Raw genomic sequence first — 144,179 nt, forward strand, 5'->3', positions numbered from 1 at the left:
TCAAGCTTCTGTACTCAAAGCTATCCCATCATCAATCCAGCATCCAGTAAAGTCTTAAAGGCATGCCTAGCTGATCCAGTGCACATATATTGCAGAACTCCAAATGTTTGTTCTATTTTCACTTGCAAAAGGAATGTTTGACAGTGCTGAGAGCCATCAGATCCAACGTGGACATAGACATCAGTAGACGCAACAGGGGAACTTGAATAGCTATCCTTATCAAGTGTGACTATGTCAACAAAAGGCATGCAATTCATAATGACAGGACTAAACTTGTACTCATTGGGTCTGCCACTCAACATGATCAAATGGCTTCACTCAAATGCAAGCTAAAAGAAGCATTTGCTGACCTGTGTAAAAGCAATGACATACCAGCCTATGATAGGGGTTGAGCTCATGGCTCACTGTGACCACACATATGATGATAGTAGAAGGTAGTGGTGGAGGTTAGATGACCTTAGATTTAGGATAAAAGTTTGGCGCAACATCGTGGACTGAAGGGCCTGTACTGTGTTGTCCTGTTCTATGTTCTATGTATGATCTCCCTAAGATGCACAAAAGTGATGTTCCTTTATACCTATCTTATCTATGACTGGCTCTGCACAACATAAGCTGGTCTCAAAAAAGTGTCATATTGGACTCAAATATCAACTCTGTTTCATTTGCTGCCAGACCTACTGAGTTTCTCCAGCATTTTCGTTTTTTATTTCAGATTTCCAGCATCCGCAGTAGTTTAGTTTTATGAACTGGCCCAATGGTTGTGTGAATTGCTGTAGTTTCTGACAAGTTTTGTGTTTACATGGTGAAGAACTTCTTCACATTTCCAAACAATATCTTACAGGGTTTGCGTATCAGTAACAATAGAACATAGAACATTACAGCACAGTACAGGCCCTTCGGCCCTCGATGTTGTGCCAACCTGTCATACCGATCTCAAGCCCATCTAACCTACACTATTCCATGTATGTCCATATGCTTATCCATTGACGACTTAAAGTTGGCGAACAATACATTGTCCATGTGCTTATTTGACATTAAAATGCTAATTGCCAATGGGTCACTCAAAGGAGGCAAACGAATCCGCATTGTAGCCCTGTACTATGGACATCTTGGTGTACTACCAATGTGCAAATCAGTATTCATTGAACTTATTAATTCAGCAACTTGCACAATTGAAATCAGTTTTAGCAACATCATGTTTGTTCAAATTGATAATACTACCATGGCATTCTCACAAGACCCAGCCCATGTAAACATCCTTGTTTGATTTTGGAATGACATTGAACCTCCTGTCCCTTGTAGATTTCCATTATGTAAATGATCCATTTATTATATTTGAATGCGCAACTGTAGCTCTTTCTGTACACATCTTAATGAGCTCCATCCTGCACTCCATGTTTGAAATAGAATAATCAAATTACTTCCGTTACTGCCATATTCTAGCTGAGAAATTAATTCTTCATTACTCTTTAATGCAAACCCACTTTCTCTGGTCAGTGTATGTGTTGCGATTCCAACTGTTACTCATACTCTACATTTTGTTATGGATTAACACAAAATTAGAGAGAATTCTGAACTGTGACGAAAACAGCATTGAACTTCAAAAGGACATTGGCACATTGATGCAGGATAGGTGACAAATGAAGTTCAATGTGGAAAAATATGAATGACATTTTGGTGTAGAACATGGAGAGAGAGTATATTTAAAGGGTACTCCACTCATGGGTGTGCTGGAGCAGTGAGATCTGGGAAAGTGCACGTGTGCAAAAGTCATTAAAGGTAGCAGGACAAGTGCAGAGGAATGTTAACTAAACATACAGTATTCTAAGCTTCATTAATAGAAACATAGAGTACAAGTAAATTTTAAATCTGACACTGATAAATGTTTGTTAAGCAAATGTCATTAGCGATTTGGGCCAAAGGCAGCTATATGGAGCTAGGCTACAAATAGCCATGATCTCATTGAACGGTAAAGCAGGCTCAATGGGCTAAATGGCTCCTATCTCTTATAATCTTAAGATCTTAACAAGCAGAGTCAAACTGCCTGGCTTGAAATCTTAACAAAACCTGCCAGTCATCAATAACTGCTGCATTCTGCATGGCAAAAACTCTACCAATCAGTGTTCACTTGCTAACAATCAATATTTTCCTCACACACAGTATAAATATTGTATTCCCCTTTATTGGTATTCCTGCAATTTATTCTAATTATTCTTTGAGTACAAGATGAAAATATTCGATAAAGTGTCTTTTTCAGGTTTTGATCTTCACAAAGCTATTTGTGGTTAATGTACTAGCCAGTTTGCCTCAGTTATGTGATCATTAATAACATTCATAACATAATACTAGCAATTACTTTCTTGTCTTCTAAGAATTCTGAATTCTGTTTCTATTTATAACAAGGGCGGCACGCTGGCTCAGTGGTTAGCGCTGCTGCCTCACAGTACCAGGGACCCAGGTTTGATTCTGGCCTTGGGTGCCTGACTGTGTGAAGTTTGCACATCCTCCCCGTGTCTGTGTGGGTTTACTCCGGATGCTCCGGTTTCCTCCCGCTGTCCAAAGATGTGCAGGTTAGGTGGATTGGCCATGCTAAATTTCCCATAGCGTTCAGGATGTGTAGCTTAGGTGGGTTATAGGGGGAATGGGTCTGGGTGGGATGCACTGTGCTTGGGTGTGGACTTGTTCGCCCGAAGGACCTGTTTCCACACTGTAGGGATTCTAAGGATTAAAAATGTTTATATAAGAATATAAATACAGAAAGGCACTCTTTGTCCTCATTCCAAAGACTTGCCAACAGTCAATTTAAAACCAAATGGGAACCATTAGCTTTAGAAAATATGTAATTCCACTTGTGATTTCCTCTAGCTGCACTTGCCCCTTCCATTAGGAGCTAATGGCTTGAGCTCAATATAAAGATTTCTGAGCAGTCCATCACCACATGTGTGAGTAATATCAAAGGTTCATAAGGAAAACTGTTCACAGCTGTTGGGCACTGTAGTGCCATTTTAAGCTTACAGTCTCCCATGTCATTTCCAGTGCTTGCCTTTCAAGCTGCCCTCCCCAGGTCAATTTCCCTGCTTGTTCAGAGGACGACATCTAACTATTTTCTCTTGTTATTTCTAAATCAGTGAATAAACCTGAATCGGAGTCCTCTTGTGCCAAATGAAAGGTTTGTCATTTCTCTAGCATTTTAAAATATCCCAGTCTGAAATTCAATCTAGCATCATCCATTTTATTGAGTATTAAGCTGTTAGCTTGGTTAGCTTGGAAGGAAGTAACAACCAGGAAGGCATCTCAATATGACTTATGCCTGTAAGAAATGGACGTTAACATTGTGAGGGTTGTTCATTCTCTTGGCAACACAATAACGAAAGAAAAAAAAACGTGATAATAAGTGAGAGTCCATTTATTTCATGGCACAGAAGCACCAAATAGATTAAGGGCATTGAAAATTATGGCTGGGGAAGAGAACAGGACATGATCCTGGTGGAGTAAAGGCACTGTATGATGGGTAAGAATGTGGACAACATTTACTGATTATTCTGAGGGTTCAAAGAATCACACTGACAACCAATTTGGGATATTTAGTTGGGTTTGCAGTGTGGCATACTTACATGTACTGGAAGCACTACATATACATACATGGCGCCCTGTTCTTTGCAAACAAATAGAATATTTGAGAACTATGTCTGTTCCACATAGCTGACACAATTCACTGATTTATTTCACAGAGCAAAGTCCAGCAAATAAAGTCCATCTGGTTCATTTGAAATCAAAATGAAGGCTGGCAGTTAACTGTCAGTCATCATCAACTACAGTATTCTCCATGCCAACACCAATACTAATTAGAATCTTGTTCCCAACCAATCAGGTGGAGCTGTTGACACAAATAGCATCAGTGTATTTGAGGGGAAACAACTAAATTCTTGAGCAAGAAAGAAATCTTAGAAATCTGTGGTTAAATGTAATAGGCCAGTGAAGGCTTGTGAAATACAAACATCAGCATAGACCATTTGGACCAACAGCTATTCTCTCGCTTGTAAATTCCATGTAATGTGTGATAAAGAAGTCCTGGCTAAAAAACTATTAGTAGGACATAATATATGACAAATAATTTTAAGCAGTGTTTTTCATCAGTCTTGTACATTGAAAGGTAGATAGAGAAAATTGGACACATTGCACAATTTATATCTACTGTGAGCTAAAATACTTCATTACAGTATAAGTTATGCATTGGAGTAAGGTGAAAAGAAGCTAACAGTACCTGTTTATGAATTAAAATGAATAATATGAACAACAGCCTAGCTGAAAGCCTGGAAAAAGATTATTGGAAAATGCTGATGAGATTTCAACTCAGACAGCAAAATATCTGTTATCTGCATTACCTTCAGTGTGATTGGTGATATTGTACACCTGATAAAACTAGCTTTGAACTATAAGTGGCAGAAAATCTTTGGAAGAAAAGTTTTGAAACATACAAAATGCTGCACATCAATATAGCCGGGAGACAGAACGGAGACCAAAAGATTTAAACATTGCCAATCATAATGACTACCAATTCAATGACATGTATGGTTAATTTGTTCAATAATCTTTTTGGATTGGAGTATATTTCAGTATCATCCTATTATGTGGTTTAGAATGTGTCCTCTTCCAAACAAAAGCATCCTAATTATATCATAATTATAATCTCTGCATGTTCATGCCAGTTCAGATTCCTGAGATTTGCATAATTGTTATCAATGGGTCTGATTTGTTAGTTATCTTTTGTTCTTAAGTTTTGCATAATATTATGATGAATTAGGCTTCCATTTAGCACGATTTTAAACTTTTGAGGAATAATTTTCTGCAGCGAATGACAAAGCATTTCATAACTTTGTTGACATAATGCTGACATGATGAATTAAGATTCAGGATTGGTTTTTCTGCATTGTCTGCCGCATGGCTGCTTGGAGCTCCAGGGGCCTGCTGAGAATGACCTAAAACCGCAGTGTTGTAGTGACAGTAAAGATTTATTATCAGAATTCTTATTGAAACCTCTTACTGCTATGTAAAGCAGCTGAATGCCATTCCCATTAAGCTTCTCATGAACGCTGCACCTAGTTTATGCATTTAGAATCAGCCACTCTTTTTGATGTGGGAGCTGGATTACAATGCAAGTTCTTGATTTTTCCTTTTGCACTGTGTGAAATAAGAAATGAAGGAAACCACACTACTGTGCAATGAATGGTTCCAGTTATACTTTGTGTGGAACAGATGGTTTTCTATGTGGAACACCCATTAGAGTTGAACGTATTCAGTGCTATTATTCTGAAAATTTTGTTTATTAAGCAAAAAAACCCTAAAATCTAAAAAAATACTTTCCAAGCATTCATGATTATTGCTTGCATTTGACTCCAAGATTATGTAATTGTTGTGCATAATACATCACATATATTACAACTCTACAGAATGAATTCCAGACACAATGATAACTGGGAATATAAATCCATGGAATATAGATCTATGCCAATACTTGACTGTGTGCTTTGCTGTTAAAGAGGGACGGCATTTAGACAATATACCATCTTTGCAAAGACACTAAGAGGGAACTTATCTTGGTGGTAGTCATATCACTGGATTAATAGTCCTGAGGTCTTAGATAATGCACTGGAACTTAGATTCAAATGCAACCATGCAGTTGGGTGGAATTTTAACTGGAATGTTTGCCTGAGAGGATAGGAATGGGAAATCTCACACCCTTTAAAAAAAATTAAATGGAAGAGTACTTGAAATATAACATTCAAAGCTATGGGCCAAGTGCTGGAAAGTGGGGTTCGTGTAGAGAGGTCAGCACAGACTCAATGGGCTGAAGGGCCACTTCTGCACTCTATGGCTCTAAAAGCTACATGCTAAATCGGTCGCAGCAAGTGGGACTTAGTTTCTTTTGGGTTGAGCGGCTTGATGTTAGCTTTGACTTCTAAGCTGATGCAATGTCTTATGGCCCAGAATGAAAGGGAAACAGCAAATCATGTGATTCGAGCATAAACTCAAATCTTTCTGATCTGACCGAAACAAAATTCAGCGCTCATCATTTTTTGTCAGTTTTCAGCCACACTCCAGAGTCCATACTGTCCAGCATGCAGTTAAAATAGCATTGGAATCATATGAATGTTTAGGACGCTGGTCTGCATTAATTCCTAAGGTTTCCCCCTTTGGAAACCCAGCGAAGGCATTTTCATGGTCATGGTGCCAAAAGGGTGAAAAAGGCTTAACCCTTTGTTGTTGTTTGTATACCATGAAAACCATGTTGCCACACACAATGTGATGATGCAGACTTCATTCTTCCACTGCATGGACTGCTCTGGAAGAGCTTGGCATGTAAAGCTTCATGCTGGTCTGTTGCCTGTCGTACAAACTTACATGTTGGACTTGCCACCAGCTCTACCGTGAACAACTCAGGATTAGAAACAAAGTGAGGGAGGAGAAGAAGGTGTAGAATGGGGAGCAAATCTAGACAGCCTCGATCAGGTGCCCCATGAAGACTCGTCCAAATGCCAAGTCTCCGTGACCTACAATTCACCACCTTACCTTCTCCCTCTAAGTGAAAACAGAGCACCTACTTGCATGGTCACAATGTTGGAATAAAAGACACAAAAGCAAAACACTCCAAATCAAACTTATAAATCAAATCAGGCCATAGTGCATGAAAACAACATTAATGAACCGTCTTTGGGGCTTCCTTTACTGCCTAACTTAGGTTATTAGTGGTAACACAAGCTGAAAGTTTTAGGTCACAATTGGGCTCCAAAACAGCATTGACTGTGGAGGCCTAACACTGAAGAAGGGTCTAGGCCCGAAACGTCAGCTTTCCTGCTCCTGTGATGCTGTGCTCATCCAGCTCTACACCTTGTTATCTCAGATTCTCCAGCATCTGCAGTTCCAATTATCTCTAGTCTCTTTTAATCTTTGCATTTTTCTAGTAATGGGTGTGGCCTAACTGACTGATCTTTGAGCTGTGCTTGATCCTGTGCTGAAAAAGAGGTGCTATTTGCTTAAAAACCTTTAAAAATATTTAAGCAGTCCCTCTTTTTCCCAATGCACTCTAAACCCCTCCCTAACCTTTGTGTGCCCAGAACTGGGAATCATAGTCACAGTGGATTTGAACTATTTTATAAATATTTGGCAGAATCGCTTGGATTTTATACTATATATCTGATATCATGTACATTATAAAGCCCCTCAGAAGTCCACGTTTCAAAAGTGATACAGCAATGACTTTGTCAGATAAAAACACAACTTGGCTGTTCATGTTAATTTAACCAGCTCTGCTTCTTTGAACCTAGCTACATGCAGTGTCAGGACAGCAACATCCAAAAGAAGAACCTCATTATCACCTCAAATAATAATGCCTCAGACAAATTAGAACATTTTGAGAACTAGTACTGACATATTCAATTGGCAAATGACTCCTGATTACTGTTCTGCTCAGGGATGGCAAAGCCTTCAGTAAAATATCACCACCTGTGTTGTTGTAGCAGGTGGAGTCAATATAGAAATGAATAGTCAAATAAATATCTGTCACATAGTTGAAGGCACTGATCATGGGAAGAGACAACAGAGAACATAGAACTCAGAACAGTACAGCACAGTACAGGCCCTTTGGCCCACCATGTTATGCCAACCTATTGTCATACTCTAAGAATTAGAATATATATATTGCAGTTAAATCACTTAAGATTGGATTCAAACCAGCCACAGCAGGTAGAATAGAAAGAAAAATAATCACCCTAACACACACAAAAGGAAATCATGATTGGGATATCTGTAAATACAAGGAACTATCGTAATTTGGTGAGGGGCTGGTGTGACAGATGGCTCATGGGAAACCAAGTCGCTCTGCAACTCAATGGGAAGAGGGATCTTGTTGATACTGTAGAGTCAAAGGGATTATTTAACCTGGAGGTGAGATAATTGTCCTGGCTGGGTGGGGTGAGGAAGGAGCACCATCATAATATCCATTAAAACGACAAAAGGACCCAGCATTGAGGAATGCTGACCTCTGCACCCGAAACGTCAAGCTTTTGTGCTCCTAAGATGCTGCTTGGCCTGCTGTGTTCATCCAGCTCCACACTTTGTTATCTCGCTGCTCAGGAGTATTTTGTTTTACAATGCAACTAAATACAGATGTGTCTGGGAAGTGTGAAGCCCTGTCGGTGATGTACATATCGTGTAACCGTGTTAACAAAGTGTGAAGCTGGATGAACACAGCAGGCCAAGCAGCATCTGAGGAGCACAAAAGCTGACGTTTCGTGCATGGATCCTCCTGTAACCTTGTAATGCTCAGGAAACACATGGAACCAAAGAGAGTGTATGATTGGATAAATATGTGATTCAAATTACAATCAGAGATGCAGAGTGCTATTTCCACCATAGAAAAACCCTCTCAGAGATAATAAGAAATGCAGGTGACCTACAATCTGACCCCACAACTCGACCTTTTTGTCTCCATCTCTGGTGACCACCTCGAAACTGACGCCTATTTAAAGCCCACAGTCTCCCATAGCTCCCGAGACTACACCTCCTCTCACCCACACTCCTGCAAGAATGTGATCTCCTACTCCCAATTCCACCACTTCCACCACGTCTGCTCCCAAGATGGGGTGTTCCACTCCTGAACATTCCATATGTCTTCCTATTTCATTTATGTAACATCCCCCCTTCGATGATCAAAAATGCCCTCAATCGCATCTCTTCTATCTCCCGCACCTCTGCCCTCACATCCCTTCCCCCCAACAAAAATAAAGACGGAATCCCTCTTGTCCTCATACATCACCGCACCAGCCTCCATATCCAACATAACATTCTCTGTAACTTCTGCCACCTACAACCCAAATCCACAACCGAAGATGTATTTCTATCTGCCTTTCGTAGGGACTACTCTCTCCATGACTCCCTTGTTTGCCCCACACTCCCCACTAACCCTACCCACCTGGTACCTTTCCCTGCAACTGCAAGAAGTGCTGCACCTCCCCCTACTCCTACACCCTCACCTTTGTTCAAGGCACAACATAATCCTTACACTGTAGACAAGGGACATCTTTAAATTTGGTCTAGAATCATAGAATAGAATCCCCACAGAGTGGAAACAGGCCCTTCGTGCCAACAAGTTCACACTGACCCATTCCCCCTATAACCCACCTAAGCTCCACATCCCTGGACACTATGGGCAATTTGGTATTGTCAATCCACTTAGTCTAAACATTTTTGGACAGTGGGAGGAAACCAGAGTACCTAGAGGAAATGCACACAGACACAGGGAGAATGTGCAAAATCCACACAGACAAGCTCCTGAGGGTGGAATTGAACCCGGGTCCCTGGTGCTCTGAGTCAGCAGTACTAACCACTGAGCCACCATAACGCCTTACTGCACCTGTTGCTCTTGTTGTGACCTCCTCTACATCTGTGAGACAAGTGTAGACTCGGAGGCCGTTCTGTAGAGCATCTGCACTCTGTTCACGACAAATGACAACACCTTCTGGTCACAAACCATTTCAATTCCCCTTCTCACTCCCTGGGTGACATGTACATCCTGGGTCTCCTTCAGTGTCATAATGAAACCACCTGCAAACTGAAAGAACAACACCTCATATTCTGCCTCAGGAGTTGAGAGCCCGATGGCCTAAACATGGATTTCACCAGCTTTAAAATCTCCCCACCCCAGCCTTATCCCATGTCTGACCCTCTCTGTCATCCCTGCCTCCTTGACTTGGCACAGCCGCTCCATCTTCTCTCCCATCTATTTGCGCCTCCCACCTCACTGACGAATCCCCGCCACTCCCTACCTGCACTCACCTATCACCATCTCACTCACCTTCCCTAGCCCCACCCCTACTCTATTTATTTCAGAGCTCCCTTCTCACTCCTGCATTTCTGAAGAAGCATCCCGACCCGAAACGTCAAATTTTCTGCTCCCCTGATGCTGCCTGATCTGCTGTGTTCCTCCAACTGCACACTGTGTTATCCTCTGACCCCAGCATCTGTAGTTCTTACTATCTCTGGATATGCTGGACGTGTTTTCACTGGAATGCAGGAGGTTGAGGTTGACCTGATAGAACTTTGTAAGATTATGAATGGCATGGTCATTCTCCCAGTGTGGAAGGTTCAATTACTTGGGGACACAGGTTCAAGGTGTGAGGGAAAAGATTCAGAAGACATATGCAAGGTAGGTTTTTCACACAAAGGGTGGCGAGTGCCTGGAACGCACTGCCAGAGGAGGTGGTGGAAACAGACACAATGGCAGCATTCGAGAAGCACTTGGACAAATACAAAAATAGGAAGGGAATAGAGCGATACAGATACTGTCAGTGAAGACAGTTTTAGAATTGTAGGGCAAAATGTGTCACTGCAGGCTTGGAGGGTCGAAGGGCTTGTTCCTGCACTGTATTGTCCTTGGCTATTAAGCTAAAGCATTCACAGCAATATAGTTATTTTCCTACCCTACCTTGCAGTTTGAGCATGAAACTGTTTAGGTTAGTACTACTTACTCACAAGTTAACCATAATAATATTATTTTACAACTCTGTAAAATGCTAATGTAATATAACAGTAAAACAACTGAAATAGAGCTAAGCTAAATCTTTATAAATAACTTTTAAATTGTGAAGCAATAATTTCCTTTCACTATCTCCCCAGTCATTGCAGCCTAATTATAAACTACATCCTTTGGAAAGCCAAACTGACTTTTTCCCTTTTCAATGGTTTGAAATGAGCCAGTTTTTTTTTCAATATTGTTCCACCAACAAATAATTTTCTGTTGTGAGCGGGTGTTGCTCTTCATGGCCTATCTACACCCATGTAATTCCAGGCAGCGTCACAACTTCTTTTGCGGTGCTGCTTGTAGCTTGTGCACACATTTGGTGTGAGAGGAAGCTGTGCTGGCTGTAGGGGCAGCGTGGTGGCACAGTGATTAGCGCTTCTACCTCACAGCTCCAGGGACCCAGGTTTGATTTCAACCTTCGGTGGCAGTGTGGAGTTTGCATGTTCTTTCTTTATTGGTGTGGGTTTCCCCTGGGTGCTTTGGTCTCCTCCCACAGCCCAAAGATGTGTATGTTAGGTTAATTTGTTTTATAATGTCCAGGGATATGCAGGTTGATTGGATTAGCTACAGTAAATGTAGGGTTATGAGAATAAGATGGCTCTGAGTGGAATGCTCTTCAGAGAGCCAGTGCAGATTCAATGGACTTAATGGCCTCTTTCTGCAAGGTAGGAATTCTATGATTCTAATGCATCTGACAGATAGACTTTACTGGAGGTTACTAATCAGGATGCACTGAGTTCTATCACATTAGGGACAGTGACTGGCTTTCAGAGTAGAGACATTCATTCAGTCCTGCCTGTGTGACCTACCATCTGTAAAGAGGAGTGGTGTAGCTGGTAGATTAAAAACTCAGAGTTGGGCCTTGAAGTCCCTGAAGGTACAGGCCATGACATTTTGCAGCTAGTGGAACAATGCCTCCCTCAGGCCTTTCTCTGCTTCCTCATATCTATTTACCCACAACAGCCCAACTCTCCAACTGTTATAGCTCTGGGGTCACAACTCATTTTAAGCATCAACATGGGATCACAATAGAAATATATTTGGGGGAGTACTATCTGGCAGCATTATTCCACTGGCTAAAGCCTGGCTTGTGACAAGATGCTGATCTTCAGTGTGAGAAACTACAGACCACCTTGAACATGACCTTGAGTAGCTGTAGAACCAGAAAGTTCAACAATAAACTGCATCATCTTGGCACAGGAAAAACATCCTGACTGAATACATGACCAGCAACATCAAAGATGAGAGATGAATGTTGCCATTGGAGCAAGCTTAGCAGGTTGATGCTTCATGGAGCCAATGCCCCATTGCCTGATGGAAGCTGGAGTGCTGAGACATTCTGCAAACCTGTTTGCTCAATGTAATCCCTCCACACATGGCTACAGCAGTTTGTGTTCACATGACTTCACCTAAGCTTCTACAGCATTACACAGCTATTGGGTGGTTGTTATCTGCATTGCAAAGGAAACTGAGACTTTGGCCACTGGACACTGCATCATGGTTGGGCCAACAAGGACTAAATGGACTTGGCCACCGCTTCCACATTGGAAAGAATTTGCTCCACATATATTTGTGTGTGGCTTCCTTAATACCCCTTGACATCCAGGTCTGTGTCTCACCATATACTATCTCTCTTGTCTATCATGTAAGAGGCTTGCAAGGTCAATATCTCAGCTGCTGTCAGTGAGTGTCAAATTGAGTGACATTATCCTGATTAGCAGCAGCATCTTCTTGTTCCTACAACATCTGACCGCATTGGCTCCTGCAGTGTCCATTCTTACTGACTTCTCCAGTTTCTGAACGCACTGGCTCCTGTAGCACTGAATTTCTTGCGCATCTGAAAGGAGGAAGCAGATTGATAAGACTATGATGAAGTACATTGGGTGGCAAATGGTGAGGGTATATTGAAGGATACAATTAAACCCTTTGCAGCTTTTAAATTAGAAGTAGGTTTTGGTGTGAGGGGAAGTGGGACAATCTGGCCAAATACAGCTGTATAATTGTTACAATGACATTAAATACATCCTACTGACTTTGAATTATGTTATCCACTTTAACACAGGGGACTTTTCACGGGCAAAATTAGTTTTAAAAAGGGACCAAAAACAAAGACTTAAAATGGTCACAAGTGTCATCTGAGCACATAGTTGGCCAAGTTTCATGAAGCCAAAGTGCATTGGACTAGAAATAGCTGATTTGAAGTTAATATTTTATGCAAAAGCAATGAAACCAGTTCACACCCAAGCCCTACCCACAGGAAACATGGAAAGGCCTCATGGCTTGATTCTTGGCATCAGCTCTCATAGTTAGCTGCTCATAGAGCTCTCTGAGTTACAGTCAGAATGCTTCAGCCACTTTCAATGACTGGAAATAATTTCTCTTTTGTGTCTCCTATGGCAAAGCTTCCAGCTCACCAAAGTGAACTATTCAGCCTGATCTCTCCTATGTTGTTCCATTGTTATGACCTTTCCAGGTCATCGGATTCAACTCTAACAGATGTCCTCACGCTTGATACAACTTCAATGCCCCTCCCCTTGAGAAGCTGTAGGCTGCCTTTAAGCAATGCAGGTTAGCTTTAGCTAACACTAATCACTTGCAAATTTTGCTCAGACATCCAGCAAATCAATATTGCATTAACTTTGGATAGATAAAGCAATCCTTTCAGCACCAGTATCATGAATGTCACAAACTGCAAGGAGTAGACATTATTTATTTTATAGTAATAGCTAATAATAAAGAGCAATACTGTATCTTTGTGGTGTGCTGTCAAATTTGGCCACCAAACAGTTTTAACAAAAGCAAGAAATTGGAACATATTTCATTTTTAAACTGGAAATGAACCCACATCCTTTTGGGGCCTGCTTTGCTTAACTCCTCCAGAAATGGAGCATTGTAGGGTTGGATTTTGAACCATAGTTTCTTGGAGTAGCTATGGATCAAAATAGTCGGAGGCAGGATGGTCTGTGTGCTTTTGAAGATAAGTTAGGGGTAGTGTTATCTGGGAAGCGCAGCAGGCTCATGTTCAATAATGATAATGAATTGGAAATGAAGCAAATCTTAAATAAGGCCATCAAATACTGGAAATACACAACAGACTAGTTAGTACCTGTAAAGGACAAAGACATTTTATGATCTATTAAATACTTACCCTTCATCCACAAATCGCAATCTAACCATGTCATGGCATGCGCGGTATCTAATATGTACAGCATATCCACATATTATAGGGTCTCATCACACAGGCATATGTCTTTTTCCAGTTTCTTTGGCATGTCGTACAAGGGACCAGTTATACAGAGGAAAGCTGATGGCTTCATGAGCAGTGATGTAAGAGCATTTATGTAAAAACACGGTATACCTGATAGTTTGAATAGATTGTAATTGCCCTGTAGCCTGACTTTGAGAATTGTATTCTATTTAGTATTAGAATAGACTTAAATCTAAGTCACAAAACTGCAGGCTTGAATCCAACCGATACTATGTGCCAAAATGGTTGACCTTAGCTACGTGAGACCTACCAGTGCTCTACAATGATTTGGAAGAGTGTAATGCCCTAGATCAATGCATTACGCTCATCCCACTTCCTATTCATTTATGCTGGTTTTGAAAAAATATTCCTCAGTCAGTGATAGGCATGGCCATCGTGGCACTTTACAGATTCATGTTTGATATCAGGCTGCTTGAAATGACATAATTCCTATAACAATGGATCTGAGTTGCAACAATTTAGTATGTATGTCTCATTGCATTGATTGGTACAGTCAGTTGCTTTTGAGTTGTAGCCTGTATGTGGCAGAGGAATAATTGAAACACAACATCCCCCCACTGCACCACACAACCAGCCCAGCTCTTCCCCCCCACCCACTGCATCCCAAAACCAGTCCAACGTGTCTCTGCCTCCCTAACCGGTTCTTCCTCTCACCCATCCCTTCCTCCCACCCCAAGCCGCACCCCCAGCTACCTACTAACCTCATCCCACCTCCTTGACCTGTCCGTCTTCCCTGGACTGACCTATCCCCTCCCTACCTCCCCACCTACACCCTCTCCACCTATCTTCTTTACTCTCCATCTTCGGTCCGCCTCCCCCTCTCTCCCTATTTATTCCAGTTCCCTCCCCCCATCCCCCTCTCTGATGAAGGGTCTAGGCCCGAAACGTCAGCTTTTGTGCTCCTGAGATGCTGCTTGGCCTGCTGTGTTCATCCGGCCTCACATTTTATTATCAAAAACGTGTTTTGGTTCCATAATACTTCCATATGGAAAATATTTAGAGCCTTCAATTACAGGTTGTACAATCAAGTCATGACAGTGCTGTTAGCTGACATATTCTGTTCATTTCATAGAAATTAAATAGAAAAGCTCCAAAATGATCTCTCACATGGAATGATTGATTTTTCTTAAAGATGGCTTTCTCCGGTAACCCTACTGCAATTTCACATTAAAGTTTTACTGCTTTTTTCCCCTTGAATCATTAAAATCAGGACAAACTTGATTTTTCTGAGGTTGATCACTTCAAGGGCCCATTACCTTTGGGGGAAGAGTTTAATAATTCCTCATCTAGGTGTTTAGCTAATACAATGTGAAAATCAAGTGATGTGTGTATGTATTTCTGACTACTCTTCTTCAAGATCCTCTTGCATGACATTATCCTAACTTGTTCAAAAAATAAATTCTATTCATACAGCCCTTCTACCATAGCACAAAAGCCACAAGCTGCTTCACTGGAATAATATAAACAAGATAATACCAAGACACAGAATGAGAGATTTAATCAGATGACCAAAGCCTTTGTCAAAAAATAAATTCTAAGGAGCCTATTAAGACAGGAAAGTCAGGTAGAAAGGTCAGGAGCTGTAGGGAGGGAATTCCAAAGTGTAAACCCGAGACAAGTGAAACCATGAAAAATAGATGAAATACAACGACAAATTTTCAAGATGCCAGAATCGCAGGACTGCAGCTGTCTTAAATGGTGTGGACCTAGAGAAATACAAGTAGGAATTTGGAAACTAGGAAATGAACTCTCTAGACTGGGAGCCACTGTAGGTGAGATAATATTGCTGATAGTGGAATACATCTTGGTCAGTGCTCTCCCCTAAGCTGTGTGACCATGCAACTACTTAGAGGCTCCATGCCAATTGATGTGATGATGCAATGACTTCTGTTTTAGGAAGCTGTTGCCACTTACAGATATTGGAGATCCACATAACAGAAAACCCATTAGACCACACGTCAGGCTTGGTATAAACTAAAACATGGACAGCTGAGATTTGGACAGCCACAGGGTCATAGAGGATAGAACTCTGGAGTTCAGTCGTTTTAAAATAAATAGGTCCAGAGGTAACAGAAGCATAAATACTGGTTACAGTGACAGATCGGCTAGGACAGGGGTGATATTTGGCATCCACACAGAGTTGGAAATTAGCAGTCTTAGTGAAGACATGAATGTGTGACCAGAAAATCATTTCATGATCAGATATGATATAAAGGCTGCAGATAGACTCGTGTAATGTGGCATTTGCAGGATGGAGTTAGTAGCTAGACAATAGAGTTTCAAGCAGTCACTGGAGACAATGATTCCAATCTTTCCAGTATTTATATGGAAAAAATTTCTGCTCACCATGTATTGGATGGTCGCTGAGTGGTTTCCATTTAGAGGTATCAAAAAACAGCTGAAAGCACTGGATACTGTAAAAGCTGTGAGATCCGACAACATTGTGGTAATTGTATGGAAGGCTTGTCCTCCAGGACTGGCTGTAACTCTAGTCATGCAGGTCCAGCATTGGTATCTGTCACACAATGTGGGATATTGCCTACGAATTTCCTGTGTACAAAAAGCAGGGCAGATCCAACCTCACTACTGCCTAATCAGTCAATTCTTGATCATTACGAAAATGAAGGAAGAAGTTGTCAATTGTGCTATTAAGTGTTCCTTACAACTGTATCTGTGCATTGACACTCACTTTGGGTTCTGCCAGGGTCTCCTAGCTCCTGATCCCGTTACAGCCTTAGTCCAAACATGGACAAGTGAACCCGACTCAGAGGTAAAGTGAGAGTCATTGCCTTTGAAACAAGGCCATATTTAACTGAGTATAGCATCAAGGAGCCCTTGCAAATCTGAAATGAATGGGAACCAGAGATAAACTCTTCTCTGATTGGAGTTATACCTAGCAAAGGTTAGAGGTCAATCATCTCAACTCCAGGGTATCTCTGCTGAGAACCTCAGGGTACTGCCCTACAACCAACCATCCTCAGATGCTTCATCAATGACATTCACTCCATCTCGAGGTGAGAGATGCGGATGTAATTTTTGATTACACAATGCTCAGCACAATTTGTGACTCTTCAGATACTGCAGCAGCCCATACACATATATAGCAATAGCTGGATAATATGAAAAATATCCAGATTTGGGCTGATAAGTGGCAAGAAATATTTGTGCCACACAATTGCCAGACAATGAACATCTCCAACCAGAAAAAATCTAACCATGGGCCCCGCGATGTTCAAAAGCACTATCTTTCCTGAATCGACCATTATCGACATCTTAGGCATTACCATTGACCAGAAACTGGTCTGGTCTGGCCAATAAAAAGAAAAGCAGGTCAACACCTAGGGCCCTTACAGTGAGTAACTAATTTCCTCTGTCCCCAAAGCCAATTCACTGTTAACAAGGCATAAGTCTAGAGTGTGATGGCCTATTCTCCATGACTCTGAGTGGGTGCAGCTCCGACATTGCTTAAGAAACTTAACACTATTCAGGACAAAGCAACCCACTTGATTAAATTGCCATCCATCGCCTTCACCACTGACACACAGTGGCTGCAGTGTATACCATCTGCAAGATGCATTATAGTAATTCGCCAATTTTTCTCTAACAGTACCTTCCAAACCCAGGATCTCTACCACCTAGAACAATAAAGGCAGGTGATGTATAGGAACATCACCATTACAATTTCTCCTCCAGGCCACACACCATCCTGATTTGGAACTACATCATTATTTGTTCATTGTCACTGAGTCAAAACCCTGGGGCTCGCTTCCTAACAGCATTTTGAGAGTCCCAATACTCCAAGCATTGCAGCATTTTAAGAAGACAGCTCATCACTATCTTTTCCATTAGGCATGGGTAACAATACATGGTCTAGCTAGTGACACCTACATCTCATGAATGAAAATGAGAAATAGGAGGAGTCAACGATGGGTCCTTGGGGACACCAGAAATAATGGTGGAGAAACAGGGTGAAAAGCCATTGAAAATGATACTTTAGTTATAGTTAAATAAGTAAGAAATATTCTGAAGTGCTGAAGGATAGGGAGGGGGTTATGGGAGGTGAGTGATTCGAGCAATTTCACAGAAATGCCTAACCTGTAATTGACACAACGTGCATAGCAGGACCCTAAACATAGCCATGTTGAAGGAATGGCATTGTAAATGGGTTCCATTGCAATCCATTCATAAGCAATCCTTGGATTTCTGTGAAAATGCAACAAAAGCCAAGGTCTTTTCCCCACAGTGGGGAGTCCAAAACTAAAGGGCATAGGTTCAAGGTGAGAGGGGAAAGATATAAAAGGAACCTAATAGACATAGAACATAGAACATAGAACATAGAAAAGTACAGCCCAGTACAGGCCCTTCGGCCCACCATGTTGTGCCATGGGATAATCCTAACCCAAAAATAAAATAACCTAACCTACATTCCCCTCAATTCACTGTTGTCCATGTGCATGTCCAGCAGCCACTTAAATGTCACTAATGATTCCACTTCCACGACTACCACTGGCAAACTATTCCATGTGCTCACAACTCTCTGGGTGAAGAACCTCCCCCTGACGTCTCCTCTGTACCTTCCTCCTAACACGTTAAAACTATGACCCCGCATGGCAGTCAATCCTGCCCTGGGGAAAAGTCTCTGGCTATCGACTCTATCCATGCCTCTCATTACCTTGTACACCTTGATCAGGTCACCTCTTTTCCTCCTTCTCTCCAGAGAGAAAAGTCCGAGCTCAGTCAACCTCTCCTCGTAAGACAAGCCCTCCAGCCCAGGCAGCTTCCTGGTAAACCTCCTTTGCACCCTCTCCAAAGCTTCCACATCTTTCCTATAATAGAGCGACCAGAACTGGACACAATATTCCAAGTGTGGTCTCACCAGGGTTTTGTAGAGCTGCAGCATAACCTCGTGGCTCTTAAACTTGATCCCCCTGTTAGTGAAACTAAAACACCATATGCTTTCTTAACAACCTTATCCACCTGGGTGGCAACTTTGAGGGAGCTATGCAGTTGAACACCAAGATCCCGCTGTTCCTCCACACTGCCGAGAATCCTGCCTTTAATCCTATATTCAGCATTTAAGTTCGACCTTCCAAAATGCATCACCTCGCATTTATCCAGGTTGAACTCCATCTGCCATTTCTCAGCCCAGCTCTGCATTCTGTCAATGTCTCGTTGAAGCCTGCAATAGCCCTCGATACTATGAACGGCACCTCCAACCTTTGTGTCATCAGCAAACGTACTAACCCACCCCTCAACCTCCTCATCCAAGTCATTTATAAAAACTACAAAGAGCAGAGGCCCAAGAACAGAGCCCTGTGGGACACCACTCAGCACTGACCTCCTGGCAAAATACTTACCATCTACAACCACTCTCTGCCTCCTGTCAGCCAACCAATTCTGAATCCAGACAGCCAAATCACCCTGTATCCCATACCTCCTAACTTTATGAATGAGCCTGCCGTGGGGAACCTTATCAAATGCTTTGTTGAAGTCCATGTACACCACACCCACTGCTCGACCCTCATCAACCTGTCATGTGACCTCCTCAAAGAACTCAATAAGATTTGTGAGGCATGACCTGCCCCTCACAAAGCCGTGCTGACTCCCTTTAATCACGCTATGCTTTTCCAAACAGTCATAAATCCTATCCCTCAGAATTCTTTCCAAAACTTTGCTGACCACAGACGTAAGACTGACTGGTCTGTAATTTCCAGGGATTTCCCGATTCCCTTTCTTGAAAAGAGGAACAACATTTGCCTCCCTCCAATCTTCTGGTACGATTCCCGTGGAGAGTGAGGAAGCAAAGATCTTCACCAGCGGCGTAGCAACCTCCTTTCTCACTGCCCGGAGCAACCTAGGATAAATCTGGTCTGGCCCTGGGGACTTATCAATCTTAATGTTCGCTAAAATTTCCAGCACGTCAACTTCCTCAATCTCGATCTGTTCAAGCCTGTTTTCCTGCTCCTCAAAGTTCTCATTCACAACAAGGTCCCTTTCCTTAGTGAAAACCGAAGCAAAAAACTCATTTAGGGCTTCCCCTATATGCTCAGACTCCACGCACAAGTTCCCTACGCTATCCCTGATCGGCCCTACCTTCTCCCTGATCATTCTCTTATTCCTTACGTATGAATAAAATGCCTTCGGGTTCTCCCTAATCCTTCCTGCCAAGCCTTTGTCGTGCCCCCTCCTGGCCCTCCTCAGTCCACTTTTGAGCTCCTTCCGAGCAAGCCTGTGATCCTCCAAAGATGTGCTAGACCCTTGCTTCCTCCACCTTACGTAAGCTGCCTTTTTCTTTTTGAAGAGAAGCACCTCTGTTCCTGTCATCCAAGGATCCTTAATCTTATCCCTTCTTATCTGTCTCAGAGGAACAAATTTATACATCACTCGCAACAACTGCTCCTTAAACAGTCTCCACATGTCTGTTGCGCCCTTTCTGTGGAACAATTGCTCCCAATCCGTACTTCCCAACTCCTGCCTGATAGCATCATAGTTACCTTTACCCCAGTTAAATATCTTCCCCTGGTAACTGCTCCTTTCCGTTTCCATGGCTGTGGCAAATATGAGGCTGTTGTGGTCACTGTCGCCAAAGTGTTTTCCCACCATGAGATCCGACCCCCGTCCTGGCTCATTACCGAGCACCAAATCCAAAACGGCCTCTCCCCTCGTCGGCCTGTCCGTATACTGAGTAAGGAAACCCTCCTGAACACACCTGACAAAAACGGCTCCATCCAAACCATCTGCACTAAGGAGGTTCCAATCTATATTGGGAAAGTTGAAGTCACCCATAACAACAACCCTGCTACGTTTGCCCTTTTCAACAATCTGCCGGCCAATGAGTTCCTCGATCTCCCTACTGCTATTTGGGGGTCTATAGAAAACCCCCAGTGAGGTGACTGCTCCCTTGCTGTTCCTAACTTCCACCCATACTGACTCAGTCGACAAACCTTCCTCGGCAACCTCAGTAGATGCGTGCTCATCAAAAGTTCTTTCAGCCACCGTTATACAGTCCTTGACTAACAAAGCCACACCTCCCCCTCTTTTACCACCTTCCCTGACCTTAATGAAAGATCTAAACCCTGGAACCTGCAACATCCAATCCTGAACCTGCTCTCTCCATGTGTCCGAAATAGCCACAACATCGAAGTCCCAGGTATCTATCCATGCTGCAAGCTCACCTACCTTATTCTGGATACTCCTTGCGTTAAATTAGATACACTTCAACCCAGCTTGCTGTCTGCCAGCACACTCCTGTGACAGCGAGGTCCTGTCCATGTCCTCCCTACTCTCATCCTTTTTCATGCAGAGGGTAGTGCATGTATGGAATGAGCTGCCAGAGGAAGTGGTGGATGCTGGTGTGACTACAACATTTAAAAGGCATCTGGATGGGTATATGGATAAGAGGAATACGGGTCAAATGCGGGCAAATGGGACTAGATTTATAGAGGATATCTAGTTAGTGTGGTTGAGTCAGATCGAAGGCTCGGTTTCCGTGCTGTATATTTCCACGATCCTATGATTCTATAATCGCCTTTTTGAATCACATTGTCAAACGTTCATGAGGCAAACTGGCATTGTCTCTTCCCTTCCCTTCCTTAGCAGGGATTAAGTGTTGTCAATGTGAGCCAATCAGAGCAGTTGGCAGGTACAACTGGAAGCTGCCAAAATCAATTGCTCTAATAAAGGTGATGTGTAAACTCGTCGAATTATTTACTGTTCTCATTATTGACTATACACAAACTTGGATGTAACTTTTAAAAATGTTCAGTTCTCCACTAAAGAACTTTCTTGTTTGCGCCTGGCTTTTGTCTTACATGACTGTTGATTTTCTTTAGGACTGGTTGCAGCTGCTCTTTTGAGATAAGCAGGATATTCCCTGATGTGAATACATTAATCAGCTTTATTTAGTATTCCGTCTCTACAGAGGGCGTATTATCAGGATTGGAAAATAAAAGACTTGATTTTCACTGTGCATGTAGGTCAGTAAGTGACCCATGGAAATTACCCCAGCAGTCACTTAAATGTGCTAGGTGAGGTTGTTTGGGGCATTCATTTTTGTTTAATTGCTTTTAGGAATTGAGCAACGCTGGCAATAATATTTATTGCCCAAATTGTGGGGAAACAGGATTGTTACAACGTTTCCTTGTAAGGATCAGATCCTGCTCAGAAAGAAACCATATTTCTGAAATAAAACAAAACTTAGCTTTCTGGACCCTTACTGGGGCTAGTGCTCCTGGCAGCTCCAGAGGGTTAAGATTTTGCTAAGATCTACTATCATCATCAGATGTTTTCCTTTAACTTGACCTGCATAAGTGGGGCATACGTGGGAAGACGAGGTGAGTGGTAGCACAATAAGAAGCTACTCTGTCCTAATCTCACACTTTCTAACAGACAATGGGGTGGAGGTCCAAACAGAGCTAAAATGGAGAATAGAGTGTTCATAATTTTGTTGAGTTTTGAATCGTCATATACCAAATACCCAAATAGGATTTTTCCATGCTTAAAAGCTTTGGATGTTTTGTGTGGACTACTGATTTTGTTTGTGGCGCCTGGTAACAGGGTCATGGTGGTAATTCAGTTGCTTTATGGTCAATTGGTTGAACATATGATTAAGGTTTCTTTCTTCATGAAAGAAAGAGTTCACAGCCTGTGTAATGAAGCAGCTTCCACAGAAAGACCATCAGAAAATGTTCAGAATAAAGTACTATTGATCCCAATCTACCAGCATGGATATCCAATTTCCCTAGAAATCTACTTTTCTTCTTCACTAATTTCAGCCCTTCTGTGATTTCTAAATTCAGTACTATTTCAAATGGTCCCTTTTATATACTTTAGGATTTTATTCTTCTCATGAAATCAATGAAGTTCCACTCAGAAATATATGGTGATGTGTGACTTATACTCAGGTCCCATTTTGGAGTGTTAGGTATTGCAGGCCTGTGAAAACTTACATTGAAATGTTGGTTTGGTTTTTGTTGGTTTTCCAGGTGTGTATCCAAGGTATCTAGGCATCATTATTCCATATGTCCCTGGGCTCTTCCTGATCTCTTCTTCTTGACAAGGAAAAATATAACCCTTTGGTAACATCAAATGCAGCATATGTTTGCTTTAAAATATATAACTCAGATATCTAGACAAACCTTTCCAACATCATTATCGACTGGTTAGCGCACTATATGACTGGGCCTTAGCCATCAAGCCAACAATTTTACTCTCCCTCACCTGACCGAAGAATGGCAAGAGGAAAATAAATTGCCTGGGTTACTCATATTATGAAGCTGCAAGGAGCTGATCATTGCTGATCTTAACTTGTTGTACTGAACAAGCAGCTTTTGGTTATTGACCCCTCTACTGATGGAAAAAGTACCACCTTATCTCTCCTATCTGTTCCCCCCACAATCTTCGGCACCACTAGCAGATCTCCTCTCAACCTTTGCTGCTCCAAGGGAAACAATTACAGTCCACCTAATCTTTCCTCAAAGATCAGATCCACCAGTCCTACGACATTCTGGTAAAGCTCCATTGCATTTCTCTTGAATGGAATCACTTCTTTCAGATAATGTGCTGACCAGAAATGAACGCAGCACTCTAGTTGTGGCCTAATCAGTATTTTACATATTCCCAACATGATCTTAGTTTTGTGTTCTGTGTCTCAGCTAATAAAGGCAAGTATTCCACATGCCTTCTTAATGGCCTTATTTACCTGCCCTGTGACTTTCAGAGCTCAGTGGATATGAACAACAATGTTCTTTGATCCTCAGTACTTTCCAGTGTTCTATCATCATAATGTAATCCCTTGTCCTTTTAACCCTCCCTAAGTGCATTAACTCATATTTTTCCAGATAAAAACCAAAAGAACCACAGATGCTGCAAATCAGGAACAAAAACAAAGTTGCTGGAAAAGCTCAGCAGGTCTGTCAGCATCTGTGAAGGAGAAAACAGAGTTAACGTTTGGGTCCGGTGACCCTTCCATAGAACAGGTCCTGAGGAAGGTTTGTTGACGACATGAAAAGTTGTTGGTAAATAGTGAGGGGAATAGCTGTAAATTGCGGGGAAACATCAATAGGCTAGTCACTGTTTTCTCCTTCACAGATGCTGCCAGACCTGCTGAGCTTTTCCAGTAACTTTATTTTTGTTCATTCATTTCCAGGTTGAATTCCATATGCAATTGCTCTGCACAACTGACTAGCCCATTGATGTTTCCCTGCAATTTACAGCTATTCTCCTCACTATTTACCAACTACTTTTCATGTCGTCAACAAACTTGTTGATCTTATCTACTGCATTAAGTCCAAATCATTAATCCATGCGACAGATATAAAGGATGCCAGCACTGAATTAGAACAAAGAAAAGAACAAAGAGAATTCCAGCACAGGAACAGGCCCTTCAGCCCTCCAAGCCTGTGCCAATCCAGATCCTCTATCTAAACCTGTCACCTATTTTCCAAGAATCTGTATCCCTCTGCTCCCTGCCCATTCATGTATCTGTCTAGATACATCTCAAATGATGCTATTGTGCCCGCCTCTACTATCTCCGCTGGCAATGCGTTCCAAGCACCACCATCCTCTGCGTAAAGAACGTTCCACACATATCTCCCTTAAACTTTTCACCTCTCACCTTGAAATCATGGCCCTGAGTAATTGAGTCCCCCACTCTGGGAAAAAGCTTCTTGCTATCCACCCTGTCTATACCTCTCATGATTTTGTAGACCTCAGTCAGGTCCCCCCTCAATCTCCGTCTTTCTAATGTAAATAATCCCAATCTACTCAACCTCTCTTCATAGCTAACACCCTCCATAGCAGGCAACATCCTGGTGAACCTCCTCTGCGCTGTGTCCAAAGCATCCATACCATTTTGGTAATGTGGTGACCAGTACTGAAAGCAGTATTCCAAATGTGGTCGAACCAAAGTCCTATTCATCTGTAACATGACCTGCCAACTCTTCTACTCAATACCCCGTCCGATGAATGAAAGCATGCCACATGCCTTCTTGACCACTCTATCAACCTGTGTTGCTACCTTCAGTGTTCAATGGACCTGAACATCTGAATAGTGTTTTAACGCAGCTCTATTGGAGGGTATTGGGATGATTACTATTGTAGTTGAGCACCTGATCCATATGGGTGACTTTCATTTGTACATTATGAACAAAGAGGAACACCAATTTGACTGGGACAATGTAGCCATCCTAGGATAATCCAAGCAAAGACCTGCACGAGAATTCCTGGAGGCCTGGCACTCAAATCAGAACTCCATGAGCAAACATGTCGGGCTGGACTCCATATACCAACCATTAAGAAACATATCCAGAAGTGATGTCACCCTCCCCAACAAACCAAGACACATAAATAACAGGCGGGGCAGAACACTGATGCTTCACCAGAGATGGACTGATTGTGTTACCTTGTATGGTGACGAAACGTCTGCGAACAAACGTAGAAGCTCAGCAAGCAAGTGAACAACCCCTTGGCCTCTTAAGCTCTTGACCACCATGAGAGATCTTATGAAAAGCCATGCTGAAGTCAATGGAGTCCATATAAAATACACTACCCTCCTCAGCACTTCTGATTTCTTCTATCAAACATAGCCTTCCTTTATAATCCATACTGGTTTTCTAAAATTCCAGAATTCTTTCCAATAACTTTGACATCATTGAGGTTAGACTGACAGTCCTGTAATTTCCTGGTCTATCCGTTCATCCCTTTGTAAATAATGGAACATTGTAGGCTGTCCTCTAGTCATCTGACATCCTTCGGATTCCAAACATAGCTTAACTCTATGGCCCCTACTCTTTTCTTAGTTACTCTCTTAATCTTTGCATGTATTTTACAAAATGGGTTTCCCTATGTCCTACTTACCAATGCTTTCTCATGCATTCTCTTTAATTTCCTAATTTGCGTTTTAAGATTGCTCCTGAATTTTGTGTACTATTAGAAAGTGCAAGTTCATCTCTTTGTTACCAGAAACAATGTGCTAGCTTGGCAAACGGTTGGTTGCATTCAAACCACTGGGAGATTACTTTTTCTGAGCTGTTGATCATGCAATCAAATAAATGAGATTGCTGTTGTTCAGAATTGTTGCTGTTGCTACTCATGCGTTTGTTTACTTGTTGATTGTAATAATATGTAGATCCCTACACACCGGTAGACCATTAGCAGAAGGTTCTGCTGTATCAATGATCTAAAATGTTTCATGTGTCATCCCAAGAAGCTGTAATGATGCTGACACAGAAAATGTTGATGCAATGTGTTGTAAGCAGTCAGTTTATCATGCGTGAGCCACAGTACTTTATGCCTGTTTGCTGAGTACATCATTTGCCTGATATGTAAAAGGATGATATTTTCACTTACAAAGGTGTCATTCTTGGCATTTAGTGCGTGTTGTCTATTTTTTTGGTGTGCAACTTAAGTGGAGGTAGCTTCCACTTTTCTGACGGCGTTTATGTGATATTTCCAATTGAGCACATGAACTATCTGACTGGCGTCTGTATCCTTGCCATTGTTCCATCATTGGCTCTAGTTCACATGCTGACATGGAGCTTTGTGTTGCACATTGGCTTTCCTTGGGCAATTGGATTTCCCGCACAATTTAGTTCAATGACCTATTGTAGTCCATATGGTTCACATGTTTCAGAATGTTAGTTACTGTTTTGGTAAGACAAGCCATATCTTACGCAAGAGATAAAAGACAGCTTGGTCTATAAGACGTGTGACTCATGTATGATAGTCTTACTTCTTTTAGAGTCTGGCATTTGAACAGGCAGCATTGAATGTTTTGCTGAAGCTGCTGACAGCTGCAATAGTTGTTATAGGTAAAGCACCTGAAGATGTTGTTGACCAGCTTCAATTGCTTTGAGCTTATGTCACTCTTCTTTCTGTTTGTGTAGAAGTGCTTTTCTGTAGAATTTGATGGGTGTAGAGGCAACAATCAGTTTCATAATCCTTTAAGCCACTTAGCTTTGGTGAGACCATGCTCTATATCTCTTGGTCAATGCCAGCCTATGGATTGGTTGATTGCTTTACCCAGCTGATGTCAGTATGGCATGAACTCAAACCTGTGTCACCCGAAGTTGACTAGATTATTCAGCTGGTCTTCGAAAAATGTGTAAAATGTTTTCAGGATCTTTCCGGTCGTCATTAAAATACTGAAGAATTTGAATCCTTTGTTTCCTAAAGCAAGAATAAGTTTGCCTGCCTGTCTTTCATTATCAGCTATTTGTTGATCTAAGGAGTAAAGATGAATTCTTTCTTTATGGAGCAGAAATTAGAATCCATTCTCAGATGTTTGCTTTCGATCTTTACCATACTCTTTGCGCTCATTAGAGAAGTCAGTACAAGCGACTGTACTGCAGTTTTCTCTTTTTTTTTCATCTCTTTACGCTTCTCCTGCTGTAACTTTAAAGGTAACAGGCTAGTGCCTATAGGTGTTTTTCCAAAACAGATGATAACAGTATGCAAGATAATAAAATGTGAGGCTGGATGAACACAGCAGGCCAAGCAGCATCTCAGGAGCACAAAAGCTGACGTTTCGGGCCTAGACCCTTCATCAGAGAGGGGGATGGGGGGAGGGAACTGGAATAAACTGGAACTTTTATTCCAGTTCCCTCCCCCCATCCCCCTCTCTGATGAAGGGTCTAGGCCCGAAACGTCAGCTTTTGTGCTCCTGAGATGCTGCTTGGCCTGCTGTGTTCATCCAGCCTCACATTTTATTATCTTGGAATCTCCAGCATCTGCATTTCTCATTATCTCTGATAACAGTATGCATGCCTTTTTACACCTTTTCCATGAAGGAAGGCAGCAGAATTGGCTGAATGTTAGAAAATAGGTACCCTCAGTGTCAGTGCATTCGTTTGAATATTCCAGACCAGACGTTTTTGCTGAGAACCCTGAAGGGGCTAATTGAAGGAAGAGGTTATCAAGAATAGGTAAGCTCATTTTTAGTATACAAGATGATTTATTTTCTGTTTGTAATCTGTATTTTTCTCCATGATCATTTTGGTAGATTGTAGCTTGTTGTGATCCCAGCACATGTTACAACTGAACTGTTAGATCCCAGAGTGAAATCTGGCTTGATAGTTTTGTTTTTATTTTATTTAACGTGATAGTCTTTCACTGAAACATAAACACGCAATGCGGCAGATTTGGTTTCAACAGGAAAATAGAAATGAATTACATAAATTGAAGGAAGATAAAGGGCAACATGATGGATCAGTGATGAGCACTGCTGCCTCTTACCACCAGGGACCAGGGTTCAATTCCACCCTCGGGCGAACGTCTGTGTGGAGTCTGCACATTCTCCCTGTGTCTGTGTGGGTTTCCTTCCATAGACCAAAGACGTGTTTGTTAAGCGGATGAACTTTGGGAAATCAAGGGTTGTTGGGAGGGGGGAAGTAGTGTCTGGGTGGGATGTTATTCAGAGGGAGAGTGTGGGCTTGATGGGCCAAATGACTTGTTTCTGCACTATTGGGGTTCTCTGATAAAATAGAGCAAACCAAAGCTATCTACATAAAGCAAAAATTGAAAATTTTCAAGGCACATGGCAAAATAAAATTTTATCTATTCCAAAATCATCCCTTCACTGTACTCAAATACCAGAGATGGACAGAGAGTCCCCTTTTCTCTCATATTTATATTTGACTTAACTGTTTAGTTGAATTCCCAGTCTTGAGACCTTGATAACCACTTCCTTGATTATTCAACTGAGCTTAAATTTTCTTAACTTCAAATAGCCCTTCGGAGCTCTAACCAAGCACTTCTGGTCTGGAATGTTCAAACTAAAACACTTACACTAACGTAACTTATTTTCTAACTGCTCTGAATTAACTCCAGGAGAAACTGTTCTTACATCTAACCCAGCCAGGTCTTTTATGAACTGAAACAATCTGTGGGTTTTAGAACATATAACATAGAACATTACAACCAAACTGAAGCCCATCTAAACTACACTATTCCATTATTATTCATATTTTTATCTGATGACCATTTAAATGCCCTTAAACTTGGTGAGTCACTTTGTGATTGTCATGATGTGATTACTAGGGTCACCACAACTGCCAGCATGCTATAGCCTGGGCAATGCCCTATATATTAACTCACATAACTGATAACACAAATGTCTTGTTGAGATATTTCTCTTGAAGTTTATTAACAACGCTAACTGTTTACATCGCTGAAATATCACAGACTTATATAATCTGTATTCTGAGCTAATGATGTTACTGTACATTACATACATACAACTGATTTACTAAAAGCACTATATGGATTCTGTTAAATTTAGAGCAAGGCATGATTAAAATTAATGAGAATGGCAAGAGCTGCAGATGCTGGAGGCGAAGATAACTCAGTATGGAGCTGGTGAAACACAGCAGGCCAGGCAGCATCAGTGGAGCAGGAAAGTTGACATTTCGAGTCTGGGCCCTTCTGCAGAATTTTCTGGTTACAGCTGGTGAGTTTTTGTTGCCTCATGGATTGTAATGATTTGTAGATACAGGTATGATGTCAGACCAATAATAAAAGGTCCAATGTATCACTTATGTAATAGGTTTCAGGTGTCCATCCCGAGGAGCTGTATTGACTTCAAAGTTGGATAACGCCAATGCAATGATGTCAATAGTGATCTTAAGGATATATTGTCTGTCTGGCTTTGAATCTATGCAGTAACACCACTATTACCAATGTTTTGGCCTTAAACAGAGGGCAGTTGGCTGACGGATTCAAATAGTGAAACAAAATAGGATTTCTTTCTGTGATATAGAATTAGTACCTATTGTTTTACATTTAATTCTCGAGCATAGGTTACAAATTTGAGGTCATAATAACAATAGCAACTCCAGTAAATAACTGTCATCAAACCTTACATTCTGTATGAAAAGGTTTTTTTTTGGAACAAACTATTTCCACTGGTTTAGCACACTCATAGAGACTTTGTTATAATTTCTTAATAAGCCCTTGCCTGGAGGGATCTTGTTGTAACTAAAATGAACAACCTATCTTTGTTTTGTCATAAACTTCATCAGTGATTGATTAAGCTCTTCAATTCTGTTTTTATAAACATTTTGAAGAATTTCAGCTTTGGCAGCATTTCTTTGTTGATAAGCAATTCCACATCATCTTTAGGTGGAAGAGAGAGTTAGTAGCACACTTTAAAGAAAGGATCAGATCTCATCTGCAACAAACCAGTGATCCACTTCATTGAGATTATCTCCCAAAGGAAGGTGAGCTAGCCAGTTAGTGTGAGAAGATCAGTTTTCAAGCATGAGTGTGTAATGCGTTTGCAAACCGCAGAGAGCATTACCTTTAAAAAATTAATGAGGTTATTTAATTTCATTTAAGGGAATCAGTGACTCTGACACATAAATGTTCAATTCCCTGGAGTTATGAACTGCACCACCATACTAACAGCTCTAGGAAGTTTTATTCCAGGAATCCTGCAGTGCTACACGGTCCTTCTCAAACACTTATTGGCCGAGGGCACTGTATAGTACTAAAGCCTACTGATTAAGCAAGCCATTTTTAAAATTAAACTTGCAAGCGCAAAACTAAACAAGCTACAACATTATAATAATCCCACTTCAATTAGCTATTTCCTTTTTTTGAGGTAGTAGACATGCTCGCTGAGCTGGTGGGTGTGGTTGCAAAAGTTTCATCACCTGCTAGGTAACATTGTCAGTGCACTTCCAGTGAAGCTTTGGTGTTCTGTCCCACTTGTTATTTATATGCCTCAGTTTGCTGGGGTGGTTGGTATTACTGAGACAACAAGATGTACAGCTGGATGAAAACAGCAGGCCAAGCAGCATCAGAGGAGCAGGAAGGCTGACGTTTCGGGCCTGGACCCTTCTTCAGAAATTGAGGAGGGGAAGGGGAGTCTGAAATAAAAAGGGAGAAAGGGGGGTCATGGATAGAAGATGGATAAACGAGAAGATAGTTGGAGAGTGGACAGACAGGTCAAGGAGGCGGGGTTGGAGCCAGGAAAGGTGAATGTAGGTGGGGAATTAGGGAGGGGATAGGTCAGTGAGGGAGGACAGATAGGTCAAGGAGGCGGGATGAGGCTTATAGGTAGGAGATGGGGGTGGGGTTTGAGGTGTGAGGAGGGGAGAGGTGGAAGGACAGGATAGGGACGCAGGTACAAGTTGGGATGCAGTTGGGAGAGGGGAGATTTTGAAGCTAGTGAAGTCCACTTTGATACCATTGGGCTGCAGGGTTCCCAAGCAAAATATGAGGTGCTGTTCCTGCAACCTTCAGGTGGCTTCGTTGTGGCACAGCATGAGGCCCAGGATGGACATGTCATCTGAGGAATGGGAGTGGGAGTTGAAATGGTTCGTGACTGGGAGGTGCAGTTGTTTGGTGTGAACTGAGCATAGGTGTTCTGCAAAGCCGTCCTCAAGCCTCTGCTTGGTTTCCCCGATGTAGAGGAGTCCACATCTGGAATAGCAGATACAGTATACCACACTAGCAGGAGCACAGGTGAACATCTGAACATCTGTTTGATGTGGAAGGTCTTCTTAGGACTCTGGATGGGGGTGAGGGGGGAGGTATAGGGGGCAGGTATAGCACTTCCTGCAGTTGCAGGGAAAAGTGTCGGGTGTGGTGGAGCTGGAGGGGAATGTAGAGCAGACAAGGGAGTCGCGGAGAGAGTGGTCCCTCTGGAAAGCAGATAAGCGTGGGGAGGGAAAAATGTCTTTGGTGGTGGGGTCGGATTGCAGATGGCGGAAGTGCCGGAGGCTGATGCGTTGGATCTGGAGGTTGGTGGGTGGTACATGAGGACAAGGGGGATCCTGTTTTTGTTGTTATTGTGGGGAGGGGTGTGAGGGATGTGTGCAGGAAATGTGAGACACACGGCTGAGGGTGTTTTTGACCACTGTGGAGGGGAAGTTACAGTTCTTGAAAAACGAGGTCATCTGGGATGTCCGGGAGTGGTATGTCTCATCTTGGGAGCAGATGCGGCAGAGGCGAAGGAATTGGGAATGGAGATGGCCTTATTGCAGGAAGTTAAGTGAGAGGAGGAGTACTCTAGGTAGCTGTGGCAGTCGGTAGGCTTGAAATGGATATCATTTTCCAAGTGGTTGCCAGAGATGAAAATAGAGAAGTCCAGGAAGGAAAAAGAGGCATCAGAGATGGTCCAGGTGAACTTGAGGTTGGGGTGGAAGATGTTAGTGAAGTGGATGAGCTGTTTGAGCCCCTCTTGGGAGCACAAGGCAGCGCCGATACGGTCATCGATGTAATTGAGGAGGAGGTGGGGCATAGGGACAGTGTAGCTTTGGAAGAGGGATTGTTCCACGTAACCTACAAAGAGGCAGGCATAGCTTGGGCCCGTACAGGTATCCATGGCCACCCCCTTTGTCTGTAGGAGGTGGGAGGAATTGAAAGAGAAGTTGTTAAGGGTGAGGACAAGTTTTGTTAAGTGGATGAGGGTGTCAGTGGCGGGGGGTCTGGTTGGGCCTGCAGGACAGGAAGAAGTGGAGGGCCTTTAGGCCATCTGCATGGGGAATGCAGGTGTATAGGGACTGGATATCAATGGTAAAGATGAGGGGTTGGGGACCAGGGAATCGGAAGTTTTGGAGGAGGTGGAGGACGTGGGTGATGTCACGGACGGAGGTGTGGAGTTCCTGGACCAAGGGGGAGAAAATGGAATTGAGGTACGTTGGTATTACTTCTGTTTCTCCAGCAAACCGAGGCACATAAATAACAAGCGGGACAGAACACCTGTGCTTCACTGGAGACGCACTGACAACATTACCTGCCTGGGTGGTGAAACGTTTGAACCCAAACCCACTGGCTCGGAGAGCAAGCCTACAACCCGAGCTACAAATTCTCTCGAAAACTTTAAATTTCTTATTTTTGTCATTTGATTATTTTCCTGCTCAGTCGACCACTTTAGTTTGATAGTTTTGCATTTGCCTCTACTTTTCCCACTTTGCCTCCTTCATCATTGCCATTATTTATTGTGAAGGTGGAGGCCGAAACTCCTCAAAATATAGTTTTAATTCACCTCAATAAGGTTTCTTCACCTAATTGAGATTGAATGGTGTAAAGATTTTTTTTAATCTGATTTGATTTGCTTTATTGTTGTGAAATGTACATAAGTACAATGAAAAGCCTTGTTTTGTGAGCAGTACGGGCAAATCATAACATTAAAGGACATACAGATCGTAGGGTGTTTGGACAGAGCGAGGAATATAAGGTTACAGCTACACAGGAGGTGCACAATCGCAAGGTCAACATTAGATTTGAAATTAGAGAGGCCCATTCAGCAGTCTAATAACATCAGAGAAGAAACTGTTCTCGAACCTATTGGTTCATGTGTTCAAACTTCTGTGTATTCTGCCTGACGAAATAGGTTGGAAGAGAGTATTATTGGCGAAGGAGAGGATCTTTTTTAGTCTTTCCATGGCAATGGGAACTGTAGATGGAGTCCATGGTTGGGAGGTTGTCTGTTATGATGATCTGGGCTGAGTACATGTCTTTCTGTAGTTTCTCACAGTCTATGCCAGAGCAGTTGTCGCACCAGGCAGTGATGCACTCAGATAGATTGAACCATAGAAAGCATCTGTAAATGTTGGTGAGGGCTCTTATGGACATGTCGCATTTCATAAGCCGCCTGAGCATGAAGAGGCTTTGTTAGGCTTTCTTGACCATCACATTTATATGTGAGGTCCAGGACAGACTGTTGGTTATCGTCACTCTTAACAACAAACCTACAAAGAAGCATTAGTGGTAATAAAATGTGAGGCTGGATGAACACAGCAGACCAAGCAGCATCTCAGGAGCACAAAAGCTGACGTTTCGGGCCTAGACCCTTCATCAGAGAGGGGGATTTAGTGTTCATTCTGTCATGGGTAGTAAGATGATATGAAGATGAGCTAGTCTATTGGTTACACAGGAAAGGCTTTTTTTAAAACTGATACCACAGGAGACAAATTCAAGCATATTGTCCATATAAAAAATCGATTACTCACAGAGTATTCTTTTATCCCTTGATTCTGGGCATATTCATCCATCGTTCTTAAACCTACTAAAATATGAGATATAGCAATGCTCATGATGCACTGTAATAGGCTTGTCAACCTTAATAGCATTTGAATATCCAAAGAGTTATGTCCTTTTTTCTATAAATTGACATTTTTTGAAGTGAATAATTAATTATTGTTTTTCTGACAGGAGCATTCTTGTTAAAAAGAAAAGGAATATTTTAAGTAGTATAAAATATTTCACAATGTAATTAATGGCTTTCATGTCATTATAAATAATTCCTTCAAACCCCCCGTTACTTTGAGTTGGACTGTGGTCATCTGAAGAAAACTGTTGCAAGACACATGTTAATACTGCTTGCTCAGTTCAAAAATATATTTTTTTGCATGAACATTAGTTTCAAAATTTCGGACCATCTATTTTAGAATAGTTCAGTCATACTAAATAATGCAAAGACATTAATTGTGCATAATTGGCTAAGTGACAGGTTTGTTAAGAGAGACCATTGTTATTGGTCCATGATCCATTAGAGTGTACTGGTAATATTTTAAATACCTATTTTTTCAAAAATGCTGTCATATTCATAAAGAAAAAAAAGTTATGAAACATGGTGCCATAATTTTATCAATGTTAATAACATTTGTTTAAATGGTGATTTGCAAATTTTCAAAGGGTTCTATGGCAGTGAAATGACCGGTCTTACAGCTGTTAATTAATTTTGCCCTGTAATAATGAGCCACGGCAATGTTTTTAGAATCCTATACAGCAGTCACATACCAATCTGTTTATCTTATGTTGGATTGTCAGAAGTGATACAAACATTACAAAATTCCAAACTTGGAGTAGTAAAATTCCCACTGCCCCTGAGTCTTTTTTGAAAAAAAGAGTCTACTGGTCAGTCTCATTCCTTGAATTGACTCTTGTAAGATGTCAGAGATAATGCTTGATAAGCTTGTGTGAATAACGTGTCCATGCACCGAGCCTAAAAACTGACAGAATGTTCTGTGAGGGCTGTCACAGTCTGGCCCTCCTTTGCACTGGGATGTGACCTGGAAACATTGCAATATAGACATTTACAGATAAACAGAGAGGTGAATTCAAATATTAATACTTGCACAAACTTTCTGTATTTTAGTTGTGGCTTTATGCTGTCAATCATCAGCATTTTTACTTGCAACACTAGATAAAGATTCATGAATAAAATGGACTAAAGGTTCTTCACAATAAGTAGAGAAGTATTCACCAAATTCAGACTGCACAATATGCTTAAGCAGATAACAGCTTTTCATTATCCACATCAAAGGATTACACATGACTATTCCATGAATTCAGAAATGAAAAAGAAGAATAGAAGTCGATGGAATGTCATTAATGTCTCCATTGTCCTTGTAAAATTGTTTATTTCAAATGGGGCCTACTTTAGTAGATTAAGTCTGATACTTTCCTTCTGCCTTCAAGTAACACACTTATGTGTGCAATATCAACCGGTGTTTTTAGTTTTAAGTTAACTCATTGTGAAAAATAAAAAAAAGCTTTGGTATTTCCATTATAAATTGGGAATTTTGACCAATGTTACTCTTAAAATTTAGTTGTTGTGCCATGTCCATTTTTAAATATAGGGTTTCAATCATTCTTTTTTACATGAACATGAACATTACATGAACAGTACATTATTTATCCCAGACATGTTTGGCACAATAAGGCTGTTATAATGGCCATGTAAACACACAGCTTTGTGGAAACATTGATCATAAAATAAATAATTGGTTAGTAGCACCACATATTTAAAGCACTGATGAATATTTCATCTCTTAGATGCTTTAATGAATGTATATTCTAGCTTAAAAGATTGAGGCAAAATGCTTGTGCTAAAGCAGTGAAATTAGAACTCAGGAAAATCCATAATGCATTTGAATATTGGTAACCCATAATTTCAAAGATGGCATTGGAAGGTAACTAAAAGTATGGTAGAATACCTGGATGTAAATGGTGCAACCTGGCTGCCAGGCAGTCCTGCTTAGAAGTGTTAGGGCTGTTGTGTACTGAACAATGTAAGAGATTGGTGGCATGGTAGGCAAGAAATGTGAGGATGCCTTCACTAACTTTGCTGTCCACACTAAATTCATCAGGCTTCTTACAACACTGTAGCCAGTTCCCCTGGTCCAGTATCTATTGGTATATTCCCCAGTGTATCTGCTCTCATTCCCTGCTGATGGTGGTCCTTGTCCGTGTCCTGCTGCTACACCCCCCCCCACCCCCGCCACATCTAGGAGCCATGAGGCCCCTCTTCCTGCCTCCTGCATTGTCTGGCACGCTCAAATGCCCTTTTTGCCCCAGTGTTTATTTTGTAATCATTTGAATTGTAACATTTTGATTCAGCACAGGTTTCTGAAAAGAGAGCCTTTAAGAAAAGCAGACTGACTGTACCGTATGATTTCTGTTTAATATGGCTGAGCTCCTGTCCAGAAAAAGGAGCGAGACAGCACTTTTAAGAAAAGAGAGCAGCATGGAATCTGCGTAGATAGATGCTATTATCATGCAGATCAGGGTGGGTACATCAAATTTCCATTCTTTCCCTGTCAATCTAAACTGATTGTAAGCCTTGTGGTAGAACATCAGGGTAATCCAAATGCTAGTTGTTCATGTTTTAGTTACAGTACACTTGAAGCAAAAAGATACATTTATGAACAAGTGCACTTGGAACATGTCGATTATTGTGCAATATGCTCATTGATGTGATCAGGCAATGTAACACAGTGATCATTCCAAGCACAATTGATACCCTGTTATCTGGAATTTGTCATGCATATTTTGATCAACTGGAATGAATGCTGGTGTTTAGGGGCGGAAGCTTAACCGTTTTCCCTGTTGTAATTGTGAGTTTGTTTTTGAGTGCAAAGCCTGGCCATTACTCTTTCCCAAAACAAAGCATGCACCAACCTGCCCTCAACCAATAATAGATAATAAAGTGTGAAGCTGGATGAACACAGCAGGCCAAGCAGCATCTCAGGAGCACAAAAGCTGACGTTTCGGGCCTAGACCCTTCATCAGAGCGAACAAGGGGGTCACTGAGAGAGTGGTCTCTCCGGAAAGCAGACAAGGGTGGGGATGGAAAAATGTCTTGGGTGGTGGGGTCGGATTGTAGATGGCGGAAGTGTCGGAGGATGATGCGTCGTATCCGGAGGTTGGTGTGTGAGAACGAGGGGGATCCTCTTTGGGCGGTTGTGGCGGGGGGCGGGGTGTGAGGGATGTGTTGCGGAAAATGCGGGAGACGTCTCCAGCATTTCCCGCAACACATCCCTCACACCCCGCCCCCCCGCCACAACCGCCCAAAGAGGATCCCCCTTGTTCTCACACACCACCCCACCAACATCCGGATACGACGCATCATCCTCCGACACTTCCGCCATCTCCAATCCGACCCCACCACCCAAGACATTTTTCCATCCCACCCTTGTCTGCTTTCCGGAGAGACCATTCTCTCCGTGACTCCCTTGTTCGCTCTGATGAACCCGAAACGTCAGCTTTTGTGCTCCTGAGATGCTGCTTGGCCTGCTGTGTTCATCCAGCTTCACACTTTATTATCTTGGATCTCCAGCATCTGTAGTTCCCATTATCACCAACATCTAACCCTCACAGGTGCCAGCCATTGGACATCTCCAAAAAGGAGCATCTAATCAACTGTCATTAACATTCAATACATTGCTGTCACTGAAATCCCTCTATCGATGTCTTGGGATCATCATAAATCAGTTAGAGCTAGACCAGCCACATAAATTGTGTGGCTACAAGGATAAGCCCAGTTTGTCCCCTCCCACCTCTGCATCCCAAAACCAGCCCAGCCTGTCTCTGCTTCCCTAACCTGTTTTCCTCTCACCCATCCCTTCCTCCCACCTCAAGCTGCACTTCCATTTCCTACCTACCACCTCGTCCCGCCTCCTTGACCTGTCCATCTTCCCTGGACTGACCTATCCCATCCCTACCTCCCCACCTATACTCTCTTCTCTACCTATCTTGTTTTCTCTCCATCTTCGTTCCGCCTCCCCCTCTCTCCCTATTTATTCCAGTTCCCTCTCCCCATCCCCGTCTCTGATGAAGGGTCTAGGCCCGAAACGTCAGCTTTTGTGCTCCTGAGATGCTGCTTGGCCTGCTGTGTGCATCCAGCTCCACACTTTGTTATCTAGGATAAGATCAGAGGCTGGCTGAGGCGAGTAACCAATGACCTAATTCTCGAAAACCTGTCTCACATTTACAATTCGCATGTCTGGAGTGTGATGGAATGTGCTCCACTTGCCTGGATGAGTGCAACTCCAAAAACACTGAAGAAGACCAACAGATTCCAGGATTAAGAAACTTGCTAAATGGACCTGCATTAAGGTAATTTTGCATTTTTTTTCCACTATGGACTCAAAGGGTGTTCTATACCATGGATATGACAGCCTGCAGCAAGTCACAAGCTCCTTTGATAACACCTTTCAAACCCATCACCATTACCACCAAGAAGAACAGGGAAGTAGAGACTGAGGGAAGCTGGTGGCACAGAGATAATAAATGGGTTTGAATCCCACCATGGCAGATGATGGCAATTTGAACTTAATAAAAATCTAACCTACAATGATGGCCCAATGGCAACAACAATTGCTGATTGTTGTAAAAACCCATCTGTTCACCAATGCTGTTTAGGGAGGGAAATCTGCCACCCTTACTTGGTCTAGCCAACATGTGGCTCTTGACCCACAACCATTAACTGCCCAATGGGCAATTAAGGATGGTAAATAAATCTGGTCTACTCAGTGGGCCATTGTCTCATGAGTGAATTTTAAAAAGACACATGAAAACAACATCTGCAAATTCCCCTCCAAGACACATTCCATTCTGACTTAGAACTAAACTGTGGTTTCTTCGCAATCATTTGATAAAATTTACTTCCACACTATACTGTATGTATATTTGTACCACATGGATTGCAGTGGTTCAAGTAGATGGTCCAGCATCACCTTTTAAAGGGCAATTATGGGTGAACAATAAATACAGCCCCACTAGCTACAGCAACATCCGATGATAGTGAATTTTAAAGAAATTCCATTTACCCCATTGTTGGCATGTGTGATGATGCTATGGCTTTAAGAGGTATATTTTGATGTGATTCGTTTTTATGAAGAGAGGTCAAGACAGAGGTACTGAGTGGTCTTCTCAAAGCCAATAAAGGAAACAACTGGTGAGGTCCTGTTTTCTCGTTAAAGTTGGAACAAGAGAAGCAGTTTGAATGGGTGGAGTCAAGGTCCCACAGAACTAGGATTTTTCATTTTAGTTTATCTGCAGCAGTTACTACAGTCCTGAAGCTGGATGTGGAACCTCTAATTTTTATCTGTGTTATAGCAAAAAGCTGAGGCTCTCTTCCTGCTGCCAGAATTGCATATGAGACAATCCATTTCACTGAATTTGCCTTTGTCAAGGGTGTACTTATGGATGTTACTGTACTGGAATAATAAATGAGTAGTTTACTACTTTGTTAAGTAATTCAATAGAGCTACAGTTACGCCAGTTCTTCTCTTTTCCACTTTCAGAATAGAACATAGAACATAGAACAGTACTAACCCAGTACAGGCCCTTTGACCCACAATGTTGTGTCCAAATTTTACACTCAGCCTAAGGTCCATCTAACCTCCACCCCTACCTTATACTATCATCCTTATGCCTATCTAATAACGGCTTAAATGCCTCTAATGAGGCCGACTCCACTACTGTCCCTGGCAATGCATTCCATGTCCTGACCACTCTCTGAGTAAAGAACCTACCTCTGACGTCTCCCCGTATCTACCTCCACTCACTTTAAAACTATGCCCACTCATAATTGCTACCTCCACCTAGGAAAAAGTCTCTGGCTGTCCACTCTTTCTATCCCTCTGATCATTTTGCACTCTTCTATCACCTCTCATCCTTCATCGTTCTAAAAAGAAAAGCCCGAGCTGTCTCGACCTTTCCTTGTAAGACCTTCCCTCCATTCCAGGCAACATCCTGGTATATCACCTCTGCACCTTTTCCAACACTTCCACATCTTTCCCGTAATGAGGCAACCAGAAATGGGTGCAATACTCCAGATGTGGCCGAACCAGGGTTTTGTATAGCTGGAGCATAACTTCATGGCACATGAACTCAATCCCTCTCTTAATGAAAGCTAATACACAACACGTCTTCTATCTCTCAGAGCCTTTTCCAATAATTTGCCTACCACTGATGTAGGACTAATTTCCGGAGTTATCCCTATTCTCTCTTTTAAACAATGTAATGATGTTTGCCTCTCTCCAATCTTCCGGAACGAAACCCGTGGACAATGAGGATGAAAAGGTGATCGCCAAAGACCCTGTGATCTCCTCCCTCGCTTCCCATTGTGGGTGGCACGGTGGCACAATGGTTAGCACTGCTGCCTCAGTGCCAGGGACCCAGGTTCGATTCCAGCCTCGGGCGACTGTCTGTGTGGGGTTTGCACATTCTCCATGTGTCTGTGCTCTATGGGCAATTTAGCATGGCCAATCCTCTGAAACTGCACATCTTTGGTCTGTGGGTTGAAACCGGATCACCGGGCCATAGGAGGATGGGTCTGGGTGGGATGCTTCGAGGTTCAGTGCGGACTTGCTGGGCCGAAGGGCCTGTTTCCACACTATAGGGATTCTATGCATTCCCATAGAATCTTTGGATAAATCCCATCAGGCCCAGTGTCTTATCTATCTTCAACTTCCTCAAAATTCCTAGTACATCTTCGTTACTAACTCGACATTCTCTACCAGTCTGTTTCACACTGTCGTCCTCTACAACTAGGTCCCTCTTAGTTGTGAATAGCAAAGAAAAGTATTCATTAAGGACCTCTTCTATCTCTTTAGGCTCCGTGCACAAATTCCCTACCCTTTCTCTGGTCATTCTCTTATTCCTCACATACATGTAAAAGGCCTTGGAGTTTTCCTTGATCCTGTCAACCAAGGTTTTCTCTCCTGATAGCTCTCCTAAGCCCTTTCTTCAGCTCCTTCCTAGATAACTTGTATTCCTCTGGAGCCTTTTCTGATCCTTGTTTTCTAAAGCTTATATAAGCATCCTTCTTCCTCTTAACTAGTCGCTCGACCTCTCTTGAGAACCAAGGTTCCCTCACTCGACTGCATCTTCCCTGCCTGCTAGGGACAAACATATCGAGCACATGCAGTATGCATTCCTTAAACAATCTCCACATTTCAATAGCACTCTTCTCTGACAGTATCTGCTCCCATTTTATGTTACCCAGAATTATAATTTCGCTTCCCCAATTATACACCCTACCCTGTTGTACGTCCCTATCCTTTTCCGTGACTATTGTAAAAGTAACAGAGTTATGATCAGTACAGCCAAACTGCTCTCCTACCAACATATCTAACACTTGGCACAGTTCATTGCCAAGCACCAAATTCAAAGAGGCCTCTCCTCGTGTTAGTCTATCTACATATTGTGTCAGGAATCCTTCCTGAGTACACTGGACAAAATCTGCTCCATCTAAACCACTACAACTAAAGTGTTTCCAATCAATATTTGAAAAGTTGAAGTCTCTCATGATTACATCCGTGTGGCTTCTGCACCTTTCTAGTATCTGCCTCCCAATCTGCACCTCTACTTCTCTGCAACTGTTTGGGGTTCTGTAAAAAAAACCAACAAAGTGACTGCTGCTTTCTTGTTCCTGATCTCAGTCCAAACTGACTCTGTAGACATATCATTCTCGAACTGCCTTTCAGTAGTGGCTACACTAGCCCTGATTAGCAATGCCACTCTTTTATCATCCTCTCCATTTCTTTTAAAGCATCGAAATCCCGTAACTTCCAACAACCATTCCTGTCTCTGAGTTACCCAAGTTTCTGTAATGGCCACAACATCGTAGTTCCAAGTCCTGACCCATGCTCTAAGTTCATCTGCCTTATTTCTGACACTTTTAGCATTGAAGTATGCACACTTCAAACCATCCGTGTGTCTATAATTACTCTTCATCAATCGCATTTCTTTGTTACCACCTCACTCCCTGTTGTGTCTGTTGGAAGTCTGAATACCTCATCCTCTGAATTACAAATCCGGTTCCCCAACTCCTGCCAGTCAAGCTTAATCCATCTCGTACAGCTCGAGCAAACCTCCCTCCCAGGATATTTGTGCCCTTCTGGTTCAGGTCCAACCCGTCCTTACTTCTCCAGATTATGCTCCAATTATCCATACAATGGAAGCCCTCTCTCCTATACCAGCCCTGTAGCCACGTGTTTAACTGCACTGTCTCCCTCTATTTCTTACTTTGTTATCACATGGCACTGGTAGTAATCCAGAGTTAACTACCCTGTTTGTCCTGGACTTCAGCTTCCAACCTAACTCCCTGTACTCGTTTTTCACATTCTCAGTCCTTTTTCTACCTATGTCATTGGTACCGATGTGTACCATGACTGCTGGTTGCTCACCCTCCCCCTTAGGGATGTTGAAGACACGATCCGAGACATCACGGACCCTGGCACCCGGAAGGCAACATACCTTTCGTTCACCTTGTTCGCGTCCACAGAACCACCTGTCTGTGCCTCTTACTATTGAATCCCCCACTACAATTGCTCTCCTATTCTCCCCACTTCCCTTCTTTGCCACAGGGTCAGGCTCAGTGCCAGAGACCTGTCCGCTATGGCCTTCCCCTTGCAGGTCATCCCCACCAACAGTATCCAGAATGGTATACTTATTATTGAGGGGAACGGCCACAGGGGATCCCTGCACTATCTGCCTATTCCCTTTCCCCTTCTTGATCGTCACCCAGCTACCTTTTTCCTGCACCGTGGGTGTGACCACCTCCCTGTAACTCCTCTTTATCCCCCCCTCAGCCTCCCGAATGATCTGGAGTTCATCCACTCCAGCTTCAGTTCCCTAATGCGGTTTGTGAGAAGCTGGAGTTGGATGCACTTCTTGCAGGTGAAGTCAGAGGGGACACCAGCAGTGACCCTTACTTCCCACATCTTGCAAAAGGAACATGCAACTTCCCTAGTTTCCATTCCCTCTACTCGAGGTTTCCAGAAGTATAAAAAGAAAGCCTTACCTTACCGGCCCTCCACACAGGTTTTTTTGGTTAGAGGAGGACAATGGGTGGGAGGAACTACACGTGTAGTGTTTTGGGTTTAGACACATATGTGTTCCTTCCTGGCTCACGTCCTCACCACTCCCGGCACTGAAAGCAAGAAGGCCACTGCTGCACAAGGTAACTTTTTATGGGGAAAAGCCTAAGCTTCCTGACTGCACCCTGGCTCACATTTTCTCCACACATTCGCTGCTGAAAGCAAGAAGCAGGCAAGTTGAAGTTGGAATGGCCTGTGTCTATGAGGAAAGAATAAATAATTGCAGCAATAGCTTGACTTTCACACGGGCCAGGAATGTAATCAGAATCATGGGAAATTGCGAGGAATTTAATTGCAAATGAAGCAGCTTGAATTAGAGGCAAAAGAAAAGGAAAAGAAAGAAGTAGCCCTGACAGAACAAAAGAAAGAGAAAATCAGCTGTACATTTTGAAGTATGATTAAAAGCAGAGGAAAAAGAGAAGGAAAGGATGGCCCTAGCAAAGGAAAGGGAGGAAAATAGAGGTTTTTTTAAATTCATTCTAAGGATGAAGGCATTAGTGGCTAGGCCAGAATTTACTGCCCATCCCTAATTGCCCAGAGGGTGGGTAAGGGTCAACTACATTGTTGTGGATCTGGAGTCACATGTAGGCCAGGCCAGGTAAGGATGGCAGTTTCTTTCCCTAAAGGACATTAGTGAACCAGATGCTTTTTTTTCTGACAATCAGCAAATGTTCACGGCTGTCATCAGGCTCTTTAATTTCAGATGCTTATTGATTTCAAATTCCACCATCTCCTATCATGGGATTTGAATCCAGATCCTCAGAACATTACCTGCGTCTCTGGATTAACAGTCAAATAGGCCACTAGGTCATTGTCTGCCCTTTAGAAGTTGGAACTGAAAACTCACCGTTGACTTAAAATGACGGAGTTGGGGTGAAAGGTCAGAGTGGTGATGAGAACAGTGATGGAGAACAAGCCCATCATAGCTAAAATCAAAGAACATAGAACATAGAACATGGCGAGGATCAGTTGAAATAGGTTGAAGCGTTGCCTAAATTCGACAAGAGGTATTTAGAAGCCATTTTCATTTCATTTGAGAAAGTGATCAAACAGACGAAATGTTCAGTTGTTCCAAAGTTGGTAGGTCGAGCTTGTGCGGTAATTACATCACTATCAGAGGAGATATCTGGGGAGTATGATGAGGTGATAGATGCTTTCTTGCATTTGAGCTAGTACCAGATGCTTACAGATAACATTTCAGGAATCTAAGGAGGGAAACTGGTTAAACATGCAGAGAGTTTGAAAGGATCAAACAAAATAACTTTGTTAGTTGGATGAGGGGATTAAAAATAGATCAAACAAAAATAGATCAAACATACGATGTTGTTTGAGACACGATTACTTTGGAGCAGTTCAAAAATTCACTTCCTGAAGTAGCGAGAACACTTGTGGAAGAGCAGAGTTAAAGCTGCAAGAATGCCAGCGGGAATGGCAGATGATTATGAGTTGGTTCAGAAATCAAAGTTTGGTTTCCGACATCAGTTTCAAACTGTGAGGGATAGAAATCGGGGCAAAGAGAAATCCTCAGTTGGTAAGGGAAACAGAGATTTTATTGAAGATCATAAAGATAGCTTACCACAGGGTAAAGAGGAAACCCATGAGGGAGAAAGAGAACTAGAAAAGCTCAGGTGTTTTCACTGTAATAAAAGAGGCTGCTTGAAGTCACAATGGTGGTTCAGTAAAAGCACTGTAAGAAAACAGATAAGCCAGTGAGTTTTATTGAAGTGACAAAGGAAAGTACAGTGGAAGATTTAAAGCTGCATAAGAATGTAAAACCTGATCAGGGGTTAGTTGAGAAGAAAGTGCCAGATCTTGTTAAAGAATTTACTTGCATGGGTAAGGTTTACTTATGTATGCCAGGAGGAACATGCTAAAAAATCTAAAATTTTAAGAGATACGGGAACAAGTCAATCTACGATGGTGAGAGATGAGGAGACATGTTATTCAGAAGGTATATTGCCAGAAAAATGTGGTATTATGTGGAATATAAAAACATAAGAACTAGGAGCAGGAGTAGGCCATCCAGCCGCTCGAGCCTGCCCCGCCATTTAGTAAGATAATGGCTGATCTTTTTGAGCCTCAGCTCCACTTACCCACCCACCCACCATAACCCTTAATTCCTTTACTGTTCAAAAATGCATCTAGCCTTGCCTTAAAAACATTCAGCGAGGTAGCTTCGACCACTTCACTGGGCAGGGAATCCCACAGATTCACAACCCTTTGGGTGAAGAAGATCCTCCTGATCTCAGTCCTAAATCTGCTTCCCTTTATTTTGAGGCAACACCCTCTAGTCCTAGTTTCACCTGCTAGCGGAAACAACCTCCCTGCCTCCACCTTATCTCTTCCCTTCATAATCTTATATGTTTCTATAAGATCTCCCTTCATTCTTCTGAGCTCCAATAAGTATAATCCCAGCCTCCTCAGTCTCTCCTCATAATCCAACTCTCTCAACTCTGGAATCAACCGAGTGAATCTCCTCTGCACCACCTTAGTGCTAGTACATCCCTTCTCAAGTAAGGAGACCAAAACTGCACACAGTACACAAGGACCTTATACAGCTGCAGCAGAGCCTCCCTGTTTTTAAACTCCATCCCTCTAGCAAAAACAGATAAAATTCCATTTGCCTTTTTAATTACCTGCTGCACCTGCAATCCTACTTTTAGCAATTCATGCACAAGAACACCCAAGTCCACCTGCACAGCAGCATGCTGCAATTTCTTATCATTTAAAACCTAGTCCATTTTCCTGTTATTCCTACCAAAATGGATGACCTCATGTTTCTCAACATTGTACTCCATCTGCCAGACCTTTGCCCACTAACTTAGATTATCTATATCCCTCTGCAGACTTTCAGAGTCTTCTGCACACTTTGCTCTACCACTCACCTTAGTGTCATAAAGAACAAAGAACAAAGAAACCTGCAGCACAGGAACAGGCCCTTCAGCTCTCCAAGCCTGCGCCGATCAAGATCCTCTGTCTAACCTGTCATCTATTTTCTAATAGTCTGTGTCCATTTGCTCACTGCCCATCCATGTACCTGTCCAAATATATCTTAAAAGACACTAACGTGTCTGCGTCTACCACCTCTGCTGTCATCTACAAACTCGCACACACCGCACTTAGTCCCCAACTCCAAATCATCTATGTAAATTGTAAACAATTGCAGTCCCAACACTGATCCCTGAGGGACACCACTAGTCACTGACTGCCAACCAGAAAAACACACATTTATCCCTACTCTTTATTTTCTACTAGTCAACCAATCATCTGTCCATGCCAATACATTACCTGTAATACTCTGCAACTTTATCTTATTTAACAGCTTTTGGTGTGGCACTTTGTCAAATGCATTCTGGAAATCCAGATACACCACATCCACAGGTTCCCCACTGTCCACCATGCAAGAAATGTCCTCAAAGAATTCCACCAAATTAGTTAAACATGACCTACCCTTCATGAACCCATGCTGCGTGTTCCCAATGGGACATTTTATATCCAGATGTCTTGCTATTTCTTCCTTAATGATAGATTCAAGCATTTTCTCTACTACCGATTTAAGCTAATTGGCCTTGCTTTTTGTCTACTTCCTTTTTCAAACAGTGACGTCACATGTGCTATTTTCCAATCTGCAGGAAACCACTCTAGAGTCCAGTGAATTTTGGGCAATAATTACTAGTGCATTTGCTATTTCCCCCATCACCTCTTTTAGTACCCTGGGGTGCATTTCATCAGGGCCAGGAGATTTGTCTACCTTTAGCCCCATTAGCTTGCCCAGCACTGCTTCCATAATGATAACAATGCTTTAACGTTCTTCTCTTCAGTTTTTGGGCATGTTATTTATATCTTCCACTGTGAAGACCAACACAAAATAACTGTTTAATGCCTCAGCAATTTCCTCATTCCCAGTTAATAAATTGGCTTTCTCATCCTCTAAAGGACCAATGTTTACCTTTGCCACTCTTTTACGATTTACATATTCATAGAAACCTTTACTGCCTGTTTTTATATTCTGAGCTAGTTTACTGTCATAATCTGTCTTACTTTTCTTTATAACTTTTGCTGTGGCTTTCTGTCGACCTTTAAAGATTTCCGAGTCTACTAGTTTCCCACTACGCTTTGCTTTTTTATATGTGTTTTTTTTTCAATCTGATACTTTCCTTTATTTCCTTAGACTCCAAGACCAGCTCTCTCTTTTCCTACAGTTCTTCCTTATCATTGTAATATACTTCAGCTGAGCACTGTGAAAAATCGTTTTGAAAGTCCACCACTGTTCCTCAATTGACCCACCATAAAGCTTTGGCTCCCATTCTACCTTAGCTAACTCCTCCCAGATCCCATCATAGTCTCCTTTGTTTGAGTACAGGATGTTGATACTGGATTTAACTTCCTCATACCCCATCTGTATTTTAAATTTGACCATACTGGGATCACTCCTTCTGAGAGGATCCCTAACTGTGAGATCATTAATTATTCCTGTCTCATTACACAGGACTAGGTCTAGGATAGCTTGCTTAGGTTCCATTACATATTGTTCAAGGAAATTATCACGGATGCATTGTATGAGCCCCTCTTCAAGGCTGCCATGATCAACCTGGTTTGACCAATCAATATGTAGATTAAAATTCCCCATGATAATAGCTGTACCATTTTTACATGCATTAGCTATTTCTATGTTTATTGCCTGCCCCACCATGATGTCATTACTTGGTGATCTATAGACCACACCTATCGGTGACTTCTTCTCCCTGCTATTCCTAATTTCCACCCAAATGGATTCAATGTTTTGTTCAGTAGAACCTATATCATCTCTTACTATTGCCCTGATGTCATCCTTAAAAATCAGAGCAACACCACCTCCCTTACATTCCTCTCTGTCCTTCTGAACAGTTTGATAGACCTGGATATTTAACTCCCAGTCATGACTATCCTGTAACCATGTCTCTGTAATGGCCACTATGTCATACCCATTTGCCATGATTTGCGCCGTCAACTCATCCACCTTGTTTCGAATGCTCCGACCATTCAGATAAAGTGCCCTTTCGCCAGCTTTTGCACCTTCTTTTTGAATCCAATCACCTCCATTACTAACAGCTCTTGAGTTCTCCTTCCCCTTAACTTCTTTTCCTAATTTTCAAAGGAGTTAAAGCTCCCTCACTGCCTGCTAACCTGCTGCTTTGCCTTATTGTATTCTCCCTCTACGCTCACTTCTCCCTTTCCCCCTATTTATTAGTTTAAAGTCCTATTAACCACCTTTTTTACCCTTTTTGCCAGAACACTGGACCTGGCCCTGTTCAGGTGGAGTCAACCCAGCGGTATAGATCCCCCCGTCCCAGAACTGATGCCAGTGCCCCATGAAAAGAAAACCCGCTTTCCCACACCACTCTTAGCCATGTGTTAACTTCGTGGTTCATTATGTAGTATGAGATTGGAGAGTCCAGTGAAATGTCCTTTAGTCCTTTTTGGGGGAATGTCACAAATGGTAGAGGGGAGGAGGAGATGGGAAAGGTGTAGAATCCAGGCTTGGCGTCAATTCACAATCTTTTGCACCCCAGTTATTCCCGAAACCTGTGGGGAATTTCTGCTGTATGTTTCTGGAGTGCACCTGAGGCTGGCGGTGTGTATGTTTAAGTTCAAATCGGTGTGATTGTTACATCCCAAGTTTATCAAGAGGCACATGTTTTGGTTTTGATGGAGTTAGAAACAATGGGATACATTCCAAAAAATTTCATTTGTCTGCAGCTTTCCATTATTTTTATCATGTTTTCACAAATATTTATTGTGAAACATACATCACATAGTTAGAAAGTTCACCAATCTGTGTAACAATGAAAAATAGATTTTAAAACACGATGCGTAAATTTTTTTGAAAATCTGTTTATTTTAATTTAGATTTGAAATCTCAATACATGAGCATTGCGTTGTGGGTCAGGCCGATGCTCAATGTTCATTAATTTCAGGATTGCCACACAATTCTCTTTCCTATAGTGCTTGCTATTGTGATAGTGAGGACCACAGCTTAAAACGAAAGTTTATGCTTTGAATAGTAATCACAGATACTCTGAGCTACTTTCAAATTACATCTGGTTATTATCATTACAAGATGAATGCACACGTTCGCTGTTTAATAAGTATACCTAAACCTCGGCTTGATACATAGAATAAAATTGTGTGTAACCTAAAAGAACCTTCTAAAATTAAATTCAAAAATGAAGTCAACAGCTTCAGTAGATTTGCAGTGTTGTACATGCTTGATATATTGATAAATCCATCTTTATTAGTTCACTGCAGAGCACAAAACTAACTTCATAAAGTGATGTAGAAAGAAAATATGTTGACATGAAAAGTAAATATGCGCATGGATAATTTACTTGTATCTTGGGTTACTGGATCTCCAGAATGAACATTTCCCCCACCTTCTCCCAGATATCATCAATCCACCTATTTTCACATCTGACTGTTGTAGAAACCACGAACGTGTGATTCACCGCCACAAGGATAGAATTCTCTTGGTCACCTCCCATTAGTACCAGGAAGGAAATAAGTGCAAAATAATCACAGATCTACATTTGGTACTTTTGTGGAGGCTTCAGTTTAGAGAAATGCTAAATTATGAATCTCTGGAGGCTGGCATGGATTTGATGGGCTGAATGGCATGACGGCACTCGTCATTATTAGTGAAGTTGTCTGTTTTTCCCAGCTTCATTTAACTGTCTGTGCTGCAGTTTCTGACACTGTAGATGTAGGTTGTGATATGCTAATGGCTATGAGAAAAATAAAAGTTCTTTCAAGACCTAGGATGTCTCAAAGTGATTCAGCCAGTGACGTAAGTTTGAAGTGTAGTCAGAGCTGTAACATAAACAAATGCAGCAATTTGTACAGTGCAAGATTCCAAAATCAGTAATGAGATTAAAAAAAAACAGGCAATCTGTTTTCATGACATTGTTTGAGGAATAAATGGCATAACCCTCCTGTTTGTCTTTGAACAATGTAAGCAGACATTCACCTGCAATGACAGACATCCCAGCCATGAAATTGCATCTGTGACAGTGGGAGTTATGTATGGAAGCAGGGATGCATGGCAGAAGTACTAAATATATGTTTTGTATTGTCTTCACCAAGGGTGAAGGGCTCAATTTAAATATGAATCATACAAACATGCAAATAAGAGCTCAAGACCTGCTGTGTCATTTAATAAGATCATAGCTGACCTGGTGTAAAGGCAAATCCAGATTCCTGTCCATTCCTATTAATCTTTCACACTTTGCTAGCAAGAATCTTTCTATCACTCTCCTAAAAATATTCAAGGACTCTGCTTTCACCACCTTTAAAGGAAAAGAGTTCTAAAAGCTCAGGATCCTCTGAGAGATAATTCAAATCATCTCTGCTTTAAATAGGTGACCCTGATTTTTAAACATTGTCCCCTCATTCCAGATTCTTCCACATTCTCCACAAGTGCTCTATCAAGGCTTTTCAGGATCTTGTATGTTTCAATCAAGTCACCTCTCACTTCTAATCTCCAGCAGATGCAGGTCTAGCCTGTTTAACCATTCCTCAAAGGACAAAACACTCATTCCAGATATTAGATTTGTAAATGTTCTTTGAATTGTTTCCAACGTATTACATCTGTGGAGTATATTGACAATTGTTTGATTAAGCTACAGCATGACAAGGGTTAAATGCTAAGACAAAAAAGGAGCTTGCAGATGTGGATGAAATCGGTTCGGAGCAGATATCAAAAGTAGGCATTAACCCAGGCATGGTGGTGAGAATATGGAGATCCTCTTAGAAGTATAAATCAAGAATAAATGTTAACCCAGACACTGTGGCTAGAAAATAGGAGAACTTTTACGAACATACGTAATACACAAACTGTTGCCTAGATGTCGTGGTGAGTGAATAACCACATTCACTCAGACTTCGTGGTTAGGGTATGTTGGAACAGTTTTTGGTTTTAGGGAGGATCAAGTAAAACAAAAAAAATATAAAAACACAGAATGAGCTGTTGCTGCAGAGAGGGCTCGACAAGTAATCGTCTGATCAACATCTAAAAAGAAATAAAACTGGATACTTTAATAAATTGTGAACCTGTTGCTTATTTATTTTTAAAGAATCTAACACATCCTTCTTTGAATAAAGTGACCAATTCCATGCACAATTCTCTAGATTCTCTTAGTTTCCGGTCCTTCATCAATGTTCTATATTTTTCAGGATTTAGGTCTCAATCCATGTCATTCTGCATGTCTCGGCAATATCTACCAGACTGTGATTATTAATTTCTCACAGTTCATCTTCTTTGTTTTCGGTGCTACACGCTTTCGAATTGATAGCCTTAAAGTTTATCCATTTGTTCTTTGAGTTAATTTTAGCATTATCAGTTGGCTTACACTTCAATTTGTACTCTCGACCTCCTTAAATCACAACCTGTTTATCACTTCGCGTATTCATATTATTCCCTTTGGTCTACTTTCTACACTTTGATTTACCACATGTTCACAACTTTGATCCCTTGATGCTACTATTAGTTTAAAGTCATCACTAATTCCCCATAGTTGTGCAGTCAGCAAGAACATTGCCCGAGCACAATAAGTAAGAAGAAAAGAATAGAAAAACTGACAGCAGGTGTAGCCCCTCGAGCGTACATGGCCAATCAATAAAATTATGGCTGATTTCACTTCAGCCTCAACAAACATTCTCCCATCTGCTCTGAAAAACCCTTCAATTCAATACCAATGAAAAACATGTCCGTCTCCTCCTTAAATGTGCTCAATGCCCCAACATCCACCACAATCTGGAGACAGTGAAATCCACAGAATAAACATCAAAGAAAAATTACAGCATAGGAACAGGCCCTTTGGCCCTCTAAGCCTGCACTGATCCATGATCCTCTATCAAAACCTGCCGCCTATTTTCCAAGGATCTGTATCCCTCTGCTCCCTGCCCATCCATGTATCTGTCCAGATACATCTTAAATGATACTATTGTGCTCATCTCTACCTCCTCCACTGGCAATGTGTCCCAGGCACCCACCACCCTCTGCGTAAAGAACTTTACACGCATATCTCCCTTAAACTTTTCACCTCTCACCTTGAAATCTTGACCCTACGTAATTGAACCCCCCACTCTGGGTAAAAGCTTCTTGCTATCCACCCTGTCGATACCTCTCATGATTTTGTAGATCTCAATCAGGTCCCCCTTCAACCTTTGTTTTTCTAATGTAAATAATCCTAATCTACTCAATCTCTCTTCATAGCTAGCACCCTCCAGACCAGGCAACATCCCCACGTACCTCCTCTACACCCTCTCCAAAGCATCCACATCTTTTTGGGAATGTGGCGACCAGAACTGTATGCAGTATTCCAAATGTGGTTGAACCAAAGTGCAATACAACTGCAACATGACCTACCAACTCTTGTACTCAATACCCCGTTTGATGAATGAAAGCTTGCCATACGCCTTCTTGACCACTCTATCAACTTGCGTTGCCATCTTCAAGGCACAATGGACCTGAATACCCAGATCTCTCTGTGCATTAATTTTTGCCAGAGCTTTTCCATTTACTGTATAGTTCACTCTTGAACTAGATCTTCTAAAATGCATCACCTCGCATTTGCCTTCATTGAACTCCATCTGCCATTTATCTGCCCAACTCTCCAATCTGTCTATATTCTGCTGCATTCTCCGACGGTCCCCTTCACTATCAGCTACTTCACCAATCTTAGTGTCATCTGCAAACTTGCTAAACAGACCATTTATTCCTTCCTCCAGATCATTTATGTATATCACAAACAACAGTGGTCCCAACACGGATCCCTGCGGAACACTACTGGTCACAGTCCTCCATTTTGAGAAACTCCCTTCCACTACAACTCTCTGTCTCCTGTTGCCCAGCCAGTTCTCTATCCATCTAGCTAGTACATCCTGGGCCCCATGTGATTTCACTTTCTCCATTAGCCTACCATGTGGAACCTTATCAAATGCCTTACCTGAAGTCCATGTATATTACATCTACAGCTCTTTCCTCATCTATCAACTTTGTCACTTCCTCAAAGAATTCTATCAAGTTGGTAAGACATGACCTTCCCTGCACAAAACCATGCTGCCTATCACTAATAAGCCCATTTTCTTCCAAATGTAAATAGATCCTATCCCTCAGTATCTTCTCCAGCAGCTTCCCCCACCACTGGTGTCAGGCTCACCGGTTTATAATTACATGGATTATCCTTACTACCCTTCTTAAACAAGGGGACTACATTAGCAATTCTCCAGTCCTCCGGGACCTCACCCATGCTCAAGAATCACTTCCCTCAGTAACCTGGGATAGATCCCATCCAGACTTGGGGACTTGTCTACCCTAATGCCTTTTAGAATACCCATCACTTCTCCACTCCTTATGCTGACTTGACCTAGAGTAATCAAGCATCTATCCCTAACCTCAACATCTGTCATGCCCCTGTTCTCAGTGAATACCGACGCAAAGTACTCATTAAAAATCTCACTCATTTTCTCTGATTCCTCGCATAACTTCCCTCCTTTGTCCCTGAGTGGGCCAACACTTTCTCTAATTGCCCTCTTGCTCCTTATGTACGAATAAATGCTTTGGGATTTTCCTTAACCCTGTTTGCTAAAGATATTTCATGACCCCTTTTATTCTTAATTCCTCATTTCAGATTGATCCTACCTTCCTGATATTCTTCCAAAGCTTTGTCTGTTTTCAGTCACCTAGACCTTATGTATGCTTCCTTTTTCCTCTTCGCTAGTCTCACAATTTAATCTGTCATCCATGGTTTCCTAATCTTGCCCTTTCTATTGCTCATTTTCACAGAGAGATGTCTGTCCCGCATTCTAATCGACCTCTCTTTAAAAGCCTCCCACATATCAAATGTGGATTTACCCTCAAACAGCTGCTCCCCATCCACATTCTCCAGCTCATGCCGAATTTTGCTGTAGTTGACCTTCCTTTAGGGCCACTGTTGTCTTTGTCCATCAGTATTCTCAAACCTAAGGAATTGTGATCACTATTCCCAAGGTAATCCCCTACTGAAACTTCAACCACCTGGCCAGGCTCATTCCCCAACACCAGGTCCAATATGGCTCCTCCCCAAGTTGAACTATTTATATACTGCTCTAGAAAACCCTCCCCTGGATGCTTGTTACAAATTCTGCTCCACCTAAACCCCTCACACTAAGTGGATCCCAGTCAATGTTGGGAAAATTAAAATCTCCCATCACCACCACCCTGTTGCTCCTACATCGTTCCATAATCTGTCTACATATTTGTCCCTCTATCTCATGCTCGCTGTTGGGAGGCCTGTAGTACAGCCCCAACATTATTACCGCACCCTTCCTATTTCTGAGCTCTGCCCATATTGCTTCACTGCTCGAGTCCTCCATAGTGCCCTGCTTCAGCTGTGATATCCTCTTTGACCAGTAATGCAACTCCCCCACCCCTTTCACCTCCCTCTCTATCCCACCTGAAGCATCTATATCCTGGGATATTTAGTTGCCAATCTTGCCCCTCCCTCAACCAAGTCTCACTAACAGCAATAACATCATACTTCCAGGAACTAATCCAAGCCCTAAGTCCATCTGCCTTACCTACTACACTTCTCGCATTAAAACAGATGCACCTCAGACCACCTGTCCCTTTGCATTCATCATCTGCCCTCTGCCTATTCTTCCCCTTAGTCACACTGACTTCATTATCTAGTTCCTTCCAGGCTTTAGTTACTACCTCCTTACTGTCCACTAGCCTCCTCATTTGGTTCCCATCTCCCTGCCACATTTAGTTTAAACCCTCCCCAACAGCGTTGGCAAAAGCACCCTCTCAGACATTGGTTCCAGTCCTGCCCAGGTGTGGATCTTCCAATTTGTAATAGTCCCATGCCCCCCAGAACTGGTTCCAGTGTCCCAAAAATATGAACCCCTCTCTCCTGCACCATCTCTCAAGCCACTCATTTATCCTGCCTATTCTTTCATTTCTACTCTGACTAGCACATGACACTGGTAGCAACCCTGAGATTACTGCCTCTGAGGTCTTACTTTTTAACTTGGCTCCTAACTCCCTAAATTCTGCGTGTAGAACCTTATCCAATTTTTCACCTATATCATTGCTGCCATGATAGCTGGCTGTTCACCCTCCCCCTTCAGAATGTCCTGCAGTCATTCTGAGACATCCCTGACCCGTGTACCTGGGAGGCAAACACCATTCAGGAGTCTTGTTTTCAACAACAGAACCTATCTACTCCTCTTATCATCAAATCCCCTGTGACTATAGCCCTTCCACTCTTTTTCCCACCCCACAATGCCATGAACCTGGCTACTGTTGCCTTCCCCTGGTGAGCCATCTCCCCCAACAATATCCAAAACAGTATACTTGTTTTGGAGGGAGATGACCGCAGGGGACACATGCACAGCCTTTTTACTTTTCCTCTGCCTTTGGTCACCCATTCCCTTTCTCCCTCAGCAATCCTAATCTGCGGTGTGACCATTTTGCTTAACGTGCTATCCACAACTTCCTCAGCATCGCGGATGCTCCAAATTGAGTCCATCTGCAGCTCCAGAGCTGTCATGCAGTCTAACAAGAGCTACAGCTGGACACACTTCCTGCACGGGTTGGAGTCAGGGACATCAGCCGTGTCCCTGAGCTCTCACATTGAGCAAGAGGAGCGAAACACGGGTCTCCTGCCATTTTTACTCTTAAGCTTAGCTTCGTCCTACTGTAATATCAAATACTCGATAAATGAAATGAAAAAAATTTGTCCCAAATCACTTTACTTATCTGCACATGACAAAAAAAAGGAAAAACACTTACCTTAGCAACAGAGCAGAGTCTTTTTTTTGGGTCAGAGGACGAGGGTGGGTGGGAGACACTATACGTGTGGTGTCTCAGATCTAGCCATTGCCCAAATATATCAGTTCACTCACCTTCCCAGAGCATAATTCGCCCACTCCCCCTCAGCTCCGCTGCCAAAATGAAGAACTTACCCCCGGGCAGCCCATTAGTTCTCGCTCTCACGCTCCCACTGCTCCTGTAAAAAATGGAGTGCAGCAGCAGCAGGACATGCATGATCTTTCGAGGGAAGTAATTTCTCCTCATCTCTCTTGTAAATGAGTTATCTCTTATCATAAATCTATGACCTCTTGTCTGGGGGAGACTATCCCATTAGTATATTTCCTCACTACTCGTGCTAATGGCTCATATTAACCCACTTCTTCCACGCCAGCCTTTAGTAACATTAATAAGAAGACACTTAGCATGGCCTCAGTTGGCTTTTCAAAGAAGGAAGAGTTCTGAGGGTGACAATCCTGTCCTCCAAAAGTTACCAGCTAATCAGATGCCAGCAGTTATGCATTGCTCAAAAGCGCCACTGGAGAGGTAGTGTAAGTTATAGATAATGCAACCATCAGACCCTTAACTCTGAGGATCAAAAATCTATCTATCACAGCCTTTGAAATGTTAACTGATGGATCATTCTTTCTGGAGTGGAGAATTTCACAGAGTACAATCTTCTAAGTGAAGAAATTTCCCCTCATTTCGGCCCTAGAGGAATCCCTTTGCATATCATGATTTAAATCTTCCACAAATTCTGCTTTATTATTATCATCATCAATATCTCACACCTTCCCTGCATTGTACTTCATCCACTACCTTGTTTCCCACTCACTTAATGTGTCACCACCCGTCTGCAACATCTTGGCATCCTCATCACAGCTTACATTCTCACCTAGCTTTGAATCGTCTGCAAACCTGAATGTATTGCATTCAGTGTCTTCAGAAAAGTGATTAATTATAGAATTTAAATAGCTGAGGTTCAGCACTGATCCTTACAACACTCCACTAGTTTTGGCCAGCCAACCTGAAAATTCTTGCTTATCCTGCCTCTCTGCTTTTTGCCAGTTGTCTTATCTTCTATTCATGCTAATACATAACACCAATACTACGAGCCCTTAATTTTGTACATTAACCATTTCTGTAGCACCTTATTTAATAGTTTATGGAAATCCAAGCAGACTGCACCAATCAGCTGATCTTTATCAATCCTACTGGTTGCATCTTCAAAAATCTCGAAGAGATTTGTGAAACATAATTCCCCTTTTGTAAAATCACTTTGACTCTGATTATACTATGATTGTCTAAGACTCTTTAATAATAAATACCAGCAATTTTCCCAATGGCTGATAGTAGACTACAACTTTGCATCAAAGTCACTGAGCTGTCAGCACCTATCACACAAACGGTTGCCAGAGATAACAGTGCTGTACACGAACTCCCACCAGTTGCAGTAGCAGCACACCACCTGCATTGTCACATTTGTTTAACTTTATTCATTGCCATGTCTGCCTGACAAACTAATCAATGAATTCAATTTGTAATCAATCTAGTAAAGTAAACACAAATTACAACTCTGAATCTGAAGAGTCATACTGGCAGTGAAACATTGAGTTTTGTTTCTCTTTCAGATTTCCAGCATCTGTCGTACTTTGCTTTTAAGCAAGTTACAATTTCTTAAATTACAGACAAAATATAAATGTAAAACTACTGGAAACAAAGACAACAAAGCAAAGGAATTAAAAAAACCACTAGTTTCTGGTTCTTCTTCACAATTTTCCACCTAAACTTTATTCCAGACTTTGGTGTACTGTTTATGAAGTACTCCTTTGATAAAAATGCCATGCTTTAAAAATGATGACACTAAACTGCACTCTCTGCATTTACTAATGCAGCAATTTCTACTTGCCTTGGCAACTGCTTCCGTACAATATGGTGACGTTCACAGCTTAGCCAATTAGTACTTCTAAGCATTTTCTGCTGCTGTGAGTTACTTATTGGGCTAACCTATTGAGTCATCATGTTTGCCACTTTTAAACTCCAATATAAAATGCTTTGAATATCTTGACATTAATTTTTATTTGTTTGTCATTTGCCAGTTACTGCTGTTACAAAGATTGATTTTGCAATCAATGTAACCCCTTACCTCTCAATGGTAATTGTTATACGATCAGCAACAACAGAGTTAGTTCACCTTTCTGATGGACTATGTGAGTATATGAAGTAAGTTGCGACCAGGACAGCATGAATGTTTAGGAAGTTTAACAAAGATGGTGGATGAAACATTTTGGGTGTAATTTTTGCTCACTTATTTAAGAATTAGGTTTAGTTTTTATTGTCATGTGTACTCAAATGCAGGGTATAAGAATACAGTGAAAAGTGTACAATGTCGCTACAAACAGCGCCATTGTGGGTACAATTCTTCATTACAGAAGTAGAAAAATAAAGAAACAGGTTAAAAGGTTCAGCACTACAGTTTTCATAGAACCCCTACAGTGTGGAAACAGGTCCTTTGGCCCAACAAGTCAACACCGACATCCTCACCTCGGCCCAACCCCCTGTAACCAACCTAATCTACACATCCCTGAACACTACGGGTAATTTAGCAGGGCCAACTTACCAACCCTGCACATCTTTGGACTGTGGGAGGAAACCGGAACACCCGGAGGAAACCCACACAGACGCAGGGAGAATGTGCAAACTCCACGCAAACAGTCGCCCGAGGGTGGAATCAAACCTGGGTCCTTGGCACTGTGAGGCTGCAGTGCTAATCACTGGACCACTGTGCCACTCCAAAATATCACTTCTGTGAAAGTAGAAAAATGAAGAAATAAAGTTAAAAAGGTAAACCGTATAGTCTTTTCCTCAGCTATGGTTCTGCAGATAATCCAAGCTGGGCTGTCACTGAAAATGCACCCAACTGTGGGTCAACTCAGCCAGAGAATAAGGCCACCAGGAGGCGACTTTAAGTGGAAGAGGGTTCGCGTGCCAGAAGGTAGTGAAAGAGTAGTGCAGTCAACAGCAATGACATAGGGTGGCTCCCAGCAACCAGCTCTTTTCCTGCTCAATAAGTGAATATCTCAATAAGACACTGCCTTTGAATTAATCTTCCTTGCTGCCACCATTCACCCCACTCCCACTCTGCCCAAGCGTTCCAGTAGCCTGCAAATCTTGCCGAAAAGGGATTTGTTTTGCCAGCTTCCAGTATGGAACTTACCACTTCACCCAGCAGCAGCACAAGATATCCTCAACGTGGGTTTTGATTTCAGTTCCCCAGTTCAGGGCCATTTCTGCATCTGCCTGATATGGATTTAATCAATATAATGGCAGGAAGGTGGCAGACTCCCCAACCATCACTCTTCCTTAAATGATAGGGAAGGACATTACTTGGTCAGAGTCTGGGGAAGTGGGGGTAGTTGTAAAACGCATAGACAGAAAATACTTACTACCTTCTTATGTTGCCAGAGTTTTGTACCAAATATGAAAGCTGACTCTGAGCATGTGGATGGACATATTCAAACTAAATTCTAAAATGGAAATACTTCCTCTGTTGTTAGACTTAGCAAAGCTGGGCCATTAGAGTTTCCCTTGCTAAACCACTGCAGATGCGAGTGTGTTGCACCACCTGTCCAGTTTTTAAAAAGAAGTAATTTTTAAATCAGCCTCCTGCCTCTTCGTCTTCACCATCACATTGTCCAGCATTAGCCAAAAATACCATTGTGCACCCAATATGATACAATAGGTCTCTCCACTCCCTCTGGTCACCCTGGCTTCTGACTGAACTGGGCATATTGTTGGGAGCCTTTTGAAATTAACACAAAATATACCTGGATATCCTCCAAGGTCAATATGGGATGAGATAGGAAGACACAAAGCCCAATCCAGGCATTAGTGTAATACATCTTCCATTGAACCAGAAGATTTTGTCAACCCTGTATAAATTTCAGATGCCCAGAATCCAAGTATCAGGCTTGAAAAAAGGAAACATGGGCTAACAATTCTATTATCAGGGTGGGGATCAATTTGGCCAAAGAGAAAATGTTCCTGCTGATTCTACTCCTGTAATTATTTTGGGGAAAAATTGAGTCTAAGGATAAGCTTGCAGTGAATATGCAAACTGATTGTCAAAACTTCTATAGATACGTGAAGAGAAAAGCATTAGTGAAAACAAATGTAGGTCCCTTACAATCAGAATCAGTGGAAGTTATAACAGAAAACAAAGAGATGGCAGGCAATTAAATACATTTATTCATTCTGTCTCTACAAAGGAGGGCACAAATAACAGCCCAAAAATGTTGAGGACATGTGGTCGAGAGAGAGAGAGAGAGAGGTACTGAAGGAAATCAGCGTTCTCAGGGAAATGGTGCTGGGCAAATTGATAGGATCAAAGGCTAACATATTCTGTCAGAGATAATGGGAACTGCAGATGCTGGAGAATCCAAGACAATAAAGTGTGAAGCTGGATGAACACAGCAGGCCAAGCAGCATCTCAGGAGCACAAAAGCTGATGTTTTGGGCCTAGACCCTTCAGCAGAAAGCTCTGGAGGGAGGAGGGTAACTTCTTCAGGTTAGGCCTTCTGATGAAGGGTCTATGCCCGAAATGTCGGCTTTTCTGCTCCTGAGATGCTGCTTGGCCTGCTGTGTTCATCCAGTTTCACACTTTATTATCTTGGCCAACATATTCTCACAGCTTGATAATCTATGTCCCAGAGTATTTAAGGAAGTCAACCTAAAAAGAAAGATGGTGGTCATCTTTCAAGATTCTATAGACTTTGGCACAGTTCCAATAGATTGGAGGGTAGTCAATGTAACGCCACTATTTAGGAGAAAAAAGAGTTGGAGAAATAGCAGGAAATTATAGATCCATTGGCCTGGTATCAGTAGTCAGGAAACTGACAGAGTCTTTTGTAAAAAATGTAATGATAGAACACTTGGAAAACAGTGACAAGTTTCAACAGTGCAAACATTCATGTTTGACCAATCTATTGGAATTTTTTGAGTGTGAAACTGTTGGAGTTGATAAGGTGGAGTTAATAGATGAGTTTTACTTGGACTTTCAGAAAATGTTTGGTAGGGTCCAAATTTAGAGGTTAGCATGTAAAACTGAAGCACCCGAGATTGGGATGGTGTACTGACATGGAGAGAGGGTTGGTTGGCGGACAGGGAACAAAGAGTAGGAATAAATGGATCAGTTGCCATTGACCAGCAGGATATCATAGGGATCAGTGCTTGGACCCCAGCTATTCACAACACTAATCAGTGATTTAGATGGGAGAACTAAGTGTAATGCCTCCAAGTTTGCAAATAGTACAAAGCTGGATGGGAGGGTGAGCTGTGTGGAGGATGCAGAGATGCTTCAGCATGATTTGGACTTGTTGAGTGAATGGGCAAATGCATGGCAAAGGAAGCACAATGTGAATAAATATGAGACTATTCACTTTGATAGCATAAACAGGAAGGCACGTTGTTATCTGAATGGGTTAGATTTAGAAAGGGGAAGGTATAATGAAACCTGGGTATCCTTGTACACCAGTGGCATGCAGGTGCAGCAGACGGTGAAGAAGGCAAATGGTTTGTTGGCCTTCATCGGAAGAGGATTTGTGTACAGGAGCAGAGATGTCTTGCTGCAATTGTATAGGGACTTTGTGAGACCACAGCTGGAGTATTGTGAGTTTTGGTCTGTTATCTGAGGAATGATGTTCTATCTGTGGTAGGAATGCCACAAAGGTTTATGATACTGATTCCTGGGTGGCAGGACTGCCATATGAAGAGAAACTGGATCGGTTAGAACTATATTCACTGGAGTTTAGAAGAATGAGTTGGGGTGGGGGATGTGGAATCTCATAGGAACCCATAAAATTCTAACAGGACGCAGAAAGTAATTGCAAGAAGGATGTTCCTGATGATCAGGGATTACAAAACCAGAGGTCACAGTCTCAGGTAGGCCATTTAGGACTAAGATGAGGAGAAATTTCTTTACCTAGAGAGCAGTGAGCTTGTGGAATTCACTGCTACAGAAAGCAATTGAGCCGAAAGCATTGGATGTTTTCATGGAGATAATATTTACAGTTCTTAGGGATAAATGGATCAAGGGATGGAAGTAGGAAAGGGTGCTGTAAGAATGTTCATCCATTATCATGTTGATTGGTAGAGCAAGCCCAAAGGCCCAATAGGCCTACACCTGCGCCTATTTACTATGTTTCCACTTGTTGCTTTCCTCATTGTCATCAGTTCCTCAGGTACCACTTACTATTGGAGCCTCACTGATCACCATTGACGACAGGTTTCTCACGTCTAGTTGATCTGATGGAAATTTAACATTTCTAACCCCTACCCAAATGCAGACTTGATGTTGATCTTTTCAGGGAAGTGGCAAGTGGAATAGAGCCCTACATTCCTGCTATGTATTGGGAAGCAATTGCAAAGAAATGCACTCACCAAGATGGCCATTTCACTGGTGTGATGACCTTATTGCACACTGCACATGCTTATAATAAACAAACACATTTTTCTACTGCCTCTGTTTCTTGTAAGGTTCCTTTTAAGTAAACCATTTCCTGCTGCAGCTTCAACAGTAACAAGCAAATTAAACTTCTTTGTGAATAATCACACTGATCATGATAACAATTTTTTTTAACTACATCTACAAATCAAGTTTTGGGCTTGTTGGATTTTAGTTCACTTTTCACAGTAAGTTCTTTGGGTTTTTATTATGCCAGACAACTGCTTTGTCTGTTTTCTTTACATCCACTTTTATAAGTTTGCCATTCGTATTCTCAATCATTTACTAAAAGTTTGTCTTTTCAGTGAGCATTCCTGACTAATTATCTTCATATAATTATCTTTCATAGTCTTTATGTCTTCCTTCCTATCTTGGTTCTGATCCACTTTCAATTTTTTGTTTATCTGCTTATAAAAGTCTACATTATCCATGACCACAGTTATGAAGGAGTTTTTGACAACTTATTTTGAGTGTGTTGGCACATGGTACATTTGCTTACCACCGATTCTCGGTCACTGTCTAAACCAGACCAACAATCAAGTTCTCTCTTCATGCTGATGGCTCCTGTGCATTCAGTATGGAGTTCTGTCTGTATCCCAGAGAAGGGTATTGACACAATGACCTCACTCGATACATCCCCTTTCGTGTGGCAATTCATCAGAATGCTTGTGGAATGGTTAAATTCTCTCTGATCATTCAATGTCCTTTCATAGATTCATTAGACTATTCATGTGGACATGTTGTTTGGTTCCTCTTTAAACAAGTTACAGACATCTCTGAACAGAATGTTATGAATGAATCTGCCCAGGTGCCCCACAATTTTAAAGCAGTCAAATCAACATGAACACAAGCCGGTACCAAAGCAAAACAGTCAGACTTTATTAGGGATAGTAGGAACTGCAGATGCTGGAGAATCTGAAATAACAAGGTGTAGAGCTGAATGGACACAGCAGGCCAAGCAGCATCAGAGCAGGAAAGCTAATGTTTCAGGCCTAGACCCTTCTTTAGAAATGGGGAAGGGGAAGGGGGTTCAGAAATAAATAGGGAGAGAGGGGAAGGCAGACGGAAGATGGGTAAAGGAGCAGATAGGTGGAGAGGAGACGGACAGGTCAAGGAGGTGGCGATGGAGTTGGTAAAGGTGAGTGTAGGTGGGGAGTTAGGGTGGGGGTTGGTCAGGTAAGGGAAGACGGACATGTCAACAATGCAGAGATGAGACTGCTAGATAGGAGGTTGGGGTAGGGGTTGAGGTGGGACGAGTGGATAGGTGGGAGGAAGGATGAACAGGTTAGGGAGATGGGGATGAGCTGGGAGAGAGATCAGAGATAATGGGAACTGCAGATGCTGGATAGCCAAGATAGCCAAGTGTGGGGCTGGATGAACACAGCAGGCCAAGCAGCATCTCAGGAGCACAAAAGCTGACGTTTCGGGCCTAGACCCTTCATCAGAGAAGGGGATGGGGAGAGGGTTCTGAAATAAATAGGGAGAGAGGGGGAGGTGGACCGAAGATGGATAGAGGAGAAGATAGGTGGAGAGGAGAGTATGGGTGGGGAGGTAGGGAGGGGATAGGTCAGTCTGAGGAGGATGGACAGGTCAAGGGAGCAGGATGAGGTTAGTAGGTAGGAAATGGAGGTGCAGCTTGAGGTGGGACGAGGGGATAGGTGAGAGGAAGAACAGATTAGGGAGCGGGGACGAACTGGGCTGTTTTTGGGATACAGTGGGGGATGGGGAGATTTTGAAGCTTGTGAAATCCACATCGATACCATTGGGCTGCAGGGTTCCCATGTGGAATATGAGTTGCTGTTCCTGCAACCTTTCGGTGGCATCGTTGTGGCACTGGAGGAGGCCCAGGATGGACATGTCGTCCAAGGAGTGGGAGGCGGAGTTGAAGTGGTTTGCGACTGGGAGGCATGGAGATCGCTTTATGGAACACCTACGTTCTGCTCGTGTCAAACGAATGCACATTCCAGTCGGGAACCAAGTTGACAGCAAGTTTACCCTCCTGGACTGGAAATTCCAACACTTGGAGGGTTGTAGGCAGAGTGGAGGTGGAGGTGGAGGCTCTATCTAATTCGGTAGTATCCTGAATGGAGCCTGTTGAGTGGCCTGCATGTGATTCCTCCTTTAGATGGGTGCCACCTAGCACTGCCCTGTCTCCATGTGAGGGGTAGCACCTGCACTAGAGCCAAGACTCCTTCTTGAGAACCAACATGTGTGGCAATGGAGTATGGGTAGTTGACTCTCCAGCTGCCACTGATGGTGCTGGGCTTGAATCTCAGTGGCAGCCATGAATCTGCCCATGGTGGCAAACAGACTGCAGTACTGCAGAGTCTGAGTGATAACAGGCAATGTATCACTGGACTGCCTACAATGCTAGAACCGAACAATCTGAGGAAAGACAGGTTGTGGATCACCCCAGCTTCTCACTAAAACATCATGGCATAATGGCTCAGTGGTTAGCACTGCTGCCTCACAGCGCCAGAGACACTGGTTCAATCCCACCCTTCAGGTCTAGGCCCGAAACGTCAGCTTTTGTGCTCCTGAGATGCTGCTTGGCCTGCTGTGTTCATCCAGCTTCACACTTTATTATCTTGGATTCTCCAGCATCTGCAGTTCCCATTATCTCTCACAGGATGATTGGAATCAATATACACCCCACCCTAATTTTGGGAAAAGGTACCGATCATTTGGAAGTCATATGATAAGAAAGTATCATCTTACTGAAAGCCCTGGATAGAGTGGACGTGGAGAAGGTGTTTTTACTAGCAGGAGAGACTAGGACCTGAAGGCACAACTCTCAGAGTGAAGCAATGACCCTTTAGAACTGAGATGAGTAGCAATTTTTTTTAAGCCAGAGGGTCGTTAACCTGTGGAACTCATTGTTACAGAGGACTGTGGAGGCTATGTCATTTGAATATGTTTCAGACAGAGATAGGTTCTTGATTAGTAAGGGCATCAGGGTTATGGGGAGAAGGCAGAAGAGTGGGGTTGAGAAGCATATCAGCCATGATTGAATAGTAGAGCAGACTCAGTGGGCTGAGTGGCTTAATACTGTCCCTGTGTCTTATGGTTTTGATGAAATATTTAGTTGTCTGATTTATAGTATACTAGAAGCTACTTGCAGACAATGAGACCCTACAGAATCAAACTAGTCAGAAATCATCTAAGCAGCCAAGGTAATAAACAGTTATTTATCTTGCAAGTGGAGGATCTTAACCAAGAGAAGAATTTTTCCAACTTGTTTACCCGAGAATCAGGAATCAGGAAATTTGGTTACATAGAACATAGAACATAGAACAAAGAACAGTACAGCACAGAACATGGCCTTCGGCCCACGATGTTGTGTTGACCTAATTTCCTACTAAGATCAAACTACCCTGCATACCCTACATTTTACTATCCTCCATCTGCCTATCCAAGAGTTGTTTAAAAGTCTCTAAAGTATCTGACTCCACTACCATTGCCGGCAGCACATTCCACATGTCCACCACTCTCTGTGTGAAGAACTTATGTCTGACACCTCCACTATACCTTCCTACAATCACCTTAAAATTAAGGTTTCAAGGAATCTCACAGGCAACATAAAATCTTTTATTTTACCAAACTTTCAACTCAGCTTTAAAGCACTACTCTCATTTCAGTAACTATAAGGTTGCTACAAAATAATTCAAGATAAGTGTATCTAACTATATTTTTATCTTCAGCTGTATGTGCAATACAAATAAACTGGTCACAGTAATTAAAAAAGAAACTATAAATTATATCTGTGATAGTATACTCCCTTAGATTGTTTGAAAGAACATTTGCTCTCTTCCAACTTTCTACTGTGATCATTGTGCCTTATCCATTGCATCTTGGAAGAGGTTTGGACAAGAATTGTCTCTATACAACAATTTTTTGAACAACTATCTTTGTTTATTGTGAGATGTTGATAACCCTCCCAGTCCACACACTGAGCTGTGCATAAGAATGAGACAAATCTGGCTTCATGGCTATAATGGATGCTACTAATTCTGCCAACAAATCTTGGGAAACTGATATTAGATTCTATTATCCACTGCTGATACAACGTATAGGTCCCTTGTAAACAGATTATATCAACAGAGTGTGATGTGGCAAGACATCTTGCTTGGTAATGAATAGGCCTTAACATTTAGCTGTAAGATTCAGGGTACATGCTTTATTCCCATAAAATCAGAAGATTGATCAAAGTTGGAGGTTCTGAGATTCTTCAGATATGAGCTTCCATGTAACTTTTCCACATTCCCTCATAATGTCCTCGAAAATGTTGCTGACTTATTAATTAGCTGATCACCTCAATGTAAAAAACTGACTTCCAGTCTAACTTCAGCTTGCAAAGTCAATCCTTACCCATTAATGCTAGATTGTTGACATATAGAACCATAGAAATAATAGCACAGCAGGGACCATTTGGCCTATCTTCTCCATGCCGACCCAAAGACACCTGGACACCCTTTTTCATCCCCATCTTACTGCACAAGGCTGCTATCCCATCCTAATATCTTGTGACAACAATGAGTAACTCGAGGAACTTGTGGAAAAGGGTTAATTACATATTTATTCCAAGAATAGCTGCTGAACATGAGTAAAAAGAACATCATCATAGTGGCATCAGATTACTTGGAAATTGGAACTACTTGGTCTGTCACATTGAGCAACATGTCACCTTCTGATGCCATTTAATTAATTAAATTAATGAAAGTTGTTAATGTTCACTCATTAGAGTTTAGATTGCCTCTTTCTACGTGATGATAGCAGACCCATAGAACTGCAGGTAAATAGCAAGACGAACCCAAAGTGAAACCCAGTAACAGTACAATATAAGTTTAAAGCACAAAGCCAGCCCAGTGATCCAACCTCACATGAAGAAAAGTTCTGGGCAGCAGGAACCAATGATCACTGATGTAAAGACCCACCTACGCATCAAACTGTGAAGCAGCAAAGCCATGGACAAGCTGAAAAAGTACAGCAAAAAGTCCTCAACAGGGAAGGGAGCAACAAAAAGTAATAAGAAACAGAAAATTAATTAGCCACAGTGAATAAAACACTGCAGAAAAGCAAAGGTACTTACAAGTTGAGGGAATAAATGAGGACTTAGAAAAATTGTCAATAACAAGCATCCAAAGAGAAAGGGCACATCCATGCTATGACGATTACCAACTCATCCAATTTGACTTGATAGAGGTGTACAAAATGATTAGAGGTGTAGATAGAGTAGACAGCCCAGAGACTTTTTCCTAGGGTGAAGATAGCTATTGCAAGGGGGCATAGTTATAAAGCGAGTGGAGGTAGATATAGGGGAGACGTCAGAGGTAGGTTCTTTACTTAGAGAGTGTTCGGGGCTTGGCATGCATTGCCGGAGACGGTAGTGGAGTCAGCCTCGGGCATTTTAGTGGCTATTAGATAGGCATGTGGATGACAGTATAAGGTAGAGGTAGAGGTTAGATAGACCTTAGGTTTAGGGTAAAAGTTCGGCGCAACATCGTGGGCCAAATGGCCTATACTGTGCTGTACTGTTCTATGTTCTATACATTTTATAGAGAGCTCCATGTGCAAAGAGAGGGTGGAGGTCTTAGTTGCAGCAGGATACCGAAAGTTAAACCCAGAGAACAGCATTCTGAAGATGTCCCAATGAGAAAGAACAAAGGATGGCAGGATGAGCAATGCAACAGGCACACTGAAAAGTTTTGACTCCCTTGTTTGCTCAGAACCACAAGAAAATGCTGACATGCAGGTATTATGATGAAGGGCAAGAAAACTAACTTCAGTGAGGACTACAAAGTGTGGAGCTGGATGAACACAGCAGGCCAAGCAGCATCTCAGGAGCACAAAAGCTGACGTTTCGGGCCTAGACCCCTCATCAGAGAGGGGGATGGGGAGAGGGTTCTGGAATAAATAGGGAGCGAGGGGGAGGCAGATCGAAGATGGAGAGAAAAGAAGATAGGTGGAGACGAGAGTATAGGTGGGGAGGTAGGGAGGGGATAGGTCAGTCCAGGGAAGACGGACAGGTCAAGGAGGTGGGATGAGGTTAGTAAGTAGGAAATGGAGGTGCGGCTTGAGGTGGGAGGGAGGGATAGGTGAGAGGAAGAACAGGTTAGGGAGGCGGGGGCATGCTGGGCTGGTTTTGGGATGCAGTTGTGGGAGGGGATGAGCTGGGCTGGTTTTGGGATGCAGTGGGGGAAGGGGAGATTTTGAAGCTTGTGAAGTCCACATTGATACCATTGGGCTGCAGGGTTCCCAAGCGAAATATGAGTTGCTGTTCCTGCAATCTTCGGATGGCATCATTGTGGCACTGCAGGAGGCCCATGATGGACATGTCGTCTGAGGAATGGGAGGGGGAGTTAAAATGGTTCGTGACTGGGAGGTGCAGTTGTTTTTTGCGAACCGAGTGGAGGTGTTCTGCAAAGCGGTCCCCAATCCTCCGCTTGGTTTCCCCAATGTAGAGGAAGCCACACCGGGTACAGTGGATGCAATATACCACATTGGCCGATGTGCAGGTGAACCTCTGCTTAATATGGAAAGTCATCTTGGGGCCTGGGATGGGGGTGAGGGAGGAGGTGTGGGGGCAAGTGTAGCATTTCCTGCGGTTGCAGCGGAAGGTGCCGGGTGTGGTGGGTTGGAGGGGAGTGTGGAGCAGACAAGGGAGTCACGGAGAGAGTGGTCTCTCCGGAAGGCAGACAAGGGTGGGGATGGAAGAAAAGCTTGGGTGGTGGGGTCGGATTGTAGATGGTGGAAGTGTCGGAGGATGATGCGTTGTATTCGGAGGTTGGTAGGGTGGTGTATGAGAACGAGGGGGATCCTCTTTGGGCGGTTGTGGCGGGGGCGGGATGTGAGGGATGTGTTGCGGGATATGCGGGAGACGCGGTCAAGGGCGTTCTCAACCACTGCGGGGGGAAAGTTGCGGTTTAACCTAACTTCAGTTAGGAGATGGGGCAGATATAACAATTCTTTTGGAGGTTAGCCATGTCAAAGGAAGAGAAAACTTAGACCATTGTCATTCAACATCAGGGCACTGGAGATATTAAAATTGGAATGAATGGCCGGAGACATGCCCTTCTTCACCAGAATAGAAGACAGATCATAAACACTCTGCAACTTATTGTTAGCCACTGCACGGTGGCTCAGTGGTTAGCACTGCAGCCTCACAGCACCAGAGACCTGGGCTTGATTCCAGACTCGGGCCACTGTCTGTGTGGAGTTTGCACATTCTCTCCGTGCCTGCGTGGGTTTTCTCTGGGTGCTCCAGTTCCTTCCCACAGTCCAAAGATGTGCAGGCTAGGTGGATCGGCCATGCTAAATTTCTCCTAGTGCTCATGGGTGTGTGGGTTATAGGGGGATGGGTCTAGGGTGGGATGCTTCAAGGGACCGTGTGGACTCGTTGGGCTGAAGGGCTTGTTTCCACACTATAGGGAATCTAATCTAATCTTTAGTCAATTAAACTGTGTGTAGCTTTAAATACTCAGTTAACAGATGCTAGAGACTTTGAAGCCAATTCAATCTGCCAAGAATCACTGTCCTCTGCAGACACTCCAATGCTATCACTGCAAAAAGTGTAAAGTTTGACGCTCCTTCAAAAGACGAGCTACAAATATCAGGCAAAAATGATGCCAAATAAGAAGGTGCCTAGCCATACAGAGGACTTTCTGGACCGTGATTTGTTGTTTTAGGAGACAGTCACAGAGACTCATGTTGTCCATTTAGCGAAAGCTGAGAATTTGGAACATTGTGCATTTGTGTTTAAGTGGTACTGTTTCTGTAGCCTCCATCTCTATTGAGGAGAATCATCATTTTCTTAAAGAAGGCAAAGAAAAGGTAAAGATGGAGCAGATGTAACCAAAGTCAGATAAAACAAACTCTTCCTGTGTGAGAGAACAGAAGCAGGAATGAAACCTTATATAGTAGTTCAATTAACAAGGGACGCAAATGAAGCTTCCATCACAACTAAACTGTCTACAGTGGGTGATCATGCAAATAGAAAGAGATCTTCTATCATACAAGAAAGTGATCTCACAGCTTCAGTGTCATGTCACCGCCTTGAAGTAACAAGCAGGTGGAGGATGCTCTGTCTGCACTACCAGAGATCAACCCAGTGTGACATACTTGCTCAATCATGCACATAGAACATCAACACAAACTGAACATATTCAGAGAAAACTTGGAAACCCTGGAAACAGGCCATCAAGATGATGTTCAAAGAGCTACAGACAGCTAATAAAGAATGATCCAAGGAAAGGAGGCCTTCTTCACCAAATGGGATCAAGCCCATCATATTTGTTCAGAGCTTCTCGAGCTAGAGTCTGGTTTGGAACAGCTCACCATATCACAGCTAAAGGTAATGGAAAATTTTCAACCATGACCACATTGAATGGTAGAACAGGCTCAAAGGGATGAATAACCGACTTCTGTTCATATGTTTCTGTGTTTTAACTCACATGGTTGCCCCGGAGGAGCTTTAAACTCGTGAAAACCCTTATAGAAGACAGTTGCCCTATTGAAACAGATATTTTCTTCCTTCCAATACACTGGAATTTTGGAGAGCAACCTTTTTGTCATGGCTGGGCATGATCTATGCCTGTTAGCCCTTGCTGACATCTGGGAGAATATCTGGTGTTTGGCTCACTCTCTGTGTTGGCTAGCCATGTATATCTCTAAGGTGACCACACCTTATAAGATGAATAGACTGTATTATTCTCTTGAGGCAAGGTTGGTCTTCCCTCTCAGGATCTTTCTAATAAGTCTTTTAGGTTATGATTCCAGCACAATTTGAATATATTTCTCCTCATTTAACCCTTCTTTGTACTACAAAAAACCTAGAATGTTTCATAAAGAATTCCAACAACAGTTCTGACTTTTATGAACCTTGATTTGAATACTTCATATTCACAGTTTTCCATTAATCTATAAAAGTTATTAAGGGCAATTTCTATGAATTTTCTTGGAAGGTGAACTCTTCTGTTAAACCATGCCCTTTCGAGATTTTAAATGTTCACATATTGAAATAATTATGATGGCATTTAGGGCATTTTCAAAGGTATCTGCACACTCTGTAACATTCTGACAATTAATAATATCATCTACAATGGAACCCACTGCAGAATGGTTGTTTTTTTTCTGCCTTTCATAGTCTAAAATACTAGGCAATTTCTCCTGCACAATTTGTTAACTGAAGATCTCCAACTATAGCCTTTATGCCAAAATCACACTTTAATGACTGAGATTTGGTCCATTTAAATCTTTATGTTCTCCTGACTTTTTCCTCAGTAGACTCTTAACACTGGGTTTCTTTACATTTTCTCCATTCCAACTTCAATAAATTCCAAGATATTTCCAATTCTGCAGGACCAGGGTAAATTACTGAAAGCAAAATACTCTGGATGCTGGAAATCTAAAACCAACATTGATATGTTGAAGAAACTGAGCAGGCCTGGCAGCATTTGCGGAGAGAAATCTGATTTAACGTTTCAGATCGCATGACCCTTCCTCAGAATCCTGTGGAGAGAGAAACATACCTAACATTTTGAGGTTCAGTATGACAATTCATCAGAACAGATTACTTCTCTAGCCGTTTTGCTGTTGTTCTGAGGTGGCAACTTTCTTTTACACTTCCTTGTCTTCCCACTTCTGTCTGTGCACTGTTTACACAAATTTATTCTCATTTCCCTGATAGATACTGAACTTTACTCTCGGGCCTTTTCCATGCCCCTTCCAGAACTTCATTCACTAAAGCCTCTGTATGTTTCAAAGATGGCTTGCTCGTCTCTTTTCCTAGTCTACACTCTTATCTCTGGTCTTCTTATCAGTTTTTTGCATAAAGTTTGTCATAGGTTTGTTGAGCTTGCCCTGTTGATGCTTCCATGGTTTCTGCAGTCTCTTCCTGTTGGTAACTACCTCTCAGGTGCAGACTTACTGTCTATATCTTCTTTTAGCAGTATTAACGTGGTAAATTAACCTCCCTACAAAAAACTATTTATTTTCTTCTTCTGGAATTTGCTCATCATAGTAGGAGTCTTAGCATTAAAATTCAAATTTGTTTTGTTGTGACCATATGACCTGGCTGCCCACTGCTAATAGCTTGTTGTTTCTGCTACTTTTACCATTGCGTGTATGGCATAAGGATTGTTTATCACCATCAATCCTCCATTGTCTATGCTGTACCAAGGGCCTGTCTAATTATCATTAATGGAGCGAAGAACACTGAAGACAAGAGGCATTTATCTCTATTAACAAGGTGGTTTACTGCTTTATCAATAAGTATGGCTTATGTTACTTGTCAGGTATAATTACAAAAGATTCTAAGAAGCTGTATAGAATATATTCTTCTTCTGATCAATGAAAGTGTAGAACTCTCTGTCTCTACACAAAGGCATGTGTGTGACATCACCACATCAAGTGGAGCTAAAGCAATTTCAATATTAACTTTGTCAGGGCCATTATCATATACAACATCTGGCATGTTCTTATTTGCAGGGAAGTGGCAATTCTACTCCAACTATTTGTTTACCCTCCCAGGCAATGACAAGGGAGCACATACATTCTACACGTCCTCTAATACATCCAGGAATACCATTGGAAATTGTCGCCTCAACCCAAAAAGCATTGTGTGATAGGAGGATGTTAAGTGTAAAGTGTTTAAAAAAAATCATCATTGAATGAAACACCATAAAAAAAATTGAGAGACATATAACATAAAGGATTAGATATTTCCTTGCTCCTAGAATATCTACTGTGCATGTTCTAAAGGAGCTTGTTCATAGTGATATCAGATTATATGGAGCTGGAGCCGATTTCTATAAGGATTCAATTGCGCATCCTTTTATTTTTACTCTTCCTCGTGTCTAGTTACCTTAATAAAGCTTTTAATGCTCACTCAAAAGAGTGAACTTCCCCTGTATTGGACATTACACTCCATTTGTCCCATTTTTGATACCTCACCAGATTCAGTAATCAGTTTAACTTTCGGTTCAGTTTTAGCTTCAAGGTTTTAACTGAATTTGCCCTTGTGTGTTTCCCTACTTACAATGGTACAATCTGTAGCTGTAATAATGGCCGTGTTGATATACTGTTAATTTATTAACACTAGTGTACAGAAATCCTTGTCATTTGAAGTATTGCTAGTGGAAAAAATACTGTCTATTCCTAACTCACCTTTATTCACATGCTAGATTCACTTCAAGGTTATGAACTCCACCCTTGTGTCATCATTGTTTTCTATCACTGCTGGAATAAGCTTTCTGTCCTGCTTTGGCTTTTGCTGAACCAACAGTTGCATTATATCCTTTCTTTAAGGCAACTAATGTACTTGTTATTTTGTATTGGCAGGACTATGCTAGAACAGTCATTACATTGATAACATGTTATTAAACTGCTATCACTAATACCCTCTGAACAGGTCTCTTCACTTTAGGCCCAGTTGAACCCTTCAGACCAAGAACAGTAGCATCACCAGTCACTTTGAATGGATGAACTTTCTTTGGTGTAATCTCCATGGTAAAAGCAACAGTACATATTACCTGAAGTGTAAGACTTTGTGTGTTCACTAAGTTTAATCAGATTCTTTTATCCACAGGTGCACACTGAAACCTGTTTCATCATGCAGTTCAAGGATATGGCAAAAGTTGATAAAGTTTTTGATGTCACGCTGTATTCGCCAACCATTTCACTGCTTTTCTGATGTCTGGCTCCACATTTTCAGCTTTTCATTATCTCAAGTGACTTAGAGTTGAAATTTTCCTACAACTTGCTGTTGACTGTTTTAAATGGTATGCATTTTGCCTTGTTGGGAGCAAGGAGGTTTTATTTTAGGAATCATACACTTCTGGGCCAAACTGTTGCTTCCTGATGTTCAAGAATGAGCATACTTTGAGTCTGAAACTCTTCCCGCTTTTTATTTTGAGTTCTAAAATATACTGCCTCTGAAAGAAATGTTAATTCAGTACAAACTGAATAGTCGTCAAGTTCTCTCACGTGTTCCTAGCATTCTGATGTAATCTGTTAGTGCAGCCATATTGACCTGTTCAAATGCAACACTGACACCAAAGATTAACAGTGACTGTCGGTGGCAGTGAAACGCAACGTCAGTCAATTGTCAGAGCAGACTTATCCTTGGCTGTGTTGGTACTTGACAAGAGTGGACACTAGGACCCAACAGGAGACCATTTGAAAATTGCATCCATGGATGTTCGGAGCAGTGTGACTCAACACAACCCAGTTGAAACCTTCAACAGCCGAACAACTGGGACACCTGGACCCAATCGATCTTGTCCATCGCAATCCATCGTGTTTGCTGTTACATGTTTGTACTTGGATTCCATGTCATCATCAAAATCTGTTACAGATTGGCAGGCACTTGCAAGGAAAGACCGGTGCAAAGGGTTGAATTTTCCCAGTGCCAGAATGACTTCGGCCTATGGAAAAAGTAATGGAAGATTAGAAAACTAAGATCCTCGCCATAGGCAATATGCGTTCCTTCAGGCCTCCACCTGGAACAGTTACCCCACGTCTTAAGGTATGCTGCATGGGTCATTACTGCCTGGACACCCCCAACCCCATCAAGGGAGGTTGGCGTTGGATATGCACCAGCTTCATCATATCCTAATGACACATGTTTGACTCAACTAGAATATAGTTCTCCAGCCCAATACTGAACTTTCGAGATCACTGGTTCCTTACTGGAGAATGTTGCTGCCTGGATGCCATGTATGCAGAGACAAGCACTATCTCATGGACTGCAGCAATGAGCACTTCAAGGCTCTTCACTGTGCTCCTTAGTGCTCACTTAGGTGAATGCTCACAGCATCTCTGCTGTGCTGGGCCTTGTCTTGTTTTTTATGCTAGTTTGCCTCAACCAGAGGCAAACCACTGCACATCTGTGTTACTTTGCCATTTAGCACAGACACAAAGCTATGTCATCAGCAGTGATCAGGCTAGGGGGTGGACACGTTGCTATTAGCACTGTGCTAAATCACTGTCACATCTACTCAATCGCCAGCAGTTTATTGGAGAAAACACACTGCATGTTGAAACAATGCCTAAAGGGCATAGCCCTCAATCAGTTGAACAGGGACTGTCATTAGTCAGGGAGTCCGACCAAAGTCAACCAGTGTTGGGTATTGCTACAAGTCAGCCAGGGAGCTACACAGGATCTTGGTCACTCGTCAGGTGGGGCTGGCCATTCAAACATATCAATGGGAGTGGCCAGTCATCTCCGGGGTCCTTGTCCAATGAAAATCCAGGGGAAGTATGAGGGACCACTGTTGTGATGTGGAGGCTGGGCATGTCAATTGTAGGGAGTGGAGGCAGTCTGTTGGGATGCAGAGAGGGCAAAAATTGAGAAGGGAGTAACAGAGAGTAGGAGAAAACAGTGCTTTGGAGGCCATGAGTCAGTGGATTAACAGTGGATAAGGGGTCATCAATGGTCAACACTACTCTGCTTCAACAACAGGAAATAGTAGGAGCTGCAGATGCTAGAGAATCTGATATAACAAGTTGTAGAGCTGGAAGAACATGGCAGGCCAAGCAGCATCAGAGGAGTAGGAAGGCTGACATTTCAGGCCTAGACCCTTCTTCAGAAATGGGGGAAGGGAAGGGGGATCTGAAATAAATAGGGAGACAGGGGGAGGCAGATAGAAGATGGATAGAGGGTAAGATAGGTGAAAAGGAGACAGACAGGTCAAAGAGGTGGGGATGGAACCAGTAAAGGTGAGTGTACATGGGGAGGTAGGGACGAGATAGGTCAGTCCAGGGAGGACGGACAGGCCAAGGGGGTGGGATGAGGCTCATAGGTAGGTGATGGGGTTGGGGTTTGAGGTGGGAGGACTGGATAGGTGGAAGGACAGGTTAGGGAGGCAGGTATGAGCTGGGCTGATTTTGGGATGCGGTAGGGGGAAGAGGAGATTTTGAAGCTTGTGAAGTCCACATTGATACCATTGGGCTGCAGGTTTCCCAAGCGGAATATGAGTTGCTGTTCCTGCAGCCTTCAGGTAGCATCATTGTGGCACTGTAGGAGGCCCAGGATGGACATGTCGTCTGAGGAAAGGGAGGGACAGTTGAATTGGTTCACGACTGGAAGGTGCAGTTGATTGGTGCGAACCAACTTAGGTGTTCTGCAAAGCAGTCCCCAAGCCTCCGCTTGATTTCCCCAATGTAGAGGAAGCCACAACGGGAACAGCAGATGCAGTATATCACATTAGCAGATGTGTAGGTGAACATCTGCTTCATGTGGAAAGTCTTCTTGTGGCCTGGGGTGGGGGTGAGGGAGGAGGCGTAGGGGCAGGTGTAGCACTTCCTGCGGTTGCAGGGAAAAGTGCCAGGTGTGGTGGGGCTGGAGAGGAGTGTGGAGTGGACAAGGGAGCCACAGAGAGAGTGGCCCCTCCAGAGAGCAGATAAGGGTGGGGAGGGCTCTTCCCACCTCAAGCCATACCCCCAAGTCCTACCTGCTAACCTCATCCCGCCCCCTTGACCTGTCCGTCCTCCCTGGACTGACCTATCTCCTCCCTACCTCCCCACCTACCCTCACCTTTACTGGCTCCATCCCTACCTTTTTGACCTTTTTATCTCCTCTCCGCCTATCTTCTCCTCTATCCGCCTCCCCGACTCTCCCAATTTATTTCCGATCCTCCTTCCCTTCCCCCATTTCTGAAGAAGGGTCTAGGCCCAAAATGTCAGCCTTCCTGCTCCTCTGAAGCTTCTTGGCCTGCTGTGTTCATCCAGCCTCATCTCGTGTTATCACGGTAAAGTGTAGCCTGATGTTTGGCATGGCTAAGATCGAAGGTTAGGTTTAAGGGTAGTCATGTTGGGAGATAAAGATTCAAATGCAAGTCTTGGGTGGGAATGTGCAGAAGATCTTTACTGGTGAGGTCATCAGGGAGTGCAAGGAAGAAGGAACATAGAGGTCCATGGTTGGCCATTGACTACTGAGTCATATGTAGGTCAGACGAGGGTAAGGATGGCAGATTCCTTGTGTGAAGAACATATTTAGAGATATACAGCATATGCCGACCAGATATCCCAATCCTACTTACTCCCATTTACCAGCATTTGGCCTATATCCCTCTAAATCCTTCCTATTCATACACTCATGTTGCAATTCTACCCATCTCCACAACTTCGTTTGGCAGCTTGTTCCATACACAAGCCATCCTCTGCATGAAAAGATTGTCCCACCAGTCACTTTTAAATTTTTCTCCTCTCACCTTAAACTTATACCCACTAGTTTTGGACCCCCCACCTGAGGAAAATGATCTTGGCTCTTCACCCAATCCATGCCCCCCATCATTTTGTAAACCACTCAATGATCATCCTTCAGCCTCCGATGCTCGAGGAAAAAAAAAAATCCCTAGCCTATTTAGCCTCTCCCAATGTCTCAAACCTCCAGTCCCGCCAAGATCCCCGTAAATCTTTTCTGCACCCTCTCACGTTTAACAACATGCTTCCTGTGGAAGAGTGACCAGAATTGTACACGGTATTCCACAAGCAGTCTCATTAATGTCCTGTACAGTCACAACATGAAGTCCCAACTCACATACTCAATGCGTGAACCAGATGGAATTTTTGTAAGATTGAAAAGCACCATTATACTCGATTCTTTTAAATTCCAGATTTTTAAAAAATGATTTCAAATTCACCATCTGTCATGGTGGGATACGAAGCCACATCTCCAGAATACTAACCTGGGACTCTGGATTACGAGGGCGGATATGTTACAACTAAACCACTACCTCCTGTGAAGCAAGTCTGCCATATTGCACTGCATGGACGGCGATGCTCGACCATCACTTATGTGTGATGTATGTGCTGACTGCTGAGATTACCGAGAACTATTTTTATTCCTGATATTCCGCACACAGATTCAGTGGAAACATAGCCAGTGGACCCAGCCGCAGCAAAGAATCATTGTCACTGAAGCTACAGTGCTGTAAAGGCACAGAAAAGTCGAGGAGGAACCGATGTGTCATTAAGCCTAACCTGCAACAACTCCTGAACAAGAAGAACTAACAGCTGAATTTCCCCTGAGGGTGTGGAGGAGATGCAGGAATCTCAGGCTCTATTATCCATTTCTTCCAGGTAGGATTGTGTATTGCTATTTGTGGGTGTCCTACGCCATAATAACAGAACCTACTGGAATGAGACCTGTGATTTGAAGTGGGGGTAGCCAACCCCTTCCAGTGGCTGTCAAAATGTCAGCTGTGCTAATTATTTATGCAACTGCCTGCATTCAAGTATCAAAGGTAGTAGCTATTGGCGTTATTGCTCGACTATTAATCCAGAGACCCAGGTAATTTTCTGAGGATATGGGTTTGAATCTCATCACAGCAGAATTTGGATTCAATAATAATCTGGAAATAAGAATCTAATGATGACTATGAAACCATTGTCAATTTTCCAAACAGATGAAAAAATCCATCTGTTTCACTAATGTCCTTTAGGGAAGGAAATCTGCCATCCTTCCCTGATCTGGCCTACATATCACTCCAGGCACACAGCAATGTTGTTTACTCTTAACTACCATCTGGGCAATTAGGGATGGATGATAAATGATGGCCTATCCAATGACACCCATATCCATTGGATGAGAACAAAATCCATGTGGGATTTCTTAATCTGTATGTTGCCCCCTTCTGTTGAGGAAACTTCAGAGATGGATATAGCCTCGATATCATTATTGCCAGAAAAAGAGGAGGAAACTCTGAAATGCTCCAAATGCAAGAGACTGGCTACAATCTGATACACGGACCTGTGTCACATGAATTAGAGGAACCAGACCGAGGCAAAACTGTCACAAGAAAAGCTATAAGTGAAAGATAAGGCCTACATCCCTGGACTGGGATATAGTGATTGGAACCAGGTGGACCTCATTCACTACATGATCATTGATTGGGGTTGTTAACCTGGGCTGATCAGGAAACCCGTGGCTGACTGATATCAAGTCCTGAGGTCAGAGGGGACTGACTCCGAGTTGGCCGATCACAGCCAGTGTACTGTGCACAAGTAAATATAGGGTGACTTGCTAATGGGATACTGGTCTCTGTAGTTATTTCAGCACCCTTCTATTATAATTGTTAGAAGTGGCTGAAACCCAATTGAGAAATTATTGGCCTTCAGTGTTTTGTTTTCTATTAGAAAATTATGGATTGTAGCCCCATAATTCCTTGAGTAGTTTTCTCTACAGGCATTATTTCTTTCTGGCAAATCAGCTTTTATTCATTTTATAAAAATAGATTGAGCATTCCCGAAGTCTATTTTTAGCAAGATCTAAGTCTTTTGTGAAGAAATGAAACTGCGCTGTTGGATGTTATCTTTTATTTCAATAATTCATGTGCATAAAATGTTCTGGACTTTGCAGTATTAAATAATGGTGTTTGATTTTTATGCTTTGAGTATTCTGTTTAACTGACCCAAATATTAAGTTAGCAAGTACTTTAGATTTTTAAGTAAAGAATAATGTATTAAATAATACATACAAGTGGGCAGTATCCAAATACTTAAAGTATCCATTTCAATCTGATTTGCATTGATTTCCATGCATTCCTTGAACTTATCGGCCTTCAGCCAACAAAGTAAGTAAACTGAATAGTCTTGTTCTCTTATGATTTGTGCGATGCTACACCGAACAATAATGTTTTGTCTGCTAATTTCCACTGTAGTGTACATAACTGTTCCTACTGCGCAAAGTCGCACCAGATTAACCTAGATTCAAAACATTCAATGCTGCCAAAAGCTCAATTGAACTGTGTATTTGCCACTGAGACCCCACCTGCTCACAGGTAGATCTGGTTGATTCTGAAGTCCTTTGCCTGCATTTGGTGTGAGAACAAAAGTGCAGATGTTTCTTCAGAAGTTGAAGGGTCAGTCACCCGATGTTAAAAACCTCAAAGGGTGCTTGTACAATCTTTGGAATGGGCGACATTTATATACATAACAAAGGAAATCACTTAATGCTGGAAAAGTGCATAGTCGAGGTTATATGGTTGCTTTGGAAGGCTACCTTTATGCACACATAAAATAATTACAGCAGTGGGGGGGCAATTCTGGACCCTAAGACTTGTGCATTAGTAACTGCACAAAAGTAGAGGTAGATATACCTCAATCAAAAAAACTATCAGGACCTGTCCTTAGGCTGGTATCAGAGCGTAGGTGCCCAGCAATAGACCCTGATGATTATGTCAACTCGGCTACATGAATGGCAACCTAGATATAGACATTAAGGACATTATTGACAGGATGGGCAGCATGAATATGATCATAATTACTCAGCAGGAATGAAAATAGAAAGGAAACCAAAGCTAATATTCAATATTAAGTGCAGAATTGTAATACTTCTTGGGACAATGTGCTTCAAACCAATTATATAAAATTATTATGAATCCTGAACACAATCATAAGAATGAGTAGCTTAGATATTTACTTTATATTTTAGAAAACTTTAAAAGATTAATTTCAGCTCTACCTAAATGAGGCCTATGGCAATGGGAAAGCTTTAATATCTATTCAATTCATCAGTGAGTCTATTGACTTTAATATCTGTGTGAAGGAAACTGGAGGTTATATTAAATTTTAGTTATTGACATCATCAGTATTCACTCAAACTAAGCAAATAAATGCAAACTAAATCTGTGACTTTCCTATTCAATTGAACAGATAGGATGTTTTCTTTCTATGTAAATAAACTATGCAAACTCGATTTGTACTGATAATGCAGGCAGGTTTTGAGTTTTTATAAATATTTTCTTTGGATTTTTAATTTTGAATGTTCACATTTTGGTTTCTTTTGTCATTCATCAAAATTCGAAAGACCACATCCAGAGAGCCCAATCCCATTCATCAGTTCTGCTTTGGCTGTCAGAGACAGCAACTTTGTACCTCATGGATGGTAGAGTATCTGTTCTCGTACGATTTCAGAATTCATGAAGTCTTCTAATTGTTGTGTGGTTGTGTACTTATTTTAAAAAAGAAAACAACCTACGTTGTAATTTGTAGCCCTGTGCCATCATTTGACATAGCATGCATTCTAACCAGTATGAGAAGCCCAGAGGATCACAAGGGTTTCATAACATTTCTGATAAATACAGTAACAAGAGTATCTGTACGGCCCTACAGCTCCAGATATTGGCTATTTAACTGCTCATTTTGTTTCAGTGGATGTGAAACCTTCCTTACAGGATTGGTCTTTGATATTAAATATGGAGAAAACATCACAGTGAACACACAGTAAAGTGATATATCGTTATGAGGATTTTCAGATGCACTCCCTGAAGTACATTATTGTCAAATTTATGGAATGCAGAAAGAATGTTACAGGAGCCACTGCCTATTGAATATTCATTGAAGCATTGTTCATACAGCTATTGCTCTGGCTCTGAATAGGGTAATACTTGAGAATGGTTCAGTGATCCTATTGGTTTGGAATGGCAACATCTCAATTACCAGGATGGCTTGGAAACTAAAGCTGTGTCCTAGATTTAAACACAAAAAAGCCATCCATATTAACATCAGCAACAGACTAGGTTGTTATTTATAAACAAATTTATGATGTGAGAGCTAGGTTTTTTTAAAGGTGTTCTGAAGGAACTTTAGATAGTCCATAAGTTAACTATCTGACTAATTCACCAGCAATCCAACATAGAAAATGTTTAAATATTAACCAAAATCTTGAAGGGAAGTCGATTGATCTGAAGACTAGACTATTTCTACCTTTCCTCTCTATTTGCTGATATCAAGGCAATGACCAATTGATCACATGATGTCAGAGACATGATTATTCCAATATTTCTGGAATCATTAATATGATACATGTGGTGTATGATTTATTGGGGTTATTGTTGTTGATTCACTCTCGATTTTGCGTTTAAAACCAGGGAATTATAAAGCAATTTGCTTAAAACTGTTCTTTGGGAAATTACAAGGATTTACAACTAAGAATAGATTAATGGAGCACCTTGTAAACTTTCATTTGACTAGGAAAAGTGATAAGAAATTTTAAAGAGGAGATCGTGCCTTACTAATCTGACATTTTCTTGTAAGAGGTGACTAAAGTAATTGTCTATGGAAGTCATTTATGCATATTTCCAGAAAGCATTTGATAAAGTTCTCGTAAGAGACTGTTCGATGAAGTTGAAGTTCTTGGAAGCAATGGCAAATTATTGACCTGGCAAGGAAACTGACTGAGTGATAGAAGATGCAATGTAAGTATAATGCACCAAGACTTAAATTAGTAGCATGCAACTTGTCATGTCCCACAAGAGTTCTGGGTTGAAACCACAATATTCACAATATTTATTTTGTTTTAAATGATTAATGTAAAGTCACATATCCAAAGTAGCCAATGACACAAGCATATGTGCCATTTTATGCCATGAACATGGAAGCGCAAAGTGAAAAAGAGCTATTAATAAATTAAACGAACAGCAAAAACTATGGTAAATGGATTGAATATAGACAAATGTGAAGTCAGCCTCTTCAGTGATCATGCAAACTGCAGATGCTGGAGAATCCGAGATGAAGGGTCTAGGCCCGAAACGTCAGCTTTCCTACTCCTGAGATGCTGCTTGGCCTGCTGTGTTCATTCAGCTCTATACCTTGTTATCTCAGCCTCTTCAGACTTGAAAATGATAGGATAGGATAAAATAGAGTACTTTCTAAATGCTGAAAGGTGTGGAAGAGTGGAGACTTGAGGTGTCTTGAGGGTTTAGAGATATAAATGATTAAAATCATGAATAGGTGTATTATGTAACCGAAAAATAAAAATACAATTATTTGTTGTTAAAAGGCTAGATTACCAAAGGTTGAACACATGCTTCAGCACCACAAAGCCCTGGTTGGACCAAACTCAGAGTACTGGGAGGAATTGGAAGCTAGTGAGACAGTTGATGCATTGGCCTTAATTTTTCAAAATTACATAGATTTGAAGAAGGTTCCATTAGATTGTTAACAGCCAATGTACATAAGTTCCACTTGCTGTATTTTCTAATGACAAAGCCAGTTGTAGTACCTGTTAGAAGTTGAGTTGGGATTCAGCTAGTAGGCGTTTTTCACGGTCACATCATTAATCCCACATACCAAACAATCTCTCAGCATCTCACTTAAGGATAAACCAAAATTACGTGCCTCTGCCAGTTGTCTTAATCTTGTCAAAAATCTTGAGTTGGATTCCTTTGGTTCTCAAATTGCTAAGTAAAACTGAGAGCATCTCATAATTAGAGAAAGGTTAAGGTCATAAAATTCCCTAGCTAAATAAGTCAACTCTTCAAAGGTTTTAGTATCTGGTGTCTCAGGGAAAATTAGGCTCCTAATAACCACAAAAGTTGTGGGTCCACATACTGTCAGGTGAATTATTGGATAAAATAATGCATTGTTTTCACAGACTAGGACCAGTCTTTACCTGCAGAATCAAATGACTTAAACTCCCCAAATAGCGGCATGACGACAGAAATGCTTACCCCAACTCAAAGGCAACAGTTGTTAGTGAATCTCAACAGCAGCGTGTTTTTCCGTCATCACCACTGAAATAATTCCTCAAAGACTGGTATCTCATCACCAAGTCATTCTCTATTTACATGTGCTCTGTACATGACACTGTTCCAGCTAGTACAGAGCTGGGTCCTAGAGTGAGTAGAACTCCTGATACTCCTGTTTATAGCTGTCAGCCAGGACTCCCTGATTGGACTGGGTTAAAAGCCTCAATTGGGGAACTCATGTTCTATTATATCCACCTGGCTAACTTCATTCCAATCACCACAGAAAAGAATAAATGGAGCAAACTAAGCAGGCAGAAGGGGTATAATGTTTTTGAAATGATATGTATTTTGATCTAAACCTAAGTGGATTATATATGCTGGCAGGGCTGCTTGGCTTGGCTCATTGGGTTGAAGCTCCTGTTCCTATGCTGCTTATTCTATGTGAGTCATTTTTAAATGTTTTATCCTTTATCTTTGGACTTACTTTCCAGTGGTAGTTGAGTAATTTCCAACCATCATTAAAGATTTTGTTCCAGAATTACATTACCTGAAGTAAAATTTATGAAGCTAGCCCATCCAAAGAGACAAACAGTTCACTGAAACTCTCTGGAATCTAAGGATTAATGAAAAGTATAATGTGACAGCATTACAGGGGAAAGCAAACAGAAACCGAGAATAAGAGATTAAATTACCCAAAAAGTAATGAATGCTTAAAAATAATTTATGTGAAAATAAATAAAGGATATTTGAGGCGAGTCAATTTCCTGTTTGAAAGCTGAGGAATGATTAAATCAATGTAGATAAATAAGGGTAAAACTGAAAAAAAACTACAAATGCACTGTGGTCAGCAATGAAAAAAATCAAAAATCAATGTTTCTATCCAGTAGATATGGCCATGAAGTTGTCCAAATACAAACCAGACCATTTTCAGTCTCATATATTTCAATCTGTCGCAAATGTAAGTATATATGTAGGAAATTCTGGGATGAAGAAATGGAAAACAATGCTGGATCTATATTCAATAGACAGAAATTTCATTTGCTAGGACAGAGAAGATTTCATGGAGCATGCTTAACAGACATTGGAGTAAGCATATAAGAACTAACTTTATATGTGTTTGTCACTGACAGGGAACCTGCCTACCAGGCATGCAGTACATCTGTTCGCCTTTGTCAAATTTAATTGATTCCCTTCTCGCTTTCATTTTTTTAGTATATGGCAACAGTAACCATGACAACAAACAGCTCCTATGGATAAATGTGGCCTTTCAGGCAGGTGTCTCTAGCTTTGACGACACAGGTTTATTTTGGGTCATGGAGTGTGCACTCTATTTGATACAGATACTCTGTATCCCGTTTCTTCTCAATTTTTTCCATTCCTATTTCCTTTGCTTTATCTTTTTCCATCCTCCCTTCTGGACGAAAAAGACAGCCTCTGAATTACTAACCACCCCTCCTAAAATTCACCTCTCAATATCAAGGTGTAGAAAATAGAAGAAAAATGTTGCAGATCGGGATCTGAAATAAGAACAGAAAGTGTGGATAAATTGAGCAGGTCTGGCAGCATTGTTTTTGTTTGTTCATGGGATGCGGTCAATCAGATCAGTATATATTGCCTATCCTTAATTGCCCTGCAGAAGGTACTGGTGAGCTGCATTCGTCAACTGTGGCAGTCCATGTGGTGTAGGGAACACCTCAGTGTTGTTAGGTGATGAGAGGTGAATAGACTTCATTTGACTTGGTTTATTTATTGTCACGTGTACTTTTGTTACAAAATACAGTGAAAAACGCTGTATCGTGTCACCACTCTCCAACGCCATGTTAAAACACAGAAAAATAAACCAAAGCATAGAATGTAAAGGCAGAAAATTAATGAAATAAACAAATAGTGCTCAGCTTTGTAGTCCTTCCTGTGCTCCATCATGGGCCATGGTCACAAGTCCCTTTCGCTGTGCTGACACTGTTGGAAAGTAAGGTACCATCCTTTGGCACCATTGACCCTCCGCCAATGCTGGGATACCAAATTCGCCTCCACTGCACCAGGCCTCAGATGGTGCTAGAACCATCTCATTGATGCAGAAACCACCAGGAACCGAAACTCACCGCCAATGCTGCTGGTGTGAGTCCACACAGCACTCACTCATCACTGTCGATGCCTTCTCTGTGACCGAACTCTTCGACAAAAGGTAAGTAAAACAAAAGAGAAAAGAAAAGTCAAAAGAGAGAAGGAAAGAAAAGCAGATGGACCATGGACTCATAAGCCCTACTCCAACGCCATTTTAGTGGAGGTTATTCACCACAGAATTCCTGGCTTTTGATCTGTTCTTGTAGCTACAGAATTTTTGTGGCTGCTCCAGTTCAGCGTCTGGTTAATGTTGGCTTCTGGATGTTGATAGTAAATGACATAGTAGTGGGTAATGTTATTCAATGTCAAGGGGTGAAGATTAGATTCTCTGTTGTTGGATATGCTTATTGCCTGGCACTTGTGTGGTGCAAATGATACTTGATGTCCAGATTTTATCACTTATGGACAAGGACCTCTTCAGTATCTGAGGTGTTACAAATGTTCCTAATGTTGTGCAATCATCGGCAAACATGCACACTTTTAACCTTATGATAAAGGGAAGATTTATCAATGGAAAGGCTGAAGATGTTTGAACCAAGGACATTATACCAAAGAAGACTGACTGAGGCTGAGATGATTAACCTCTAGCTACCACAGCCATCTCCCGTTGTGCCAGGTGTGAGTGCAACCAGTAGAGAGTTATATTTCTGAAAAAGAGTCCAGACCTGAAACAGGCACTTTCCTGCTCCTCTGATGCTGCCTGGCCTGCAATGTTCATCCAGTTCAACACCTTGTTATCTTAGACTCCAGCATCAGCAGTTTCTGCTATCTCTCAGCAGAGAATTTTGATCTGATTCCCATTTACTCTAGTTCTGTTTAGGCTCCTTGCTGCCAGACTTGGTCAAGTGCTGCTTTGGTGTTAAGAGCAGTAACTCTAACCGTGCCTCTCTCATCTGTGAAGAGAACAACAGAGTTAATAATTTGAGTCTAAAATGACTCTGCTTCAAAATTCAAATGCAAAATATTTGACCTCATGTTACCTTCCTGGTTCTTGACATTTTTTTCACTTTGACAACCAACAAACTGGAAATCTATGAAATAAGAAACTAAAGAAACATTTTACATGACAGCAAATTGCTAATGTTTCCTAATTATATAATTGGAAAATGGGATGAAGAAAAATAAGTGAGAAGTTTTCAAATCAATGATGACAAATGAGTTAATAAGTTATATACATGCTGTCTTGGCTACTTTTGCTTTCACTTGTTCGGTCTTTTCTACCACTATTGGTGAATATTCTGACCACCAGTTTAGAGTGTCTTTGCCCTATGAAGCACTCTCTGTGCCCCTACATGCAATCAGTCTACACCCTCCTACTTCCAGCATGTTCTCCTGAGGGGCCTCATCTTCTCCTTTGGAGGGCCGAACAAACCACAAGCTGACTGAATTTGTACTCACATTGAACACATTTAACTATACCCACTTTCTCCAAAGGAAAGGGCTTGCTATCTAATTTGAAATATGTTCCAACCATGTTTGCTTTTTAACAGGATTTGAGGAATGGTTTCTGGTTCAGTACTACTTAGACCCCTTCTCACCTCTATTACTGACACATTGATGATTGTATTGGTGCCATTTCCTGCATTCAAAATTGAAATAGAAAATATCATCCATCTTATTCTACATTATATTCTTCAACTGCTGAGCTTTTCCAGCAATCTCTGTTTTTGTTTCTGGTTTAAGTATCCACAGTTCTTTTGATTTTTTTCCTCAAACTTTAAATTTAGTGGTATCTCACTCTTTGTGCACCTTCTCTGCAGCCGTGACATTGTATTCCTCGTTCTGCACTATTACCCCTCTGAACATCGTATGCTATGATCTGCCTATACTGTTTGCAAAACAAAACATTTCACTGTACCTAGGTACATGTTACAACAATAAATTAAATCAAATCATTCCTACCAAATTCAGGGGGTTATAAATCATGTTTATTCAATTTGTCCACATGCAACAGTTATTTTGACTTCAGGGTAAGAAACAAGAAAAGGGGTATTGCAAAAATATTGTATAGTTTAAGAAACTCCACGATCCAAAATTCCTGCCCTTGAACATTTTTCCCCCTCTCTCTTTATCAATCCTGTACTTTATTCCTTCTCTTTGATTCCCTTTCTGTTATGCATTTAACATTGGATTCTGTGCCATTTTCAAACTTCCTTCTCAGATTTTGAGCTTCAGTTTCAGAATTCTCCAATCTGGTAAGTTTGGATGGCATACAGCCAATTGCTTGTCCAGTCAGATCCCAGTGCCCTCAGTGGGTACCACGTCATTGCCATCCTGCAGATCCTGCAACTTGCAGAGCGCCAGGGCTCTACTTCCTCAGGACACTACAGAAATTCGGCATGTCCATAAAGACTGATAAAAACTTTTATAGATGCACCATTGAAAGTATCCTATCTGGATGCATCACAGCACAACTGCTCTTCCCAAGACCAAAAGAAACTATAAAGAGTTGTGAACAAAGCTGAGTTCATCAGGGGAACAAGCCTCCCATGCGCTGACTTCATCTACACTACTCGCTGCATTAGGGAAGCAACCAAAATAATCAAAGACCCCTCCTACCCCAGTTATACTCTCTTGCGCCCTCTTCTGTCAGGCAAAAGATATAAGAGTTTGTAAACTCATAAACAAACAGATTCAAGAACAGCTTTTTCCCCATGGTTATCAGGCTTTTGAATGGGCTTGTTTAATGTTAATGTTTATATCTCTCTGCACCTTCTTGGCAGCTGTAACATTGCATCCTGCACCCTGTTCTGTTACCCTGACACACTGGTATAATATGATCTGCCACTAAATTGCCTAAGACAACAATTTTCTATGTATCTCAGTACATGTGACAGTAATAAACCAAATTAAAAGTTAATTTAAGTCAAATTACATTTGCTTGATTACTACAGCAGTTTTTGGGGCATTATCCCAAGGTTTTTATTTGCTGTTAAACTTTAAGATTAAACATTGAAGATCTATTTAGCAAAACCATATTTTATTCTTTAACAAAGATAGTCTTCCAGAACTTAATTTGCCTTCAAGTTCATTCTGTACCAGGTCGAGAGCAAAATGCTCATATTTCAGGATGTTAACTGAATTGAGTTTTAATAATCATATAATCAATATCCTTAACAATCCAAACTGGCCTTTCTTTCTGTTCAGCTAACCGTGCAGTTTTTAAAGAATAGGAAGCACTCAGCAAACCCTTTCTTCAGAAAAAAAGATTGTCATTTTCTGTATGTCACTGTTTTTTATTTGATCCTGACTCAAGGTTGGTTAGCTCACTTGTCTGGTTTGTGATACAGACTGATGCCAACAGCATGGTTTCAATTATGGCTCTAGCTGAGGTTACCATGAAGGACTCACTCGGCCTTTCCCCTTGTCTGAGGGGTGGTGACCCTTAGGCTCAACCACCAGTTGTGTCTCTCCAATGAGAAAGCAGTCCTACGCTAGGTAATAAAGTGTGAAGCTGGATGAACACAGCAGGTCAAGTAGCAACTCAGGAGCACAATAAAGTTAATCACAAAGGCATAAGAACTGGTTAGATCAGCTGGCTGGATGGCTGGTCTTGCACTGTAAAATGTCGCCAGCAGCATGGGTTTATTTCTCACTTTGACTGAGGTTACCATGGAGAATGTTCCTTCTCAACCTCGCCTCTCACCTGAGGCATAGTGACTCTCAGATTAAACCACTTCCTGAGATGCTGCTTGGCCTGCTGTGTTCATCCAGCTTCACACTTTATTGTCTTGGATTCTCCAGCATCTGCAGTTCCCATTATCTCAGTCCTATGCTAAGTATGACTATGGTGACTTTACATTTTTCTGATAAACACAGCATTTTTGAGACTAAAATTTCAAATTTTGCTTGTTATATCCAGAGAATGTTAACTCTGCATTTTATATCTTCATGCATATATTAAAAATGAAACACGATGTCACAGGTCTGAAATAGCTTACTACAAAATTGTCTACAAAATGATCTCAGTAAGTCAAGAGTCACCATAACAGTTTTGCTCAATGTCATTAATATCGCTGGTGTATTGAATGATTGATAAGTTAACATGTCAGCATTACCATGCACCAAGTAAGAGTTGAATGCCCTTAAGGTAAAGATAAAGACGCCAATAGTCCTCTACTCTCATTAGAGAGAGACAGCTGGTGGTGGGTTAACCTGAGAGTCACTATGCCTCAGGTGAGGGGCGAGGTTGAGAAAGAACATCCTCCATGGTAAGGGTCTAGGCCCGAAACGTCAGCTTTTGTGCTCCTGAGATGCTGCTTGGCCTGCTGTGTTCATCCAGCTTCACACTTTATTATCCTCCATGGTAACCTCAGTCGAAGTGAGAAATAAACCCATGCTGCTGTCGACACTTTACAATGCAAGACCAGCCATCCAGCCAGCTGATCTAACCAGTTCTTATGCCTTCGTGATTAACTTTATTGACATTCAAATGTGCTAAGGGAAAGATTATGATTAGCGTAAAATTGAAGAAGGGCACTTTGATAGTCTTGAATCATGCAAATCATAGATTATATGTCATTGGGTCTTTCTGTGGGTGTGTTGTACAATTAGGACTTAGAAATGATTTACAGTGGCATGATGACTGGAAACTTACAATAAACCTGAAAAGGAAAGCTGTTCTGTTCTGGCTGCAGCTCCTAACACTGAGAAGACTGCTGCATTCTTCTCTCTGCCATGCTTTCAAATGGGTTAATTTGTTGTTCCTACCCATCAGGCACAATACTTCAATGCCAGGCAGCATGTTGGGATTGTCATCATATATTCTGTTCACTGCTCAGCGTTCCACCCAGCATTGCAGCAGCATCCAGGAATCCAACTGTACCCACAGCTGAGGCAAGGTAAATGATTAGTCTATCACACGTCCATCAGGGACCTTCATTTTTGGCAATGGTGCTCTGGTGTGTTAATGTGGAATATTTGTTCCTGGGATGTAGGGTACTTATAATTGTATGGAGCCATTTAATCATGGAAGTTTTGCTGTTTGCAGATTTCACTTCATTGTTTAATAGATTGAGATAACATTTCTCTGTTCAGAATATGAACAAAGTAAATTTAATAAACTAAGGCAAAAATTTGCTCTCATTCTACTAATTTCAGGAAAAGTTCAGTTTCACCAGGGAGTAGGATTTAACAACCAAAACAATATTTTTTGTTGTATTTACTTTACCTGCATGTCATTGCTGTAACATTAATGTTGAATTTCTCTCCATAATATAATTTTAATTCATTTCAAGTGAAATTAAAGTTTTCATCCAAGTACTGTATTCCAAGGGTCACAGATTTGACAACTAGATCATGGAACATAGAGCAGTACAGGAACTGGCCCTTCAGCCCATTTTGTCTGTACTAACAATGATGCCATTCTAAACTCATCCCGTCTGCCTGCACGTGGTCTCCATCCCTCTATTCCCTGTCTGTTCATGTGTCTGTCTAAATGCTTCTTGAACTTTATCTCGTTTGTTTCTACTATTTTCCCAGCAGTGCATTCTAAGCACCTATCACCCTCTGTGTAAAACCCTTTCCTGGTATAACTTCTTAAAGCAATTGCCCTCTCACCCTAAACCTATGTCCTATTCCCCACCCCTAACATTTGACATGGGAAGAAGTCTCTGACCATCCATCCTAGCCATGCCTTTCATAATTTTATATATTTCTATCACGTTGCCCCCCCCCCCCCCCCCCCGCCTCAGCCTCTGAGCTAGTAAAAGCAATCCAAGTTTGTTTAACCTTTCCTTACAGCTAATACACCACTCCAGGTAACCTCTTTACATCCTTTCTAAAGCTTCGACATCCTTCCTACTGTATGGTGGCCAAAGCTGCACACAATGCTCCAAATGTGGCCTAACTAAAATTTTATCCAGCTGCAAAATGTCTCGCCAACTTTTATACTCAATGCCCCTTTGGCTGGAGGCAAACATGCCACACACCTTCTTTACCATCTTATCCACATTTGTTGCCACTTTTGGGGAGTATGGAGTTGGACCCCAAGATTCCTTTACACATCAGTGCTCCCTAATAAGTACATTCTTCACCAAACGTGAAAAAAATCCTGTCTCTAAGCATTTTCTCTAATAATTTCCCTACCACTGATGTCAAGCTCACAGGCCTAAATTTAATGGATTATCCCTGTTGTTCTTCTTAAACAAAGGGACAACGTTGGCTATTCTCCAGTCTTCTGGGACCTTACCTGTGGCTAAACAGGATTCAAAGACCTCTGTAAAAACCCCAGACATCTCTTCCCGCACCTCTTTCAGAATCATGGAATAGATCCCATCAGGCCCTAGCGTCTTATCTACCTTAATGTTTTTCAAGACTCCCAAGACCTCCACATTCTGAAGATTGACATGCCCTAAAAAATCACAACATAGCCCTCTCTAATCTTGCCATCATCTAATTCTTTCTCCTTGGTGAATACTGATGAAAAGTATTCATTAAGGATCTCACCCACTTTCTTTGGCTCGACATAAATTCAGTCGTTTGTCCTTGAGTTGACCTACCCTTTCCCTAGTTACCCCCCGCTCCTAATGTATGTATATAGTGTCTTGGGATTCTCCTTAATCTTACTTGCCAAGGATCATGTCAGTGCTCCTACGATGTTGCTTGGACTGCAGTGTTCATCCAGCCCCACACTTTGTTATCTCCTAATTTCTTGTTTAATTTTGTAATCTTCACCCAATTTGGCAATTTTGCCCAAGAGCCAGTCTTATCCTAATCCGTAACTACTTTAAACTTACTGTTCCCAAAATGCTCCTCCATGGAAATTTTGATTACCAAGCCAGGTTCTTTCCCCAGTTGGACTATTTACAAATTCTTTCAAGAAACACTCACAGATGCACCTAACAAGTTCTGCCCATTGAAGCCCCTGGGATTAAATGAGTCCCAGTCAGTACTAGGGAAGTTAAAATTGCCCACTGTAATAAAGTTATTTTTACATCTTTCCATGATCTGTCTACATATCTCGTCTTCTGTCTCCAGCTGGCTATTGGACCTGTAGAATAACCAAATTATAATGACCGCACCCTTCTTATTCCTAAATTCAACCCATATTGCCTCAATAGATGAACCCTCCAAAATGTCCTTTCTTAATACAGCTGAGACATTCTTCTGAATCAGTAATGCAACTGCCTGGCTCCTTTCACATTCATCTCCAACACGCTTGAAACATCTAAACCTTGAATATTGAGCTGCCTGTCTTGCCCAGAAAAAGGTTTCTGTTATGGCTACCACATCGTAGTTGCATGTACTTATTCACACATTTAGCCATTCTTGTATGTGCTATGTCTTCCAAATCCATGATCGTGTTGCTTGCATCTCTCTGGTTGGTTTTCTATCATTGAGATTACATTAAAACAGCCCTAAACAAGTGGAATCCTGTGATTGTGTCCGTTATGTGTTTTTGCACCTGAATGGTAATGAGGATCATATTGATCATATAACCCTGGCATTGTAAGAGAGAGCACACCGACATAGAAAAAGTCTTGCAAATTAGAGAGCTATATTTACTAACCAACCACGTAAAGATGCTACTAAAAATGTTATAGTACATAAGGAATTGAAGAGTCTTACTTAGTAACTACTGGAGAAATTTATACTTGCTGAAATTTGGAGGATGTATTCTATTTCATCAGGTACACACCTCATATTTGGAATCTATGTTTGCCCAGCAAGATTACATCTGTGATCATAATTCTGGTGAGCTCGGGTGCCAATAAGTGCAGAAAGTTTCCCAATATTAAGGTTGGGAAAGCTGACCAGCCTGAAAGGTCCTGTGCACTTAGTGTCAAAGCTTTAAACCGGCATTGAATATACTGAATTTTTGCCTTCTGCCCAAATGCCAGCCCCATCTGCCAGTTTGAAAGCTCCAAATGGGCCTGGAAGATTCAGCACACCACCCAGACTTGGATCTATATTGGAAGTGTATTCCCTATCGTGGAATTAAAATCCTGGAACTCCCTTACTAACAGCATTGTAGGTGCCCTCAGACCTGAGGGACTGCAACAGTTCAACAGAATGGATTGCCACAGCTTCCCAATCACAATGAGGGATGGTGGCAAATGCTGGCCTTTCCAATGATACTCACATCCAAAGAATAAATTTTAAAAAGTGTGTTGTGGTAGTATAAAATATATTGACACTGAGAGTGATTGAGACAGAGATGATGTTACCTTTTAAGGAGAGGTGGATCAAGATTTGAAGCTAGAAATATGCAATGGGCAGGGTGCATGGATCTGGGATTTGCTTTGCATTAGCAACAGTTGGTTAGATATGATTGACCAAAGGCCTTCTGTGCTATAAACCATTACACTTCTCTTATATTTCAGACTCATTTGGAAGCTTTTAATCATGCAACGTCGGAAAAATATTCTAGCAAGCTACTTCTTCCAATCAAGATCACAAGTTCAATGGGCCTAGTTTAGAAGAATGGAAGCTGAAACGTATGAACTTTTAAAGCCTCTAAAAGATAGGTACTAATAAGAGGTGAATTGAGAATGAAGGGAAAGACGCTTTTGCCACAAGAATAGCTACCGAGCACGTGCTAAGGGAACAATTCCACAGCAAAGTCAGGTCACATGGAACTGGAACATGTGCCTCTCGGTCTCCAGCTAAAATATTTGTTCCTACCATCCTTTGTATAAAGTTATATCACTAAGGTTCATTCACAAGTATGTAAACCCTACCTTGCTACGTGGTGGCAAAATGACCAAACTCACAGAACCAGAGGCAAGTGGCTGTAAGGGCTGAAAGTCAAACATAGTGACAAGGCTATATTACTAGTAACATGAGGTCAGCCCAACAATACCAACCCAGAGGTAGCTGAACTGCCTGAAGAGACATGCAGTGGTCGGGGCCAGGGAGACATGGGCTTCAAATCTCATCTAGGTATTGAGCTGCAGTGACAAGACCCACTGAAGTATGCATGGCAATAAATAAGGAAAAAGGAAAATCGCATAATGTGCATGCTAAATACCTGTCATTGGGAAGATTGCAGAGATTGATAAAGATACAAGGAGGGCAACCCATACAATGCTTAAAAAAAACAGAAAAGTAAAGAAGTATTTCAGTCACTTAGCCATGTAGCAAATGTATTAATGATGGAAAAAGACTTACATTTATCAGGTTCCTTAGAAAATGAAGAGGGCCCTGACTAGGTTAAGCAGGCATTCATGGTTTAGCAGATGCTGTACTGCTTCAGACCTGCATAAAACCAATTAAGAGCCATGTGCAAAGAAAATTTGCTCCTAAGGTCCAAGTCAGTGTACTGTAGGCAGTTAGATGCAGTGTGACACTATTTCAACAGACAAGGAATAGCAGAAGAAATAGCACTTTGTGAAGATGCTAAAACTATACACACCTATTTCAGAATAACAAAAACACCTCATTGTGGACCTGGCAACGTATAAATGCCTTCACAGCAAGTAACCGGGGAAACCACAGATTCCTTTAGAAATGAATTATACCACCTCATGGGTAATTACTGCTATGGTTTGTTGAGACAGGGGAATGTTGTTGTAAGAGTGCTGGATGAAGCTCTATCAGAATGTTTACAGTCTAAGGAAGATTTTATATGACAAAAATAAAAATGTAGTAAGTCAGACAGGCTGAAGTATGTGAATGAAACAAACTCTTTATTCGAGAGGGCAGAAATTTTCCCTGAAGCAGGCCACTGACACTGTCTCAGCCTAATTTATTCACAGAGCTAACAATGGCGGTGGGGCGTGGGGGAGTAAATTAGAAACCACAATGGGGAGACAGCACAGCTGCCAACATTGCTTCCTGTTTACATTATGCCAGGAAAAATCCACATCAGTGCCTGTCAAGCCACTGATGATAATGCTATACATGATATAGGATAGACCACCTTCAGGCAGTTTGTCAAAACAGCAATATGAATTTTCAATCAGCTGCTTGCAAATTTAAAAGCAGGCTGCTACTGTCTACAGTTGTTCAAGAAGTGAATGCGATCAAGGACCAGGATGACTAAAGTGCATTCATAATGTGTGAGGTGATAGACTCACAAGACAATTTGTAGTGTGCAGATATCACAGTGAATGGAAAAAAAAGCCAATTTCAAATTAGATACGAGATGGATCAACTGCATCAAATTATTCAGATGTTACATTATTTTGAGACCAAAATTCCACATACCTTTTTTTCAGCTCAGGAGGTGTTAAGATCAGAGTAAATGGTGAGATGAAGGCTACACTTCATTCCAACAGAACAGAGATTACAGAGACCTTGAATGTCATTCCTAATTAGCATCATTATTTATTAAACGGATCTGCAAAGATAGCTTTGAAACTCCTTTCTTTACCGGCTGCAACAGAGATCAAAGTTGAGTCATTACTGAGTCAGACAGACTTCATTGATAGAATGCCATCTCTAGAACCACAGAAGGATATTGTAGATCTCTTATTTCTCTTTGAAAAAAAGTGCTAGAAGAGATGAAAACAGAATGTGCCAACGATGATAGTGACTTGCCACAAGATGAGAGTCTGGACCTTAACTTGCTTTTCGTAGAAACAGTAGAGGAGTATGTTACTGCTTCAGACACATAATCTGTTGGAGGAAGAGCACTTGGACTTTATTGCACTCTTTGGATATTGTACTGCAGATAAGGAAACCTCAGCTTTCTTCGTTAAAGAGTCACACTCTTTTATTAATATAGAAGAGAAAGAAGAAGTCCATGTAACAGAAATTCTGTAACCCATGTATGAGCTCAGAAAATCGTCAAGTGTTCATCAGAGATTAAAAACATTAATGTGGATCAAGAGTTAGAGAAATACACCTACCAAAAAGGAACTACTGAGCAAAGAGCCACTTACTGGCAGTCACAAAACACAATCTAACCTGGGAAACTGAGAAAGATTTGCAGAAGATTTGTAAAAGGTCTTCACACAGATAGCTAATATCCTCATGCAGTTAGCTCAACAAAGAGATTTATTGCCTGAGGAAATAGTCTCTCTGTAGTGTAAATGTTTAGAATACAAGAATCACGCTGAACGATTAGCTAAGGAAAATGTTCTGCAATGGTTACTGTGTGTGGACCTCGTGCTTCAAAAGGAACTTCTCGAAAGGGAAGAAAAATCTTTTCCAGATCATTATCATGGGAAGGCAGGCCCTTGTTGATGCAAATTACCTGTAGAAAGAGGTTGACATTTCAATTAACCTATGATCCCTCTAATTCGTTTTCTTCTGCATGAACTCTGAGGTCTGTGCATGGCAGCGACATCAGAAACCAAAAGTTAACTCTGAGAATGATGTCAGTTCACCAGTTGGTGTGCATGAACCCTCAGCGTGGCTGTACAGCCATACAGCTTAGAGAGAGCACTAAGGGAATCAAGGATTATAAGGGGAGGGTGAAAAAGTGAAAGGCAACATGAAAGATTAACAGTGATCATATTGAATGGTGGCATAGGCTTGCGAACTGGCTCTATTTTCTTATGTCCTTGTTCTCTTATGAACAATATGCAATCCTGCATCTTGCTTTCTGATGGCACCTTTGTTAGTGGTAGCACTCTTGTCTCAAACTCATTAGGCTGTGAGCTCATTTCCCACGCTTAAGCATATTATATCAGCCAACTACTCAATGCTGAGCACTGAGGGAGTGTTGAGAGCTCTTTACTTGAATCAGGATCAGAGCAGCATGTGCCAGGGGTTCATTTGGAACTTCAATATTCTGTGACACAGTTGGGAGAACAGTAAAAAGTTTATTGTTATGATCAAGCTATTCCTTCAGCTGGATGCAAATAAAATGCTATATTGTTGTTCATTTTGATACTGCTACCCAAAAGCGCAAAATGGCAGCTGTGAACCTTTTTTGTTCCACCTGCAGTACATTAGAAATTATACTGCTGCTGCTGCTGCTGATAAGTTTCCACGTAAAACCTCCCCAAGTGTCAGCTGATTCTGGAGTTACCTGTACACAATTCTATCTGTACAACTCACTCTAAAGGATTATATCTGCAGCTTGCCATAACAGCTCTCTATGGTTAACACAGTGTGGAGCTGGAGCAACACAGCAGGCCAGGCAGCATCAGAGGAGCACGAAAGCTGACGTTTCAGGTCGGGACCCTTCTTATGGACAATACGCAATTCTGTGTCTTGCTATCTGATGGTACCTTTGTTCAGGAGAAGGGTCCCGACCTGAAACGTCAGCTTTCCTGCTCCTTTGATGCTGCCTGGCCTGCCCTGTTCCCCCAGCTCCACACTGTGTTATCTCACACTCCAGCATCAGCAGTTCTTACTATCTCTGAGTGAGCCCTCTGTGGTTGCCCTCTCAATTCACTTGAGCATTGCATTCTAGGCTAGTCAATAATGTTGAACTGCCTTAGGGGACATTTAAAACTGCAAGAAGCTGCATTTACTTTCCACAGACACAATGCTTAGCCATTGTCTTTTGGCAACTCCAACAGTGGAGAGAATTACCTTCAATCTTCATCTATCCATGGGTATGGGTGCCACAGCAGACCTGATAGCTTTGACAGGACAAGCTATTGGATACTAGATTCATGAAGGCATGGTAGTTATTGCAGCAGATGTTGGAAATGATTACATGCTAATTTTCATGTCTGTCACCATGTCACATCATTATGAACATGGATTGGTCAATTAGCTTTTCATTAAAGGACTGTCAGTTGGTGAGGCAGGTGTAACCATGGTAATGGGTGTTTATGATCAAAATATATTTCTATGTTGTGGTGACGCTGTGGTTTTCAGAGGTTATTTTGTCTTGATTCTTTTTATTGAAGAGTGGTTGTAAGGCAAAGGCATTGAGTAGTCTTCCAAAATCACTTGAGTAAGCGATTTAAGAGGCGTTGGGTTTTTGTTCAACTGCCTAAATGGGTGTGGCCAGCTCTCACAGATCAGGATTTCTGGGTTTTGGATTTTCAGTAGCATCAGTAGATATTGGAGTCTCATCAGAATTGGTAGCTTCGGTAAATGTCTCCTGGCTGCTAGTCTCTCTGAGACTTCTTTTGATTTTTATTTTCCTCCTGGAATGGAGAACTGCATATGCAAATATATGTCTGAATTTGCCTTTTTGCTAAGGAGTGTGTTTATGAGACATTGCTATATTGGAGCAGATAATTAGGAGTAGTTAATATTGTCCATTATTCAGTTACAATTTCCAATAGAGTTAAGTTATTCCAAGTTCTTCTTTCTTTTGATTGTATTTTAACAACAGTGTTTGAATAAATTGCCTTTTTGCTGAGCGTTGGCAGGTTGCATTGCATCTGGAATATGGCACTTCATATTTGCCTTTAAAATAAGAAAAAATAAGGGTCCAGGCTACCTTCTTAAGGTATCTTGAGGGGGTTATGCCTGTCTATAACAATGTTATCCTAGAGCTCCATCTCTCACAGAGACCAGCCTTGTACACAGACAACATAAGAACACCAGTTTACAGATTTTATCATAAGTATATCAAACTTGAAGGGGCTGCCCACATGATTGTTTTCTCTGCAGCCCAATAAGGTTTTGAAATGAGTTTACTGCTTTCTTGATCCACAGCATGCTACACCGAGAACTGCAATCCATGTATAATTCCTTTTCCAGTGGGCAATTAATTTTATGTTCATCAAAGTAAGGAGCAGCAATATTAGTGAGCAACAGCATTGAGTGTTCCCAGTAGATTAATTACACCAGAATCTAGAGGCCGTTAGTTTTTCTTTGAAATATGTCATAAAGCAACTATCTATCCTTCCTGCATTAGTTCTACTTTGGTGTTATTTTCCAGAGCAACATCCCTTGACTGAATGAGAATATGTCAAAGCAGATTTTTTTGCTTTCTTATGGCCACTCCCCTGTTAGGAAATGGTTGGAGCTAGCCCAACAGTTCTCTTTCTAATACATCCAGCTAAGGGAGATTTTTAGCACGTCAGCATCTCTGTCACATTTAAATCCTGTATATTAGTTGTGGCAAATTGTTCTTTACAGAAAAGAATAAGTTGATTACCCAATCAATTGCAGGTCTAACATTTAGCAAATTAAAATGGCAGTGTTTACAATTATACTGTGGCTGACCCTATATAAAGCAATTTTGGTAATGATGATAATCAAACCTGGTAAACGACAATACACATTATATGCCTCAAGCATGATATCAAGTCACCTAATTGGTACAAATGATAAAAATTTAGCATAACTAGCTGTAGAGTGTGAAAGTCTTTTCAGAATTGGTTCAGCATAGAATTCAGAAAAGGATGCTTCACCAATCAGAAAATCGAGAGATCCTGGATGATTGTACAATTGAGAAAGAGTAAACCTTTGATATGCTGCAGAGGAGTCTACAGTAAACAGCTGCAACATGGGAATGGGTCCCATTGCAAGCTGACCTCACAATCTCAAACACAGCCACAAATCAATGAACAGATGCGTGTATCTTCCTAAACTTGCATCATTAACTGAAGATCACTCCACCATGGCAATCATCTGCCCTGATTCTAGCCCCATCCTAAAGCGTGCTGCTCCTGGAACAACTTACTGTAGCTGGGATAACCCAGAATTGACCAACATCTTTGTTGCTTGTGCCATCTTTAAAATGTCACTGTGTACTCAATCAAGCACTAGGTCTCAGTCAGTTGCCCTGTACAGTTAATGATATTTGGTTCAGATCATGGAAATTTGGTCCGCTATTTGTGGGCAGGGACATGAAGCATCTGCAGGATGGGGTGGACTTGAATCAACTACAAAACACTCAATGCAACTGACATTGAGCCAAAGAAGGTCAGATTCAACCCATAGCCTTTGTGCTCATTAATGTTACTAACAACGTTATTATCTCCATTATCACCATCACTCCATCTACTCAAAGTCCAAATTTCAGAGTTAGAGATGATCTGGATTTTAATTACACACCACAATCTGGTTAACTTGAATTCCTTGGGTGAGTAGCTGTGCGGAGCTTGCTAATTCTCTTCATGTCTGTGTGAGTTTCCTCTGGGTGTTCGGTTTCCTCCCACAGTCTAAAAATGTGCAAGTTAGGGGGATTGGCCATGCTAAATTGTCCATGGTGTCCAGGAATGTGCAGGTTAGGTGAAGGAACCATGCTGAATGCAGGATTACATGGGTATAGTAGGAGAGTGGATGTGAGTGTGATGTTCTTTGGCAAGTTGATGTAGACACAATGGGCCAAATGGCCCGCTTCCGCACTGTAGCGATTCTATGGTCTGGTTAACTTGAGTTCAACATAAGAGTAAAAGTTTTGCACTTTGTCTGGAGTAGCTGTATAACTCCATACACCATCCATTGTAGGGCAGGTATGGCTGTCTTATATTCTGTGATAACCATAATCGGTTCACTTCTTGGCTACAGTAAAATCACATTCTTCCTATACTTCCTGAATGACCCTTCAGTCAAAGTGACATTATAAACTGTCAGCTGTTCTGTTTGATAACTGTGCTCTGTGACTTGCTGTCTCTCATCAGATTTTCTACCCTGCTTTTAAGTTTGACAGAGTTTTCACCCTGTGTCTAGAGTTTGTAAGAGCCATAGAGTTACAGGTCCTTCGGCCCCCCTCGTTAATGCCAACCAGATTTCCTGAAATGAATTGATCACATTTCAGAGATTTTTTTTTTACCTTTTTGCCTCTTAAGACCTCCTGCTTCTCCTCCTCAATAATCTAAATTCTTTTCAAGGTGACGTGGCTTTTCTCCCATTGTTTTATAATCTTGTGGGCTTGAAAAGTTATGTTTGTATTTTTGTTGCAAAGCTGATGCATCTGCTTTCAATCTTCTCCCCATGAACAAACCCATTGGCACGTCCTCTTTATTCAATGGAGTTGCTCTGTAACTGAATGGAGCCAATTGCCAATCTGGATTCTTACGCAGCAACTTCACGCCCTAATTGTTCTTTCAGCCATTCCATTTAACTGAGGATGCAGTGGAGATCCTATCAGCTGGTTGATGCCTGCCTTAAAACTGAACTTCCTGAAATCCTTATTCACATTTCGAGTTACGTTGCCCGATAATAACTCTTCTGGGAGACTTTGTATCACAAAGATCTTCTTTAGTGTTCTGACCACTGATTCTGCTTTGGGTGAATGAGGTCTTGCCACTTCAATCTATCTTGGATATGTTAACTAGGAATGATCACATCTTCTCTCTAAAATGAAACAAATCCATTGTTAACCTTACCCATGGTCTTTTTAGAAATCCTGATGAAGTCATTAGCTCTGTCGGCACTTAGCTGCATAAGGCACATATTTAACTCAACACAATGTAATCCTCTAGGCCTTTTGAAATGCCTGGCCATCACAATGAACGTTGTTTTCTTGCTTTGAAGTTTGTAAGAACTAGATATCACCTGTGGGCTTTTCTTTGTTATGACTTTCATATAATTATTCTATGGTCCTAAATCAATAAATCCTCCATTAATGTTGAATGTTGTTTCTGCTGATGGAATCAGTTCAGCATTTGGTCCATTACATTATGTTTTGATGACCCTTGCAGCCTGAGTTATCTGGCTTTCGTGCATTCCTTTTCAGACAATTTATCTTTATAAATATATCTGTATTTGCTCTCAATCACCAGAAATGTTTTGGTTATAGCTGCCCTCAGTTGCCAGTAATGTTTTAGTTATAACTATAAAATAAGGCTCGAGGATCTTATTTTACTGCTTGGCCCACTTCCATAGTCACTAGTGTATTTTCTGTTACTTCTTGTATCACATCAGCCTAAACCTGAAAGTTTTTTCTGGTGTGGAAGCATTTTAGAAATCTGTTTCACTGCTAGTAATGTTACCAAAGATCTTGTGTCCATCTCAGTCTGGGATATCAGTCTCATGAGGTAGTCTGTGAGCCATTCACATCCCTGTGTGGCTGTGTATGCATCTGTCTCCATGGTTGTGAACCTCTGTTCGGTGTCCATCAAAGCATGTAACACATAATTGATCCATTTTTTAGCTTAATTAGTTTGCACTTGAACAAGGACTGCCCCTATTCTTATGGACAATGGAACTGTGGCGACTTTGAAGAATAAGCCTGGATTGTAATTTGCTGAAACGTCAATTGGAAGTAGCTTCTCTTTAAGACTTTAAGAGTTACTGTCTGTTCCTGATTGAAGTATCATGAGTTTGCTTTTCTTCAAAAGCTCTCTTATAGTTTGAGTAACCCGATTAGGTTGGAATAAAATTTCTCACTTAATTGACCTTGCCTGAAAAGTACTGTATATCACTTCCGATGCCAGAAATTCACTGACGGCTCCTATCTGCCTTGGATCTACTGTGATGCTTCGATCTTGGATGACATGATATGTAAGTGTCATTCTAGAGAATTAGCGTTTCCCATTTAGCTCAAGACCTGTGTTTGGTAATGCCTTCAACATGTCCCTGACCCTCTGGTTGTGTTCCCTCTTTGGTTACCACACAGTAGAATGTCAGCTGTATGCAAATGATTCCCTGTTTCTCTGCCAGGATTCCAGATTTTGCCCATTGGAAAATCTCTGATGCAGAGAAAATCCCAGATGGTAGATAGTCCAATTATTACCTTCCGAATGATGTTATGAATCTAGTCAGCAATCCTGACTTTTGATCTAAGGAAACCAGCCGGAACATGTGGCACAGACTCAGTGGTTTCAATTTCAGCCTCAGGTGACAGTCTGTGTGGAGTCTGTACATTCTCCCCGTGTCTGCATGGGTTTTCTCTGGGTGCTCCAGTTTCCTTCTACAGTCCAAAGATGAGCAGGTTGGGGTGGATTGGCCATTCTAAATTGCCCGTAGTGTCCAGGATGTGCAGGCAAAGTGGATTCGCCATGGGAATTCTAAGCTTACAGGGATAAGATAGGGGTTAGGTCTGTGTGGGATGCTGTTTGGAGGGGTGGTGTGGACTCGATGGGCCGAATAGCCTGATTCCACACAGTAGAGATTCTTTGAATACATTGTTCATACCCATCTTTGTGAGAAATCTTTTGTTGCCAACTTCGGCAAATTATTGTCATCAAATGAAATAAGATGTCTTTCTCTGCTAACTCTTTTGTTTAATTGAGATCCACACACAACTGTAGTTCTCCATTCATCTTTGGAACACTTATTCACTTTGAACACCATTATGTTGGTTCTTTCACTGCCATGATGCACTACTTTCGATCAGGCTGTCTAACTAAGAGTTTATTTTTCTCATCAGATGATAAAGGATTTTTCTGGGAGAACATAAACAGATGTTTTTAGCATCTTCCTACAGGGTAATGGGATAGACAACAGACAATAGACAATAAACAATAGATGCAGGAGTAGGCCATTCAGCCCTTTGCTTCAATTTGCCTGAACTTCTGAGCAACTTTGGAAATTCTTGCCTCTGAAGTATTGTATCCATTGCCTACAAGCTTCCTCCTGATATATTGTGCTGACATTTCAAACTCTGTGACTAAACTTAGTGGTGACTTGCACATGCACTTGTAGGTCTGTGCCTCCTGGACCTTGAAGTTTTATAGCTGCTTGTCTGAATCTCATATAACTATACAACTAGCAGTTTAACAGTTTTGAAGTAGCTGCTCATGTATTAAGTGTAAATTTTGTTTAGAAGCCTTATACCATCAAGTGGCTCCAGAATCTGTTTTGACTCTCTTTGACTTCCCTAGGCACGTTGTCTTTACAGATTGTTTTGTATCTTCATGTTCGAGCATCTGCTTGAGTTAGGAGGAAAAGTAGGCTATTCTGCACTCCACATCTGCTTTGCTATTCAATAAAATATTCAATGAACGTGTTCTCACTGTCTTCTGAGGCAGCATTCCAAAACCACACAACACTCTATGAGGAAAAAAGAGTCCCTTCATCTCCATCCTAAAAGTTAGGGGATTTCCTAGTTTTAAAACGCAATCCTTTATTTCTTAACTCACCCACAGGTGTAAACATCATGTTTAAGACCACCTTGTCCAAAACATTTAGGATATTATAAACTTCAATCAAATCACCCTTGCTCTTCTGAACTCTACAGATAACAAATCCAGCCTATCCAATCTTTCCTCATAAGGAAGCCTACTCATTTTAGAGATTAATCTAGTAAATCTTCAACCACCTTCGATGTGCCTGCATCCTTTGTTAAATAGGGAGACCAAAACAGTACTCTATCTTTGTGACATTGTATGAATCTCACAGATTCAAAAAGTTAACCCTGTTTCTCTCTCCACAGATGCTGCCAGACCTGTTAAGTTTCTCCAGCGTTCTGTGTTTCAGACCTCCAGCAACCACAATATTTTGCCTTTATTAAATGTTGTCTCATTAATGTCCATTATTACTGAAGCACAACATCCATATTTTTACATTCAATTCCTCATGTAATAAAGAATAGCATTCCATCGTCCTTCTTAACCATTTGCAATACCTGCATGTTAACTTTATGTAGCTCATGCACTCGAACAGCTAGATCTGAATTCTGCAGATTGTCACCATTTAAATAAGGCTCTTTTTTTAATTCTTTCTGACAGAGTGAATGAGCTTACATTTTCCTACATTTTGCTTCATCTTTCAGACTTTCACTCACTCACTCAACCTATCTATATTGACGTGTATCCTTGTTGTGTCATCATCATAACATAATTTCCTATCTATATTAGTATTATTTGCAAAGATAACCTATTGTCTGTTCATGTTAGTTTGTTAGCCCCCAAGCCATGAGCTCCTACTTTGCACCCTGTATGTGGAAACTTGTCAAATGCTCCCTAAGCAGAACACATCTTTGGGCTCCCTTTTGTCCAAAACACATGTTATGCCTTCAAAGAATTTTAATGAATTGATTAAAGATGATTTCCCTTTCAAAAACCATGTTGGCGCTTCCTGATTGCCCTGTGCTTCTTTTTAAGTTTGTAGTTATAACCTCCTTAATGATGGGTTCTGGCAGCTTCTAAACTTCCCAAGGCTAGTTAGGGATGAGCAATAAATTCTGGCTTAGCTAGCACCACCTATATCCCATGCATAAGTGTTGTAAAATAGGCCACATTAGGGACTGCTCTTGCTGCTTCTGTTATTTAATCCATAGGGTGCCCGACAAAATTGTGGTAGTTCAAGTCAAATCTTGTCTGCCTAGTGGTGGTCTTGCTGAACAGTGGTCCCTTCTTTTTGTGAACACTGTCATTGTGAACAATGACACTGCCATTTGTTCCCCTTTCAGCCTCCCAGTTGTGATCTCTCATGAGGAACTGTCTGACTGGCTCCGAAAAGACTGCTCCAACTCACCACTCATTCGGCCACCCAATGGCTCTTTGCAGAGGACTACTGCAGTGCCAGCAGTGGCCACTGCTGTGCAATGGCGCTGTTTGGACTGGAGATCTGTCAGCGATACAATTGGTTGGCTGCTGTCAGAAGTAGATTACCCTCCCAGATGGTATGAGAGTTACAACCTCTGCCTGACAACCATTAACTCTGGTCATGATTTCACCACTGGGTAGAGGCAGGCTTGCCCTTTATTCTTTTGCCGGGATGAGGTAATTGCCTCCTTAAAAAGCTACAACCACAGCCTGTGAACATCAGCATTGGTGTATATTAAGGATTAATTGTTTTCAATTATATTGTATGAAATTATGTGCTGAAGAAGCTAAGGGAACTTTATGTAGGCCATTAAGTGTTACAATCATTAAACTCTCAGATCTCATAGCATTGCACAAAAGGTTGTGTGCTACTATCACTTTCATGTGAGCCACCCTTTTAGCATACACATCATCATTGTAGAACTAAGGCACTCCATAACCTAAAATCTAAAAATCATTCATCACATCTGGCATATGAAAAAAATACATTACCCACCATTGTATTTATAAGCATCATTGTAAACATGAATTTGTGTATCTATCATCTTTGAAATAAAAGGATCAATGAAATTGAGTCACACATTTCTAATAAAATTTCACACGCTTTCTATCTTAATAGCCAGATAACATTGCCTATTGAATTCATATCAGTGCCAGATTATCATTTGAGAATGTGGTTGATGAAGACTGTATTGATCTCGGCAATAGAATAATCTATTGATATACTTTCCATTTTGCTAACAGAGAGACATTTGATCTCCACTTGTTTTCAAGAGAATACACTATGTCAGGCACTTTGATTGACATGAAAGCTCCATGCTGAGGAGAAAATTAAGTTTTATAGGCAAGCTTGTTTTGTTACCTTAATCTCAATTGTTCACAGACTACTGGTATTCCTTGTGACTATATGTAAGTTTACAAATGAATACAGGTCAGTAATGATAGTGCTTTGAAATGAAGATTTTCACACTGTACCTGTGGTATGTATATGTTGTTTTTAAAATGGCTCAACCTTAAGGACTCCATGCGCTGTATGGGCACAATGTTGCAACACTGCCTGCCTGTTAGCCTACTGTGACTTTAAAAGCTATAAACAAAGATCAGTTGGATTGCTGTAATAAAAGCAAAATCTTGCAAATGCTGAAAATATGAAATAAAACCCAAAAATCCTGGAGAAACTCAGCAGTTCTGGTAGCATTTTTGCAGACATAAACAGTTAATGTTCTGAATTTGAAATGACTTTTCCTGTTTGCTTCATAGCCTCCCATGTGTTTTACAGTTTTAAATAAAGTACCCATAGAGTTGCAATTGGTCATTAGGCCACTGTCATTTACATGACATGATGGGCACAAGTGAAAATATTATGCCATGAGGCCTGTCATGTTTGAATAATCAGCAAGCAAATTAGCCTGGAACTAAACATATGGTTAACAGTCTTAAATTGTGCTGAAGTGCATGAGACATTCGGCTCACATCAGACAGTGCAGAAAACACAGCTTGCTGCAGTAAACACACAAATCCCTTTTGAGATGCCATTTTAATTCACTTGAGAAAGGCAAGTGATCGGAGTGTGTGCTAGATCAATAACAAGCAAATGAAAGTCAAAGGCATTTCTTCAGAGTATCCAACAAAAGAAATCCTTTGTCTAAATAAGGACAGAAGAGGACTCCTAGCATATTTAAAATGTTTGAACAGTGATCAGTGCTATGGCTTCTCGATTTTGGACATAAAATGCAGAAAAATAAGTCATTAAGATTTGCTTAGCAATTGGTCAAAGGTCTGTAAAAACTTATCGCATCCCAGTGAAGAGGTAAACTGTCACAAACGATATGAACTATATTAGAAGACCCATTCAGACTCAGATTAAATTCCTGCATTTATTGACGAGCATTCAAGCAATTTAGACAGAAGCCTACTGAACTCATAGAAGCCATGTCAGAAACTTGGAAAAGGGTTTATTGTGTGATTTTTGTTTCAGATGGGGAGCTAGCAAACAGAATTGGTGGCTGCATCAACTCCCAAGGACACTTTCAGAAAGATTTACTTGACAAGCTAAAGACTTGCAGTGTTGAAAAGCTACTGCAGGGTGGATGCAAGTTCGAAATGATCCTTGGGGGTTAATGAAACTTACAGGTCCTTAGTACAAACTTAGCAGTTGACACAATCACTGGAATACACAAACATAGCATAACTTGTGAAAAGTGTGGCTTTCTGAATGCACCAAGGAAATGCCCAGCTTGCAAATTTTTTACAAGGCACGTAGCAGAAGAGGTCATTGGCAGAGGCATTGCAGCTACAAATAGAGTGCACTCAAGGAATACCTTACAGCTACAGTAAAGACCATCAAGCATCCTGCCAGAGACAGTATTGACAAAACTGAATCTCACTGCAGTCCATTCTGCTACAACATGATAGTTGCATTCCTGTGCAGCATTGAGTTATAGAAAATCATGCTATAGAAATAATGGGGCCTTTGGGAAAAGTGGGGTTAGGGGCACACAACCAAACAAAAATCACTAAAAAACCACTCAAAAGCCTAATATAAAGGGTGGCACAATTCGAATAAAAGTTTAATTCATATCAAATAATAAAATAAAAGTAAATTGAACACTTTACCTTCAAAAAAATGTTAAGATGACTTGATGAGGGAGGACATTGTACTGTAGCTCTCACAGAAAGCACTTCATGGTAAACCCTATGAAATGATTATGTGATGACACTTGCAGATGACACTAAGATTGGTGGAGTGGCAGATAGTGAAGGAGACTGTTGGAGAATGCAGCAGAATATAGATAGATTGGAGAGTTGGGCGGAGGAATGGCAGATGGAGTTCAATCCAGGCAAATGCGAGGTGATGCATTTTGGAAGATCCAATTCGACAGCGAACTACATGGTAAATGGTAAAAATTGATGCACAGAGAGATCCGGGTGTTCAGGTCCATTTAAACTGAAGGTGGCAATGTAAGTCATAGACTGTTCAAGAAGGCATAGGGCATGCTTTCATTCATCACACGGGGTATTGAGTACAAGAGTTGGCAGGTCATGTTTGAGTTCTATAGGACTTTGGTTCCACCACATTGGGATACTGCATACAGCTCTGGTCACCATATTACCAAAAGGATGTGGATGCTTTGGAGAGGGTGCAGAGGAGGTTCACCAGGATGTTGCTGGTATGGAGGGTGTTAGCTATGAAGAGAGGTTGAGTAGATTGGGATTATTTTCATTAGAAAGACGGAGGTTGGTGGTGGGATCTGATTGAGGTCTACAAAATCATGAGAGGTATAGACAGGGTGGATAGCAAGAAGCTTTTTCCCAGAGTGGGGGACTCAATTACTAGGGGTCACGATTTCAAGGTGAGCGGGGAAAAGTTTAAGGGAGATATGTGTGGAAAGTTCTTTACGCAGAGGGTGGTGGGTGTCTGGAACGCGTTGCCAGCAGAGGTAGTAGAGGCGGGCACAATAGGGTATTTTAAGAAGTATCTAGACAGATACATGAATGGGCAGGGACTGAGGGATACAGATGCTTGGAAAATAGGCATCAGGTTTAGATAGAGGATCTGGATCAGTGCAGGCTTGGAGGGCTGAACGGGCTGTTCCTGTGCTGTAATTTTTTTTGTTCTTTGATGCAGGTGTGGAGACTGTTTCGCCGCTAACATTGTACTCATTCACAACAAAGCCAGTGATACAATCATGTGATGCCAACGCCTACTCCTCCACACACCAATGGATTCGCCTTATAGCCAACATAATTTGCCTTTTAGAAATAGCATTTCCCTATTCGTAAATCACATTACAGCCAATTTGTGTTGACAGAACACGCATTAAAGCAGAGCCGGCTGTACTTGCACAACAAGTCAAAAGCAGCCAACAACACATTCCACATTGTAAATCTCAGGGAAAATATCAAGATAATGAAATCATCTGAAATGTATGCAAAAATTCAAATTATTTATCCTCAAGAAAACTGGTGACACTTTGTTTTTGGTTCAGATTGGCAGAGGAGTAAGTGGCAGTATGTTGCCCCTGCAAATTCTAAAGGCACCCACAGTCATGAAAAATATAACAAAACCTGCGACTATAAAACGTTCAGTATGCAATATTCATCAAGTCCATCTATAATAATGCTAGAGTGCAATTTCAATCAACCTACTTGGATGTTGTAGATACTGCTGCAACAGTAAATGCAGGTATATCAGCATGCTATGACCTTGCAATTGTTGTAATCCATAGGATCAGTCAGAGATCAAAGACATAGCAAAACAGCAGAAGGCTGTTTAAGAGGCACTGCCAGAATTGACAATGAGAGAAAAATGGAATGCTTCACTTCCCTCTGAATTAGTGGACCTAAAGTCTCAGCTTTCTGATGTGGAGAGAAATATTCAAACTCAACAGAAAGAAAAAGATGAACAACTAGCTCAGGATTGGCATTCTCGGTTTTCAGAATGCCACCTCCAATATGATATAGGGGTTAGTGGTTATCTGCTCAGCTCACAAAGATGAATATAGTTCTGAAAGAGAATAAAAGGAAGGAAAATTAATTAAAGCTCTGAATCACAAATCCGGTAATTCACAGCAAGATCGCGAACAACTCACATGCAAAATAAATCAAGGTCAGCAGGAGAAGCTACAAAAATATCACCTTGAGGTTAGAACAAAGCTGGAGAAAATGACAGCTGAAAAAAAATCAGGTGGAAATACACAGTGCAAATCACAAGGCACTGCAAACACACGAGGCATTCCTTTCAGAAATAAATGCTAGTATTAATGCTCTAGTGAAATATTTCAAGCAGGATATCGAGGAAACCAAATAATTGCAGAGACAACAAATGGAAGATGTCCAGGCTTTAAAGGATACAAAGAGAAAAAGATAACTTGAAGAGGTTGTTTACTTATTAGAACTGGTCATGAAGAAAAAGAAATCTTGAACCAAAAGAAGGCTAATCCTTTGACAGAATTAGAAGAATCCTAGGTGTAAAACCAAAATCTCCAAACGAATTGGAAGCTCTTAAGGCACAAAGCAGTAAATGCCAAGACCATTCAAACCAGCTGAAACAGCCTAAGGAATGTAATCAGTCAGTGACTAATCTGAAGCAGAACTTGGCTGTCGTGCATCCTGATTAGCAAATGCTGGAACAGCAGTTGTAGTCCTTGAAATAAAAACTTGACAACGCAAACTGGAATGACAGGCAATGTCACTGATGACTGTCGAAATTACTAACACTTTCAGGTGAATTCAACACCAAGAGTTTTGGATGCATCTGCAAATTAATGTTTGTTATAAAACTCACAGGTACATTGTAAATATTTAAGATTTCTTTTAGAAAAGAGGGGGCATCGCATCTAAAGCTTGTCTTTAAGAGAGTTAATGCTGAAGGATTCCAAGAGCTGTGTGATTCTACTCATCAGGTCATTAACTGTGGCTTCACTATCTGCATGAACAGTGATTATTTGGGTGCTGTAATATCTAATTCATAATTTGTAATGTGTTTTACTGTTTTAAGTTAAAATGATTATTGTTAACATGATAGTAACCATTAGTAACCAGGCCAAAGGCAATGTCGAGTTCTGCCACATATACCTAATTGCGGGTTCCCTCTCTATCTCATACTAAAGAAAGTGAAATGTGCAGTTTCCCTTTCTTTGTGTCTTTTCTCTGTCATGCGATTTCTCAAATTTACTTAGAACAAATGGATTGTTTTTGAAGTGCAGTCACACATGTTAAGTCCGCAGATGTGACAGACAATGTGTACAAAGTAAGATCCTATAAAAGTCAATAATTGAATGACTGAAATCATTGTATATTATGAGGAATGGCAAATGAAGGAATATTTGCCAGTACCTAAGAAGGACACTTTGTTCTTCTTCAAATACAAATAGATTTTAAAAAATTAAGGTGAGGAGGTTGACTAGAGTTAAAAATCTTTTTTGAAAAATGACAACTCAGTTGGCATTTTAGCCTCATCTTATTCAACAGGATATTTCTATAATTCTCTACCTGAAGAGTTGGTCCCATGTGTTCTTGATAGAAACCTTCAACCTGATGTCAACTAAAGTGGCACAGTGACTCAGTGGACGGCATTGCTACTCACAGCATTAAGGACCTGGTTTTGATTTCATCCTCAGGTGATTGTCTGTGTGAAGTCTCCCCAATCTCCCTGTGTCTGTGAGGGTTCCCTCCGGATGCTCCAGTTTTCTCCCAATGTCCAAAGGTGTGTAGATTAGGAGCATTGGCCATCAACAATTGCTTATAGTGCCCAGGGATGTGCAGGGCATGTTGAATGACCATGGAAAGTGCAGAATTAGGATTGGGGTGTGAGTCTGGATCAGTGTGGGCACAATGGACTGAATGGCTTGCTTCCACATTGTAAAGATACTATGATTCCTTATAACAATCCTTATTATTGATATTTTTCCTATATTACCCTGACAAAGAGGAATTATTGGTTCCGAGTGAAGTAATCATAAGACAGGGCATATGCCTGCTCCATTTTATTCACCCCAGCCTGACCTCTTTCTTTGAAGTAGTACCGATAATGAATTTGCAATCATTATGTCAGGGACAACTCTGTAACGTTAGAAGAGGCCTTAGCAGGAACTCACCTTTACTTCTCAGAGCCTGCTGCAACCATTTTAGTAAGTTGGATAGAAAGACAGTCAACATCTTAGCATCCTGGGCTCTGACCCCGCTGTCATTATTTGGAATATTCCAAATGGAGAAGAATGGTAAGTAGCCCTATTGACAGGGCAGGAGGAAGAAATTCTCAATTTGGACAGGAAAGTGATGGTTAAGTCTCATTGTCTGAAATTTCCAACAATGTCCATTCCAATCCAAGCTAATATCAGGGAGACCATGGAAGAAAATTCCACTTCTGTCCCAGAGGTAGCTACCAGGTTTGTACCATTAGCCTGATGATATATCTCTGCTTCAAATCCCAGTTGAATTGTAAATCTAAAGGAAATGATCAAACCATTATGTAACAGTTTAAGCCATACTGAGTTTCAAAGTACATTATGTGCTCTGTGGCATTATGTTGAACAGAAACCGGACTGAAGCTGTTGAAGGATTTTTTGGAGTGGCTTGCTGCCTCTATGTCTAAGTTTGATTCTATCCTAGATTGCAAAGTTGAAATATGTTCCAATGTGAGGCCTCATCCAGGCAGTTGTCAACAAGAAGAGCTTTAGCTGTGATATCCAGGTAAATTTGCACCAGATTAGAGAAGAAAGGATAGTGCACTCGAACCCTTGTCTCCGACAATTTGCAGTTTAAACCCAGGATGGTAGTAGAATACAATTATAAAATATTATAATTGATAAAATGGTGGAACCACCTGGTACCTTTAGAAAAGGTGGTGGGAAATTTATCTCAAACAAACATTTATTGAAAAATAAAATGTTTCTAAGTTAGCAATAGATAACGTGATACTTTATCCAGTTTTAATATAAATTCTGTGAAATTTTTTTCATTGGCAGAAAAGAGTGGAGATAAATTACACAATGCAGAGATGAAGAGACATTGTGAAAAAAAACTATCACGCTAGCTAACTTGTTGCATCACATTTTTTTCTACTGTTTCATTATTGTTTGTGCTCAGCCCATCATCCTGCTGTCAAAGAAGCAGGTAGAGATCCAGAGTGAAATTGTTTTGCAACCTTGATCGCTGAATGTTTCTCACTTTTCTGGATCAAAGCAATTTTTCCCCCACCTGCACTCAAAGCCAGTGTTGTCCATTAAGGGAAAAAACACAGTCGCTGACGTATGAACCTTTGGTAATACTTTTGCCTTGCTCACAGTGAAGGTGAACATTAATTGTGTTCTTTATCAAAATCCTGACGGATGCATAGCTCTTCCTCTGACTATTCGCTGTTTCTTTTCCTTGTCAAAGTATGTTGCAAATATTGTATTCACTGATAAGCCCAGGCAGAATGGTGGTAACAGCACATTTTGAGCAGCTTAGGTCAGCTCCGCGTGAAATTGTTTTTTTTCTCTTCTGTTTTAATGCTATGGACTAAAAGTAGGAAGCATAATTTCCTAACATTCAATATTGTAATATTGTGAGGAATTGAAATCTCTTCACTACAATGCTCTTGAACTGTCAGAAATCAGAGCCCAGAAGAACATTAAATGCAACAGCCCAAATAGCATTTTCCAATTTTAATAGGATCCTGCAAATCTTATTATGCAGATGTTTATATTTTTATTTCATGCTCATTGAAATGAAACCTGACTCAATTTTGGGGAATTAAACATTATCCATCAACAGCAATAAGGATTAAGGTGTTTCACACTATTTCAATTTTTATCATTAAGAAGTGCAGCCAATGAGGACAGAACCATTCTCACAGTGAAGTTACAGAGGTGTTGTGTGGGGAAGGGAATTATGGCTCTCACAATGACAGCACATGCACTGCTTTTAATGTTTCTCATTAAGAAGACAAAATGTAGACGACATTTCTCACCATGACAGCTTCGGCCGCCAAATAGCTTGTTGATTTTTCACAAAAATATCGTAATTAAATGATTGTGAATATGTTACAAAATTATTATCACTCTCTGCAGGGTTCTAAGACTTTGGAAATGTAGACATGGTATATGTCAATGTGTGGCAGCATTTTCATTTTGGCAAGTGTAGTATTATGAGTTCTTTTAATCAGACTCAGAAAATGAATAAGTCAGTCTGAATTAACTCAAAAGGCATTTTTATTCAGCACATTTAGCAGTCTATCCATCTGCTCCTCACTTTCCTGATACGTGAATGAGGCAATCCCTCTATTCTTAGGACATCCAGGACATAAATTAACACGACTGTGCACTGTGAGAACTCTGCATGTGGATTATGATAAAAGGAAACAGCTTGCAGGTCTTTTAATTGTAGATCGAATGGACGGCACAAAATTGACATTGCAGACAAGCAAGGCTTAATGTCTTTAATCAATGAAAGAAGCATTTCAACAGACATTTTAAATATTGTGGAAAGTTTGCAACAGTTGTTGCAGAAAACTAATGTAGAAATTAAAATATTTTGAAGTTGTTTGCAGTGGGAGGGAGTACAATATTTTATGGTGCATTGTACAAACTGATACTGAGAAATCATTCTCTGAAAATTGTTTCACATATAGTTGTCCAAACAAAGGTTAGGCCCTAATGTTGATGGTTGTGGGCGAGTGTGAGTATTAGGTAACATGGCACAGAAACCATGTCAATTGGTCAATGGTAATTCACCAAAACCAGCACCATGGTCTCTGGCCACAGAACAGGACAATAAATTATAACGGAGTGATTGAAGTAGAGCAGTTGTTACAGATGCATAAGGTGGGACACAATACCATTTTTCTGAAAGGGTTTCCACAACACAGACTAAGCATGGGCATGAGGTATCATGAGATTCATTAAATTGGAAGTGGCTCAAAGTTTATGGAATTTGGCACAGAATGGAAAAGCCTTATTTAAAAGATAAATAGAAGAACCACATGTTGACGACATTTTGTGATACTGGGGAGACGGTGTGGCCAGATTGTGTAGACCCATTGTTGATATTCTGGAGACAAGAGATATATTCTTAGGCAAAATATCAACATGATATTTCTTCTGGATAAGTGGTAAACAAGTAAGCATTTTAATATAATTGTAGCATGGTGCAATGCCAGGGAAGATTTAACTATTAATATATTGATTGCCTGTCTAATTATTATGAGATAAGCTAGAGCTGGGAAACAAAGCCAAATCAATGTAGATCGATGCAACGTTGGAGAATGGTAGCATGTAGGTCTGATTAAGGTCATATCAGGCAGCAGGCAGGAGACATGTTGCATTAACTCTAAGTACGGCAAGGACATATGGTGTCATTTGAGACACAATATTTCAGGGAACCCTGAGAAGTATGAACTGAGGGGAATTTATAATAGTTCAGGATGAGAAACCAAGAAAAGGCAGCAGGTGAGTGCTAACCAAAGGGCTGTTTTATCGCAATTAAGTTCATCCGGGGCATCTAGCGAAACACGTAATGGATGTATACTCTACCTCCTCTATAATGAAGAACTCTTGTAATTTTACCCACTCAAGTGGAGGATGTAGGAAATCACATAATTGGTCCATTATCTGAAAGTAAAGCAATTTTATCGGTGGGGTGTGCTTTTGACAGACTGCGTAAGTACAGACACAGGCAGCACAATGTGGAGCTCTTACCTACTTTTCAGTCACTACCATTGGCCACATTTAGTTATATAAGGCTGTTTAACCAATGCTTTCTGACTCCTGCTAAGCCATACTATCATCCCATGCAGTGTCGTGTATATGTCGACAGATTTAACACGTAGAAGGTAGTGGCCACATTAAAAATGTGTCTGATGGAAAGACAGTAGGATCATTTTCACTTGTGTACAGGTAGAAGGCTGATGGTTGTGAATCATGCTCTGGATAGATTGGGTGTGAATTGCAAGGGGTGGCTGATGAACAACTACCAGCTTTCTGCTCATGCCCAAAGAAATATTACCTCCTTTGTATGTCCTGCTGTGCATTTCAACAAGATAAATATAATGACTTTTTCATCCAAGCTAGATATCAGACATATACAATGCCCAAGTTGTAATTCTTAGCATATAGCTAAAATTCTGCCACTTTGACCAGGAAGGTGTTAATCTTGATTGCCTGGAAAAATGCATCAGTAGACCACAATTTCTCCTTATTCTGTAGCTGTGGCAAACTCCAGTTGATCATCTGTTACTAATGCAATTGACTTTTGCTTGTGCAGAAAGGTACAATTTTAACCTTCTGGTACAGAAGGACTAATTAAGACTAATTTGCTTTGCCCGTCTCCTTGCTAATCGAGTAAGTATTCCAAGTGGTTGGTGTGAGCCCTCATGTAACTGGTGTTAAGTTTTTCTCTTAACACTTTTGTTACCAGATCACTATTAGTGGCTCCCTCAGTTCTTCAGGTGAGCTCTATACTAAGTATTACAAGAAAGCCTTATACAGAGATATAGAGTTTGAACTCTCAAATGGACTCAATCACAATGCTAGAAGCAGCCATAAAGTCATAGATTTGTATAGCATGGAAACAGACCCTTCATCCTTGCCAACCAGATATCTTAAATTAAACTAGTCCCATTTGACAGCATTTGGCCCATATCCCTTTAAACCCTTCCTGTACACGTACCCATCCAGATACCTTTTAAATGTTATAATTGTATGAGCCTTCACCACTTCAACTGGCAGCACATTCCATACACCCACTGCCCTCTGCAAGAAAAAGTTTAAATTTTTCCCCTCGCATGTCACACCTTTGCCCTCTATGTTTGGACTCCCCGATTCTGGGTATTCACCCTATCTATGTCCCTCATGATTTTATAATCATCTATAAGGTCACTCCTCCTCCTCTGATGCTCCAGGGAAAATAGCTCCAGCTATTCAGCCTCTCTCAATAGCTCAAACCCTCCAATCCTGGCAATATCATTGTAAATCTTTTTGAACCTTTTCAAGTTTCATAACATCCTCACTGAATGTCATATTAGCAGTAACACCAAAAGGAGTCATATAAAAGAAGGTATAAGAGAATTTTGAAGTCAGCAGAACTGTCATCTTTGTGACCATTTGTCTTCATATTTGTGCCAAGGGCATGTCAATCATTATATCTTGTTGTGGAATTAGTTATTTAGGATGTTCAAGACAAGCTGAAAAAGTAAAAGTGGCAGGGCTCCCAAAGGTTTTTTTTGGGTCACACAATGGAGTTGTTTTTGTGGGTTGTAACTGGACTGGCCTGAAGTCGGACTGCCCACTGCTAATTTTAGTGGAGTTAAAATTAATCTATAGAAAAATATTTAAAAGCTTATCAATGAAAATCAAAGTATACTATGTATATGAAAAGTAATTTAATAACTGTGGAGTTCATCAGTTAGAATACCAGAAGTATTTTGTACATGAAAGTTAACTTTTAAATATTTAACTTACATCACATATGTAAATGTTGTGCTTTATCACAATGTTGTGAAATAGAAAAGACAGAGAGATAACACAAAAGAGGTGATGGTGAATTCGCAGCCAGTTTCACAGGTTAAATTGCCCATGCAAAGAATTCAGATAATAAAATGGGCAGCTCATTCAATAGCATTCGCTTTGCACTTATACCAATATGAGTTTCTCCTCCACCATTTCTCCGAAGTGTTATTTGTTATAAAAGATGATCACGAAAGAGTTCACCTTTCTCATGGTATGCAGATGACATGTTAAAAAAAATCCATCTCACCCTAGCAGTGCTGGGATTAGACAGTTCACCAGGCACAGTATAACAGAGATGCACAGAAAATTTCCTTTGCAGCATTCCAGCAGCATACATGTACACCTAGCTGAAAACGCATAATCTCATTCCTTATGGTTCGTTTGGGTGAGACTGTCTAATTAGTGTTGAATAATGGATAGATTGGTAGTGTGAACTTGCCAGGTTGAGGCTGTTTGAAATCATGTCATTTAAAGATCCCTAATAACAATTCGAATGAACAGCCTTTCATTCCATCTGTCTGATTTCAATTCAAATACAAGTGTTAGAGGTTAAAGGAGAGAATGTGCTAGTTGTTAGTGCCCTAGAGGGTTCTGCAGTGTAGCATTACAATGATTAGCAAAAGGTATTCCTGGAAATCCTTCCTCTCTTGTCTTCTTATAACCTCAGTTTTTTTAAAAGTATCTAACAGCATTGTGATAAAGCACAATGTTTACACAAGTGCTGTAAGTAAAGCATTCAAAAGTTAACATTTCCATACGAGATATTGTCTACAGGAATAGTGCCAGATGCTGCTTGGCTTGCCGTGTTCACCCAGCTTTACACTTTATTATCTTGGATTCTCCAGCATCTGCAGTTCCCATTATTTCTGGAGGATAGCAAATGTTGTCCCATTGTTCAAGAAGGAGAGTAGAGACAACCCTGGTAATTACAGACCAGTCAGCCTGACTTCAGTTGTGTGTGAAACGTTGGAGAGGATTATAAGAGATAGGATCAAGAGGAATAATTTGATTAGGGATAGTCAACACGGTTTTGTGAAGGGTAGGTCGTGCCTCACAAACCTTACTGAGTTCTTTGAGAAGGTGACCAAACAGGTGGATGATGATAAAGCGGTTGATGTGGTGTATATGGATTTTCGTAAAGCATTTGATAAGGTTCCCCACGGTAGACTATTGCATAAAATACGGAGGCATGGGATTGAGGGTGATTCAGTGGTTTAGATCAGAAATTGGCTAGCTGTAAGAAGACAGAAAGTGGTGGCTGATGGGAAATGTTCATCCTGGAGTTCAGTTACCAGTGGTGTACTGCAAGGATCTGTTTTGGGGCCACTGCTGTTTGTCAATTTTATAAATGGTCTGGATGAGGGCATAGAAGGATTGGTTAGTAAATTTGCGGATGACACTAAAATTGGTGGAGTTGTGGATAGTACGGCAGGATGTTGCAGGTTACAGAGGGACATAGATAAGCTGCAGAGATGGGCTGAGAGGTGGCAAATGGAGTTTAATGCAGAAAAGTGTGAGCTGATTCACTTTGGAAGGAGTAACCGGAATACAGAGTACTGGGCAAATGGTAAGATTCTTGGTAGTGTGGATGAGCAGAGAGATCTCAGTGTCCAGGTGCATAGATCCCTGAAAGTTGCCACCCAGGTTGATAGGGTTGTTAAGAAGGTATATGGTGTGTTAGGTTTTACTGGTAGAGGGATTGAGTTTCTGAGCCACGAGGTCTTTTGCAGCTGTATGAAACTCTGGTGCGGCCACACTTGGAGTATTGCGTTTAGTTCTGCTGGCCACATTATAGGAAGGATATGGAGGAATTGGAAAGGGTGCAGAGGAGATTTACCAGGATGTTGTCTGGTATGGAGGGAAGGTCTTATGAGGAAAGGCTGAGGGACTTGAGGCTGTTTTCATGAGAGAGAAGAAGGTTAAGAAGTGACTTAATAGAGACAATGAAATGTGAGGCTGGATGAACACAGCAGGCCCAGCAGCATCTCAGAAGCACAAAAGCTGATGTTTCGGGCCTTCATCAGTTCCCATTATCACTTAATAGAGACATACAAGATGATCAGAGGATTTGATAGGGTGCACAGTGACAGCCTTTTTCCTCAGATGGTGATGGCTAGCACGAGGGGACATAGCTTTAAATCGAGGGGTGATAGATTTAGGACAGAAGTCAGAGGTAGGTTCATTACTCAGAGAGTAGTAAGGGTGTGGAATGCCCTGTCTGCAACAGTAGTAGACTCACTGACTTTAAAGGCATTTAAATGGCCATTGGTTAAACATATGGATGATAATGGAATTGTGTAGGTTAGTTGAGCTTTAAATTGGTTTCACAGGTCAGCACCACATTGAGGGCTGAAGGGCCTGTACTGCGCTGTAATGTTCTATATTCTACGTTCTAAGATAAGTCTCGTAATTTAACTCAGGTGAACTCTAAATTGATTAAATTACTTTCCATTCATATAGTACACTTTTATTTTCATTGGTAAGTTTTTTTTTCCATCAGGTTTGATATGGTATCCTTTGTCACACATCATCTTTAGCAAGAAACTGACTTACTAAAGATATTGTGAAACTTGTCAATAACAGTTGCCCAGGAGCACATCGATGATGAATTATTCCTTTCACTGCAAAGTAAAGCATCCAACCTCTCTGCTTAGATTTCCTATGTTGGGAAGTTAATGTGGAAAAGAATGTCTTATCATTTTACGATAAAAAAGTGTTGAAATTACAATAGATTACATCATCCAGATTGCTTTCATATTTTGCATTTCCTTCCTAATTCATTGCATGTTTCTCCCTCTTGTAGGTCTCTCACATCGTGCATTATTTTTCTGATTATTTGGCAGGTTTTCATGGAGAAATAAAAATGGAAAATGTTGGAAATATATAAAGAATGAAACATGTACAGTTTTAGATGATGATTTTTCATCAGCACCATGAAGAACATGAATATTCCATGTCCCAATGCAGGGAAGTCCCCTGTCACTAATGTACTCAGCCCAGACACACATTCAATAATAAATGTTCTGAAAGAGATTATACAGACTTTGTGCTCCAAAGGATTGTTGTCTCCCATCTTCAGCTTCACCCCATGAGGAGCTAAAATCAGACAGTAATATTCAAAAACTTTTCAGCAACTTCATTGTTGTACTGTGGTCTGATGGCACATATGTCTCTGGCCAGAATAATGATAATCTTCATAGATTCTCAAAGTGCGAATCTATTGCATCACCCTAACAATTAATCAAAGGATTCTTGATGCGGCTACCACAATGACACTGCCCAGACATCTACAAAGCAACATCTTTTACAAATAGATTCATAGAATCATACAAGAGAGAAGATGGCCTTTTGGTCCATCATGTCTGTACCACCTCCTGAAAATGCTACTCAGCTGGCCCCATTCTCCAGCCCCATCTCTGTAGCCCTCTGAATTCATCCCTTTCCAACATATTTCCACTTCTCTTTTGAAGCCTCCTGTGGGATCTGCCTCTACCACATTCCAAATTCTAACAACTCTCTGAAAAAATAGGTTCTCCTCATCTCACTCCTCAGAGTCTTGTTGACAGTCTTGACATTATGAGCCCCACTTTATGACATCCAAACTCGTGGAAACAGAATATCCATCTTCATCCTGTCAAAAATGTCATAATTTTGAACACCTCAATAAGGTCACCTCATAATCTTCTTTGCTCCAAGGAGAATCAGCTCAATTTTTAAAATCTTTCTCTCTGTCTAAAATTCCTCATTCCTGGTCTCATTCTAATGAATTCCCTTTGCACTGTCTCCAGGTCTTTAACATCCTTCCTTAAATAAGGTGCCTAGAACAGAACTTAATACTCTAAATGTGGTCTGACCAATGATTTGCAGAGTTGAGACATAATTTCCTTGCTTTTATACTCCATGCCTCTGTTGTTAAACCCAAGGATGCTATAAGCCTTCTTTAAAATTGTCTGGCCACCTTCAAAAATTTAAGCATGTGAAATCCAAAATCTTTCTGCTCCTGTACTCCCCTCAAAGCTGTACTATTGAGCATATATTGTTTCTCTGTGTATCTTTCACTAAAATACGTTACTCAACATTTCTCTGAATTGAAATTCATTTGCAATGTTTCTATGCATTTGTACAACCCTCTTAAATTGTTCACTGTCATCCTCAAAATTCACTATTTTTCCTAGCTTAGTATCAACTGCAAATTTAGAGATTTTGCCCAAATTATTTATTTAAATCAGAAAAACAAAGGAGATATTACCTAATTAGCAAAATGATTTATTGACCCATCATCATTCATAGAAACAGCTACTGAAATACAACATCAAACCAATTTACAGGGTACACATGTAAATCAGTATGGGTTAAATTGGCACGTCTTACAAAGTGTCATTTTCATGGCATTTCAAGGAGGGTACTCTCCCTGAGGTCGAGTGAGTTTTATCATGCTACCATCCCAGGCTCATCTCATTAGCTACCTGCCATGTCCCAAGGCCATCTTGTCTGATTGAGCAAACCTAATTCTCCCATTCAGTGTAGTTGGAAGCATTCACCACTGATACCAGGCTGTAGTGCACCTGGTCAAGTGCTGGCAGTCCAGAGATACCCTGAGCAATTTGTGACATTTGTCCTGAGCATGGTATAGAACATAGAACATAGAACATTACAGCACAGTACAGGCCCTTATGTAAGGAGAAAATTGTGATCTGTTCAGGGGATAGGGATTTGGAGTTCCTGCTGGATGGTTGCTACAGAAGACAGCTATTCTCTTCTCAGGACCTGGAGAGGAGGCCATGATTCCAAATCCTGCCTGCCTGGTCTGAGGTTGGCACCAGGGTTAGTGTGATCTTAGCTATCTGAAGAAATGGACAGCAGTGTAGGAAGAAGGTCAATGACCTTCTGCACTCCACCAGAATCAGTGCCACAATGTTCTCTCCACAATTTCATACTCAATCTACCTCTGTTACTGCACCCAACTTCCACCAAGTCTCATGCTCTACCGCTCTCACTATTCACAGAATCACAGAATCAAACAGTGCAGAAGAGACCCTTCAGTCCATCAAATATGTATCATCAAAAATGTACTATCACCTACAGTAGTTATAAGTGCACAAGCCCTATAGTCATGATTTTTCAAGTCTTCATCTAAGTGCTTAAAAAGGTTGAAACGTTTCACAACTCAACTTCCCTCCCAGGCAGTCTATTCCAAACTCCCACCACCCTCTGCATGTGAGAGATTTTCCTCAAATCTCTCTAAACTTTCTGCCTTTCACTTTAACATGATGTCACCTTGTCATTGATTTCTTTAAGGGAAACAGATACTTTCTATTCACAGATAATAAAATGTGAGGCTGGATGAACACAGCAGGCCAAGCAGCATCTCAGGAGCACAAAGGCTGACGTTTCGGGCCTAGACCCTTCATCAGAGAGGGGGATGGGGGGAGGGAACTGGAATAAATAGGGAGAGAAGGGGAGGCGGACCGAAGATGGAGAGTAAAGAAGATAGGTGGAGAGGGTGTAGGTGGGGAGGTAGGGAGGGGATAGGTCAGTCCAGGGAAGACGGACAGGTCAAGGAGGTGGGATGAGGTTAGTAGGTAGCTGGGGGTGCGGCTTGGGGTGGCAGGAAGGGATGGGTGAGAGGAAGAACCGGTTAGGGAGGCAGAGACAGGTTGGACTGGTTTTGGGATGCAGTGGGTGGGGGGGGAAGAGCTGGGCTGGTTGTGTGGTGCAGTGGGGGGAGGGGATGAACTGGGCTGGTTTAGGGATGCAGTGGGGGAAGGGGAGATTTTGAAACTGGTGAAGTCCACATTGATACCATATGGCTGCAGGGTTCCCAGGCGGAATATGAGTTGCTGTTCCTGCAACCTTCGGGTGGCATCATTGTGGCAGTGCAGGAGGCCCATGATGGACATGTCATCAAGAGAATGGGAGGGGGAGTGGAAATGGTTTGCGACTGGGAGGTGCAGTTGTTTGTTGCGAACTGAGCGGAGGTGTTCTGCAAAGCGGTCCCCAAGTCTCCGCTTGGTTTCCCCAATGTAGAGAAAGCCGCACCGGGTACAGTGGATGCAGTATACCACATTGGCAGATGTGCAGGTGAACCTCTGCTTAATGTGGAATGTCATCTTGGGGCCTGGGATGGGGGTGAGGGAGGAGGTGTGGGGACAAGTGTAGCATTTCCTGCGGTTGCAGGGGAAGGTGCCGGGTGTGGTGGGGTTGGAGGGCAGTGTGGAGCGAACAAGGGAGTCACGGAGAGAGTGGTCTCTCCGGAAAGCAGACAGGGGAGGGGATGGAAAAATGTCTTGGGTGGTGGGGTCGGATTGTAAATGGCGGAAGTGACGGAGGATAATGCGTTGTACTCATATTCCGCCTGGGAACCCTGCAGCCATATGGTATCAATGTGGACTTCACCAGTTTCAAAATCTCCCCTTCCCCCACTGCATCCCTAAACCAGCCCAGTTCATCCCCTCCCCCCACTGCACCACACAACCAGCCCAGCTCTTCCCCCCCCACCCACTGCATCCCAAAACCAGTCCAACCTGTCTCTGCCTCCCTAACCGGTTCTTCCTCTCACCCATCCCTTCCTACCACCCCAAGCCGCACCCCCAGCTACCTACTAACCTCATCCCACCTCCTTGACCTGTCCGTCTTCCCTGGACTGACCTATCCCCTCCCTACCTCCCCACCTACACCCTCTCCACCTATCTTCTTTACTCTCCATCTTCGGTCCGCCTCCCCCTCTCTCCCTATTTATTCCAGTTCCCTCCCCCCATCCCCCTCTCTGATGAAGGGTCTAGGCCCGAAACGTCAGCCTTTGTGCTCCTGAGATGCTGCTTGGCCTGCTGTGATCATCCAGCCTCACATTTTATTATCTTGGAATCTCCAGCATCTGCAGTTCCCATTATCTCTGATACTTTCTATTCACACTATACATGCCCTTTATAATCTAATGCACCTCTATCAGACCCCTTTGAGATCTTTTGAGCTCCAAAGCAAGCAACCTGAGCATATCCCTCCTCTCTTCATAGCTGAAATGCTACTTCCCATGCCACATCCTGGTGAACCACCTTGGCACACCCCACACCCCAGTGCAAACACATCCTTTCTACATCATGACAATACAGTGTAGAGCTGGAAGAACACTGCATGCCAGGCAGCATGACAGGAGCAGGAAAGTTAATGTTTCGGTTGGGGCCCTTCTTCAGCAATCAGATTTCTGAAGAAGGGTCCCAACCCAAACCATCAACTTTCCTCCTCCTCAGATGCTGCCTGCTGTGTTATCTCTGACTCCAGCATCTGCAGTTCTTGTTATCTCTTCCCATAACGTGATGACCAGAATTGCACACAGTACTCAGTTGTGGCCTAACAAAGTTCTGTACAGCTCCAACATGACCTCCCTACATTTACTGTTGATGTCATGACTGATTAAATGGTGTCCTGTATGTCTTCTTACCTACCCTTTTAATCTGTCTTGTAACCTTCAGGAATCTGTGGACAAGCACCCCAAGATCCCTATGTTCCTCTGCGCTTCCCAGTACCTTGTCATTTATTGAGTAATTCCTTGCCTTGTTCCTTCTTCCAAAGCACATCGCCTCACATTTATCAGGGTTAAATTCCATCTTCCACTGTTCTGCCCATCTGACCAATCCACCTATATCCCACTGTGACTCAACACATTCCTCTTCAATGTCAACCACCTGACCAATCTTAGCATCATCTGTAACTTCACTTATTATCTCTCCGACATATCTACTTGATTTGTGAATGTCAGTAACAATAAGGGACAAGCACCGATCTCCGTGGTATGTTACTGCACACCAGGTTCCAATCACACAAACAGTTTTCTATCACCACCCTCTGTCTTCTATAACCAAATCAATTTTGGATCTGTCTTGCCAAGTCTCCCTGGTTCCCATGAGCTTTTACCTTCTTCATCAGTTTCCCATATGAGTTCTTCTCAAAGGCTTTGCTGAAATCCATATGTACTACATCTATTGACCTACCTTCACCCAAACACTTGGCCACCTCTTCTAAAAGTTCCAACAGATTTTTTAGACATGACCATACTCTGACAAAACCACGCTGACTATGTCTGATCAAACCTTGTCTCTTTAATGTAGAGTAATTTTCTCCTTCACTATTTTTTCCAACAGTTTCCGTACCACTAATGTCAGACTTGGTAGTCTGTGGTTCACTGGTCTATCTCTGCTATCCTAGCTGTAAAGTTGAACCACTATTGCCTGCAACATGTTCCATCATTCACTCTTACCCATGCAATTACCCACGGCTAATGCTGAATGGTCTCTGTGCTTCCTGCTCACTCACACAAGACAACTCACCACTTTTCCCACACTTGCACCAGCACTAAAATCTGTTCCACTGAATTGCATGTCATTCAGTCCTTCCATTTCTCTCTTTCCACGAGGAAACAGCACACATTAGGACCGAAACAGCTAAGACAGGTGGTGGGGCAGCAAACATTTGGCACCTCATCCTTGCCAAAGAGAGCATAATGATCCTTGCCACTGAGTGACTATGCTGAAGCTCCTGGAATAATATCAGAGTCTGGCCTGGATTTCTTGGACCAGGGCTCCATGATTGAATGGTGTTTTCATTGAAATCATTGTAGTCTACTCTCCTTAGACTTTGAGACATTAACTTTAAACACATCCAATATGTTTGGCACATATACCACTGGCACATGGTGTATGTGTGAGATTGGCATAACATAGAGCTGTACAGCAACATGTCTACCCCCTTTACGGCTCACTGCTGGCACCCGGTACAAGGTATTTGGCTTTGTGTCTGCACTAAAACATAAGATGAGGCAGAAGTACTATTTGCCTGCTAGCAATGGTTGAGCAGGCAAAATGCCAACAGACAAGGGAAGGCAAGGTAGACATGATGCGAGGCTAAGAGAGCAAACTAACAGCCCTAAGATATAACAAAGTGTGGAGCTGGATGAACACAGCAGGCCAAGCAGCATCTTAGGAGCACAAAAGCTGATGTTTCGGGCCTAGAACCTTCATTAGAAAAGCCCTAAGATACGGCTTTGTCCACATTATGTGAGCTGGGTGATTTGTGCAGAATGTCCTTGCAGGAACATTCTAATCATAGTTCCCAAAGTCTGGCATCGCAATACAGAAACATTCTGTGTGTGGCATGAAGATGTGGCATTTTGATGCAGACACATGTTAGATGTCGGTGTCCATGAGTGTGGCAGCACATGCCCTGGGATGTTGACGCTGGGTATCCAAGATGGCAACCCAGAAGAGCCAATGCCAAGTTGGTGTCACCAGGTATCATGCTGGGAATTCTTGGAAACTAGTTTCTACATAGCACCATGCCAGGGTATGATCTTGTGTATTAATGAGGCAAGATTAAGTAAAATGAGGGTAGTAAGCAAATTTGCCCTTCAATAGGCTGCTTGTTCCTCACTAATATGACTCTCATTTCAACCTCTGGAACTCTGATGGAAGATGCAACTTGTTGTTCCTGAATTTTTTTTTAAATGGCTTTGTTGGACTTTTCACGATTTGTTTCCAAATTTCTCACCAAAGTCCATGTTGTTCAGGGCCTGATACGACTCCATCCTATGCATTTAAGAAGTAAGGTTTATTGTCACAAAGTGAAGCTCTGAGGTAAAATATATATGCACAGGGGAAAGAAAATTTGAGTTCACTGGGACCCTAACATAGCACTTAAGTCTTTTTTCATTCACTTATTCACTCATGAGATGTGGACATTGCTGGCTAAATAAGCATTTCTCATCCGTCCCCATTTGCTCTTTAGAAGTTGATGATGGCTTGCCTTCTTGAACTGCTGCACTCTATTTGCTGTAGGTGGAGCCCACAAATGCAATTGGGAACGAACTTCAGGATTTTGACCAGGCAATAATGAAGGAATGGCAATACATTGCCAAATCAGAATAGTGAGACTTGAGTGGAAACTTCGAGATGATGGTGTTCTCATATATGTGCTGGCCTTGTCCTTCAAGATGGCAGTGGTCAATGGCTTGGAAGGTGCTGTCTAAGGATTTTTGGTGAATTCCTCCTTTGAATCTTTTAGATGGTACATACTCGTGCTGCCAAGTATTCGTGGTAGTGGAATTGGATGCCTGTGAATGTGGTGGCAATCAAGCAGGCTACTTCATGAATATTGTTGGAATTCACCCAAACAGGCAAGTGAGGAATATTCTATCACACACCTGACTTGTGCCTTGCAGATGGTGGGCAAATTTTGGAGAGTCAGGAGGTGAGTTAGTCACTGCACAATTCCTAGCCTCTGATCTGTTGTTGCAGCCACTGTAGTTATATAGTTAATCCAGTTCAGTTCAGTTTTTGGCTAACGGTAACTCCCATGATTTTGATAGTGGGAGATTAAATGATAGTGAGATCAATATAAGTCAAGGGACAATGGCTAGTTTGTCTCTTATTGGAGCGGGCCATTGCCCGGCATTTGAGTGGCATGAATGTTACTTGCCACTTTTCTATCCAAGCCTGGATGTTGTCCAGATCTTGATGCATTTAAACATGTGCTATTTCAGTATCTCAGTACTCATAAATGGCACTGAGCATTGTGCAACCATCAGCAAACATCTCTCTTCTGATGTAATGATGGAGGGAATGTCATTGATGAAGCAGCTAAAAACAGTTGTGCCTAGGGCACTACCCTGAGGAACTCTTGCAGAGATGTCCTGGAGCTGAGAAGACTGACCTCCAACAACCACAATCATCTTCCTATGTGTAAGATAATCAAACCAGCAGAGAGTTTTCCTCTGATTCCCACTGATTATGGTTTTTCTTGGGGTTTTTGTTACAACGCTTGGATGAATACAGTCTTGATAATAGAGGCAGTTTCTCTCACTCCATATTGAGAATTCAGCTCATGTTTGAACCAAGGGCATAATGAGATCAGGAAATGAGTGGCCCAAATGGAATTCAAACTCAGCATCATTGAGTAGTTAGTGTTAAGCAATTGCTTCTTGATAATACTGTGGATGACACCACTCATCGCTTTACTGACGATTGAACGTAGATTGATGGAGTGGTAGCTGGCTGGGTTGGAATCATCTTTTCTTTGTGTACAAGGCATTAGGTGGGCAATCGTCCACCTGCGCAAAAGTAACAACAGTACGGACGATGTGCGTGGTCTGATTTATAGGTTTGCAGATAACACGAAGATTAGTGGAGTTGCTGACAGTGCCGATGATTGTGAAAGTATACAACAGGATATAGATAGATTGGTGACTTGGGCACAGAAATGGCAGATGGAGTTTAATCCAGGCAAATGTGAGGTGATACATTTTGGAGGATCAAATTTAGGTATGAATTATATTGTTAATGGCAGAATCCTTAGGAACATTAACATTCAGATGGATCTGGGTGTGCAGGTCCACAGTTCCCTGAAAGTGGCAACACAGGTGGCCAAAGTGATTAAGAAGACAGATGGCATGCTTGCCTTCATCACCTGGGGCACGGAGTACGAGAGTTGGCAAGCAATGTTAGAGCTATATAAAACCCTTGTTAGGCCACATTTGGAGTATTGTGTGCAGTTTTGGTCACCACATTACCAGAAGGATTTGGAAGCTTTAGAGAGATTGCAGAGAACATTCACCAGGATATTGCCCAGTCTCGAGTGCATTGACTATGAAGAAAGGTTAAAAAGACTAGGATTGTTTTCACTGGAAAGATGGCAGCTGAGAGGAGACCTGATAAAGGTCTACAAAATTATGAGAGGCACAGATAGGGTGGATAGTCAGAGGTTTTTTCCCAGGGTTGAAGTTTCAATTATGACAGGGCACAGGTTCAAGGTGAGAGGTGAAAGTTTAAGAGAGATGTACATGGGAAGTTTTTCACACAGAGTGGTGGGAGCCTGGAATGCATTGCCGGAAGAGGTGGTAGAAGCGGGCACATCGGCAACATTTAAGTGGCATCTGGCTGGTCACCTGAATAGGGAGAGAATAGAGGGATGTGACTGAATAAGAGCAGAAGGTTTGTTCTTTTCAGTTTAGCTAGGGCATGATGATTGACACAGGCTTGGAGGGCTGAAGGGCCTGTTCCTATGCTGTACTTCTCTCTTGCTCTTTTTGCTACGTCGGAGCCAGTGTTGTAACTATTTTGCATCTTGTGGTATCACAAGATCTGGAGCACAAGTGTTGTTGGGGCTTGAGGCTCTGCAGCACCCAATGCCTCAAACCATGGAATGAACTGAGTTGTTGAAAGCTAACGTGTGTGATGCTGGGGATTTCCAGAAGAGGCTGAAATGCATCATTCAGTTGGCCCTTTTGCTGAAATGTTTCAGTTTTATCTTACTATTTGATAGTAGAATGAGATTATTAGGTAGATATAATGTGGTATTTGAAGTTAGATCAGACAGATAGTTGTATGTTTTTCCACACCAATTGGTTTGTTTCCATTTGACCATTGTGATCAGGATGGTACAAGTGAATGGGTACAGCCTGCCTTAATTATCTGTCTCCTTTTACAGATGCCCATTAATTACAAAAGGAAGGAGACCTCTTTAGGTGCTATTTGAGGTTGGATCTATTCCTCATAACGCATAGCAATCAGGTTTTGCAGGAGGAAGATATACAAGCTTTAATGAATTATAATAACTTAAGATACCCTGTTTACATTGCTGTGACTGGTGACTTGATTGGCATGTATAAGGCCCTGGATAGACTCACAAAGTGGATGTGGTAAGGTTGTTTCCTCTTTTGGGTGAGTCCAGAGCTAAAATTAGGGGTTTCCCTTATAAGACAGAGATGAAGAGATTTTTGTTTCTCTGAAAATATTGTGTGACTTTGGAATTTTCTGCCACAGAAGGCAATGGAGGCAGAGTCATTGAATAAAATCAAGGCAGAGGTAAATAAATTCTTGTGAGGCAAGCAAATCAAAGATTGTCAAGGTTAGAGATAATGGGAACTGCAGATGCTGGAGAATCTGAGATAACAAAGTGTGGAGCTGGATAACCACAGCAGGTCAAGCAGCATCTTAGGAGCACAAAAACTGATGTTTTGGGCCTAGGCCCTTCATCAGAAGGGTCTAGGCCCGAAACGTCAGTTTTTGTGCTCCTAAGATGCTGCTTGGCCTGCTGTATTTATCCAGCTCCACACTCCATTATCAGGGTTATATGGGAAAGAAGAATTCGAAACTCAGACAGATCTGTCATTGGATCATGGAGTGGGCCTGAGGTTTGAATGGTCAGCTTCAATTTCTATTTTGTATGTTTGTAAATCTTACCTACATTTGTCCAGATAAAACAAATTTGGTTTCAGCATTCATGTGAACTTTTTCAGCAAAGTCATTATATTAATTATTACCTTATTCTGTCTCTGCTGTGGCCTAGTCTCTGGTCATGTTAAAGGAGTCTTTACTGGAATTCATTAAGTTATCTTTATAGAATCACTATTGTGTAGAAGTGGGCCACTGGGCCAATTATGTCCACACTGACCCTTTGAAGAGCAAACCACCCAGACCCAAACCCCGACGCTATCCTTGTAATCCTGCATTTACCATGGCTAATGCACCTAGCCTGCACCTCCCTGGACATTATGAGCAATTTAGCATGGCCAATCCACCTAAGCTTCTATAGAAAAATTAATGAAATCCTTAGTCCGGACAAACAATGCGTATGCTCTCTTTTGAAGCCTACTTACTTTTCAACAATATAGAAACAAATGATTATCTTTTGCCAATTGCTTGGAATGACTCAGTTGCATCAAAATCTCAGCAGTGGGTAACTGTAAATTCACTGACAGAAACTTCGCCTATTGTTGAACAGGATTTGTGGTGAAAACACTCAATTTTGTCAGGGTGTCTTTGATAATTGTAGCCTCAGTGTGATATTGCAGATACAAATTGCTTGGCCTACATACACAACTAGCAGTGTCTGAATAATTCCTTCTTTTATGTCTGGAATAGAAAAACCACTCACTGCCTTTCATAACTTCATCAATTCTCCTCCTCTGGAACATACAGTCAGAAGTGGTACACCTAGGCTTTCTCATAGGCCATACAATACAATTGTCGCTCACTTGGAATTCATTGATGAGAAATGAAGAGCAGTTTTAACAGAGGTGCACAGCTGCAGCCATTGTGAAGAAACAAACACAAGAAATTGACTGGGTGAAATTACAATGACTTGTTCTACTAACCAAGCCATTTTTTCTTCAAGTATTAAAAAACATTGTTGTAATTTAATACTGAAATGTATAACGGTACTGTGGTCACAGCCACAGAATCCCTACAGTGTAGAAGCAGGCAATTTGGCCTGTAAACTCCAAAGTGACCCTCTAAAGAGCAACCCGTCTCACCCACAACCCTGCACATCCCGCTTCACTCTGAGCAATTTAGCACAGCCAATCTATCAAATCTGTGCATCTTTGGATTGTGGGAGGAAACCCAAACAGACACATGGAGAATGTCAGAAATCGCACAACACCAGATGGTCATCCAACAGGTTTGACCAAGAAGCATCGCTCCGAAAGCTTGTGATGAGGGTAGCGCAGTGACTCAGTGGTTAGCACTGCAGCCTCACAGCGCCAGGGATCCTGGTCCAATTCCACCCTCGGGTGGCTGTCTGTGTGGAGTTTGCACATTCTTCCCATGTCTGAGCGGGTTTCCTTTGGGTGCTCTGCTTCTCTCCCAACATCCAAAGATGTGCAGGTTAAGGGGATTGGCCATACTAAATTCCCCATAATGTCTAGGGTGTGAAATGCAGGAATAAGACAAGGGGTGTGTCAGGGTGGAATGCTCTTCAGAGGGTTGGTGTGGACTTTATGGGCCAAATGGCCTGCTTCCACACTGCAAGGATTCTATAATTTGAAATAAACCTGTTGAAGCATGACCTGCTGTCATGCGACTTCTAACTTTGTCCACCCCAGTCTAACACTGGCATCTCCACATCACAGAGAGAGTGTACAAACTCCACACATACCGTCATCTGAGGCTGGATTTGGCAGCAGTGTTATTCACTGAGCCGCCATGCTACCCTGTGTACAAATTTCAGGAATCTTGGAAATTTGTTTTGATTCTGTGGACTCCAATTTGACAGCTTGTTGTTTTATTGAATAATAATTGTTGAATAATAATTGTTCTCAATTTGCTCCACTCCACCTAGTAAATACAGCACCCAGATGAGTCAATTTTTTTGGGCCTCTTTATGTATCCTTTTCAAAAAAGTGGGCAGAATGTAATAGCAGCATGTTGGTGAATCAATGGGGAATTGAAGCTCAACAATGAACAGAAACATCAACACAAAAATGGTTCTAAATTTGACAGCAAATGGCTCGCAAGCAAGTTAAAGCATTGCAAAATTAAACACAAGTTTCCATCTAGACTTCGGCTCAATCACTTCAACTTATATTTACAACTGGGTTAGGCATTTATCTTTTCATATTAATTTTTGGCAGGTTTTGAGAAAGCTATTACAAAAATGTTGCAAAATAAAACTTCTCAATTTCACATTAACCTGAATGTGAAGTGTTGATTTTTTAGACACACCATTCCAGTTTTATATAAATTAAATCGATTGTATGATAACCAAGTGTGGAGCTGGATGAACACAGCAGGCCAAGCAGCATCTCAGGAGCACAAAAGCTGACGTTTCAAGCCTAGACCCTTCATCATCCTCTCTGATCAGCTTTTGTGCTCCTGAGATGCTGCTTGGCCTGCTGTATTCATCCAGCTTCACACTTTGTTATCTTGGATTCTCTAGCATCTGCAGTTCCCATTATCAGTAAATCGATTGCATGTTTAGTTTGTATGCTAAATTGATACTGGCCTGCGACTTTCATGTTTGTTCAAAACTATTGATGTTAACGATGAACTTTGGGATGGTGAAAGAAAATTCAAAGATAGATTTAAGGCACATTTCGATACATATTTGAATAGAAAGTATTTGCGGTATTTGGGCAAGGTCCAAGATTCTGGGAATAATTGAAGAGCTCCTTTAGAGAGTCAATATTTGGCGTAATAGGTTAATGTCCACCTTTTGTGCTTGAGAATTGATGGGAGTAAATTTAATCCTTTAAATGTGACAATGTTAAAATGTCAAAATCTGAAGCAAGAGTTTCAACGTAAAGCAAACACATCCACTTCCAGTTTTAACAGTGATAGGGTGAGGGAAGGATGAGCAAACTGCCTTCATCAATCCTGAGTGCAAAGCCCTGTTTAGACAACAGCTAGAGAAAATAATGTGTAATTCCGTTCACCACAGCTTACAAATGTATTAATCTTAGAGCAAGTACAGGGTAAATTTAAGAAAATAAAGGATAGAATCCAAGGAGTAGGATGGGGGAAGGGGGATAGAAATTGGAGAAATTAGGGTAATATTCCTCAAATTTAGCAGTTTGACCTGATTTTTAAGATAATAAGGCTATTAAGACATTAAAAGGTACAACAGACAGGAATTATATATTTGCATTGGTTGAGGAGCTTAGAGTCATAATCTACAATTTGAAACCAGGCCTTTCAGAAACAAAGTTGAGAAACATATCCATGCACCAAGGGTAGTTGAAGTAGAGAGTTTGGAACTTTCTTCACAAACTGTAATTGATGGAATTTTAAATTTAGGATTGATATATTTTGGATAGATGTTGATAGATTGTTTGAATTCATAAGTGTTTCACACAATAAAGTTACAATCAATATTTGTAATAGGATAATTTTTATGTTGATATACTAAGGCATTTAATAATCCACCAATAAGCATATTTTATGATTGTTAGCATGTCCATACAAAGTTCTCCTCTCTAATCTCCTGTTTGCAGAAATCAATGTAACACAGCTATCTGAATACCGAGGAAGCTGTAGCTTGTTTTGTTCATAAAAGGGGAAGAAACCTGGAGCACATGTATTGGCTTGAGTAAATGACAATGGCACCTTGTATCTGGGGAATATTGTGTGACTGGCGGTTCAGTCTGCCTGATCAGCTGGTGAAGAAACTTAGCTGGAATTGTATTTCAACACATGAATGAAAAGAGCCTCTGTTCTTCCTGTAACATTGGAATGAACTACCTTCCATCTGGACTGATTGTTGCTTATGTCTTCTTCTTGGAATCACCCAATACAATCTAAGTACACTGTGATGGCCATTTTCACTTCAGCTGAAATAACCATCCTCAGTTTTCCTTTGTGGTTGGTTGCCAGAACATGATACATGTCAAAGTGCATTCTCCTCACCAGTTACCGCTGGGATTTAGGTGAAACACCAGTGTGCTATTAGTGTGTCATGTAATTCCAAACTCTATCTTGAACCTATAGGATTGGTGATACTTTTGGGACAACTCCATTCTCCAGCAAAATAGAACGAAGACTTAACTCAATACTGATCTATCAAATTTCTGTAGGCAATACCTCATGAACTAAATGCTTTTGGAATTCTGCAACCTTTTTCCAAAGCTTAAATAGAAGAAATTAATACAATGTTAAGAAAAAAGTAAGTGATGAATAAATTTGTAATTCCTCATTAATTGCTGGCTAACAAGTAAAATCACTTTTTGGGTGTATTAATTTGCATTAGAAATACTTGCTCCCAGGAACAAGCTTTGAAATGCCGGTAGTACTATGCTAATGAACTATTAATTGTGTAACAGTGTATATAAATTAGTGCATTAGTTAGTTTTTAAAAGCTTTTGACTATTTCAGTGTGGGCTTACATTATTACTTACTGAAAGAAAGGCCATGGAAATATGTTGGAAGCAGTCAAGAAAACAGTGGGAAAAGAAGTTCCAAGCTAATCTGAATGTTACTTGCTCTATTATGTTTCATGGCCAGTATGTTGATTTTTTTAAGAGACATGTCGTCATTGTATTGTAGAATGTAACCGCAGTGTAAAAAGGGCACATGTTCCATTTTATCTTAGGCATGTCTCTAAGATCAGCTCAAGGTAAGGATTAAATTCAGGATTAACTCCAACTCATGCCATTTAGAAAGCAATCCCAAATTGTCCAGATTTTGTTAGTATCTGCAAAGCCTTCGGCACAAGGGGCCTTGGGCCTCTTGTGTGGGAAATCTGATCTCCTAAAGTCAAAACAGACCTCAGAACAAAATATAGTTGACCAATAAGACATCAACTACACCATAATATCAATGGAAATGTTCATTATATGTCCATGTTGATAATCTTACACATGTAGTCAATGGTGTAAGGCAATCAAAGGTTTTATCTAACATTATGTTATCATAGAATCATATAACCCAACAGTGTGGAAACAGGCCATTCAGCCCAACAAGTCTGCACTGCCCCTCCAAACAGCATCCCACCCAGATCCATTCTCCTACATTTCCCCTGTCTAACCCACACAACCTAAACATCCCCAGGCACTATGGAGAATTTTGCATAACCAATCCACCTAGCCTGCGCATCTTTGGACGGTGGGAGGAAACCGGAGCACCTGGAGGAAACCCACACAGACATGGGGAGATTGTGCAAACTCCACACAGACAGTTACCCGAGGCTGGAATTGAACCCAGGTCCCTGGTGCTATGAGGCGGCAGTGCTAACCACTGAACCACTGTACAGCCCCATTATATATCCTCAGAAGGCAGGACAAGCATACTAAAAGTTAAAACTAACATGAAAGTTACGAGCAACATATTACCAATAGGCGTCATGAAAAATATATATGTTAGCAAGTGGTGCTCCATGGTGGTTCTACGAGAGACGTTCTCACAGTTTATAGCAGACTATCAATTCCACTTATTAGCACAATCACACTGCAGTGAGAATACACAAGCTGGCTTTTCCAGAACAAACCACACAAGACACAGTCAATGACCTCAAACTCTGATAGGATTGAAATTTGTGAGGTGATGCAGCATTGCCACTTGGAACTTCTTGAGGAAGTGGTGAATGTTTGTTTAATTGCCATGTTTAAAGGACATTTGGGTAAGTCCACGAACAGGAAACCTTTGGAGGGGCATGGGCCAGGAGCAGGCAGGTGAGACTAGTTTAGTTGGGGATTATGTTCAGCATGGACTGATTAGACCAAAGGATCTGTTTCCATGCTGTATGACTCTATGGCTCTATAAGGATGATGTAACACTATTTATTGATCCTCCAAGGAAGTGTTCTCATTCTGGAGAAGTTTCAAGCAGAACTGAATAAGATGTAGAAAAATGGAATAGGTTGGCCAATACAGTTTGGTGTAGCAGGAAGGCTGACATTTCTGGCCTAGACCCTTCTTCAGAAAATTCTTCCATCTTCTGAAGAAGGGTCTAGGCCCGAAATGCCAGCCTTCCTGCTCCTCTGATCCTTCTTGGCCTGCTGTATTCATCCAGCTCTACACCTTGTTATCTCAGATCCTCCAGCATCCGCAGTTCTTACTATTTCTGAAACAACATTAGATCAGATATTTCTTTCTTTATTTATTCAGGGGATGAGAGCGTCGCTGGCTGTGCCAGCATTTATTGCCCATTCCTAATTGTCCAGTGGGTAGTCATGAGTCAACCATATTGCCGTGAGTCTGGAGTCACGTGTAGGCCAGACTAGGTAAGGATGATGGTTTCCTTCCCTAAAGGACATCAGTGCTGACTGACAACAAAATTCAATACCCTGGCAAATTGTTTCAAGGCAACTGTACTAAGTGGTTAGTGGCCCATATAATGTTACCCCTTGATGTACACTTAGAGGATCTAACAGTATGTGTGGTAGATATTTCTTATCACATCAATGATCATTAACTATTGAACAATAAGGCACGAGTTTGCATTGTATTGAATCCAATGGAAAAGGATCACCAACTCAGTATAACCTTTGCTCTGGAAGCAATTTAGAATGAGCTTGTCCAGCAAATAATTGATTAATACTCTGAGACACAGGAAATCATTCCCAAAAAAGCAGAAGTGAATGAAAGAGATGCACATTAAGCAAACAGATAGAGGACTGCCAAAACTGCACACTGGATAGAGAATGTGAGTTAGAAATTCAAATACATGGATATCAGCATAGATTTCTAAAACATGCAACCAGCCAGATCATCTGAAGTCATTATTGATCATGGTAATACAGCATGAAGAAACAGAAGCCAGCTCGGACCAAGGTACTGTATGGTAATTGTGCATGAAGAGGGTAGGAGAGAGCATTTTGATGATGATGATTATGCAGTAATGTTGAATGACAGCAACCAGCCGCAAGGCAACCAAGTTGTCTATAACATGCAACAGAGAACATCATATACCTCTCGAGGCAGGTACGCCATCACCAGATGAGGCCAAATTGTCAAACCTCCACACTGTTTTTGCAATTATCAAATTGGCAACACACGCCTCTCGACAGCAATATATTTATAATAAGTATTTTTTGCTTTGATAATTGGGGAAACTGTGTTATATTTCACGGTCACTATGTCCCTATGGTTTTAAGATTCATGCCTCAGATATCATCACTACATCACAGCATATGACCTGATTACACTGAGATCACATATTCCATTTTATCTTGAATCGCTGAAGCAGTGATATTCTATTGTGAGAATGTTCCTTGGTTATAATCCAATAGTTTACTATTGGTTAAGAGCCCAAGGAATATAGTGTTTGTATATTATGGTTAATTGTAATAAATGTCTTTCAATATGATTATATCAATGTCCAATTTCTTATGTTGTGACAGATAACATGAACATTGCAGTATCATGTAAAACACTCCATTCAGGGCAAACTGTCGCCATTATCCTTGACTTAAAATGTGGGAAAGGATTAAAAATCATTGGCATTTATGAATCCTCATATCACATTTCTCAAAAAACGTCTTTGTATACATTGAATTGTTGAGAAATCTAGTTGCTGCTGTAACATAGTACAAAATGCCTACTTTGCCCATTGAAACAATGCACAAAATGCATTGAGATGAATGAGTACTTAACCCATTCTTGGTTGGCAAGATTAGAACATTAGAGTACTCAAATAATGCCATTGAATCTGTAGTAGTCACCAAAGCATTAAACACTTTGGCTTCATGTCCTATCTGAAGGACATCTCTGTGAAAATTCACTAAGTTCCTAAGCAGAGGACACTGGGGCTAAGCATTTGAAAAAGACCATTGAACTTTTAACTTTATTTCTTTTCCATTTCCTAGTTTATATTAGGAAGGACTTTAATGTTAGCTATTACCTTATTTCTTCAATTTTCGAATTCAATCCGTTATTTTGCCTCGCTCCAGGAGAAAAGTGTGTAGTGTTCAGGGATGTATAGATTAGGTGGGTTAAAGCTGAGTGAGTCTGGGTGGGATGCTTTGTGGTTCAGTGTGGACTGGTTGGGCTGAAGGGCCTGTTTCCACACTTGCAGGGATTCTATGATTCTATGGTCTATAATGCATACTTTGAAGTTTGTTTCTATCTTTTATGAATTTGTACCTAAGATTTTTTGTACCTAGGTACCTTTGTACCATACAATGGCACTGTGTGTGGTGACATTGTACACTTTTCACTGTACTCCTGTACTTCTGTCTTGTATTTGAGCACATGTGATAATAAAATCTAAATCTAGAACTAAGTGCTTCACTGAAGTAGATTATCTGTTCCAGTTACAGACTGAGACTTGAAACTATAACTTTCCAACAAATATGAAGGTGATACAGACTGAACGAATCTGACACTTGATGAAAATATTGTTTGTTTGTAACTACAGAAAATGTATTTAAGATATACCAGGATAGACTCGAGCAGCATTTCAGTGGGAGGTACAGATCAACCATAATCTAATTGAATAGCAGCACGGTCAAAGTCTACTCCTACTCTCCTGTTCTTAAATTACTTCCAACTAGCCAATGATTTAAATTAGATTTATCACAATGCAATAAATGAATAACATGCAGTCACCCCTTTCTTCAAATTTATGATTTCAGCAGATATGTTGTTAGTTAACTGAAGGAAGGGAAAGCATTCAAAGTAGCAGCTCTCTGAACATTTTCCCTGAAAACATAGCCGAAATGGAGTACTGCCAGGTAACAATGCTGCAATGATATAGTTAATTCAGATTGTTCATAAAAATGCCATTATATAACCACTTTAATTTAACAAAATCTTTGTTTTAATAGGCAATGTATTTCTTATGTGCTCTATAGGCGGTAAATATTCAATTAGAGGTTGAAGGAAAGGTATAGCTATGTCATTTGGACTCCTGTGTTACCCCAATGTTAAAAGTACTGATCTGATTTTACAATGAATTGATTGCACTGAATGTGATCCAATTTCCAGATATCTCAAGCAATTGTTTCTTACTAAATGCAGGGTGTGTTATGGTTAATTTTTAAGGCTCAGATATAATCGTTGAAGTGGTCACTTTTTGTAAAGAACAAAGAAACATTACAAATTCTGTACCTTACTGAACAGAAAGTGAGTTGATTCTTCTGAATTCCAGAAAGTGGGATGTAATGTAAATTGTGCTCATGGTGTGTAACACTATGGCTTCAGGTTGGCACAGTAACTGGGAATATACTGTCTTCCATTCCGTAAGCTTAATGAAAAATTAAATAGGAGAAACGTTATGAACTGTATACACAGCAGCCTACTCCACTTTTTATTCATGTCTGTTATTTTACTGAAATTAGCAGAGAGAGGGGAAAATAATTTTATATTCTTTCACATTGTCAAGCTCAGTAATACTTGAAACCAGATTTTTGACACTTCCATTAGTCCTTACTGCATATGCGAAAATATTCAGAGAATCAATTGAAATAAGATGAAAAGCCAGACAAAGGAGGGAGTTAATTATCATTCTTTGAATCAGTCATGGAGGCAGAGAGTTTTATAGCACACCAGGAGACCATTTGGCCTATCATGCCTGTGTTGACTCTTTGAAAGAGCCATCCACTTTGTCTTATTCCCCTGTATTTCCACATTCTTTCCTAATTTTATTTGTTTCAAATAGCTGTCCACATCCCTTTTAAAATTTTATTCTCAACAACGCTTCTATAGGGCATTACCCTAAATATATGCAAAAAAATTTCCTAATTTCTCTATCATTAGATGAACTTACAGCTTAAGCCTGCTGGCTAAGTGGTTAGCACTGCAGCCTCACAGCGCCAGGGACCTGGGTTCCATTCCACTCTCGAGTGACTGTCGGTGCGGAGTTTCCGCATTCTCCCATTTCTGTATGGGTTTCCTCCAGGTGCTCTGGTTTCCTACTATTGCCTAAAGATGCGCAGGCAAGGTGGATTGGCCATACTAAATTACCCGTAGTGTTCAGAGATGTGTAGATTAGCCTGAGTGTAGGTAGGTCTGAGTGGGAGACTTGTGGGGCCGAATGGCCAGATTCCACGCTGTAGGGATTCTACGATACTGTATGATAATTTAAGGAATAAAAAACAGAAAATGCCAGAAATACTTAGCAGGTCTGACAGCATTTGGACGGTAGAAGTGTACAACAGTCAGCACCACTATGTCACATAATAAGAGGAGTGTGCAGCAATTACGACCGCTGTGAAACAGACAGGGAGGAGTTTGTAGCAGTTAGCATCACTGTGGAACAGACTGGGAGATGTGTGCAGTAGTTAGCATAAATGTATAACAGACTGGGAGGAGTGCACAGCAGTTAACATCACTGTGAAGCAGACAGGGAGGAGTGTGCAGCAGTTAGCATCACTGTTAAACAGGTTGGTAGGAGTGTGCAGCAATTACCATCACTACGTAACAGACTGGGAACTGTGTGCAATAGTTAGCATCACTGTGTAATAGACTAGGAGGAGTGTGCAGCAATTACCATCACTACGTAACAGACTGGGAACTGTGTGCAATAGTTAGCATCACTGTGTAATAGACTAGGAGGAGTGTGCAGCAATTACCATCACTACGTAACAGACTGGGAACTGTGTGCAATAGTTAGCATCACTGTGTAATAGACTAGGAGGAGTGTGCAGCAATTACCATCACTATGTAACAGACTGGGAAGCGTGTGCAATAGTTAGCATCACTGTGTAATAGACTAGGAGGAGTGTGCAGCAATTACCATCACTATGTAACAGACTGGGAAGTGTGTGCAATAGTTAGCATCACTGTGTAATAGACTAGGAGGAGTGTGCAGCAATCACCATCACTATGTAACAGACTGGGAAGCGTGTGCAATAGTTAGCATCACTGTGTAATAGACTAGGAGGAGTGTGCAGCAATTACCATCACTATGTAACAGACTGGGAAGTGTGTGCAATAGTTAGCATCACTGTGTAATAGACTAGGAGGAGTGTGCAGCAATCACCATCACTATGTAACAGACTGGGAAGTGTGTGCAATAGTTAGCATCACTGTGTAATAGACTAGGAGGAGTGTGCAGCAATCACCATCACTATGTAACAGACTGGGAAGCGTGTGCAATAGTTAGCATCACTGTGTAATAGACTAGGAGGAGTGTGCAGCAATCACCATCACTACGTAACAGACTGGGAAGTGTGTGCAATAGTTAGCATCACTGTGTAATAGACTAGGAGGAGTGTGCAGCAATCACCATCACTATGTAACAGACTGGGAAGCGTGTGCAATAGTTAGCATCACTGTGTAATAGACTAGGAGGAGTGTGCAGCAATCACCATCACTATGTAACAGACTGGGAAGTGTGTGCAATAGTTAGCATCACTGTGTAATAGACTAGGAGGAGTGTGCAGCAATCACCATCACTATGTAATAGACTGGGAACTGTGTGCAATAGTTAGCATCACTGTGTAATAGACTAGGAGGAGTGTGCAGCAATCACCATCACTATGTAACAGACTGGGAAGTGTGTGCAATAGTTAGCATCACTGTGTAATAGACTAGGAGGAGTGTGCAGCAATTACCATCACTATGTAACAGACTGGGAAGTGTGTGCAATAGTTAGCATCACTGTGTAATAGACTAGGAGGAGTGTGCAGCAATTACCATCACTATGTAACAGACTGGGAAGTGTGTGCAATAGTTAGCATCACTGTGTAATAGACTAGGAGGAGTGTGCAGCAATTACCATCACTATGTAACAGACTGGGAAGTGTGTGCAATAGTTAGCATCACTGTGTAATAGACTAGGAGGAGTGTGCAGCAATTACCATCACTATGTAACAGACTGGGAAGCGTGTGCAATAGTTAGCATCACTGTGTAATAGACTAGGAGGAGTGTGCAGCAATCACCATCACTACGTAACAGACTGGGAAGCGTGTGCAATAGTTAGCATCACTGTGTAATAGACTAGGAGGAGTGTGCAGCAATTACCATCACTATGTAACAGACTGGGAAGTGTGTGCAATAGTTAGCATCACTGTGTAATAGACTAGGAGGAGTGTGCAGCAATCACCATCACTACGTAACAGACTGGGAAGCGTGTGCAATAGTTAGCATCACTGTGTAATAGACTAGGAGGAGTGTGCAGCAATCACCATCACTACGTAACAGACTGGGAAGCGTGTGCAATAGTTAGCATCACTGTGTAATAGACTAGGAGGAGTGTGCAGCAATTACCATCACTACGTAACAGACTGGGAACTGTGTGCAATAGTTAGCATCACTGTGTAATAGACTAGGAGGAGTGTGCAGCAATCACCATCACTATGTAACAGACTGGGAAGTGTGTGCAATAGTTAGCATCACTGTGTAATAGACTAGGAGGAGTGTGCAGCAATCACCATCACTATGTAACAGACTGGGAAGCGTGTGCAATAGTTAGCATCACTGTGTAATAGACTAGGAGGAGTGTGCAGCAATCACCATCACTATGTAACAGACTGGGAAGTGTGTGCAATAGTTAGCATCACTGTGTAATAGACTAGGAGGAGTGTGCAGCAATCACCATCACTATGTAACAGACTGGGAAGTGTGTGCAATAGTTAGCATCACTGTGTAATAGACTAGGAGGAGTGTGCAGCAATCACCATCACTATGTAATAGACTGGGAACTGTGTGCAATAGTTAGCATCACTGTGTAATAGACTAGGAGGAGTGTGCAGCAATTACCATCACTATGTAACAGACTGGGAACTGTGTGCAATAGTTAGCATCACTGTGTAATAGACTAGGAGGAGTGTGCAGCAATTACCATCACTATGTAACAGACTGGGAAGTGTGTGCAATAGTTAGCATCACTGTGTAATAGACTAGGAGGAGTGTGCA

Source organism: Stegostoma tigrinum, chromosome 8 (genome assembly GCF_030684315.1).
Source record: "Stegostoma tigrinum isolate sSteTig4 chromosome 8, sSteTig4.hap1, whole genome shotgun sequence".
Lineage (NCBI taxonomy): Eukaryota > Metazoa > Chordata > Chondrichthyes > Orectolobiformes > Stegostomatidae > Stegostoma > Stegostoma tigrinum.